General features: G+C 38.4%; 1 protein-coding gene and 1 non-coding gene across 4 annotated transcripts; both read right to left on the bottom strand.

The window, feature by feature from the left end:
• Positions 1-2,792: 2,792 nt before the first annotated feature.
• On the bottom strand, positions 2,793-98,456 carry BTBD8 (BTB domain containing 8). Of its 3 annotated transcripts, XM_012176065.4 has the most exons (18): positions 98,113-98,456; positions 90,666-90,860; positions 74,252-74,487; positions 67,843-67,960; positions 55,532-55,621; positions 42,633-42,713; positions 41,198-41,294; positions 34,232-34,320; positions 33,693-33,795; positions 21,644-21,826; positions 20,847-20,984; positions 19,814-19,943; positions 17,376-17,437; positions 13,442-14,147; positions 13,155-13,242; positions 12,601-12,740; positions 6,205-8,532; positions 2,793-4,924 (listed from the first exon to the last, which is right to left on the bottom strand). In XM_012176065.4, exons 1-18 carry the CDS (start codon positions 98,259-98,261, stop codon positions 4,455-4,457), a joined length of 5,403 nt encoding a protein of 1,800 aa, XP_012031455.3. In that variant the 5' UTR covers positions 98,262-98,456; the 3' UTR covers positions 2,793-4,454. The 3 variants fall into 3 exon arrangements, with proteins under 3 accessions (XP_012031455.3, XP_004002240.4, XP_060267599.1); XM_004002191.5 differs by lacking the exon at positions 20,847-20,984; XM_060411616.1 differs by lacking the exon at positions 90,666-90,860.
• On the bottom strand, positions 3,575-3,646 carry TRNAE-UUC (transfer RNA glutamic acid (anticodon UUC)). Its single transcript has one exon. It is a non-coding gene; the product is annotated as a tRNA-Glu (tRNA).
• Positions 98,457-105,930: the final 7,474 nt, after the last annotated feature.

Genomic DNA, 105,930 nt, shown 5'->3' with positions numbered 1-105,930 from the left:
TCTTGTTTCTTAATGGTAGATCTCATGAGGGGAAAGGACTAGGTTAAGGATATGAAGTTATGAACATTCTTAACATAGACTGCCTAATTACTTCCTGGAAAGGTAATTTACACTCCCATTGTAACATTCGGAGGACCCCAAACTTACTAATTCTCTTGCTAACATTGAATTTGTTTTCACAAATTACTTTTAAAATCCTTGCCACTTTGATAGGTTAGAGTAGAAACTCAGCCTTGATTTGCCCATCTCCGATGAGTGGTGACTATATGTTCACCACTTGTCTCCTCTTATCCTTGGCTCCCAAGTTCTCTTACTTCTGAATACTCCTTTTGGTCTTCATGTTTTTCTGACACTTCCACAGTATATTGTCAAGCCTCTTGAATGTCTCACAGGCATCTCAGACTCAGTATGTCCTAGATTAAACTCATCCTCACTCCTGAGCTTGCTTTTTTTTTTTTTTTTTTGGCTAATGACATCTTGGCTAATGGCTAATCTCTTAGGTATGTCCACTCCTTTCTCTCTCCAGAGCTACTGCCCTAGTTGAAGCCTTGGTTATTTTAACATTCATCACTAGTCTCCTTGCCTTGAATCCTGCTCCACTCAGTCCTACTTTTACTGGTTCCAGAGTGATCATTCTAAAATGCAAACCTGATCCTCCTACTACTCTACTCTCTGGACACTTCCTCCCTTGTATGTTAGCCTATTTTTAGTTTTTAAAGGACACACCATACTGTTTCCCATGGTCTATTTTTAGTTTTTTTAGGAAAGCACCATACTATTTCCTATAGTGGCTGCACCAATTTACATTCCCACCAACAGTGTATGAGGGTTCCCTTTTCTCCACACCCTCTTCTGTATTTATTATTTGTACACTTTTTGATAATAGCTATTCTGACTGGTGTGAGGCAATACCTCATTACTGCTGCGAACCATTTAGTACAGGTACTTTTTATTTAGAGCATATGCACTAGTTTTTCTTGAATATGTTTAGTTATATCTGTCAGTTTTTGAATGAAAATGTACCAGTTTGCATTCCCACAGCCAGTATATGAGTTTGGGTTGCTTCTCTCTTGGTAATGTTTATCAGTCCTGCACCAAGAACTCAAATTTTTTAAAAGTTAGATTTTTTTTTTTTGGTATGAGTTTTTGAGTCTTAGGTAAACTATGCATAAAAGCATCTTTTAAAAATATTTCTATTCAATATTTTTATTAACACACAATCTAAGAAAATCAAAGTACTTTCTATAAAAGTGCATCTTCAAGTCATCTGACCTACATTTCCAACAAGATTGCAGCCATCAAGCCCTTTCTTTAAATAAATTCTATAAAGTCATTCACTGAATATTACTTGCCCTAAGAAGCTTTCTCTAATATTTTCTTCCTGACAATCTGTTCATAGCTTTTCTCTCTGAGCTCTTACAACTCTGACCATATACAATTGCTATCCACCAAACAACAGTCTAACGTGTTAATTCTCTTTTAGTTCCTTCCACTGGGATAGCTGATCTCAGGTAAGGATGCTACATCAGTTTCCTCAGGTGTAATAAAGATAAGAGGAGAACAGCTCTCCTGGGTTCCTTTACCCTGCTGCTCTCTGGCCAGGTGCCCCTTCCCAAGGTGTCTCTTGTTTTGGAAAAAAAAAAAAAGGTAAGAACACATATCTCATAGAACTGTTGTGAGAATTAAATGTTAATGGGTATTTAAAGCATTTAGTACAGTGTCAGGCTGGTTGAAGCTCAAGTTGGAATCAAAATTGCTGGGAGAAATATCAATAACCTCAGATATGCAGATGACACCACCTTAATGGCAGAAAGTGAAGAGGAACTAAAGAGCCTCTTGATGAAGGTGAAAGACGAGAGTGAAAAAGCTGGTTTAAAGGTCAACATTCAAAAAACTAAGATAACGGCATCTGGTCCCATCACTTCACGGCAAACAGATGGAAAAAAATGGAAACAGTGACAGACTTTATTTTCCTGGGCTCCAAAATCACTGCAGACAGTGATAGCAGCAATGGAATTAAAAGATGCTTCTTGGAAGAAAAGCTATGACAAACATAGATAGTGTATTAAAAAGCAGAGACATCACTTTGCTGACAAAGGTCTGTATAGTCAAAGCTATGGTTTTTCCAGTAGTCATGTATGGATGTGAGAGTTGGACTATAAAGGCTGAGTGCTGAAGAACTGATGCTTTTGAACTGTGGCGCTAGAGAAGACTCTTGAAGAGTCCCTTGGACATCAAGATCAAACCAGTCAATCCTAAAGGAAAACAGTCCTGAACATTCACTGGAAGGACTGATGCTGAAGCTGAAACTCCAATACTTTGGCCACCTGATACGAACAGCTGACTCACTGGAAAAAGACCCTGATGCTGGGAAAGATTGAAGGCAGGAGTAGAAGGGGACAACAGAGGATAAGATGGTTGGATGCCATCACCAATTCAATGGACATGAGTCTGAGCAAACTCTGGGAGACAGTGAAGGACAGGGAAACCTGGCATGCTGCAGTCCATGGGATCACAAAGAGTTGGACAGGACTGAGTGACTGAACAACGACAAGCACAGTGTCTAACATCTAATAAGTGCTAAATAAATTTCAGCAATTATTTTTCAATATGTTTGCTGAATGATAAAGAACTGGTCCAGAGTCCCACAAGAAATAGACTGGTAGATATGTTGATGATGCGCATGATAAGAAAGCATACTCCTGAAATTACCTAAGGTGTCATACTTAAGCAAATTTCGTTCCCTACTATCTATTTGCACGTATGACATGAAAGAAATGAAGTTTCAGTAATAAATTTGTAAACTCCTGAGGTAGTTTATTAAAATAACAATTTCACATTTGGAGAAAAAGAAAATAACACACTGTCTTGAGAATCTGTGCTGTTTCTGACTCTATCATATACCAAATGAAGTATGTCATACATCAAACTGAAATTAAGGAATATTGGATTCTGGCTCACAAATCAGTGTGGGACCTTGGGCACTTTAAAAATTCCTCTGGGCTTCAGAATCTTCCTTGGGAATTTGAAGGGATTAAACTAACCTCTAAATTCCCATCCAGCTTTTAAGATATAAAGTTCTTATAATACTGTTTTTGACCTTATAAGGTTTCTTCTCTTCATTAGAAACTGAACTCAGTTTTGAGGAGCAGGAATCAAACTTTATCTTCACACTTCAGAGCCTAGAACAAATGTGTGTCTTGACTGAATGAATGAGTGCTCCTTGTAGAGCTTCTAGTTAAAAAAAAGCATCGTGAATTTATGGTATAACAGGTTAGTAGCATTGGAGAAGGAAATGGCAACCCAGTCGTGTTCTTGCCTGGAGAATCCCAGGGATGGGGAAGCCTGGTGGGTTGCCGTCTATGGGGTCGTGCAGAGTCAGATACGACTGAAGCGACTTAGCAGCAGCAGCTAATATTAACTAATGTGTAAGAATACCAAATGATTGTATATTTATACAGTTGTTGATATTCAAAATAGTTATAGATTATCTCTATAGTTGTCATTTGTTGAAAACTTTGTGAATTAATTTCTTTTCATTTTTGGCTGCACTGCTTGGCTTATGGGATCTTAGTTCCCTGACCAGGGATTGAATCTGGGTCACAGCAGTGAAAGCACTGAGTCCTAACCACTGGACCACCAGGGAATTCCCCCAAAACTTTGTTAAATTACAAAAGGAATTCTAAACCAAAAGATTTTTTTTTACTTCTGATATATTTTAGAGAAATTATGAGTCAGTTACAAAGCTTTCAGAGATGCCAATTCTATTATATCCCACCATCCAAAGGAATTACTGTACAGATAAAACTGATGGACAATTTTCCTACTTCTTTTGGATAATAGCAGATGCCTTTCTCTGGATATATCCCCCAAAAGAGATACAGGAAATTCTGCTTCTCTTGTTTTAGTAAAAATGTCAATGAAATTTGAGATGCATTTACTTAATAATTTCCTGGATCTAAATGGCTGGAAAAGTGAAGGTTCTTCCTAATACTAGCTATCAGTCTAACCATACCAACCTGAGTTTGAATGTCACAGATTAACTCTACATAAATTGACACAAGCATGATAAGTTTTTTTTATTGTTAAATTCCTGTTACCATATGCAGAGAAAAAGGGACTGTTCTACTTGTGCATTCACAGTTTAAATTATTGAATGATAAGTAACTGACCAGTTAGGAAAGGAAAACTAAAGCAAGGGTTTCCTTATAGGTCTTCTAAATTCTCCAATAATTATAGAAAACATGCTCAAGATTTTTAGAAAAAACAAAACAAAACAAAACAAAACACTTTTTTCTACATATGATCTCATATTAATAAACTAAATTGGAAAGACTTCCTCAGTAGTAACAATAGACTAAATCTGGCTAATGCAGTTATCATTTGGATACAATATAAACATCAAAAAAATAAAGAGGTGGCATATTTTAACATTTTCTGAAGTGTTGACACTCTTAATGCTGAGTTTCCAGTTCCAGAATTGTCCATTCCCCTTGGGGTGAACATTCTTCAGAGGAAAAACTAGCCATGGTAATGCTTGCTGAGGAATCATCAAATGGAGATGTTAGTTCACTCCATCTGTTCAAAGTGTCTACATGTGCTTTACCCTGAGGTTTTGAGCTGTCTCGTGCTAAAAGTAGTGTCTGATTAATTAGATACTGTGCTAAATTTAAGTCTTCAGGAACAGAATTTGTGATATTTAAGTTAGAGTCCTGTTCAGAGAGCAGTTGCTTTAATAGTGTCCAGTCTTGTTTTGCAAAGTGTTGCTCATCTTCAAAATCCATGTCTGTAACTTGTGTTTCTGATTCCATTTTCTGCTCAAATGCTTCTGTTACATCCATCTCATATATTGGAGACAGGGTTTTTGAAGGCCGATGGTCATACATGTAGATTTGTGCCACTGTGTCACAACCATCTATGTCTCCTGAAATAATTCATAATACTACACAATGTAAAAATTGCACATGTTGGTACCCCCTCAGAGTTCTGTAGAACTATTAACACAATATAACAGTTATAGTCCAAAAACCCCACAAAATGGGAAAAATAACATTTATACAAAATGGAGAAGATTTTTGAGGCATTTCTTTTTCTCTGTTTAAAAAAAAAAACTTGAAGGTAATGTTTAACAGGAAAATCAACATAGGAAACTAACAATAATTCTCCATAATTTAATGTAAAAGCTTGTGATACAGAAAACAAAAATTATTTAAACATAAACAGAATGCACACATATATCTAATTCACTACAATAGAAACTTAAAGAGAAAAAAGGACATGGTTATTTGATGGTGATGTTTAAGGTAAGTCAGTTTCAAAAGGAGAATCGATACATTTTACCTAAAGACTTACTAGTATATTGCACATGCAAAGAGGATGCAAGCAAGGACAAACAAAAAAGTACAACTTTATGAGCTCCCTACTCTTGTGATTTTGCTCTACAGGGACTATTGGTAAGTATTTTTCTTCATTCTGGTATACAATAGCTACTTAATCAGCCACTATTGCATATTTTAAATGTGGGTCATAGTTCAAATTACAATAATAAGGAAGACAAACAACACAAAACAATTAGACAGGAACCATCTATACATATGAAATAAGCCTGGGCTTTTTTTCATATGTTATCATTTCTCTAAATATAATCTCTTTAAGGAAATTTATCTTTTTACTTGAAAATTTTAGAACAGAATTATAGTGATCTTGAAAGTCTTAATCTCTGTAAAATGTATATAAATTTTAATAATTAGTCTAGTTAAAATAGTTCAGTGTTTTTAGTTACATATTACTATACTTATTGCACAGCCCTCTTATATATTAGCATAGTTCATAAATCATATCCAATGTATAATAAAATGTCTAATAGTCAAGAATTCCTATGTTAAATTAGACATAAATAACTAAATAATAGCAAACTATGTTTTTCTCTTTATTCTTTCATGTAAAATCTCTTAGTAGATTAGCTCTAATAAACAACCAAAATTTTTATTACATGTTAATTTTTCACTAAGATTTTAAGTGAACAATTAAGAGCAACTAGCTGATTTTCATTCTATTAAGAAATTCCAGTTTTCATTTAAAATTTGAATCTGTTGCTTAAGCAGTTATTCTAACTAAAATATAACATTCAGGGGCTACCGACAACTTTAAGATTCTATAAACTCTTTTTCTTATGAATTTAGCATGTCTATTTCTGTACATTACCTGCAGATAAAGCAATATTAGCTTTTTCGGTAGCTGTAGAATGGCTTTCTTTCACTTGACCTTCCTGAGGCAGAACTTGACTCCAAGAGGAGTCCAGAGACTTTGTGAAGCTGTTCTTTGGTATGTCAGAATTGGATTCTCTTTGATGAAGTTCCAAATGACATGGTCTTTCTTGAGATTTTATATCACTATCTGAAAATTTGCTGTGTGTCTCAAAGTCATTATCCACATTGCTTCCACTATATACTTTTTTATCTCCTGGAGGAAGCTGTCTGCCTCCTTTGGACAAGACATCTGTTGTGCCCTTTTTTGCTGTGGCTGATGCACTCTGTTTATCTTTTCTTGACGAGTCAATGCTACTAAGACCCAAGGGAGAGCTTTTGTTTTTATATATACTATTGCTTTTCTTTTGTCTGCATTCTAAAACACTACCTTCACTTCCTTGTGAATATCTGGAGTAGCAGGTCCTTCCATGATGTTCATGAGAAATACCATCAAAAACATCAGAAGGTGAAAGAGAATCTACAGAAGGTTGAAAGAAAGCATGGACCTCCCCTTCATCAGATCCTATCTCTTCACATTCATCTACAGAAAGTAAAACAGACCTTTTAAAACTTTTAGTTACACGAAACTCATGACTTTCATTTTCAGTTGCATCTTCAAAAGCTAGATTAATTATCCCCTGAAACTGCTGAAGAGCTGGGTTAGATGTAGAGAAATTTTCTGCAACATTTTCAGCTTCAGACCTTTCATCTTCTGTTTCATCTGCTGAGGAAGAAACTTGATCTACTTCCTGTACAAACTGGACACTGCCTCGTGGAATATTTTCTTTTTCCCTAGGATGAACTATTGTAGATCGAGACCAATTTTCTGGCCTTTTCCTAGGAATCTCATCATCACTTGTTGAATTAACTTGGAAAAGGTCACTACTACTTTGCTTTTTCATTTTCACTTCAATTCTTAAGTTGCTATCATATATTTTTAATTCTTCAGGAGTACTGGTATCACTGCTACTTCTTCCAAGAAAATCATGGCACAGCATAGTGCCACATTTAGAAACACCTCTGTCATTTGACCCATCATCATCCTGAGACCCTCCAGCATCATAGTCTTCAGATCTGGGCTTTATGTCATCAGAGGATGTTGTGGCACTGCCACTGTCTGATTCAGGACTCTCTCTCTGATGCAGAACATTGGTACTCAAATTCCAGTGACTCATGAATGGCGCTTCTGGAGTTTCATGGCTCTCTGAAGTTTCTGTTGTTTCCGTATCTTTAGGAGAATTTTTCCCTGATACTTGTTCCAAAAAACACTTGGAGGAAATATGTGAACCTACTGTAGCATGACTGTCTTCATTCATGGCAGAGTCATTAGACAACTGACTAGGAATTGTCTCTTCTTCTACACGAATTTTAGATTTTCTGTCATCTTGACCAGAATTTAAGGTACCATTTGTCTTTTCAGGAACCCAAGGTAAAACATCTTTCACACATTTAATGCTTAATTTTTGGTTTGTATCTTTTCTCCCTACTTGCTTCTCCCTATCTGATTCTGAATGGAGTTGTCCGACATGTGCTGAGTCTAAGTCACAAACAGGATTCGAGTTCAAAGAGTTTTCTTTTGGATTTGAAATCATGGATTTTAGAACAGTGGTACTATAAAATTTTGGATCGACATTATCACTCTCATCAGAATGACAAGGTATTTTAGCTATGGTGCAGTGATCTATTTTTTTGTGACCAGAAACATCTGTTTCACTTTTAACTGAACATATCTGTTTTGATTCCAGTTCATGTTTTATTAATTTATCCAGATTTGAAGTATTTTGGCATTCTAACACCAACTTCTCTTTTTCTTGATTGTTCAGTGTCTTCTGTGAGTCGAGTATGCATGGTGACTGAAATGCTTCTGCATCACTGGTTTTGGCTGTGAGATTAGTTAGAGGTTCATGAGGCTTCTGTTCAGAAACACTGCTTTTGTTCTTATTATCACATACGTCAAGAAACACACTTTTCAGGACAACAGATGGTTCACTTTTTAAAGGTCTCTGAGAAGAAGGCAGAGTCTTCAGTATAACCTGTTCAGGAAGTGTTTTTGGTTTTGAGTCTTTATTATTCAAATTTTCACCTTTTTTAGGTTGATTTGGGTTTTTAGGCACTGTGACCTTTTTTGCACCAATCTTAGGCAAAGTTGTTTGTCCTTGCTTGACAATTTTTCTCTTAGGTGTTTGTTTATCTGTAGTTGCACTGTGGTCCAATTTTGTCACATTTTCATCAGACTGCCTTGAAGACACTGAAGATTTTACTGAATTTGGTGATCCTTGGGATCCTAAGAAAAGAAAATTTAAAAATATATCTTCCAGTTTGTGAGTGAAATTCAATATGGTTTTTAAAATCCTTTAAAAGAAACAAAAACATAACATGATGAAATGGTAACATAAGATCAAATGGACAATTACAAATTAGGAGTTAATGACTTGATAAAATAAAAAATATTTTTTACTACAAATATAGAGAACCTATTGCAGCATCTCAAGTAAAATTATTAAAATAGGCTCTCTCTTCTTCAAGCAAAGAGCATTGAGCCTTATGCCAGAATTGGATTTGCATAAATATACACAGGTAGAAAAATCTGGTTTTCTTATGCCAAGAGAGTACTAAGGGTCTTCTCTTTGAAGTTCTAGGGGCGGAAAATAGACTGTTCCACACAGTTGAAAAAGAGAATCAAACTAAATACAAAATAGAAATGTTGAAGTTGTTGTAATTTTTTCTTCCAACAGTAACAAAACTAATTTATTTCTCATAACCAGATCATTATTATTATAGCTCATTAGGGTTAACAACTTAGATCTGCAGTTGAAACTAAAGCTGGTTACTGGAAGGAAAGAGGACTGATTTTGAGAATTCACTTGTTTATAATGGTTGATGTTCTAGAGATGATATTTTGAGCATTTAAAACTGTCAAACAGAATTACCAAATCTTTTTAAATGTTTATTTTTTATCTACTAGAACATGAACAATTTTTCTCTGGCTTATTTTAAAATTTACTTTCAGTATTAATTCATTACCTACCCCAGAACTGTGTTTAGCATTTTACAAACTGCTCTTACATATGTGAATGCTTAATGCATGAAGCAAATTAATTTTTAAAATCTGTTATTATATTAGCAAATATGCAATCTGATCAGTATTCTTCTCTTTCTTACAACATGGAAAACAACAGGCACAGCACAGGGTCTAGAGAGAAAATTCTTCCTTCCTAGTATTACAGCTCTCTAGACAGTACCATTAGTTTAGTTTTTTTTTTTTTAGGTACCATTAGTTTTTAAAGAGCTTTTTAGTGCTGGCTTTGCAGATGGAATTCTTAGAGTTATCAATGAAGCTTTGAAGAAACACAGGCATAATATATAGAAGGACCAGAAATGCAGATAACCTGGTGACTCCCTTAATATGATTTTCACAAAAGAAAATAAAGAGTAAACTTATACCCCCAAATACCAAAATACTTGTCTGAAAAGTGGAAGAACAAAATCTTGTCTCTGAAGTATGAAATGAATGTAAAATAAGTGAAGTCATGTTATATTTTGCTTATCTGTTGCTGAAGTTCCAGAGTCAGAGTTCTGCTTATTCCATTTAAACAAAGAAGTAGAGGAGCAAACCAGGCCCCTGCCCGGTCTGGGACTTCCCTTCCCTCGGCCCCTCCCTGCTAGAGGACCACGCCCTAAAGGCCAAGGTGCCTCAGTAACCAGCGGGCGGCTTTGCGCCTGCGCGTCGAGCCCTACCGCGCGAGTCTGGCTGGCGGCGGACCGGGGCTAGCGCAGCTCCGGTCCCGGCCCTCCTACCCCTCCGCACCCTGCCGCCTCCTGACGCTAGGCGTGACGTCACCAGGCCGGCGGCCGCCATTACAGAGAGCAGAGCTTTGGGGCTACAGCGAGTGGAGGAGGGCAGGGGCCGGTGGCCGAGCACAGAGGGGCGAGCCAGAGGGCCAGCGCTAGCGTCGAGCAACCGCCGGTACCCTCACAAATACCCTGGGAACCGGCGGCGGCGTGTGCGTGTGGCCCGTGTGCGGGCGGCGGTGCGGGAGGAGCGTGGAGCGGCAGCCGGTTCGGGCGGGTGGCATCATGGACGAGAAGGTGTTCACCAAGGAGCTGGACCACTGGATCGAGCAGCTGAACGAGTGCAAGCAGCTGTCCCAGTCCCAGGTTAAGAGCCTCTGCGAGAAGGCTAAAGAAATCCTGACAAAAGAACCCAATGTGCAAGAAGTTCGATGTCCAGTCACTGTCTGTGGAGATGTGCATGGGCAATTATCCTCTACATAGAAAACCCTAAAGACTCCACCAGAAAATTACTAGAGCTAATCAATGAATATAGTAAAGTTACAGGATATATAATCAACACACAGAAATCCCTTGCATTCCTATACACTAATAATGAGAAAGTAGAAAAAGAAATTAAGGAAACAATTCCATTCACCATTGCAATGAAAAGAATAAAATACTTAGGAATATATCTACCTAAAGAAACTAAAGACCTATATATAGAAAACTATAAAACACTGATGAAAGAAATCAAAGAGGATACTAATAGATGGAGAAATATACCACGTTCATGGATTGGAAGAATCAATATAGTGAGAATGAGTATACTACCCAAAGCAATTTACAAATTCAGTGCAATCCCTATCAAGCTACCAGCGATGTTTTTCACAGAACTAGAACAAATAATTTCAAGATTTGTATGGAAATACAAAAAACCTCTAATAGCCAAAGCAATCTTGAGAAAGAAGAATGGAACTGGAGGAATCAACTTGCCTGACTTCAGGCTCTACTACAAAGCCACAGTCATCAAGACAGTATGGTACTGGCACAAAGACAGACATACAGATCAATGGAACAAAATAGAAAGCCCAGAGATAAATCCACACACATATGGACACCTTATCTTTGACAAAGGAGGCAAGAATATACAGTAGAGTAAAGACAATCTCTTTAACAAGTGGTGCTGGGAAAACTGGTCAACCACTTGTAAAAGAATGAAACTAGATCACTTTCTAACACCGCACACAAAAGTAAACTCAAAATGGATTAAAGATCTAAATGTAAGACCAGAAACTATAAAACTCCTAGAGGAGAACATAGGCAAAACACTCTCAGACATAAATCACAGCAGAATCCTCTATGATCCACCTCCCAGAATTCTGGAAATAAAAGCAAAAATAAACAAATGGGATCTAATTAAAATTAAAAGCTTCTGCACAACAAAGCAAAATATAAGCAAGGTGAAAAGACAGCCTTCTGAATGGGAGAAAATAATAGCAAATGAAACAACGGACAAACAACTAATCTCAAAAATATACAAGCAACTTATGCAACTCAATTCCAGAAAAATAAACGACCCAATCAAAAATGGGCCAAAGAACTAAACAGACATTTCTCCAAAGAAGACATACGGATGGCTAACAAACACATGAAAAGATGCTCAACATCGCTCATTATTAGAGAAATGCAAATCAAAACCACAATGAGGTACCACTTCACACCAGTCAGAATGGCTGCGATCCTAATATCTGCAAGCAATAAATGCTGGAGAGGGTGTGGAGAAAAGGGAACCCTCCTACACTGTTGGTGGGAATGCAAACTAGTACAACCACTATGGAAAACAGTGTGGAGATTCCTTAAAAAACTGCAAATAGAACTGCCATATGACCCAGCAATGCCACTGCTGGGCATACACACTGAGGAAACCAGAATTGAAAGCGACACATGTACCCCAATGTTCATCACAGCACTGTTTATAACAGCCAGGACATGGAAACAACCTAGAGGTCCATCAGCAGATGAATGGATAAGAAAGCTTTGGTACATATACACAATGGAGTATTACTCAGCCATTAAAAAGAATACATTTGAATCAGTTCTGTTGAGATGGATGAAACTGGAGCCGATTATACAGAGTGAAGTAAGCCAGAAAGAGAAACACCAATACAGTATACTAACATATATATGGAATTTAGAAAGATGGCAATGATGACCGTGTATGCAAGACAGCAAAAAAGACACAGATGTGTATAGTGGACTTTTGGACTCAGAGGGAGAGGGAGAGGATGGGATGATTTGGGAGAATGGCATTGAAACGTATACTATCATGTAAGAATCGAATCACCAGTCTATGTCTGATGCAGGATACAGCATGCTTGGGGCTGGTGCACGGGGATGACCCAGAGGGATGTTGTGGGGAGGGAGGTGGGAGGGGGGTTCATGTTTGGGATCGCGTGTACACCCATGGTGGATTCATGTCAATGTATGGCAAAACCAATACAGTATTGTAAAATAAAGTAAAAATAAAAATTAAAAAAAAAAAAAAAAGAAGTAAAACCTAGTAGTATTTCAACTTTACCTTGAGTTTTAGCAAGATTAGCTGTGGCATTCTTTGTCCTCTGTGGAACTGTAGCACATCCATTTCCATTTCCTCTTTTTTTTAAAATTGCCTGTGATACTGGATCACTGTATCCTTTGCTGGTGATCTTCTTTAGCACACTAAGAAAAATTATTTGTGTTCAGTATTACACTGAGACTCTGAAACATAATTTTTTAAAAGACCCATGCATGAAATATAGTTTTTCACAACACTGTAAATCAATTAAACATCAATTAAAGCAAAAAGAAAAATACTTTTTCTCAAGTAAAAAATATCTCTTTTCTGAAAATAGAAAAAGTTTGTAAGTGTTTAAGTTTATAAAACTGTAGCTCTACTATGGGAAAGCAATGCATACTTAGGTGCCACAAGGATACATTATTATTCTATCATTTTGTATAATAAGTTTTAAAGTATCATTATACAAATATATTAAATTTTCTAAGGAAAAATATCTTAAAAATATTTAGCTAGAAGTTAGTACATGACTGACTTCCAGAGAAAGCTACTGTCTAGGTAAGATAATGAAGACTTACCTGTTATGTGTATTAGATTCCTGTTCATGAGTGCTTTTTTTATTGGAAATTCCATTGGTATCTTTTGAAACAGGTCGAGATTTCATTGCTGTAAATGGAGATGAGTGGGTCATGAGACTGAACAATAAATACGTAATAATTATGTATAAATTCACTGGTCATACAATATATATGCAAAATTAAATGTTAGAATGCGAAAAACTTTTCCTCAGTTTGCATAAGTATATGTAACTAAATTCTTTTTGGCATTTGAAACTAAATAAAATTATCAGAGTGCTAAAACTCACCTACAGTGGAAGTTTTGATACCTTCTACACTGTTTTTCACAGTCTGTCCCCGAGAGTCACAAGAGGAAGGTTTATGACCAGAAAGCTTCTCTTTCACTGACCCATTTTCTTTTGGTTCATCCAGAGAGTCAGTGGAAGTCAGTAATTCCATACTTGAATTCGTAGATCTGCTGGAGGGCCCTGCAATTTGGAGGTGTGGAGAATCTTTGCCTGTCACTTTCTTCAAAGGCTTTGCTTTGGCTTGCACATTTAAATTTCCAGTGAGTACCTTGGGTCTGGCACCTGTAATTTGCTCTTCCTGATTTCTCACTCCTTTTCCATTTCCTGAATTTTTCTGTTCATCTGCTGCTGCTGTTGCTGATCTTTCCACAGCTTGTCTAGGTGACAGGTTTGTTGACTTTGCATTATCACTGTTTTCCGTTTTGGGCTTTATGATAGCTTTGGGCTTTCCAGAAACATTTTTTCCCACAGTCTTTAATTCTTTTGTACCCTTGGATGCTGCTTTTGGATCCTTTTCCTTTAAAGGATCATGCTTCAAAGTTTTATTTATAGAATTTCTATTAGTACTTGATGAATGTCCAGAGGCTCCTAATCCATCAGATTTCATCTTCTGATGAGCAGAGAGATAACTCAGACACTCTTTCTTGTTACTTCCTCCAGCGGATTTGTTTTTTATAGCACCACAGTCAGTAACCTGTTTTCTTTGCTACAAAAAAGAAAAAAAAAAAACTTTGTATTTTGAAAAGTCTTTGACACGTAATGCTTTATGTTTCAATAGCCAGTTTTTCAAAGAGGAAAAAGCAGCAAAATTCACATTATGATTTAGGGCCACTTAAAACTTGAATTATCTTGGATCACTTAAATGTGTCTTTGATCACCTTACCTTAATCAAATCTGAAATACAACAAACAACAATTAATAGGAAATTCTACTTTTAAAAAGGCATACTATTTAACTTTGTGAAATTATGGTAGAGATTAACATTTAATGATATTAGGATGCCTTGGGTAAATGATAGAATCCCACATTTTTTGAGGGCCCACTCCCAGGTTTTGTGCTAAAATGCTTTTCATATATCATCTCACTTATTCCTCACAACAATTCTGTAAGATATCTCCTGCTGCTATCTCCATTTCTTAGACAAGAAACTGGGGCTTAAAGCAGGTATGTAATTTACCCAAGGCCACGGGCTTCCCAGGTGACGCTAGTGGTAAAGAACCCACCTGCCAGTGCAGGAGATGTAAGAGACAAGGGTTCAGTATCTGGGTCAGGAAGATCTCCTGGAGGAGGACACGGCAGCCCACTCCAGTATTCTTGCCTGGAAAATCCCATGGACAGAGAAGCCTGGCAGGCTATAATCCATAGGGTCGCAAATAATCAGACATGACTGAAGCGACTTAGCACTCACATGCATGCACATGATGAAAAGGGATTGAACTAGGACTTGAGCTCAAGATTTACTGCTTTAAAGCACGTAGTCATTATATGGTAAATTCTGAGGGACATTATAATGATTTTTCACCAAAAATTCTCTCTTCAATCCTATATACCAAATGCCAGAAATTTTATCACGAAATATTTAGTCCTCTGGAGGCAAGGGCCAGAGGGAAGCTCCTGGGAAATAACACATTGACATTTGAAAAATTTGGTTTTTGGGGCAGGGGAAAAGCAAAAAAAAACCCCAAACCCATAAACATCGCCCACAGCCTCTTAATACAGTATTGGTTGTCTGGAGAAAAGAAAAGGGGTCCTAAAAACAAATGAAATAGGTAAAAAGAGGAAAACAGAAGGGCACTAAAGACAATTCACCTTCTTTATCATTTTGGTTAGAACCAACTTTGTATGGAAGCGAATAACTGGTATGAATTATAGAATAAAATTTTAAGAATATATTGCCATTTTTTATGTAAATACTGCCCCCCACCTCCTTTGGAAGGCTGTTATGAGATTGTAGAGGTATGGGGCAGAACCTGTGTTGTCTTCTTTGATCCCTTAGCACCATGCCCATCACACGCTGGGTACTCAAAGAACATGTGATGATGGTTATCAACCTTGAGCAGATATTGGGATACAGTTCAAGGTCTAGTTATTTCTAATAGAGAAAGCTTCTATTTACAATGAAAATTTGTTTAAGATAAAAATAATGTATTGGTAAGTGTGTATTTATATTCACACATACATACCTATATACATAAATAATAAATAAGCTAGTTAAGCAAATAATAAATAAGCTAGTTAGCAAAAAGCAAGGTATAAAGAATAATTAGATTCCTATTCTAACTTTACTACTAACTGAAGAAAAAAACCTCAGATGTTTAAAAACTCATTATTAATGTCTCTGGGCCTCGGATTATGCATATTTAGGGGTAGAGACTGGTCCCATTCAGTGGAGTGTACTAGGATTCTGTAATACTTGTAAACTTCAAATAGGCTTGGTCCTTGATTTTGTTTTCTTCATCAAATCTTAGCTCAAAAAATAAATTTCTCTATTTTTAATACTTAAGACCAGGAAGACTCTGATGTTAGATCTCTTCCCACCTTTAAAACTAATCTTACTTAATTTACTCTATCCTGGAGTCTATCTATTTTAAAGTGTTTATATAGTATATGGAGTAACTGTACTCCTTTAGAAATTTCAGCATTAACATTACATGGTGAGAATTCAATGTATATGCATTTTTAGACTATCTGTGATTTATATCTACAAAGTTTACACATGTTTCTTATATACAATGTTTCTTATACCAATTAGGAATGTTTACCACATGATAAAGAAAAAGAGTAGCCCTCTAAAGCCTTCCTCTTAGACACTTTCAGGTCTAGTACTATTCCTTTACATTGTTTTTACTATATTTCAACTTTTTAAATGATGGAACTAGTATGTTATGAAATAGACTTAGGGAAATAGTCCTAGGAGGTGTACTAGCAAAAAGTTCTGGTGTCCCACAGTTTTTCACCCAAGACATTTAGAGCTTGACCTCTGCCACAGTCATGAGAGCTACTGGTTGTGGCTTGGAGTTGTATGAGTTCCCAGCTACTAGCTGATAAGGAAGAAAAGATTCCCTATTCCATTCTTGCAAGGGCAATATATTCTTTGCATTTCAAACTGGAACTCTCAGTGTATGTCTCCATATCATTGGAATACATGTCTAGGTTAGTATAATTTTGTACTTCACATATATTAAGTTAGCTAGACTGAAACTCTAACCATCATTAATAATGTGTGTATGTGTAAATGTGCTAAAAAACAAATAACATAAAACTTACCATCTTAATTATTTTTAAGTGGGCAGTACAGTCAGGTTGACTATATATGCCTTACTGTGCAACAAACCTCTAGAACTTTTTCACCTTGCAAAACTGAGACTTTATCTTCATTGAATTATTCCCCTTTGCCTTCTCTCCCCAGACCCTGGCAGCCACCATTCTACTTTGTTTTTAAGAGTTTGACTATTTTGGTTACCTCATGTAAGTACACCAAGTAATTTTAAAGTGAAAACAACTGTACTCTTGATGTTAATTGCCTTTTTCACACCAAAAATACCTTATGTGGATTAAAATCTTAGTTTAGAGAAAACTGGGACAACTGAAATCTTCTTTTTAAGAAGTAGGTTAATTAGAAAAATAGACATGGAAATGAATTTAGAATTCTGGAAAATTTCTGATCTGGAATAGTTCCAATATGCTAGTTGCCAAAAAGGTTTTCAAGGAAATAGAAAAGGTAGACAATATTTCACTTCCCATGTCAACTGGATATAAAAAATGCATATCACTTAAAAATTTAAAATGGTTTACTTGATTTAAAAGAGTCAAAATTATTTCCATCCAGGAACAGCTTTAGTTAATGAATAAATTTTTAAAAATTATTCTGAAATATAACAAAATAAAATTTAAATTATTTTTCATCTGGGCTTATAAAACTGTAAAAGTTTACCTGAGAGCTACTGAAAATAGGCTTTTTGCCAAGTCTTCGGTCATCACCTTTGTCAAATGCAGCTGTAGGGGAAAAAAGCAATTTATTTTTATAGGAAGCACTCATACCACAGAAGTAAAGGGATAATACTATATCAGCAGAAAATAGTTACATCTTGATGGAAATAACTTTTAAAAAGCTGAAACCCATCTAATACACTAAATAACTATCTGCTTTAGAAGTTATCTTAAAGACATTTACTTTGAATCTTATTTTCTTGTTCCTATGGATTTTATGTTATTAAAATTAATACATGAGAAACATATAGCCTTGTGGAAAAGATTTGTACATTTACAAAAACCTAGAATTTTCTCAAGTTGTGAAATTTTAGAGATAACTTCCTTTTAGCTGGTTTTCCAAATTTAAAAAAATTACAGATTGTGGCAAATGTAATACTTTATAAACTATTAAACATGAGAAAATTTTTATCTTAAAAAATATAAAAACACTTAAAATTTTCTAATTTTGCAGGTGTGTCAGGAGGAAAGAGTAAAGAGAAAAAAATATGGTTTTGTTGAAAATAAAACATAAGACAATCCTTAAACTTTATATCATTCTTTTTAGAATTACATAGAAATTCACTTTATAGACTTAGGTTTATATGGGAATTATTGGAGAACTCAGTTGATATTCTTCAAATAAGAATTTAAATGACGTCAGGGAAAAATATAGGAATAATGATACAAGAGCTATAAATATAGTTTAGCTAATGGATTTCTGCCTTTTGAAGGTTATGTAGTTTTAAAATATATTTTGAAGAGACATATATAATTTCCAAATTTATTTTTATTAAAACAGCTGATGAAAAATACATTAAATTATCTGTAATTCTACCATACACCTTCTACTATCTCTGTTCTATAGGAATTATGTTATAAGACAAAGCAGGTTCCTAAAAATAGCATTACAAGGACTGGTTTGTGGTCAGCAAATGACTGCACAAAAATATACAGGTAGAAATTAATACAAGATTTCTCCCAAAGACCAGTAACTCAAACTAGAACATAAGAAATGTTATAAAAAAAAGAACCCAGAATTACTCCTTTATCTGGGATTTCCCAATGCAGTAATTACGCATAGGTCAGGACTCATTATAATTCAACATATTTAAGATTTTAAAAATTATTTTTACACTGATGTAGTAGATTGAAAAGTTCTTTTTGACAATTAGTTGGAATGCCAATAACATTTTATTGTAGATATGTGTATGTAAGTGTTTGTATTTACATGTATTTTATATTAGCACTCTGCAGAACTAAGATAAAGAAGCTTGTTCGGGACCCAACTTAACTATGAAATCCTTTAAAAAATGGAGAAAAACAAAGTTTACTCTCAAACAGAAGAGAGTTGACTGACACCTACGCATGGAATGCTGATCTTATTTTTTCACACTGAATCATACAGATGAACTGTCATCTAAAAATCAGAACAGAAATAGTCACAGGAAAAAAATTTCAATTTCTAAAGACCTTCTCAGGACTTTTGTTGTTTCATAGGTTTTGTTGGATTTCTTTGCAAAGTATTCCTGAGATCACCTCTATCTAGACTAGCATGTTATACTCCTAACACAAGACAGAGCAAATCATATTCTGACTAAACCATTAAAGAATTTAATATATCCACGTATTATCAAGAATATATTATATCATATATGTCTTCCATGTTTTACAGTACAGAAATGTTTGCTTCATAAAATACAGTCTCTTAAAATGTTTTAAAAAATAAACTTACTGAATCTGTCAATATTTTTCCTAAGGTACCTGCTTTAATCCAAGAATAGTCATGAAGCCATTTTTAGTTCCACACCCTCAATTTTCTATTGTAACATTTTGAACACATTCTGAGCAGTATACCTCCTTTGTTTAATGCTAATATTTCAAATGGTACCTATTAAATGTCAAAGACCACTGTGCAGCTCCTGAGGGACACTCCGCAATAGCACACATCATATCACTGAACCAATCGATCGTGAAATAAAGCCATCTAATCTAAGCAAAACCACAAGAAAGGGTATCTTATGCAAAAGAACATGGAAAAGCTTTATGGAAAAATAATATTGAAAGGGAGAGAAAGTATGTTTGGTAATCTGTTCTGTAAGGGTTACATTTCTATACTTCTAATCTCTCTACAAGAATGCTTTTAAGCAAATTTGCTAGAACACTTGCTAATACAAAGTAGAATTATATATGTATGTATAAAGGAAATGAGTTTCATTTTCAAAGAATAACAACAAAAAAAGCATGATTTATTAAAACTGCCTAAACATACTATCACTAGTTTCAATTAGCAGGCTATTATCGAACAGAAGCAAATAAACGTTAACCCTACCACTTACTGGAATTCCTTTAAAATATCCCTTGTCACAATTACAGGAATAAAAAATCTCAAGGCTAACATACCTGCTCGGATTTTCTGTTGATCATCTGTGCTCATCAGCTTCCAGCTTTCTGTGTGACGAACAGCATAGAAAGACTGAACCAGGAAGATCCACAGCTTATCACGCAGAGCCTGGATCTTGCACGTAAAACCCTGTGTTCAGGCAACAAATCAGCAGCTGGTGAGAGCCACATTGTCATAGCAACCAGTCATTATTCCTTTCCGAATCTACTTACTCCTAAGCTAGATCAATGATGTCATCACTTAGATTTTTAAGATCGTAGGGTACAAGTTATTTATGAAGGCTTACTCTTCAACAACAGAATTTTATAGTGAACACAAACCTTATTCTTTCACTCTTGTCCTTTTAACCACTGTTTTAAACTACCAATAACCTTTATATAAATACCTTCTACATCCTTTTCAAATCAACTATGACATTACAAGGTCAAATGCCCTATGCAGTAATAATAAATATGATGACAATTTTTTGTCATTCTTGTTGAACAAATTGTCAATATTTGCAATTAGCTTATTTATTACCATTCATGAATTGTTTAAAAATAAAATATATTTTAATTTTGTTTTTTCCCAGTCAATCCAACTTTAAATGATTTTTTTAAGACAAAAAGGAATTTAAAAATATATTATAAAATTAAAAGACACTGATGATTAAAACTCTAAAACATCCTTTAAAATTCTTTAAGTTTTATATTTAGGAAATTTAATGGAGTGACGGGGGGGGGGTGGAAATACTAAAGTTATGCTGTACCAATTAATACTGCTACCAAACTATGCTTAGAATTAGCCAGCCAAACTTCTAAATTTCTAAACTTCTGTAATTATAGTAAGTCCATTTAGAGGTAAATGAAATTTTTAAAATTATGCATTACAAGAAATCCCAAATATACATAAAACTACAGACCATAGCCAACCCCCAGGTATCAAACACTTCGTTTTAATGACTCATGCAACATTTAAAATATGTATATATTTAAAAATCTTCTAATACTTTAAATATTCCATCATTTATTTAATTTTTATGATATTTAATACCATTTCTTTTGTACTCTCAGAGTTCAGTAATGTGTCCAGAGCCATAAGGAGCGAGCAACTATTCTCAGTGGTAATGTTTTCTTCAACAGCTTTAAAAATTTTGTCCAACAGATCAGATGTGCTACTCATTGCTTGTGACTATAAAACACAGAAATTGACATATAATAGGAATATGTGTAAGAAATGTGGAAGTCTGGCATACATCTAGCCATTCATTATAACTGGCTGTATGAATTCAATCAGAAAACTTATTTCTTCTGTTAATAATAATATAGTAACTATTATCATTATAATAAATATTATACTAACCCCTTTCCTCTGTTAAAATATCTGCGTGTGCACACACACACACACACACACACACACTTCTTAAGAACCAAAACAGTGCTAAGACAGAGCCTAGAAGTAAGTAATAAAAGTTCTTTAGTAACTAAATTTAGAGAATGTGGGTCCCAGTAAGACAGAGAATTTTTCATGGACCATAATTGTATTACCGCTCAAAACATCTTTATGACTTCAGTACGGCTTAGCTGATTGAGGACTGGAGTTGGCTATAATTGCATTGGTCCTTGCCAGGGCACTCCAACCTGTCCCCTCCTCCCTTCATCATCTTATGTATGAGCCAAAAATCCTGTCCATCACTGCCCTAAATCCTAGGCAAACATGCCATCTGGTATGGAATTTACTTAAGTCATACTAATTTAATCAAAGGGAACCTGCATTTGAAAACTCTTACATAATTATAATCAAAACACAAAGATGGGACTAAATATAGGATATAATTTTAGACATAGTACCTGTAAGAGAAGAGCAAAATTTTCACTTTGAATGATCTTGGAGAAATTTTCTATAATAAATGCAATACATTCTTCTTGGAGCTGAGATGCCATGATCAATGCTGACTCTGTCCACTTCACTCGGGGTAAACTGACGATTAGCCTGTCACTTTCCATCAGAAGAAAAGCAGCATTCTTATCATTCTTATAATTTTGAAAATATTGGGGGGAAAAGTTAGATTACTGCTCATAACAAAAACTTTTCAAGCAAATTAAACACTTTCATTTTCTTGTGATGCTTCTTTCAAAAAACCCAAATTCCAGATAGCTAATATCTTTATCATTAGCTTTACATATTTATTTATTCACTCAAAATTATCCTAAAAGGGCAAACTTTGAGCTGGAAACGAATCACCTTTAAAGCATAGTTAAAAGAAACATGAGAGCACAGTTACAAAATAACTACAAAGAAAAGCCTGACCTCCCGGAGATTTTTCACTACTGAATTAACTTCTGTGCTTACAGATATTCATAGCTGCATGGAGATACACTGACACAGTATTATTTCTTTTCTGACTATAAAATACATGTTCTTTATTACAAATTTAGAAAGGGTAAAAATTACTTCTAAACCCGTGACTTGCTTCTTCCTCTCTAATTAGGGAAGACTCTTCTTCTTATATTTTATTTATTTAATAATGATTCATTTTTACACCATAGGAAAGAATATTATGAATATTTGTCTCTCAGAAAAAAATGGAATGACAATTCACAAATACCATGTGCTCCAAGGAAAAGGAAAAATGGCAACTTATAAATTATTATATTTTATTCATGTTTCATTTTTAATTCTTAAACAATCCTTAGGACATACCTATTTACTGAATAAATAGTTATCTGATCAATTGTAGTAGAGTGAAAAACATAGCCACAAATTCTTTGTAGCTCAGTTCTTCAAGAGGTAGACTTGACTCCTCATCCCTTGATTCTAAACTAGCTAGTTCACTTGCTGGCACAAAGATATTGCACAAGTTTCAGAGCCTAGACCTCAAATACCCTTGTAGTCTGTATCTTTACCCTCTTGGTTCTGGGACCACAAAGCCAAAAAGAAGCCTGGTAAGAAAGGCCAAGGGTGCAGGAGGCCCAGCCTCAACTTGACCATCAGCTGAAAGCAGCATCAGGACTGAGCTCAGGCAAGATACGCAAAACAATCATCCAGTTGACTCACAGAGAATTCAGTTTAGTTCAGTTCAGTCGCTCAGTCGTGTCCAACTCTTTGTGACCCCATGAACCACAGCACGCCAGGCCTCCCTGTCCATCACCAACCCCCGGAGTTCACCCAAACTCATGTCCATTGAGTCGGTGATGCCATCCAACCATCTCATCCTCTGTCGTCCCCTTCTCCTCCTTGCCCTCAATCTTTCCCAGCATTAGGGTCTTTTCAAATGAGTCAGCTCTTCGCATCAGGTGGCCAAAGTATTGGAGTCTCAGCTTCAACATCAGTCCTTCCAATGAACACCCAGGACTGATCTCCTTTAGGATGGACTGGTTAGATCTCCTTGCAGTCCAAGGGACTCTCAATAGTCTTCCCCAATACCACAGTTCAAAAGCATCAATTCTTTGGTGTTCAGCTTTCTTTATAGTCCAACTCTCCCATCCATACATGACCACTGGAAAAACGATACCCTTGACCAGACGGACCTTTGTTGACAAAGTAATGTCTCTGTTTTTTAATATGTTTTCTAGGTTGGTCATAACTTTCCTTCCAAGGAGTAAGCGTCTTTTAATTTCATGGCTGCAATTACCACGTGCAGAGATTTTGGAGCCCTAAAAAATAAAGTCAGACACTGTTTCCACTGTTTCCCCATCTATTTGCCATGAAGTAATGGGACCAGATGCCATGATCTTAATTTTCTGAATGTTGAGCTTTAAGCCAACTTTTTTACTCTCCTCTTTCACTTTCACCAAGAGGTTTTTAAATTCCTCTTCACTTTCTGTCATAAGGGTGATGTCTTCTTTGTATCTGAGGTTATTGATTATTTCCCCTGGCAATCTTGATTCCAGCTTGTGCTTCCTCCAGCCCAGCATTTCTCATGATGTACTCTGCATATAATTTAAATAAGCAGGGTGACAATACTCAGCCTTGACGTACTCCTTTTCCTATTTGGAACCAGTCTGTTGTTCCATGTCCAGGTCTAACTGTTGCTTCCTGACCTGAATAATAGGTTTCTCAAGAGGAGAATAAATTTTATCAATAGTTTAAAGCCACTTAGTTTTGGGGTGATTTGCTACACAGCAATAAATAACTAGAAAACCTGGAAATTTTCCCTGATCTCTACACCTACACCAGATTCCTTTTCTACATGTCATCAGAGAATCTGTCCCTTCTCTTTAAAGCATTTACATTATTTGTAATTTTTCAGTGATGAAATACCTATTTGATTAGTACTCATCTCTCTCACCAGATTGTATGTCTATTGAATGTGAAAACATGTTTGTTTTGGCTCATCATTATATCCACAGGGCCTAGTACAGAACAGGGTCATAGCAGACACTCAAATGTTTATTGATTTCTAAGCACATCAGAGACTTAGAGTCTGTAAGTGAATTCTTAAGCTAAATTAAGTTTAAGCTTTGAACATCAAAACTTTAAAAATTTCACCCATTTACTAAGAATTGTTTCAAAACATATACTTCCCGTTTTATTTATCTGAGTATAAAAAAATTATAATACGCTATAATTAAAGTCTTTAAAAAAATTACATATTTATTATAATTTACTGTTATCCTTTCCTCCTCTGATGACTTCCTGAGTAATTGTGCAGTTACTAAGAGTTTTACGCAATAAACCAAATTTGTTCTGCTATAGGGACTGTTCTAGTATTAGAGACAAATATAGCTAATCAAATAAACTTGGCAGGTATCTATGAAGTGCTTACTGTATTCATAACATTATGTGCTCTGACAGTAATCTTTTTAAAAAATATAGATGTATAGTTGTCATAATTTAGCTTGAAATTTATTGGAAAACTAAAATATGGGCATAAATGATAACAGATGGTATGTCATCTTATTCCATACTGATCTGAATATATAATAACATTAAATGTTAAGAGTAGCTTGAGGTTCAAAGAAGGAAGGAAATGTAATATACTTCTAGACCAAACATAAAATTTTAAATTCAATAGTTACCACATGGTTCAAATTTCAACAGTATATAAAAGGCATCAGTAAGAAGTCTCCCACTCCTTCCTGTCCCGAGCCACCTATTTTTCCTTGTTCCAATCAATATTATTTATTTTCTGTATTTTTCAGAGTTATCTTATGTATAACAAATAAAAAAGGTAATTTCCCCCTCATTTTGCTCAAATGGAGGCATTAATATGCACAGTACTCTGTACTTTGCTTTTATACTGAGCGTACACCTTGAATGTTTTTGTTATCATATAACAAAATATAAAGAGCCTGATTATTATTTCAACATCTACAGAACAGTCCCTAATATGGATATAAGATACAACCAGTCCTCTACTTGTAGATATTTATGTTGTTTCCAGTTTTTGCTATTGCAACGTTGTAATGAAGAACCATGTAGATAACATCATTTCACATGAATGTGAGTATATCTATGGGATAAAATTAATATGCTGGATCAATACAAGTCTTATCTAGGAACTGCCTAATAACTGAGCCTAAGGAATAGGCTTGGATGCCAGTGATTCCAAGAGAGTGAAATAGGGAAGGAGAGAAAGTCAATGGAAGGATATGCTTCCTAGCTCGTTGCTAACAAAAGTGTGATCCACAATACCCATCACCTGAAGTTTTTTAGAAATGTAGAATCTCAGGCTCCACCCCTGACTTACTGATTAAGAATCTACATTTGATCAATACTCTGAAGTGGGTTTTTTTTTGGCCGTGCCATGCTGCATGCAGGATCTCAGCTCCCCAACCAGAGATTGAACCCCGTGCCCCTTGCAATGGAAGCATGGAGTCCTAACCACTGGACCGTCAAGGAATTCCTGATCCTGAAGTGTCTGTAGATAAAGCTTGAGAAGCAATGATATATAGCAATTGTTGTTGCAGGCACCAGGGGATCAGCCTTGCTGGGTATCCCCTGAAGAGCTACAGAGCATACAATTTGAATTATTCACCTAAAGGGCTAGATCAGGGATATACTGAATTACTGGTTCCCGTCTCCTGTTGGTCAAGGTTTGTGCCCTGGGATACTCCCTTTCACTTCCAGGTTTGCGTAACTGTGGGTACCCGGGGTGGAGCAGCAGTGAAGCCTCAGAACAGAAAGTGAGAAGTATGTGTGATGTGGCTGCGGAAAGTGTTGTCAGGTTACACCCGCGTGCAGCTGCATGCTGCAGCGATGGCTGAAGTACACACATGGGTCAAGAGGACGTGAGGTGGGGCACCAGAAGGATATAAAACATTGCTAGCACAGATTCAACGGAGTGCTGTTTTCCAAACTGTAGTTTTCTCCCCTAGCAACCTAGAGAAATATATTTAGTGGCTTACAATCATCATTAGAAAACAAGAAAGAAAGGAGAAAAATATAAAATATCAGAACATATTTAATATGGTATGTATTCATTTTTGAAACTTGTTTCAGTTCTACATGTGTGAGTGTACTGGGTTATAATATAAAAAGAACTTGCTCTGGGTCTGTCAAAAAAGTTTGAAAAATACAGCGAAAAGTTGTGCCAATATATTCCCTTTCCAGGAATGGAGTACTTCTTTCCTACATCCTTGTTAAAATAGTACAAACTTCCTCTTTTTTGCTCCCTACTAAAATGTACTGACACTGTAGTTTTTTTTTTTAAATGTATTTATTTGGTTGCACTGGGTCTTAGTTGCAGCATGTGGGATCTAGTTCCCTGACCAGCGACTGAACCTGGGTCCCCTGCATTGGGAGCATGGAGTCACAGCCATTGGACTATCAGGGCAGTTGAGACACTGTAATTTTAATGTCCATTTCTCTTAAATGAAGTTGAGGACTGTTCATCAAATAAGAAGCATCTGTGTTTGCTTTGTGAACTACCTAATCTTATCCTATATTTAGCTATTTTTAAAAAACCAACTAGTAGGAACTCTCTGTAAAAGAAAAATTAGAGTAAGAGTATGATATAAACTGTCTTTTGCCCTTTGATTTTGTAGAGGATGAGACGGTTGGATGGCATCACTGACTCAATGGACATGAGTTTGGGTAAACTCAGGGAGTTGGTGATGGATAGGGAGGCCTGGGGAGCTGCAGTCCATGGGGTCACAAAGAGTCGGACATGACTGAGCGACTGAACTGATGATAATTTTTAATATATAGAAATTTTGTATTTTTATGGAACTAAATTACTTTATGACTTCTAAATTTTGTATCCTCACTGCCCTGATGAGGTTATAACTAATTCTTCCAGGGCTTACTGTAGTATTTTAATGGCCTCATTTTCTTTACTTTCACATCTTTGATCCATTTGGAATGTATACTGGCATACCAGGACGTGATATATAGATCCAGCTTTTTTGCACAAACTTCCTGGTTGTTATCCTAACATCATATACTGAATAAACACTATGACTCATACTATTTAATTATTTTGATACTGTGTCAATTAAATAGCCTTTATATATAAATATATATTTACACACACACATACACACACCTTCAGTTTTACCCCAGTAACTATTTTTATTTCAATTTTTCTATATTTAAGAATGATTCATGATTTGCTTTTTTTAAAAAAGGCTTAAATAAAACATCTGAAACAGAAAATTTAATTATGCTTTGAAATAGCTCAAGTAGTCAGAAGCCCTAACTAACACCTTTCTCCTTCTACTCACTTCTCTACCCTGCTGTCTCTTCCTTCCCAAAGCAACAGTTTGTACTTGGTAGGAGGGAGCAGGCATTTCTTACTGAACTGCAATATAGTGACCAAGAAGAAGTCCTTCATATTAAAATTTAAAAAAAATTCTCCATAAATAGTCCAATGCAGCACTTTCTTTCTTTTTTTTTTTCAATGCAGCACTTTCTTACTTCCATTGGTATAGGACAGTGTTTGGCATATTACCTGATACAGTAATGTCCCTGCCATTGAACTGCATTAGAGCCAAAGAAAAGAAAACCGCTCAGTCAACCTTTCATTTTTTTGGATAACATATTATAAATTTTAATTTGAAAAATTAAAAATATTCTATTTTATTAAAATAAGAAAATATATTTTATCTATATAATAACATATGAAGATTATGTTAAGGTTTGAATATCCACAAAGAAAGACAAAAGTTTACATTTTCATTGTAATCACCGTGATGTCAAAAGGCTTTTAATCATATGGAATGTCTGGTTGTTCTGATGCTCATTTTTATATGTCTTAAAAGGAAAAATCAAGGATTTACAAAGCTTACAAGAAACTGATCAGAGCTATAAAACCAAAATAAAATATTGTAGGAGAGGGAGAAACATAGTATGAAGAGCTTATTCTTCAAATATACTTACCACTTGCTTAAAAAAAAAAACAACTTCTTGAGACAGTCAGTTAAGATCCCTCCCAATCTGGCCTCAGCCTCTCCCCAGACTCATCTCTCATTATTTCAGTTACAACAGAATATTGGCACTGCTTGGTCTCCAGGGCCCTGGTCACATTTTAATATTCTGTCAGGAATGCCCTAACATACTTTTTAATTTTGAAATTGTCCTCTATCTTTAGGTTCATCTCATGTTACTTCTATCCTTCTAATCAGAATCAATTGTTTTTTACTTCTGTGATTCCATGTATATACCTGAATTATAAATTACACTTATTCATTTATTTACCTATCAATATATACCAAGTATATATTGGTATGTATACCATGAGGGCTTCCCTCGTGGCTCAGACAGTAAAGGGTCTGCCTGCAATGCGGGAGACCTGGGTTCGATTCCTGGGTCGGGAAGGTCCCCTGGAGAAGGAAATGGCAATCCACTCCAGCACTTTTGCCTGGAAAATCCCATGGACAGAGGAGCCTGATAGGCTACACCCCATGGGGTCACAAAGAGTCGGACACGACTGAGCGACTTCACTTCACTTCATGTACCAAGTACCTACAGTGTGCTAGGCACTGCCCTAAGGCTGGAGCTACAAAGGTAAATAAGACTCACATGGAACTTAATGTTCATATTCATCATAGTCTAACTTGTACTTTGCATTGTTATTTAAGTGCCTATTCTTCCAGAGATTTGTGAGTTCCTTGAAGTCAGGGTCCACACTTCCAAAAAGCGCTTCTTTGCCCATGTTGAACATCTATTATATTACCTTTAGAATGGCAGCAATTGGTTTTAATACCTGGCTTTGTCATTTACTGACACTGTGAATGTGAATAAAGCACTAACCTTTCTGATTCGTTTTTTCATATATAAAGTGGAGGTAATAGTATCTATGTTATATATAATTTCAAAAAATAAAAGTATACTTTGAACCATAGAGGTCCTTTAAAAATCCACTAAATAATAATAATAGTTGCAATAGTAATAAATGACATTTTCACTTCTATTGAACTGAATTACAACTGGGCCATTTATTTGCCTTCATGAATAGAGATTAACTATTCAATGACTAAAGAAACTAATGCAAAATCAGTCCGTTCAATTCAGTCGCTCAGTTGTGTCACACTCTGCAGCCCCATGGACTGCAGCATGACAGGCTTCCCTGTCCATGACCAACTCATGTCCATTGAGTTGGTGATGCCATCCAACCATCTCATCCTCTGTTGTCCCCTTCTCCTGTCTTCAATCTTTCGCAGCATCAGAGTCTCTTCCAGTGAGTCAGTTCTTTGCATCAGGTGGTCAAAGTATTGGAGCTTCAGCTTCAGCATCAGTCCTTCCAATGAATATTCAGGACTGATTTCCTTCAGGATGGACTGGTTGGAACTCCTTGCAGTCCAAGGGACGCTCAAGAGTCTTCTCCAACACCACAGTTCAAAAGCATCAATTCTTCGGTGCTCAGCTTTCTTTACAGTCCAACTCTCACATCCATACATGACTACTGGAAAAACCATAGCTTTGACTAGATGGACCTTTTTTGGCAAAGTAATATCTCTGCTTTTTAATATTCTGTCTAGCTAGGTCATAGCTTTTCTTCCAAGGAGCAAGCGTCTTTAAATTTCATGGCTACAGTCACCATCTGCAGTGATTTTGGAGCCCCCAAATAAAGTCTGTCACTGTTTCCATTGTTTCACCGTCTATTTGCCATGAAGTGATGGGACCAGATGCCATGACCTTAGGTTTCTGAATGTTGAGCTGTAAGCTAGATTTTTCACTCTCCTCTTTCAGTTTCATCAAGAGGCTCTTTAGTTCTTCTTCACTTTCTGCCATAAGGGTGGTATCATCTGCATATCTGAAGTTATTGATATTTCTCCAGGCAATCTTGATTCCAGCTTGTGTTTTATTTCCAGCACAGCATTTTGCATTTTAACTCTGCATAGAAGTTAAATAAGCAGGGTGACAATATACAGCCTTGATATACTCCTTTCCCGATTTGGAACCAGTCTGTGCTTTCGTGTCCAGTTGCTTCTTGACCTGCATACAGGTTTCTCAGGAGGCAGGTCAGGTGGTCTGGTATTCCCATCTCTTTCAGAATTTTCCACAGTTTGTTGTGACCCACACAGTCAAAGGCTTTGGCATAGTCAAATAAAGCAGAAGTAGATGTTTCTCTGGAACTCTCTTGCTTTTTCAATGATCCAAAGAATGTTGGCAATTTGATCTCTGGTTCCTCTGCCTTTTCTAAATCCAGCCTGAACATCAGGAAGTTCACAGATCATGGACTGTTGAAGCCTGGCTTGGAGAATTTTGAGCTTTACTTTGCTAGCATGTGAGATGAGTGCAACTGTGCAGTAGTCTGAACATTCTTTGGCATTGCCTTTCTTTGGGATTAGAATGAAAACTGACCTTTTCCAGTCCTGTGGCCACTGCTGAGTTTTCTAAATTTGCTGGCATATTGAGTGCAGCACTTTCACAGCATCATCTTTTAGGATTTGAAATAGCTCAAAAATAGTTCTTGTTCTTTAAAAAACAACATGGTGGAGTAGGAGGACATGCACCTATCTTCTGCGAGAACTCCAAAATTACACCTCGCTGCTGAACAATCATCGACAGGAGAATGTTGGATCCCACCAAAAGAAGATACTGCACATCCAAGGGCAAAGTAGAAGCCCCAACAAGATGGTAGGAGGGGTGAAATTGTGTTAGAATCAAACCCCGTACCCACCAGAGATGCTCGGAGGGCTCAAACAAAACCTTGTGCGTACCAGGACCCAGAGACCCCACAGAGACTGAGCCAGACCTGCCTTTGAGTGCCTGGATGTCTTCTGTGGTGGTACGGGTCAGCACTGGCCTGCCGCAGGGACAGGGGCTCTGGGTGCAGCAGACCTGGATCATACAGCATGTGGCAAAAGCCCTCTTGGAGGAGGGTGCCATTAACCCCACCACAGAGCTGCTGAGCAGAAGACCCACAAACTGCAGAACAATTATACAAAATGATGCAAAACATTAAGTAACAAAACTATAAAGTCCTTCATAAAACAGATTTAGATTTATTTTTTACAGTGGTATCTCACCAGCTGATGGCCTAAACCTATTTCTCTAGTTAGATTTAGATATCATCTTCTATGTAACCCAGTATGACATACTGTTCATGGTTCAACAGAGAAACAGAAACACTAGGAGGTATATATATAAATGAAGTATTATTAAAGGGATTTGACTATATGCTATTATGGGAGCTGGCTGAGCAATCTTTGTGTATGATGATGTAGTTTGAAGTCCACAGGGAAAGCAGTTGAGAAGGGATGATGGAGGGATAAGGACAAGCTGACACCCAAGAGCACAAGCTATAACCCACATGGATGGGCTCATTTCAGGTCTCACTGCCTCCAACCTGGATGCAATGAGTGTCCTTCAGGAGATGCTAGGACCCTTCATCACAGAACTAAACATGTCCCTGGCCCAGGGGTAAGAGAAAGCAAAGAGGATAGGGAGCAAAGTGAAGCAGTGCAAAGAAGGAAATTCTGGGCAGCACAGTTCATTCTAACCAAGCTGACATACTGCAGAGACACCACAGTCCATCCCTTGTTAACTAGGCACCCATACAATTTCTTTAAATCATAGTTAACTCCTAAACGGAGACAAAAAGTCGTGCTAAAGCCTGACAAATACAACTATACAACAAATATGCTAACCCTTTCCCTAAAATAGGATATAAAGTCTCCTGTTTTGTCTTTGGGTGATGTTCACGTTCTTCAAACTGATCCAAACTCCCCCTTGGTATCCTGAGATACCAAGATATATAAAATTAACTATTATTAACATGTCTTATATTAAATGGTAGGGGAATGAGACAGTGGGAGAAAACAAAAATACTTGGTTAATATATACAAAAACATTTATATAAAAAGGGGAAATGACAATTTCCCTGGTGGTTAGAAATCCTCCTGCCAATGCAGGGGACATGAATTTAATCCCTGGTCTGGGAAGATTCCACATACCTCGCAGCAATTAAGCCTGTGTGCCACAACTACTGCGCCTGTGCCCTAGAGCCCATGAGCAGCAACCACTGAGCCCAAGAACTTAGAGCCTGGGCTCTGTAACAAGAGAAGCCATTGCAATAAGAAGCCCATGCGCCCCCACTAAAGAGCAGCCCACTCACAACTAGAGGAAGCCCACATGTAGCAATGAAGACCCAGCACAGCCAAAAGAGAGCAGGGGGGGTGAATATGTTCATATCACAACTACTACAATGCTCATTTCTGAACCTGGTCACGTGGTCATACTGAATATTTGTAACTACCTTTTCCCACAACCATTCCATGCTTCCTTTGCCCTCAACAAGTACCTATGCTATTTATAGCTCTTTTATCTGGTAAGGTGGCCCAAACTTTTATTCCTGAAGTGCTATTTAAATTGGGGTTTTTAATTGATTTAATCACAGGACAGGGGAGTACTGCATTCCGGATGTACTCTTCCTTACCCACATTATATAGCATCAACCCAATTCTTCCCTAATAGGCCCCATCTAACAATAATTCCTCTTCTCTATCTGTTGATTTACAAAGTGGCCATAAGGAGGCAGTCCCAACTTCCACTTCAGTGGTATCATGTGCGTCCTCAGGTAGAAGCATTCATCTCTTTGGAACTAAGACCTCTAGACCAGCAGATCCTAAAGTTTCAGAGACAGGAAGCAAAAATTTTGGTAGTGGATCACTAGGAGTAATTATATGTGAAGCCACTTTCACTTCCACACCCTGACTTCTGGACTGTGAATCCTAGTTATGTCAAGAAATAGCACAATAAATCAAAAACTGATTTAGAGCATATATAACCTCCTGGAGGACACTGCCCCAATCCTACAAGGCTCTGCCACCTAGCTGCACTGTAACCAAGTCTTCAAAAGGCCATTCTTCCATGTTCTCAAGCCAGCTGCCTCAGGGTGACAGGGCAACGGTAGGGCAGGTGAAACTGGTAACCATGAGCCCACTGCTGCACTTCATTTGCTGTGAAGTGAGTTTTTTAGTCAGAAATGATGCTGTGTAGAATAGCATGGTGGTGAAAAAGGCAATAAGTCCATGGACGGCAGTTTTACTAGAAACAATGTGAGTAAGGAAGGCAAATCCATATCCAGAGAAAATGTCCATTACGCTAAGAACAAGGCACTCACTGCCTTTTCCATGATGAAGAAAAGTGATCCAATGTAATTAATCTGCCACCTCTTGGAGAATGGTGCCGCTGCTTCAGTGTTGTACCCTACACTACCCTAGTAAGTGGAGGTCCATATTGCCGAGCCAATGCCCCTTGCCCCTTTTGTTCATCAACAAACATATACTTTCTAGTAATTATGCTTCTCTGATCGAATCCTCCATTTGGTATGGAGGAACAGTCTTAAAGACAGGTTCTGAGAATTGGTTCTGGGTTATCTGGAATTGGCTCTTCCATCTTGCTTTTGTAACACAATTTTACTTTTGTATTTAAAACACTGAGAAAGTACTTACATAAAATTGAGTAAACTTTTTGATGACAAACACAAAGTATTCAGGTTATACTTACTAAAGAATGAATCAACATATTAAAACAACTTTTCTGAATCTCAGGAGGTACATTTGCAAAGCTTCTCTCAGACCAAAACCTTGCAAAGTGCTTTACAATCCACCTATTGAAAATCAAAGAATCTCAAGTTAAAGAAATGAAAATAATTTTCATTGTAATATATTCAATAACATTTTGGTTTTCAATGATATAAATTTTAAATATGTATGTTTTAACTAACCCTAACAGTTAATTTTGTGAGTGCTGTAATGGACTTAAGTATGTTTCCTTTTCTGTAAACACATATTTTAAACCCACTTTGGGTTATGTGCATGGATTTTAACGTAAGTAACCATGGTTCAGCTAAAAAAGTCGATCCCAAGCATCTTGAGTAATATCTAAGTCAATACTTCTTCTTAATTGTTGTAACTAGTAGAGCATTAAGCTATTTACATTGTGCTGAAGAAAATAGGCCAAGTCTAAAATTTCCCAGAAACTTAGGAGAATGGAAGAACAAAATCCCTAAATCAATAGTATCAGTACTACTTCAGATCACTTACTTCATGCAGTCAGCAAAAAGACTTTCCACTCCAACTGAATGAGCAATAATCAGGCATTCTAATATAGATGCCAACCTTCTGGAAACAGGCTAAAATTGATAGAAAACACTACATTTACTCTTTATCAACTTATAAGGCTAAAAGTATTTGGTTCATAAAAATGATCTGATTTATATACCTAAACTACAGAATAAATATATGTAATACAAAAGTATTTATTCTTTTAAAATTAAGTATCACTGATAACCTTTAGTTTTTATAGCATTTGAGTTCTTTTAGCTGCCAGAATGTACAGTTTTTATTCTAATTTCTTTTAGCATAAATATCTTCTAGACTAAATGTAGTATAATAATTCCTAGCACATCACACTGCAACACAACCATAGGGTCTAGTCTGCTTCCTAAAGTAGAAATATAAGTACATGTGCAATGGGAGATCCTACACTGACCTCAGGCAAAATGACAGAATTTAATTAGATCATGATTATATGAACATATTTTAAAAAGTACATATACTTTTTAAAGAAGTAATGAACTAAAACAATAAATAAATAAAATGTAGACACAAGTATTGAAAAACTCATTGCTCTTCATATTAAACCTCAGTCAGTTTAATTCAGTTCAGTTGCTCAGTTGGCGTCCAACTCTTTGTGACCCCATGGACTACAGCACGTAGGGCTTCCCTGTCCATCATCAATTCCTGGAGCTTGCTCAAACACAAGTCCACTGAGTTGGCGATGGCATCCAACCATCTCATTCTTTGTTGTACCCTTCTCCTCAGCCTTCAGTCCTTCCCAGCATAAGGGTCTTTTCCAATGAGTCAGTTCTTTTGCATCAGGTGGTCAAAGTATTAGAGCTTCAGCATCAGTCCTTCCAATGAATATTCAGGACTGATTTCCTTCAGGATGGACTGGTTTGATCTCCTTGCAGTCCAAGAGACTCTCAAGAGTCTTCTCCAAAACCACAGTTCAAAAGCATCAATTCTTTGGTGCTCAGCTTTCTTTATAGTCCAACTCTCACATCCATACATGACTACGGGAAAAACCATCGCTTTGACCAGACAGACCTCTGTTGGCAAAGTAATGTCTCTGCTTTTTAATATGCTGTCTAGGTTGGTCTTAGCTTTTCTTCCCAGGAGCAAGCGTCTTTTAATTTCATGGCTTCTGTCATATCTGCAGCCCCCCAAAATAAAGTCTGTCACTGATTCCATTATTTCCCCATCTATTTGCCATGAACTGATGGGACCAGATGCCATGATCTTAGTTTTTTGAATGCTGAATTTTAGGCCAGCTTTTTCACTCTCCTCTTTCACTTTCATCAAGAGGCTCTTTAGGTCTTCTTCACTTTCTGCCATAAGGGTGGTGTCATCTGCATATCTGAGGTTATTGATATTTCTCCCAGCAATCTTGATTCCAGCTTGTGTTTTATTTCCAGCACAGCATTTTGCATTTTAACTCTGCATAGAAGTTAAATAAGCAGGGTGACAATATACAGCCTTGATGTACTCCTTTCCTGATTTGGAACCAGTCTGTAGTTCCATGTCAAGTTCTAACTGTTGCTTCTTGACCTGCATACAGATTCAGGAGGCAGGTCAGGTAGTCTGATATTCCCATCTCTTGAAGAATTTTCCAGTTTTTTGTGATCCACATAGTCAAAGGCTTTGGCATAGTCAATAAAGCAGAAACAGATGTTTTTCTGAAACTCTCTTGCTTTTTCAGTGATCCAACAGATGTTCACAATTTGATCTCTGGTTCCTCTGCCTTTTCTAAATCCAGCTTGAACATCTGGAAGTTCACAGTTTATGGGCTGTTGAAGCCTGGCTTGGGGAATTTTGAGCATTCCTTTGCTAGCATGTGAGATGTGTGCAATTGTGTGGGGTCTGAACATTCTTTGGCATTGCCTTTCTTTGGGATTAGGATGAAAATCGACCTTTTCCGGTCCTGTGCTGAGTTTCCAAATTTGCTGGCATATTGAGTGCAGCACTTTCACAGCATCATCTTTTAGGATTTGAAATAGCTCAACTGGAATTCCATCATTTCTACTAGCTTTGTTCGTAGTGATGCTTCCTAAGGCCCACTTGACTTCGCATTCCAGGATGTCTGGCTCTAGGTGAGTGATCACACCACTGTGGTTGTCTGAGCCATGAAGGTCTTTTTTGCGTAGTTCTTCTGTGTATTCTTGCTACCTTTCCTTAATATCTTCTGCTTCGGTTGGGTTGTGCATCATTGTGCCCATCTTTGTATGAAATGCTCCCTTGGTATCTCTAATTTTCTTGAAGAGATCTCTAGTCTTTCTCATCCTATTGTTTTCCTCTATTTATTTACAATGATCACTGAGGAAGGCTTTCTTATCTCTCCTTGCTATTCTCTGGAACTCTGCATTCAAATGGGTATGGTGAAGGTGAAGGTGAAGTCGCTCAGTCGTGTCTGACCCTTTACGACCCCGTGGACTGTAGCCTACCAGGCTCCTCCGTCCATGGGATTCTCCAGGCAAGAATACTGGAGTGGGTTGCCATTTCCTTCTCCAGGGGATCTTCCCGACCCAGGGATCGAACCCAGGTCTCCCGCATTGGAGGCAGACACTTTAACTTCTGAGCCACCAAATGGGTATATTTTTCCCTTTCTCCTTGCCTTTGGCTTCTCTTCTTTTCATAGCTATTTGTAAGGCCTCCTCAGACAACCATTTTGCCTTTTTGCATTTCTTTTGTTTGGGGATGGTCTTGATCACTGCCTCCTGTACAATGTCACAAACCTCCGTCCATAGCTCTTCAGATACTCTATCAGATCTAATCCCTTGCATCTATTTGTCACTTCCACTGTATAATTGTAAGGGACTTGATTTAAGTCATAGTTGAATGGTAAGCCTCAATATGTGCTACATAATGCCTGTGCCATGTATTTTCAGGTTTTGGACTATGTTCCTAGGCACATCTATTGCCCTATTGGGGTGAATACAATTCAGTTTCTCTTTTTACGCATTCACTAGTTGTGATCTGAATTTATACACTTAATAAAGACCAGCAATCAGCCAATTTGTATATATAGTGTCTAAATATGTACTTCTGAAGATACTGTGCACTCAGAGAAGGGCAAAAGCTTCTTCAGAAATGCCTCCACCATCAGTTCTGTTCCAACTCTTTGCAACCCCATGGACTGCAGCACAATAGGCTTTCCTGTCCATCACCAGCTCCCGGAGCTTGCTCAAACTCATGTCCATCAAGTCGGTGATGCCATCCAACCATCTCATCCCCTGTTGCCCCCTTCTCCTCCTGCCCTCAATCTTTCCCAGCATCAGGGTCTTTTCAAATGAGTCAGTTCTTCACATCTGGTGGCCAAAGTACTGGAGCTTCAGCTTCAGCATCAGTCCTTCTAATGAATATTCAGGATGGATTTCCTTTAGGATGGATTGGTTGGATCTCCTTGCAGTCCAAGGGACTCTCAAGAGTCTTCTCCAACACCACAGTTCAAAAGCATCAATCGTTTGGCGCTCAGCTTTGTTTATGGTCCAGCTCTCACACCCATACATGACTACTGGAAAAACCACAGCTTTGACTAGATGGATCTTTGTTGTCAAAGTAATATCTCTGCTTTTTAATATGCTGTCTAGGTTGGTCATAGCTTTTCTTCCAAGGAGCAAGCATCTTTTAATTTCATGGCTGTAGTCACCATCTGCAGTGATTCTGGAGTCCCCAAAAATAAAGTCTGTCACAGTTTCCATTGTTTCCCCATCTATTTGCCATGAAGTGATGGGTGATGCCATGATCTTAGTTTTTTGAATGTTGAGTTTTAAGCCAGCTTTTTCACTCTCCTATTTCACTTTCATCAAGAGGTTCCTCAGTTCCTCTTTGCTTTCTGCCATAAGGGTGGTGTCATCTGCATATCTGAGGTTATTGATATTTCTCCTGGCAATCTTGATTCCAGCTTGTGCTTCATCCAGCCCAGCATTTTACATGATGTACTCTGCATATAAGTTAAATAAGCAGGGTGACAATATACAGCCTTGACGTACTCCTTTCTGATTTGGAACCAGTCTGTTGTTTCATGTCCAGTTCTAACTGTTGCTTCTTTATGTGTGTACAGATTTCTCAAGAGGCAGGTCTGGTGGTCTGATATTCCCATCTCTTGAAGAATTTTCCACAGTTTGTTATGATCCACATAGTCAAAAGCTTTGGCATAGTCAATAAAGCAGAAGTAGATGTTTTTCTGGAAGTCTCCTGTTTTTCCTATGATCCAACAGATGTTGGATTTCCATAAAATTCCACAATTTCCATAATATTCCATAAAAAATATTAAACTGCCAAATAATTTGCTGCTTAAATGCAATGGCTGGCAAACCAGCTTGTGCACCAAAATTAGCCCACCACTCTTTTTGTGAATAAAGTTTTACTGGAACATTGCTATGCTGTTCCATTTACAGATGGTCCATATCGGCTCTTGGTCTACAACAGAAAGCCAAGTAGCTGTGATGGAGGCTGTATGGTCCATAAACCCTAGAATACTAATTATCTAGCCTTTTACAGTAAAAGTTTACTGATCCCTGGCTTAAATGGATAACTTTAGCTTTCTGAGAATTTTACTTATATGGAAATGCTGATTTCCTAAGTGTTTTTGTAACAGGATGACAGATCTTATAGTCGTTTACAAAACCTGCTTATAAAATTTGGGAAGACATCTATTTAAATCATAACCTAAAATATATTTGTAAGTCAGTGGCAAATAGCATGTAATGTAAAACCCATTATAATAAAAAATGAAGTTCTAAGATTTAGTTGAATAAAGGCAAGATTGTGACATTAATGAAATGACTGAAGCTAGCTTGCCGAGAGTTCTGGGGCCAGGTTCACCACCACATTATACCCCAACATGTATTACTGTGGGATGAGCTATTATAGATTTACTGTATTTATGTCACTGCCAAGAAACTGTATAATTGAGATCCAGAAGTTAAAAATTGCATATTCAAAAATATACTTATTAAAATATATATAGTCAATGTAGTAAAGCAAACAATTTCAAGATCAGATCAATAAAAAGTTTGCTCTCAAATATCTGTTACCACAGTAATATAGACTATATTAAAATGGAATAAAAAAGTTTTCAACAAAGCACTATACTGATAATTCAAAAGAATTTCACCTTCTGTTCTTTTAATGGCAAAAAATATGTTGTATTTTTAAAAATTAAGTGGAATTTTAAAAGTAAAATATAGGAAGCTGCACATAACCTATATATACTCTTGAACATACTAAAAAGTAGAAGCAATGGTCCAAAGACAATCCATAATAGAGATCGGTCTTAAAATGTTTCATGTAACTGGTTTATTGAGGAATCTCAGTTTAAAGTAGATACTAACATAAAACTTTTTATCCCCAGTTAGTGCTATCAACCAAGCTGTGTCAAATTCACCTTTTTTCCATCCTTTAATGATTACAGGTGCATTCCAGTACCTTCTGGTTACTTTTGGTATTTAAAATCAGTATGGTACTATTTTAACACCTATCTCACACTTAATTTAACTCTTTTGTTCCCCATCATGGACTACACTTTTAGTTGGGGAGATCTGGAATGCAGAGTAGAGCGTGATCCCTTGCTCCTCCATTTTGTGGGTCTAACTCCTTTGGAATAGGGCTGTGGATGGATATGGTCACTGGTTAGTTACTTAAAGTAACTCCTTCTCCTTTTAGAAATCTCCATATTCAAGTATATTCTCACTGGTTCCTGAGACATACTCTAGGCTCTTCCAAGAAATCTCTTGGTATTTTCTTCTTTGATAGAAGTCCCAGAGTGGTCTGGTTATACAGATGTCCATGGCAGATGTCCATTGCAGGGCTGAGAGGACACTGTATCCTCATTGCAAATATCCCTATCTTTAATGTTTATTTGGGATAGTCTTGGATCTCCCTGCTAACTTTCACTTGGTAGGGAAGATAAGGAAAAAAGATGAAAGAGAAGGAAAAGTCTTTTTACTAGATTCTTTACTTTCTACAGTGCTGAGGATACCACAGACTATGCCATTCTTCTAGTTCCCTTCCTTATAAAAGCTGGAATCAACAGTAACTGATTAAAGGCTTGATAAAGGTTACCTGAGGAGTTTAACTGTTTCTCAGTAAAACAGGAAGGGTTGGTAGTGGTGGTAGACCCAGTTTATGCCTCTGTTTTAACCCATGGGGTGATATCTCAGATACAACTTATAAAGAGATAGGAAAAGTCCTACCCAACATAAAAATCTAAATTTAAATATGCTTAAAATTATTAAAATTACCTCATTACAATGCATATTGTTGGTTCAAGTATCCAATAAGAGAGGACTATTTATGTAAACAATCCTTTTAATACTTGTTTTTTGATGATGATAAACATAATACATGACCACTGTTTACAAAGACAAGCATAAATAAGAATATAAAAAATAAGAGAAAATTAAAACAATGTACAAATGGCTTTGAAATAAATAGTACAATACCTTTCTTTAGACAACAAATTTAAGTTTGCATAAACTAAAATTAAAAAGTCAGTATTCATATAGCACCTGGAGAAGTAGACGAGAACTATATCCCACTCCAAGTACATGCTATAAACAGAAGTGGTAGGAAGGAGGACTTTTCTTTCTGGGGAAAAAAACTGATGAAGCACTGTGGTGCTCTTTGATAAATGGAGAAAGTAACCCTAGTTGCCAGCTTCCTTTCTTTCAGTTTCAAACCCTAACTAACTGAGAGTCCCAACTGTGTACTCCACTTTTGAATTATATAGGATATTGCCATATCCTTTCAGTAAACCCCCACCTCAGTTTTATCTTATTTGAAATGATCTGAATTGATTTCTGTTTTCTACAAGCACATCCTAAGAGTTATTTCTCAGTAGAGTTACCATTAGTTAAAATGATAATACTAACAGAGTTAAGAATCTAGGAGGTAATAACAGATTACTTTAGGTACTAAGTAAAAGATTTCTGAAACTCAAATAATTACCTTCTGAAAGAAATTACAGTAATCTCTTCTTAAAATGTAGATTGCTACTTCTTTTAATCCTTCTAGTCCATACATATCAGCCATATTGAGTATCTGACTAAAATAAAAACAGATGCACTATTAATTCTTCAATTTAAATACCAAGGCACAATACGCAATAATTTCTTAATGATAAATAGTTTGTTCAGAGAAAATAATAATCTTAACTATTTTAATTCTAACTTTCTGCCCTAAATAGTACTCTTTACAGATTATAAAAAGCACAGAGGTCAAAAGTTGAAAGCACTGTAACTTGATTTGATTTGTGGAGAATAACACAAAGTAAATTTGGAGATGTTTTACAACTTCCCCTCATATTCTCAGTGATATATACAACAAGGCCCAAGAAACTGCTTCAAAGGCTATACAAGTTACAACTCTTCACAATAAATAAAAATAGAGGGGGAGGGCAACTAATTGATGTTTATCATACTGAAAATGCCTACAGAGTATCATGAGATTAGAGGTAGCATCCAATGACTCAGAGTTTCTGTTGCTTCTTTCAACTGGCAAGTATTTCTAAATACCCACACATACACTAGGTACTTAGGAAACCTACAAGTCTCAATTCGATGGTAAAATTTCATACGGGTTTCCAGGGGCAAAACGTTAGTACTTAACCCCTGTGACTCAGGATACTTTCACCCTCAAATCATATTCATTCAGTTTATAACTAAAGGAACTAATAAATATTTAAAATTAAAAGAGCAGTCTTCATTTGTGTGATGTTAGAATAGCAATAAAAGAAGAGAACATCCCGAAAATTAGAAGAGCAAAATAGATTTCACTCTCTAGTAGGAGTTCAGCAGCTTAGATGGTATGTCGCCAAAACGTGCTAAAGAACAATACCATTGTTGATAGTTAGTATGCCTATATTCTCAAATTACTTTTAGGGGTTTTTTCTTTTGACGTCCTAAAATTTAAAAATAAAGTAGCAAAAAAATTGATCAAATTCCAAATTTGACTAAAGTTAAATTAACTTTATAAAAATCTGTCATTTATTTTCCAAAACAAATATTAAGTTTTTCATTACATAGCAGCAATTAGTCACTTAGTCGTGTTCGACTCTTTGGGACCCCATGGGCTATAGCCTGCCAGGCTCCTCTGTCCATGGGATTCTCCAGGCAAAAATACTGGAGTGGGTGGCCATTTCCTTCTATTTAAGTCTAATAAAGACTTTTCTTAATCTTATTACTGTGAATTGCTAGATCATCTTTTCTTCTAAATAAGGTGACTTACTGTTTTTAGATATCACCAAAATATGTACAACATACAGCAAAATAAATAATAAAAGTGAAACTTCTACTTCACTGACACTTTTAAACATAGCTCAAAAAGCAGAAGCCACAAAATATCAATATTTTTATATTTAAAATCATTAAAAAATAATACCTACCCAACATTAGCTTTGACTGGAAAGTCCAAAGTTCCTCCGTATATAAAGTGCATCATAACATTCATTTCTACATGGCTTATACTGAAAAATAAAAGAAAACTAAACTCAAATCCAGAAATAATTAAGGTTTAACTGATATCAATGATACATTCTATTTTCCCATAACTTTTCAGTCAAGATAAAGTTCTAATCTCATTTTTATCTGAAGAATACAATTTTCAAATAACATCTATGAGGTATGCCATTAATTTAAAAATGAAGTTATAACTGCAGCTATGGGTTTTTATATATTGTAAAATGTTATTCAGTTCAGTTCAGCTCAGTCACTCAGTCCTGTCCAACTCTTTGTGACCCCATGAATTGCAGCACGCCAGGCCTCCCTGTCTATCACCAACTCCTGGAGTTCACCCAAACTCATGTGCATTGAGTCAGTGATGCCATCCAGCCATCTCATCCTCTGTTGTTCCCTTCTCCTCCTGCCGCCAATCCCTCCCAGCATCAGGGTCTTTTTCAGTGAGTTGACTCTTCGTATGAGGTGGCCAAAATATTGGAGTTTCAGCCTCAGCGTCAGTCCTTCCAATGAACACCCAGGACTGGTCTCCTTTAGGATGGACTGGTTGGATCTCCTTGCAGTCCAAGGGACGCTCAAGAGTCTTCTCAAACACCACAGTTTAAAAGCATCAATTCTTCGGTGCTCAGCTTTCTTCACAGTCCAACTCTCACATCCATACCTGACCACCGCAAAAACCATAGCCTTGACAAGAAGGACCTTTGTTGGCAAAGTAATGTCTCTGCTTTTTAATATGTTGTCTAGGTTGGTCATAACTTTCCTTCCAAGGAGTAAGCATCTTTTAATTTCATGGCTGCAGTCACCATCTGCAGTGATTTTGGAGCCCCCCAAAATAAAGTGTGACACTGTTTCCACTGTTTCCCCATCTATTTGCCATGAAGTGATGGGACCAGATGCCATGATCTTCAATTTCTGAATGTGGAGCTTTAAGCCAACTTTTTCACTCTACTCTTTCACTTTTATCAAAAGGCTTTTTAGTTCCTCTTCACTTTCTGCCATAAGGGTGATTAGTATATGATAAAATAATTAATTCTTTGTTGGGTACCTTCCATGATAGACAAAGTCAGAAAGGACTTTAGAGGTCATAGTTCAACCTCTGGCTCATTAAGAAATCCTCTTCAGTATCTTTGAAAAATGGCCTCTCATTTTGCTTAAAGCCTGGGATGTACAACTACTCCATTCACTAGAAAGATTCTTGCTGTGCCATAGATATTTCTTAATTTGTAATACCTATCCAGCAGCTCTAGCTCTGCCAACATCCTCATTTCACAGATTTAAAAAACATGACTTAAAGAAGTAGTCTGAAGTGATAATCTTTGTTTCATTGACTACTGGATCTCAGACTCTCAGTTCATGACTTCTTCTCCCAGCACCCCAGATTCAGTCTTCTATTACTCTTGTATTTTGTTCATAGCACTGTTACAGGACTTCTTGTATCTTGGCCCTCCCCTGCTCCCCTATTCCTCTGTATCAAGGAAGATTAATTATCTGGTTGGTGGACAACAACCACTGGTTGTTGATCATGAGGAACTTGTTGTTGTTGTTCAGTTGCTTAGTAGTGTCCAACTCTTTGCAACCCTTGGCTTGCAGCATGCCAGGCTTCCCTGTCTTTCACTGTTTTCCAGGGCTTGCTCAAACTCATGTCCACTGAGTTGGTGATGCCATCCAACCATCTCCTCCTCCAACATCCCCTTCTCCTCCTGCCTTCAGTCTTTCCCAGAATCAGGATCTTTTCTAATGAGTTGGCTCTTCTCATCAGGTGACCAAAGTATTGGAGCTTCAGCATCAGTCCTTCCAATGAATATTCAGGATTGATTTCTTTTAGGATTGATTGGTTTGATCTCCTTGCAGTCCAAGGGACTCTCAAGAGTCTTCTCCAACACCATGGTTCAAAAGCATCAATTTTGGGTGCTCAGCTTTCTAGATGAGAGGTAAACTGATTTCTTTTCTCCTTTTTTCACTGCTGAACCAGCGGTAAGAGGTGGTGGGGGAGAAGCGTACTGCTATCCAGATTCAGACTTTCTCTCAAGCGGGCTGTCTTAGAGTAGACATAGCAAGCAAATCAACTTTGGCTTTTGCATAAAAGCACATTTTACTGCCTTATCAAAAATTAAGGAAATGTTTTCTAATTTCACCTGTTGATTCTTTTGTCTTATTGTGAGCAGAAAGAAAGTATACGATTTATTGGGTCCCCCTCAGAACTCCAACAGATAGCTAAGATGGATAGCAGATACCCTTCTTCCCATCACCTCTTTCCACAGATTCAGCAGAGAAGAAAGGAGAAAAGAAATCAAATCACCTCTCATCATCAAATTAACTCTCAGGTCAGAGTTCGTCCTGACCAATGCCCAATGGTTACTAGATAATTTAGTCTTCTTGGTAGAGAGGAATAGAAGGTGGGACCAGATGCAAGGAGTCCCGTAACAGTGCTACGAACAAAACGGGAATAACAAAAAGAAGACTGAAGAATAATCTAGATGCCTCAGTCAGAGCTGGAGGTTCATCTTAATCCTCTCTCTCATTATATCCTATCACTTTATACCTTTAAGTGTTTTTGAATTCAGCCTCTGCTCTCTGTTGCTGTCGTTTAGTCACTAAGTTGTGTCTGACTCTCGTGATCCATGGTCTGTACTCTGTCCATTGGATTTCCCAGGCAAGAACACTGGTGTGTGCTAAGTCACTTCAGTTATGTCTGACTCTTTGAGACCCTATGGACTGTAGGCTGCCAGGCTCCTCTGTCTAAGGGATCTTCTGGCAAGAATACTGGAGTGGATTGCCATGCCCTCCTCCAGGGGATCTTCCTGACCCAGGGTTGGCACCCAGGACTCCTGCGGCTCCTGCATTGCAGGCAGATTCTTAATCAGTGAGCCACCTAAGAATACTGGAGTAGGTTGCTATTTCCTTCTACAGGGGATCTTCCAACCCAGGGATCAAACCCTTGTCTCCTGCATTGGCAGGCAGATTGTTTACCATTGAGCCACCAGGGAAGCCCTTTTGCTATATATTTCCCCCTTTTATTGCCCTGGTTTGGCCTCTCAGTTTCTTTCATCTGTACTATACTTCATCATAGTACTCTTGTGTGGGCTTCTTGACTGAAATTACCTCCTCACATCCCATTTCACACATTGCAATCAGAGTGACTTTGCTAAAATGTAAATCTGATACAGTCCCTGACTTCTAAAACCCTTTAGCTATTCTCCATAGGACCTAGGAAAAAAAGCTCAAATTCCTTGGCTTGGCATAGAATGTTCTTTATTATATGATCTCTGGTTCTCTCTCTAGCAGCTGTTCCAAGATAAGCAAACTACCATTTCCTATACCTGAACGACTTAGAGTTCCTTATACATCAGTTCCTTATCACATACTGTTCACTCTGCTTAAAATTCTCTCCCTCTCTATTTATTTCATCTTTTAGATACAAGACATGTGGCTCTTTACTTCTGATTGTTTCCTTAACACTCCCAAGGGGGAAAAAAGGGAAATCACTGAATGTTAAACATAAATAATAACTAACATTTATTGAGCGTTTATTATGATTTAGTCACTGAGCTAATAAGCATTTTCAATGCAATTAGCTCATTTAATCATAACAACTCAATGGGAGGTTATTATTATTAGTCTCATAAATGAAAAAACTGAAATTAAGTAACTTGCCCATAGAGGTGGGTGCTGGGAAAAAAATAAATTGCCCAAAGTCAAATGGCTAGTGATGCACTGGAATTTGCAATTTAAATCCATACTCCAATGCCTGGGCTCTTAAGCAGTATAGTACACCCACACCCACACCCACACACACACACACACACACACACAGACACACACACTTCCATTATCACATTTATCAAACTGACTTATAATATCTTTGTTTACATATTTGTTTCTCCTTCTAAACTGAATTCTGTGCGGGCAGGATTTGTGTCTTATTTACCCTTGCATCTCTAGTAGAAGCACAATGTCAGCATTGATTCAATATCCCCAGGATCAAAATTTCCTTTCCCTGCATAATACTGGAGCTCTGCATGGAACCAGGCTGGGGACAGTGCTGATAAGACATTCAGTTTGTTAGGCACAGTATCTAATGTCTGCTAAAGGGAGACAAGGAGAAAGGCAAGAAGAAAAGAAAGGGAGTTCCACAGGGTAGGACTCAGAAAGGTGTTTGCTTTGATTCTATGGCCTTAAATAATATATGCTGAATAAATGTTTAATGAATATTTAATGAATGGCTTATTAGGGTAGTTACAAGCATCTCCCAAACCTTCAGAAGGAATACTGAGTTGAAAACATAGAAATACTTTTAAATTTACTTAATATATATTTACTGGCTTCTACAATGGTTTCTACTGGTTTCTGCTGATTCAAAACTCCACATCTCTTCTTTAATACTTTGAAAAAAGTCAAATCTCTAAATATACTCATTTATATACATGGATATGACAAGAGTTGATCTCAGTATAATTATGCTATATTATCTATAGTTTGTTCATATAAAACAATAGCATAATAGTTACATTCCATGCACTTTTCCTTGAAATTTCAAGAGCCATTCTTATTAGTGTTAATGAGGATTGAATATTTATAAGAATAGTTTCTTCTAAGACTTGACATATTTAAGCAAAGGAAAAAAATGATTAGGTAGGAATAAAACTTAAAAACAGCAAAATTTGGACATTTGAGCTTATATATCAATATATATGATAGCTATAAAAATAGCAAGAAACTGTTTTCCTGCTGTCTTAACAGCTGTTTTATTAAACTGCAGCCTCATTATTGTAAGTCATCTGTATTTTTATGAAAAGTGTTTATAAAGACATGATCAACTGACTCACCAAAAAAACCATTACTGCAATAACCCACAGTTTAAATAAATGGAAAGATTTAAAGCACTATTCCCATTTAAATGTATTCAGAATAAAATCCTATAGGAGATGAAAATATTACATACACTCAACAGTTAGAAAAAATAAAAGACCATGAGAGGACAGCACCAGGCTCAGAGATAACATGCACCCAGTCTGAAACCTCTGCGCTATATATGTACTTCCTAAAGTTTCAAGTTTCTACATATGTGGGCTAAGGTCACATAGGGCCTCATTCACTCATTCATCATTCATTTACATTCAATATTTACTGAATGATAGGCGCTATTCTGGACCTTACACTCTACAGAGGGGACACGGACAATAAATATGTCAACAAACGTGTGTGCTTAGTCACTCAAGAGTCAAGTTGGACTCTTTGTGACCCTATGGACTGTAGCCCACCAAGCTCCTCTGTCCATGGAATTCTCCAGGTAAGAATATTGGAGTGGGCTGCCATGCTCTCCTCCAGGGGATCTTCCCAACCCAGGGGCCGAACCCAGGTCTCATGCATTGCAGGCAGATTCTTTATTGTTTGAGCCACCAGGGAAGCCCATGTCAACAAATATATGAAGATAATTTTAACAGTGAAAAGTGAAGACAATCTAACAGAATAACATAGAAAAGAGTGACTGGAGAGTTGGGCTGTAGCTCCTTTAGGTGGGGAAGTCTGGGAGAATCTTATGGGTCAGATCATACAGGTTCTTATAGCTTATGATTTGGGTTTAATTCTAATTGTGATGAGAAGGCATTGAAGAATTTTGACCAGAAGAGAAATATGACCTGACTTACATTTGAAAAGGTCATCCTGAAGGTTCAGAGCAAGCCAGGAGTCTCTGAAGGCAGATGAAAAAATCCAAATTTATATTCTAAAGTCCCAAGCCAACACCGGAAGACTTCTGTTTACATAAAATAGAAACACATGGTGTTTCTTTATGGAAATATTGGCTGTCCAATTTCCAGTACTGGATGTGGAAAACGTCCCCTTGCCACCAGGGGAACTTCCTTTCAGCTTTATCCTCCTACCTTCCAACTCTGGGACATGGGTAGAACTAGGATTAAACGTGTGTGCTCAGTTGGTCAGTCGTGTCCCACTCTTTGTGGCCTATCCCACCAGGTTCCATGGGATTCCAGGCAAGAATACTAGAGCCAGTTGCCATTTCCTTCTCCAGAGGATCTTCCTGATGCAGGGATCGAAGCTATGTCTCTGGCATCTCCTGCATTGACAGGCAGATTCTTTACCATTATGCCACCTGGGAAGCCCTAAAACTAGGATAATGGGATTCCACTATCCCTACCTTAATTTATTGAAGGCTGTCTCATTTTAAAATGTCACATGCATTACATCTTTGAGCTACCAACTCAAAAAAGAACCCCAAAACAATTGGTTCTTTTCCATAAGGGCAGACAAGATTTCAATTTTAATCTATTGCAGAAAACAACCTATAGATATGCAACAGTGGCACAGTTCCAAAAGAGGTTACTGACCAAGCAAAGCAGGTGCTGCTGTCCTAGTCCTAGAAATGGCCCTCACTTGAACCCTTTACTCTCTAGAAAAATGAGGACAACATCATTTAGGGAAAGAGAAAAGGTAAATAATAATCAGCACTACAGACTATAAACCAAACACTATGCCAAGTTTCTCCTTTCAACAACCTCAGGGAAGGTAAGCAATGTCCTAAAGTCATGTTACAGTTTGGGCCTGGATGTAGGACTTCCTTAAAGGACACCAGAGTCCATGATCTTTTTACTATACCACGCTACCCCTTGAAACATCTACTCAGGTTTACAAGTTAATGTGAAAAGGCAATTTGTTTTAGACAGCTTTATACGCCATGATATACTAGTAACATTTTAGGTGGTGATTTCACACAGTTAATTTGATATGTAATACAAGAGGGGATTAGAGCTGATAGAGCGCCTGAAGGGGATGGAGGTTCGTAACACTGTACAGGAGGTGGTGATCAAAACCACCCTCAAGAAAAGGAAATGCAAATAGGCAAAATGGTTGTCTGTGGAGAAGGAAATGGCAACGCACTCCAGTATTATTGCCTAGAGAATCCTGTGGACAGAGGAGCCTGGTGGGCTGTTGTCTATGGGGTCACACAGAGTCGGACACGACTGAAGTGACTTAGCAGCAGCAGCAGCAGCACCAGAGGAGGCCTTACAAATAGGTGAGAAAAGAAGAGAAGTGAAAGGCAAAGGAAAAAAGGAAAGATATAACATCTGAATGCAGAGTTCCAGAAAATAGCAAGGCAATAAGAAAGTCTTTTTAAGTGAATAATGCACAGAAATAGAGGAAAACAGTAGAATGGGAAAGAGTAGAGATCTCTTGAAGAAAATCAGTAATACCAAGGAAACATTTCATGCAAAGATGGGCACAATAAAGGATAGAAATGGTATGGACCTAACAGAAGCAGAAGATATTAAGGAGAGGTGGCAAGAATTCACAGAAGAACTGTACAAAAAAGATCTTCATGACCCAGATACGCACAATTGTGTGATTACTCTCCTAGAGCCACACATCCTGGAAAGGGAAGTCAAGTGGGCCTTAGGAAGCATCATTATGAACAAAGCTAGTGGAGGTGATGGAATTCCAGCTGAGCTATTTCAAATTCTAAAAGACGATGCTGTGAAAGGGCTGCACTCAATACGCCAGCAAATTTGGAAAACTCAGCAGTGGCTACAGGACTGGAAAAGGTCAGTTTTCATTCCAATCCCAAAGAAGGGCAATGCCAAAGAATGTTCAGACCACCACACAATTGGCATTCATCTCACATGCTAGCAAAGTAATGCTCAAAATCTTTTGAGCTAGGCTTCAACAGTATGTGAACTGTGAACTTTCAGATGTACAAGCTGGATTTAGAAAAGGCAGAGGAATCAGAGATCAAATTGCCAAAATTCAATGGATCATAGGAAAAGCTAAAGAATTCCAGAAAAACATCTACTTCTTCACTGACTACACTAAAGCTTTTGACTGTATAGATCACAACAAACTGTGGAAAATTCTTCAAGAGATAGGAATACCAGACCACCTGACCTGCCCCCTGCGAAACCTGTATGTAGGTCAAGAAGTAACAGTTAGAACCGGACATGGAACAACAGACTGGTTCCAAATTGAGAAAGGAGTACGTCAAGGCTGCATATTGTCACCCTGCTTATTTAACTTATATGCAGAGTACATCATGTAAAATGTTGGGCTGGGTGAAGCACAGCTGGAATCAAGATTTCCGGGAGAAATATCAATAACCTCAGATATGCAGATGGAACTACCTTTTCGGCAGAGAGTTGAAGAGGAACTAAAGAGCCTTTTGATGAAGGTGAAAGAGGAGAGTGAAAAAGCTGGTGTAAAACTCAACATTCAAAAAACTAAGATCATGGCATGTGGTCCCATCACTCCATGGCAAATATATGGGAAAAAAATGGAAATAGGGACAGACTTTATTTTCTTGGGCTCCAAAATCACTGCAGATGGTGACTGCAGCCATGAAATTAAAAGATGCTTGCTTCTTGAAAGAAAGTTATGACCAACCTCGATAGCATATTAAAAGCAGAGACATTACTTTGCTAACAAAGGTTCGTAGAGTCAAAGTTCTCAGATGTTGAGAGCTGGACAATAAAAAAGGCTGATAGCCAAAGAATTGATGCTTTTGAACTGTGGTGCTGGAGAAGATTCTTGACAGTCCCTTGGACAGCCAGGAGATCAAACCAGTCAGTCCTAAAGAAAATCAAGCCTGAATGTTCACTGGAAGGACTGATGCTGAAGCTGAAGCTCCAATACTTTGGCTGCCTGAAATAAAAAATGCTGCTTTATTTTTATTTATTTAAGAGCTGACTCACTGGAGAAAAGGCTTATGCTGGGACAGACTGAAGGTAGAAGGGGATGACAGAGGATGAGATGGTTGGATGGCATCACCGACTCAACGGACATGAGTTTGAGCAAACTCCGGGAGAGGGCAAAGGACAGGGAAGTCTGTCATGCTGCAGTCCATGGGGTCACAAACAGTCAGACATGACTGAGTGACTGAACAACAAGGACAAGAGGGGAAAGCAAAACATATTGTGTGATGATAATAATAATAAAAGATGTAGATAAAACCCAGAATCTGTTAGGAAATCCTCCTTTTGTTTAGGCATTAGAAAGCCTTGTTATATCAAGCAAGATGAAAGAGTCAAAAAGAAATGTATCTTCATTTCTGATGTGCTGGTATTAGAAGTGGGCCTCCCTGTTGGCTCAGTGGTAAATAATCTGCCTGCAATGCAGGAAACATGGGTTCAATTCATGGGTTGGGAAGATCCACTGGAGAAGGAAATAGCAACCCACTCCAGGATTCTTGCCTGGGAAATCCCACTGACAGAGAAGCCTGGTAGGCTACAGTCCATGGGGCTGCAAAAAGTTGGACACAGGTTAGAAACTAAACAACAACAATGGCATTAGAAATAAATGAGCTAATTAGGAATAAGCCTCCAATGACAAAACAGCAGCTCTGTGTAAGATGAGCCAGTAAGGAGTAGACCCTAGCTTACAACAGAAGTAAAGGGAACATACTGTAACAGGAGAGAGCCTGATGATCACTGGCACTGCTACAACGTACAGTCTACTTATTTGTAATGACAGTTTGAAACAAATTTGGCTACTTCTATTTGGTTTTCCCTTGAACAAACCACTAAAGTTGGTCAGCGGCAGTTGAGCCATATTATAAGAGGAGATATTTATCCATTACCTCCATCATAATAGAAAGTGGAAAATTACAGGTAGTGAAACAGACCAACAGTTAGGCTACTACTTCTTTATCTATTAACCTGTAATAAACAGACTCCACCTTTAAAAGCCTGTGTTTTGAAAGTTTAATCTGATCACTGAGGAGTATTGATTAAAGATTGCCTTTATTCCCATAGCTAAATACAGAGGTTGCTTTGAGTGATAAAGAACAGATAATAGTAGAGCAGCTCTGGTAGAAGATGTGCCCATACCCCAACCCCATGCCTTGTATTTCCTAAGGAACTACCAGGAACTTTCCGTTCCTATGGAAAAATCACTGATTTAAACAGTGGAAAAGAGCAGTCTGAATTAGTTCAAGAACACATACCAATGGAAACTTATAATTTCTCCAGTGACTACAGGACATGTAACTTACATTTAGCATAGCACTTATTTGCCAGGGAACCCCTGGAAGAGATTTACTTTATCTGATCTTGTTCTTCTCATCTGTAGTCTGTGAATACACCAGCTCTCTCAACGACTGAATCTAAAAATTATAGAACATAGTAACTGTGGAAGTAACAGGGAAAATATATGATGCTATTGTAAGGTATTATCACTGCTAAGGACAGAATCTATTTGGAAAGAGGAACAAAGGTGTATGCAATTGGTATCAGATGGTAAAAACACTGTCACTAAACCTATAAGCAACTAAGACTTCTTCTAGGAAATTAGACAAGTGTTTTCTGTAAATTACTTTCCCCTGCTGTCAAATAAGGTCCAATAATCATACACTTCTTTTGACGTTTATCTCACTACACAGAATCACATGGTTACCTCTCCATTTAAATTTTTAGTGACTTCACCTCTAATAAGAGTAGATAGTTTTTATAAAAGATATCTAAAACATCTGAAACACAATCCCTGGACACTTTTCCAAAATTACACTAGAATGATGATTATCCCTAGAATTGACACACTTACAGAAATTCTGGCCTCTGCAAGCATTATGTCTCTTCCAATATTTAGCAGATATTTTTTTAAATTTTTTTTTATTTTTTATTTTTTTATTTTTTAAATTTTAAAATCTTTAATTCTTACATGCGTTCCCAAACATGAACCCCCCTCCCACCTCCCTCCCCACAACATCTCTCTGGGTCATCCCCATGCACCAGCCCCAAGCATGCTGCATCCTGCGTCAGACATAGACTGGCAATTCAATTCTTACATGATAGTATACATGTTAGAATGCCATTCTCCCAAATCATCCCACCCTCTCCCTCTCCCTCTGAGTCCAAAAGTCCATTATACACATCTGTGTCTTTTTTCCTGTCTTGCATACAGGGTCGTCATTGCCATTTTCCTAAATTCCATATATATGTGTTAGTATACTGTATTGGTGTTTTTCTTTCTGGCTTACTTCACTCTGTATAATTGGCTCCAGTTTCATCCATCTCATCAGAACTGATTCAAATGAATTCTTTTTAACGGCTGAGTAATACTCCATTGTGTATATGTACCACAGCTTTCTTATCCATTCATCTGCTGATGGACATCTAGGTTGTTTCCATGTCCTGGCTTCAGCAGATATTTTAAATTTACCATAAAGGAAGAGATCTTATTGGCAGGAAACATATTTTTCAGGCTGTTTTTCAACAGTGATGATAAAAATTTCACTGACTGACTCAACTACACATTCTTTTTACTCATAGGCTAATAAACTATTTGCTTGGCATATAAAGTCTTCCATAATCAAGAACTACCTGGTGGTTGCCAGATCAAAACAGTAGGTGATATAACTAAAACGTAACTCTAGAAATCCTGGTATGAAAGTAAAGAGGTTTAGGTTCTTCTGCATATGTCTCATTTCTATTAAATAAATGAAACATGAAAAGAGATAAAAACATATAAATATTATTAAAAATAATGTTTTAATTTTCCATTTTTCAATAGAGTGAGAAATTACAAATGAGAGGCATTTGGGGATTGATTTTAGTTGGTAAGGAAACCAGACAGCTGTAACCAACAAGGCTCAAGATTATAGACTATTGTGAAAAACAGTGAGAGTTTATCAATATTTTTCACACATCCACTATTATGGAATCATCACTACCACCATTCTACATCCAAGCTTCTAGCCAAGACTGACCCAGTTGAGGAAGCATCCACAGTGAGAATGATGAAAGCTGGGAATTCTCCCTCAGAACTCCCAGGCAGTTTTCCTACTGAGAAAGCCCGCCCCACTACTGTACATTCTAGATTCTCACAGAGATCATCTGTGAGCAAAAAATACTCCATTTCACCATGTAAGGAAGTAGTTCATCTCTTAATAACTGTCTCAGCAGTTGATATAAATTGCCCCAATTGTGTAGATTCACCAATGCACTATCATAGGTCACTGAAATCCACACCTATCCAAATTATTCTTTCACAAAGAAACTACCTATTACAGACTGAAAATCTGTGTTCCCCCATACACCTAAATTCACATATTGGAGCCCTAACCCCCATTTACCTATATGGAAATAAGGCTTCTAAGGAAATGTGCGTGTGTGTGTTAGTCGCTCAGTTGTGTCCAATTCTTCACAATACCAAGGACCATAGCCCACCAGGCTCCTCTGTCCATGGGATTTCATAGGCAAGAATACTGGGGTGGGTAGCCATTCCCTTCTCCAGGGGATCTTCCAGACCTAGGGATCGAACCCAGTCTCCTGCATTGCAGGCAGACTCTTTACCATCTGAGCCACCAGGGAAGCTCTCTAAGGAAATAATTAAGGTTAAATGCGGTAATAAGGGTAAGGCCCTAGCTGATCTGATAGGATTCGTGTCCTTATAAGAAACACCAGTGAGTTCTGTCCCTCCACCTTCCTTTCCCCTTTCTGGCCCCCCAGCCCCATGCACTAAAAAAGGGTCACTGGAGCATACAGCAGAAAGTGCCTATCCACATTCAAAGGACCTAAGGTAAGAGGTCTCAACAGGCACCAACCTTGCTGGTTGGTCCCTTATAGAACTGTGAGAAAACAAATTTCTGTTGCTTAAAGCAACCAGTTCGTGGTATTCTGTTATGGATGTCTGAGAAGAGTAACACATTATCTCTATCACTAAATGCTCCCAACTTCCTCTCATTTTCAGAAAGTGCACTTGCTGAATTCCATCACATGAGAAACATTTCACTGAACAGATAGGGAAATCAGATTCATAAAAAGCGCTCTGTATGAAGTATTATTTGCAATCATTGGCAGTCAAGCTTCCTTGTAAAAATTATGCTTACCTTTGAAGAGTAATGTACTCCTGGGAGCTTTCAGCCCAACAGCCACTCAGCATTGCAGCAAAATAACTAGATCTGGCACTTAAAATGGCTCTAAAGGAAGAGGGGGAGAAAACACAGACAAACATTTGTGCACAACTGCAAAATAGAATTTTTTATGAAATTTTTCATCTTTACCTCTTAAAACTGATAACAATTTACCTGTCATTTGTATTCACCGGTAGATTTTAATAATAGAAATTATAAGCCTAAATTTATAACAAAGTATTTTAATTGCTTCATTTGAACATTAATTCCAGTGGTTTTTTTTTTTTTTTTTCATCTTTTTAATTTTTTCTCTCTCTTTCTTTTTGGCTGCACCATGTGGCTGGCAGAAGCTCAGTTCCCTGACCAGGGACTGAAACTGGGCCATAGCAGTGAAAGCCCAGAATCCTAACAACTAGGCCACCAGGGAAATCCCATTTAATTTTTTCTCTTGAAAACTCTTAAATTTTAATAACAATTTTCATGAGTGAGAGAATAACAGGTCATTTACAAATGGAGAAATAAAGACCAAATGATGTTAAGACCTTGCGGAAATATCAATAAGAGACTAGAACTCTAAAAGTCCTGAGTACCAGTTCAAAACTCAGCATAAATATGCTCCTGGATACCTTTCTCTTAAATTTGAAAAATTATAGGAAAAATATTTTGTTTTGAATGTCCATTCTATCTCCTCAGATAGACTGTTAATTCATCCATTATTTAACTCAACAAATACCTACTGACTTCTAGTCTGTGCTAGGCACTAGTCTAGGGACTATAACAGTAAATTAGATACAGCAAAAATGTGAATATTCTAGCAGGGGCTGGGATGGAAGAGGGGAAGGGGAGAAGAAGAATAAAAAGACATTTCTGGCAATGGCTTACTAGGTTGTCTCAGACTAATCCTCCTGCTGAATAGCTTGGAAGATAAGGGGGAAAAAAAATACATACACACACAAAATACACACACACACACACACAATACACACACACACACACACACACACACACACACACACACCTGAAAGCAAAAGTAAGGTTGAGAAGCTAAGAAGCTGAATCTAGATTGCTTCTGGCAATCTTTACAGGCTTGGAGGCACACAAATTGGAATTTGGGATTCAGCAAAGAGGAGAGACATCACTTTGATGACAAAGGTTCATACAGTCAAAGCTATGATTTTCCCAGTAGTCATGTACAGATGTGAGAGCTGGACCATAAAGAAGGCCGAGTGCTGAAGAATCGATGCTTTCAAACTGTGGTACTGGAGAAGACACTTGAGAGTCCCTTGGACTGCAAGAAGATCAAACCAGTCACTCCTAAAGGAAATCAATCCTGACTATTCATTGGAAGGACTGATGCTAAAGCTGAAGCTCTAATACTCCGGTCGCCTGAGGTGAAGAGCTGACTCACGGGCAGACTCTGAAGCTGGGAAAGACCGAGAGCAGGAGAAGAAGGGGGCAACAGAGGATAAGATGATTTGATGGCATCACCAGCACAATGGACATGAGTCTGAGCAAACTCTGGGAGATAGTAGAGGACAGAGGAGACTGGCATGCTGCAGTCCATGGGTTCACAAAGAGTCAGACAGGACCTAGTGACTGAAAAACAGCAACAAAAAAGAGGAGAGACTTTGGTGGATGTCCCAGAACTTAAGTTGGACTCTGAAGGACTACACCTTTGAAAGAAGAACGAATAGGAAATAGACAAGCCTTTTTTAGAACTGAAGTCCAGCTTTGAATGAGCTCAATCCTTGGCTGGATTAAAGTGATCTACACCTAGCCTAAATACAGTGTGTATGTCAGCTGCTCAGTCGTGTCTGACTCTTTGTGACCCTAGGGACTGTAGCCCACCAGGTTCCTCTGTCCATGGAATTTTCCAGGTGAGAATAGAGCAGATTGCCATTTCCTACTCCAGGGGATCTTCTGATCCAGCGATTGAATCTGTGTCTCATGTCTCCTGCATTTGCAGGTGGATTCTGTACTACTGGCCACCAGGGAAGCTCACAATGTAGTATTACTCAGCAATAAAAACTGAATGAAATATGATATACATAATATCCAAGGATGAGGTTCCAAAAGATTTTCCTGAGCAAAAGAAGTTCAATAATATGTCTGAGATCATTTATATGAAATTCTAGGACAGGTAAAATAAACTGGTAATTTAGAAAACACAACAATCAGAAAATAAAAGGCCAATTAAAAATGGGCAGACGATATGAAGAGAAAACTCACCAAAGAAATACAGATTCTGGAAAATAAGCATATGAAACTCAGTTTTTGCCTGAGGACAGAGAGAGGGAGGGCTTCCCTGCTGGCTGATTGGTAAAGAATCCGCCTGCCAATGCAGGAGACATGGGTTCAATCCCTGGGTCGGGAAGATCCCCTGGAGAAGGAAATGGAAGCCCACTCTAGTATTCTTGCCTGGAGAATCCCATGGACAGAGGAGTCTGGTGGGCAATGAGGTCCCAAAAGAGTCAGACACAACTTAGCAACTAAATAACAATAACAGAGAGAATGATGGTACTAATGGCAAATGGACATGGCAGAGTTTTTGAGGTAATAAAAATTCTCTATATCTTGACTGTGGTGGGAGTTACACCGGTTTATCTATTTGTCAAAACTCATCAGATTAGACTCAGTTGTGTGCATTTGATTGTATATGAATTCTTTTTTGAGTTCATTTTTTTAATAGAGGATAATTACCTTACAATATTGTGATGTTATTTAGTCACTCAGTTGTGTCTGGTTCTTTGGGATCCCATGGACTGCAGCATGCCAGTCCTCTCTGTCCCTCACCATCTCCCAAAGTTTGCCCAAGTTTGTGTCCACTGCATGGGTGATGCCATTCAGCCATCTCATCCTTAGATGTTCTCTTCTCCTTCTGCCCTCAATCCTTCCCAGCAACAGGACTTTTCCAGTGAGTCAGCTATTCGCATCAGACAACCAAAAAACTGGAGCTTCAGCTTCAGCATCAGTCCTTCCAAGGAGTATTCAGGGTTGATCTCTGTTAAGATTGACTGGTTTGATTTCCTTGCTGTCTAAGGGACTTTCAGGAGTCTTCTCTAGCACCACAGTTTTTGAAGGCATCAATTCTTCAGTGCTCCAGCTTCTTTACAGTCCAGCTCTCACAACCGTACATGACCACTGGGAAGACCATAGACTTGACTATACGGACTTTTGTTGGCAGAGTAATGTCTCTGCTTTACAACACACTGTCTACGTTTGTCATAGCTTTCCTGCCAAGGAGCAAATGTCTTTTGATTTCATGGCTGCAGTCACCATCTGCAGTAATTTTAGAGCCCAAGAAGAGGAAATCTGTTACTATTTCTACCTTCTCCCCCTCTATTTGCCATGAAGTAATGAGGCCAGATGCCATGATCTTAGTTTTTTTAAATATTTAGTTTTAAGATGGCTCTTTCACTCTTCTCCTTCACCCTCATCAAGAGGCTCTTTAGTTCGTCTTTGCTTTCTGCCATTAGAGTGGTATCATCCACATATCTGAGGTTGTTAATGTTTCTCCCACCCATCTTGATTCCAGCTTGTAATTCATCCAGCCCGGTATTTCTCATGATGTGCTCAGCATATAGATTAAACAGGGTGACAGCAGACAGCCCTGTCTATTACTTTCTCAATCTTGAACCAATTAGTTGTTCCATACAGAGTTCAATATCAAGATGGTTTTTGCCATGTATCAACATGAATTGATACTAGGTATACATATGCCCTCTCCCTCTTCAGCCTCCCTCCCACCTCCCTCCCCTTCCCACTCCCCTAGGTTGTCACAGAGTATAAAGATTAAAGGCAGGAGGAGAAGGGGGCAACAGAGGATGAGAGGGAGACATCAACATTCTTCTCAGTAATTAATAGGACAAGTACACAAAAAAATCAGTTAAATGGAAGACTTGAACTAAATGCTGCATGCTAGCCATTTCCATTTAAGTAAGACGAAGAACGACTGAGGCTTAAACAATTACACTGTTCTTAAGATAGAAACTTATGAAAACATTCCTATTTAATTGGATTCAAGCCTCAGTTTTTAAAAAAAATATGTTGTAGATACATGTGTTAAAAATTTTAGCAGATTTTTTATTTTCCAACACACCAAAAACTATTCTCTCCTTTTGACTAAATGTAATCTCAACTGACAAGGCTGCTTCTGGCTCTCTCTGTAGAGGTGCCCTAATTTCCCCCTTCCTCTTGCTTTATAGTACATTGCTATTCAATACTTCTTGATGTTAGCTCAACCAGATTCACTACTCCAGGCACAATAATGGCCTGGATTACTCAGAGAAACTCTAAATACAGAATTTTTCACTAGGACTATTTTTTAAGTACTCCTTTAAGTATATATATATATATATATATATATATATATATATTTTTTTTTTTTTTTTCTATCAGTTCCACATAACTGAATAAGGGTTAAACCCACATCAGTGAATCCAAACTTTCTGGAGCTGTCACCATTACCCATGCTGCTAAGTCGCTTCAGTCATGTCCGACTCTGTGCGACCCCATAGACGGCAGCCCACCAGGCTCCCCTGTCCCTGGGATTCTCCAGGCAAGAACACTGGAGTGGGGTGCCATTTCCTTCTCCAATGCATGAAAGTGGAACGTGAAGTCGCTCAGTCGTGTCTGACTCTTCGTGTTCCCATGGACTGCAGCCTACCAGGCTCCTCCGTCCATGGGATTTTCCAGGCAAGAGTACTGGAGTGGGGTGCCATCACCTTCTCCAGTCACTATCACCCATAACACTCTGCAAATATTTTAGAGAATGTAAACTTTAAAAATGGTAAGTCAGCTTTCTCTTGAGACATTCATCTTAACATACACTGACTACAGCTTTCATAGGATTACCTAAGTTTTAAAAGTGAGTTGTAAAAATAGAGTGGATGCCTTCGTATCTAGTACAATGAAGACTGATAATTGTCTGATTAATCAAAAAATTAGGAGAGAATTTTAAAAATGATTTGTCTATATCATAATCATTTTATTCTAACTTAGAAAATAAGTATGCATTTATTCACAAATCTTTGACCATAAAGCCAATCTTTTTTTTTTTTAATGTGAATTCGCTGATTGGAGCCTCTTATGTCTTGCAAAAACTACACCTATACACCTTGTCTATAATTTCTAATTCAAACTTCTCTGAAATGAAGAAAGAAATTTAAAACTTTTATGAAGCAATCTGAAGTATAGAGTCATTTAAGATTTTCATAATTTCCCCTCAAGTTTTTGTATTGTTTCATCTAAACTGAATTCGATAACAATTTTTTAAATGCCTCTCCCTTATTAAGCTTTCTAAAACATTTACTTTAGTTTTCACTGGAACAACAATTCTTTTATATTTCATGTATCATTGGTTTATATGATACATCGTTAAGTCATGCTATCAAAATAAGAAATTCAAATGACATCAAACAGGTATGGGAATAAACCCAAGTGACTCAAGAGACACAAACTCAATGATAGGAATGGAAATGTTACAGATATACTGGAGAATGGCATCCTAGTCTTGAGAGTTCTGCCTACCATGTCAGCATGTTCTGCAGAGACCATGTGAAGAGCAGGTTTAGTCATGTTCAGTTAAGAAGCTTCTACTCTAGGTGACTTCTTTTCTTTTAGGCATCCATTCTCTTTGGCTTTGGTTCCCCACTGCAGCCTCTCTCAAAGGCCCATGGTACTAAAGAATCTCACCTCTTTTCTATCTATTGTTCCCACATCTAATTTATTATTTTAAACCTTTTAAGAGGATAGGGTTGACCATTTATCATTAATAAAGTAATTAATACTGAGAGATTTATAACCCACTTTACTGCATGATAATTTGGAATTTTATTATAATTATTTCATTAACGCTCCCTGGCAATCCCAGTAAGCGAGGAAACAGCAAACTTTTTCTGCAAAGGGCCAGATAGTAAATAAGAATATAAGTATATTAGGTTTTTCAGGTCCCTGTTGCATATTATTCTTTAGGTTGGGCCACAGTTTGCCAAGCTCCACTGTAAGATAAGGTAGAACAGACAACAAAATGCCTGCCTCCCAGACAGCTAATACATACTTTTAGCAACTAATGTTTACTGAATGCTTCCATGTGCCGTAGTACCATGCTAAGTACTTTATGCACATTACCTGATTCAATCCTCACAGCCATCCTATGCTATAATTACTATCATTATTTCTTTTATAGATGAAGAATTTGAGACTTGGAGAGATTAAGTAACTTCTCAACAATTACTAAATGGTGCAACCAGAATCAAAACTCAGAAAGATTAACTTCTTTAAAGTTTTCAGCTCAAGAATATGGCCTTCCTTGTGGCTTAGTGGTAAAGAATCCACCTGCCAGTGCAGGGGACTCATGTTTGATCCCTGGGTCAGGAAGATCCCTTGGGGAAGGAAAAGGCAAACCACTCCAGCATTTTTGCCTGCGAAATTCCAAGGACAGAGGACCCTGGTGGGCTATAATCCATGGGGTTGCAAAAGAGTCAGACACAACTTAGTGACTAAACAACAACTCAGGATTATATAGCTAATTAGTCAGACTAGGCTTCCAAGTGGTGCTAGTAATAAAGAACCCACCTGCCAATGCAGAAAACATAAAGAGATGAGGGTTCAATCCCTGCGATAGGAAGATCCCCTGGAAGAGGCAATGGGAACCCACTCCAATATTCTTGCCTGGAGAATCTGTTGGACAGAGGAGTCAGTGGGTAACAGCCCACAGGGTCGCAAAGAGTCAGACAGGATTGAAGCAACTTAGCATGCACACACAGGTCTATAATAGTTAATATTGCATAGACTAAGGATCCTAAAAGATGATGCTGTTAAATTGTTGCACTCAATATGTCAGCAAATCAGGAAAACTCAGCAGTAGCCACAGGACTGGAAAAGGTCAGTTTTCATTCCAATCCCAAAGAAGGGCAATGACAAAGAATGTTCAAACTACCACATGATTGCACTCATCTCATACACCAGCAAAGTAATGCTCAAAATTCTCCAAGCCAGGTTTCAACAGTATGTGAATTGTGAACTTCCAGATGTTCAAGATGGATTTAGAAAAGGCAGAGGACCCGGAGATCAAATTGCCAACATCTGCTGGATCATCGAAAAAACAAGAGTTCCAGAAAAACATCTACTTCTGCTTTATTGATTACACCAAAGCCTTTGACTGTGTGGATCACGACAAACTGTGGAAAATTCTTCAAGAGATGGAAATACCAGACCACCTGACCTGCCTCCTGAGAAATCTGTATGCAGGTCAAGAAGCAACAGTTAGAACTGGACATGAAACAACAGACTGGTTCCAAATCAGGAAAGGAGTACGTCAAGGCTGTATATTGTCACCCAGCTTATTTAACTTACGTGCAGAGTACATCACGCGAAATGCCAGGCTGGATGAAGCACAAGCTAGAATCAAGATTGCTGGGAGAAATATCAATAACTTCAGATATGCAGATGACACCACCCTTATGGCAGAAAGTGAAGAGGAACTAAAGAGCCTTTTGATGAAAGTGAAAGAGGAGAGAGAAAAAGTTGGCTTAAAACTCAACATTCAAAAACCTAAGATCATGGCATCCGGTCCCATCATTTCATGGCAAATAGATGGAGAAACAATGGAAACAGTGACAGACTTTATTTTCTTGGGCTCCAAAATCACTGCAGATAGTGACTGCAGCCATGAAATAAAAAGACGCTTGCTCCTTGGAAGAAAAGCTATGACCAATCTTACTAAAAAGCAGAGACACTGCTTTGCCAACAAAGGTCCGTCTAGTCAAAGCTACGTATGACTGTGAGAGTTGGACTGTGAAGAAAACTGAGTGCTGAAGAATTGATGCTTTTGAACTGTGGTGTTGGAGAAGACTCTTGAGAGTCCCTTGGACTGCAAGGAGATCAGACCAATCAATCCTAAAGGAAATCAGTCTCGAATATTCATTGGAAGGACTGATGTTGAAGCTGAAACTCCAATACTTTAGCCACCTGATATGAAGAACTGACTCACTGGAAAAGACCCTGATGCTGGGAAAGATTGAAGGCAGGAGGAGGAGATGACAGTGATTGAGATGGTTGGATGGTACCACTGACTCAATGGACATGAACTTGAGCAAACTCTGGGAGTTATGATGGACAGAGAAGCCTGGCATGCTACAGTCCATGGGGTTGCAAAAAGTCGAACACAACTGAGCAACTCTAGTGTCCTGAACTGACTGAAGGACGCTGATCTCCTAACTCAGTGCTGACTTACTAAATTGTAGTTTCAGACAATCTGCATTAAAAATAAAAATAATAATTTTATTTATTTTTGGCTGTCCTTAGGTCTTAGTTGCTGCGCAGGCTTTTTTCTAGTTGTGGTGAGCAGGCTACTCTCCAGTTGCAGTGTGCTGGCTTCTCACTGCGGTGGCTTCTCCTGTGGAGCACGGGCTCTCGGACACAGGGACTTCAGCAGTTGTGGCACACGGGCTCAGTAGTTGCAGCTCCAGGCTCCAGAGCACAAGCTCAACAACTGCGGTGTATGGGCTCAGCTGCTCCATGGCCTGTGGGATCTTCCTGGACCAAGGATCGAACCTGTGTCCCCTGCATTGGCAGGTGGACCCTTCAACACTGACCCAGCAGAGAAGCCTTAGAGAATCTACATTTTAAAGGGAGATTCGACAGCATCTTAACCCCATCAATGAAAGTCTGATGGTACAATATCAGGCACTGAAGAAAAAAATAAAAAAGGTATGTGGAAGGGATATAGGATCTTAAGTGTTAGAAAGCTAAAATTAGGAATCACTGCCCTGCTTTTTCAATAAAGTAATATGAGAGAATCTTAATTATGGAATACTGAAGTATAACAAATAAATTAGTTTAAAAGCATAGATTAAATTTCATTAAGAAAATAATAGGATAACAATTAACACTATAAAATGAGAGATCAGGTGGATACTTTGAGGTAGGCTAAACCCTAAAGATCAGTCCTGGGTATTCATTGGAAGGACTGATGCTGAAGCTGAAACTCCAATACTTTGGCCACCTCATGCGAAGAGTTGACTCATGGGAAAAGACCCTGATGCTGGGAGGGATTGGGGGTAGGAGGAGAAGGGGACGACAAAGGATGAGATGGCTGAATGGCCTCACTGACTCAATGGACATGACTTTGGGTAAACTCCAGGAGTTGGTGATGGACAGGGAGGCCTGGCGTGCTGCAATTCATGGGGTGGCAAAGAGTCGGACACCACTGAGTGAATGAACTGAACTGAGCTGAAAGATGACAGGAGGAGATACATGTAGAGAGAAATGCGGAGTATACAGATGGTATTCATCTGGTGACTGACAGCAATTCAGGCAGAAAAGTGATGTTACAGAAATCCACAACAGGAGTAATGTGTTGTAGTACTCCAGGAAGCAACACTGAGAAAAGCAGTAACTAACAAATGGGATCCATGAACTCTAATGAGTCCTTTTACTATAACCTCTCTGCCAGCAAATAAACTGAGCTCTCTTTTTCTCCTTTGAGCAGGAGAAAAAAGCTCTCTTATCTCCTTTGGAGATAAGCAAGAACTAAGACGTGGGAAGGGTGGAGAAGTAACACTGTGATGAGGGTAAGGCCTGCGCAGAGACAGAACAGCGTAGGAAGTCTACTGCTATCCCTTTGCTCCTTGGATTGGGGAGAAATGCAAGTGATTCAAATCACCTTTCCCTGCATGTCCCACATAAACAAAGGACACTCAAGCTGTTGCTACTATCTACACAAAAGCTCATATCAGAGGCCTATTACCTGGACGATGACAGCAAACACTTACATGGTACTTACTACGTGCCAGGCATTGTTCAAAGTACTTTAAATGCTTTTAGTAATTTAATCACCATAATAACCCTATATGTTGTTGTTGTTTAGTTGCTAAGTCATGTCCGACTCTTTTGTCACCCCATGGACTGTAGCCCACCAGGGTCCTCTGTCCATGGGATGTCCCAAGCAAGAATACTGGAGTGGGTTGCCATTTCCTTCTCTAGGGGATCTTTCTGATCCAGGGATTGAACCTGAGTCTCCTGCATTGGCAGGCAGATTCTTTACCGCAGGCAGATTCTTTACCACTGAGCCACCAGGGAAACCCAGTAATAACTCTCTAAGATGGATACTATTACAATCTCCATCTTTGCTGAGGATGCTAAAACACAGAATGCTTAACTAACTTCCCCGAATTCATACAGCTAAAGATGGTAAAGCTGGAATTCAAACCCAGGCAGACAGGTTCCAACACAGTACACACACTCTTAATTACCCAGTTATAAATGACTTCTTTAGCTTAGTTGTGCCACCACAAGCAAGTGACTGGCATCATATCATCTTGCAGCAAATAAAGGACTCCAGGTACTGGGCTGTGGATCAAGCGAAAGTCTGAAATGCTGTGAGAATTACTAAAATGGTGACTCAGTCATGAAGTGAGCCAATGCCGTTGGAAACATAGTGCTGACAGCCTTGCTCGATGCAGAGCTGCCACCCACATATCTTCAGGTCGTAAAAAATGCAATTATCTGCAAAGTGCAATAAAGGAAAACGAAGTATGCCTGTGTTTTCTGAACTACTGATATAATAATCTTTGAACTGAATAATAAAATTATAGGTTCAAACAGAAAAACATTCAAGTTTGGAATAGGAATGTAATCTTGGGATTTAGAATCTGTTACTTTAACTCATATAAGGGTGCCAACCAAGTAAGAGAACTTAAGCCAGATCTTCTTGAAACATATCCTCAGGAAATTGCCTTTCTAGTTAACATAAATATCTTTTTTATCGCTAGGTGAACAAAATAAGCCAGAAATGTAGCAAGAGCTGTCCTAAAATACAAACCTAATCTTCTAGATCCAGCTATTAAAACAGTCCACTGTCAGGCAGTACACAGGGAGAAGCCAAATATAGACACTGTTGGAAAACATACTGCAAATGGTCAGAGTCCTGCTTTCCCAGTATGACAACAGTAGTCCTAGGGTTCCATAAGTTTCAAGAAAAATCTGGCATAAAATAATCCCAAAGCAAATTAATTTTGAAAGTAAAATTGTGTTGTCCCTCTACACTAACCAAGAAGAAAGAAAGGCACGCACACATACCATTTGGGAATATGTATATTTATATTCCCAAATATGGAAAATACAGATCCATAATATGGAAAATATATAAATAAATTTCTATCACACTCTGTATTTTACTAAAACATAGTAAAATGCGTATATATATTTCATAAAAAATAGTAAAATGTGTATATATATTTACAAAATATGTGTTTTCAGAAAGGAAAGTTCAAAGTCTGAATGGCAGTCTGATGGAAACTGGCAGTCTCAAGAGTTTAGCAATGTACTTCAGTCAATTAAGTGGCAAAACCAGTATGACAGTACAAACATCGCTACTGTTTGGCTTGGATTTCTGTAATCTAAACCCACTGCTAACTTCATTAAGGGCTGTGCACCCTTGAACCTACAAGACTGCTTCTAGCCTCTGCAAAAATAGTCTGTTTCTTCCTCTTCCGCAGTACCAGAATAACTTAACATTCTATTTGAAACACAAAGAGGCAGGGAGGGTAACTCTGGGTTCCTCAGCTTTCCAATTCTAGTCTGTTTTGAGGCCCAGCTGTACCTCTTTCCCTTGAGTTCCAAGAAAAAAAATCTCTATTTCTTATTAACATCTTTTCTTTCTTTAAGCAGATTTTAGTTACTTACAAAAAAGGAGCCTGACCTAAACAGGCAGCAGGCTTTAATTTAAACTCTAAAAGCCTGGAATGCCTAAGCAACCCAGTTCTACAGAATAATGGTTTTTAAAAAGTACACTGAAAAATTAAACCTCCTAATCAGTGCTATTCATGAGAATCATCTATTTAGAATTAAAGACTTTGAGCCAAAATGCATTCAGAGAAAATACATGTCATTCATGTAGCAATAATCATTTTCAATACCATAATGACTATGAAATTAAAAACTGCATTTAATGACATTTTCAGTGGCTTTCAAATCTATTTTAGGCAACAGTATATCTTCTTCTAATGAAATCTTAGGTTCATGCCCAATGCACAGCACAGATCTGCTCTAGCTGAGCATGCGCACATGTCTCAGTGGGTCATCTGTGCATGTGTGAAACTGCACATAGAAAATCCTGTCTATGGTCCAAACTCTTCCTGTCAGAGACCTCCTGAGGCATCTCCATGGAGCCTCTGCAGCCTATGTGAATCAGATCTTGAAAACCACTGTGCTATAAAAAGACAGCCACCCTTTGACACTTACTGTCACAACCAGAATACCAAATTAATCACAAGCCTATTTACCTGTGAGCTTTAAAACTTTTTCCATCAACATAAATATCAATATCTGGGCAACAGTGTTTCACGTAAAGCTTCAATAAATCTTCTCCCAATTCAGACGCAGGTTCCAAGTCATAAATATCTTTAAAAGAGAAAAACAAGACAAAAAATAGTTTCTTTAATAGTATATATGTTTCAAAATTTTGTATTCTTGCTGTTGCTCAGTCACTCAGTTGTGTCTAACTCTTTGCAACCCCATGGACTGCAGCATGCCAGGCTGTCCTTCACTATCTCCCCGAGATAGCTCAAACTCATGTCCATTGTATTCTAATACTAGCAAAATGTTTTTCCACATGGTTATCCTGATTAGCTACTGAAAGTAACAGTGAGTGAAACCTTTAAGCGGTAAATTCAAAATAAAATGAAACTTTAAAATCTGCTCTGAAATATATATTTCTACTTAAATATAGATACACATTTAAATGTAGTAATACTATTACAAATTATACACCAAAATTGAAGCCACTTCACAAACATCTGACTTAAAAAGTTAAAAGATTTCCTAAGTTTGATATTCTTTTTCATCACTTAGTTTCTTCCTGTTTCTGTTCATGGATTTATGACTAGGATGATCTGTGAACCAACAGAAATTCAACTAAAACCAATAGGACTTATAGAGCACTTATTATGAGTCTAGTGCTGTATACAGTATAGAGAGTTATAGAAAATATTTTAAGAACTACCCCTACTTCAAAAGGTTCACAATTTAGGCATTGGGAAGTGAAATATAAAACATGTATATATATTTAAAAAGAAAAATACTACATTGTATATTATAGCTCTATCAGTCTGGAAATTTTTGTTAGTATAACTGGTGAGGATGGGTCCCCGGGAACAGATTCCCAGTAACCAATTTACAAATTTATATATTTAGAAACCAGAATGCTAATGAGGTGACTCTGGGTTAAGTCTCCTAAAGAGCTTCAGGATGGGGGCTGGTCACCAGAAAGGACAAATATGTCATTAGAGAGGGGAAAATTTCAGGCCCTTCCCCATACCTCTAGGGAGGGAAAGGGGGCTATAAACTGAATTATAAAAATTCTTGAACAATAAGATTCAGGGAACTACTGGGTTGGTGAACACACTGACTTTTGAAAAGATAGCACACCTGAGAGGGCATGGATATTTGTTCTGTATACCTTCCCTTCTCCACCCAACCCACATTCCTAGCCCTATATCTTTTTCATTTGGCTGTTCCTAAATTATATCTTTTATAACAAATAGGTAAATATAAGCGAAATGTGTTCCTGAGTTCTGTGAGTCATTCTAGCAAATTATTGAACTTTGGAGGAGGGTGGTCATGGGAACTCTGGAATTTGTAGTCGCTGGGCATAAGCGTGGGGAGTAATGGGGATATGTCACCCCAAAACATGCCACTCTGGCATGAGGATTATTTTGAGCTAAAGGTACTTGAGAAGGAGCAGATGCAGGGAAAGCTATTTACATCCCCCAACTGCCTAAAAATAAAAGTAAAAAATTTCCCTTTTGTAAAGGAAATTTCCATGTGCAAAGCTATCTCCTTCCTAGGAAGAAACTATTCTCTTCACTTGACTATTATCTGTGTAAGAAGACAACCCTTATTCACCATACATTTTTTCCTCTCACCTTCCCATACCTTGCCTCCACCATCTAGTAGCCCAGAATGCCTTTCTTTCAGTTAGCTTAAGATAACAATTTTGTTGTTTAGTCAATAAATTGCATCCAATTCTTTTTGCAACCCCGTGGACTGTAGCCCACCAGGCTCCTTTGTCCAAGGGATTTCCAGGATAAGAATACTGGAGTGGGTTGCCATTTCTTTCTCCAGGGGATCTTCCTGACTCAGGGATTGAACCCACGTCCCCTGCATTGCAAGTAGGATTCTTTACTGCTGAGCCACCAGGGAAGGTCAAGATGATATATAATCCTCGATTATCTAGCCATCTTCTTGAATCTCCTTTTTGGTGAAACTCCTGGTGCAAAAATAAGTGATGAAAACCATTCCCCCCCCCCTCCTGTTAATCTGTCTTATTTCAGTTTAATCCTTAGGCCAGTCACAGAACCTAAGAGGGTAGAAAGAACTCTTTCCTCCCCAACAGTAGCCTAGGCACCTGACTTGCATTTAACATCTGAAGTGGGGAGAATATTGCAGCACTAAGCCCTTAAACCTGTGGGATTTATCTGTAGCTAACTCTGGATAGTTACCATTAGAATTGAACTGTTGGATGCCCTGCTGGTGTTAGGAGAATTGGTTATGTGTGGGGAAAAAACACACACACACACACACACACACTTCTGACATGTGGAGTCAAAAGTGGTACCCAGAAAAGAAAACAAAAACAACTCACAATTACAGAAACCCAACACTGTTCCTCAACCTGAGGCCATCATTCCATTCTACCTTAAACTTCCTCTGTTCATAGTCTTTAAGGCTGCAAAATAGTACCACTTAAATACCTTAAAAGAGCTTATGAATAAGGCTACCTCATCTCTTGGTTTGCCTGGGGGCAGTCCAGTTAATGCCTGTTGCCCCAGAATAACATTCAACAGCAATGATAATTTTTCATTTTTTACTTTTTCAAAAGAATCCTTGTTACTCTTTCAAAAGAATCCTTGTTTGGACCAGAAAATATAAAGTCATCCTTTATATAATAAGGCTCTTCATTGTCTGTCTTCCACTTATACGTCGAGGTTCATCCCTTACTGTGACCATTCTTATCCCCTCCTTTACCCTAGACCCACAAACCATGCGTGGTGTTCCAAATTTGCTATGTGCCTGGTTCTCTGCCTCCAGGAGTATCATTTCCTTCGCCTGGAATACTTCTTCCCTAAACTCTCTATGTCTGGTCAACATCTGCTTCTTCTTCAGGATTCAGTTCAGGTATTATTCCTTCTAGGCAGCTTTCTCTGAAGGCCTATTATTCCTTCCATGTAGTTTTTTCTGAAGGCCTAAGTCTAGGTTAATGCGCCCTATTTGAGTCCTTAACACACTTGGTACATAACCAACCTGATTATACCTCCTGCTAAACTGCAGGACAGTAACATTATCTGTTTTGTTCAATATCAAATCTTCAAAAGTTGGTATTTGCATAATGTGATGATTAGAATGGCATTCCAGGAACAAATAGCAAGTATAAAAGCACAGAAGTAACAAAATACAGTTCTTTCAGATGAAATGCTAAGTCAATAAGAGCAGAGCTCAGGGGGTGTGAGGGGTTGTGAAGATAGAAGGCAGTAGAGTACTAGGCGGCAGTCAGTTCCCCAAATCCCCTTATACCATGGGAAAGAAGCAGGGATTTATATTAAGGCTGTGGGAGACTACTAAAGAATTTTAATAAGGCAAGTGCCATGGTCAGGCTTGCAATGAACAAATTTTGTTCTATACAATAGAAATGGAGGGTGGCACAAGAAGTCAGGTGACCAGCTGAGGTTCAAATTCTCAAGGCAAATAACAACTTACTGAAATAAAGAAATGGCAGGAGGATAAAGGAGAGAAATATTTAAGAATATTTAGGAGACAAATCAACAGACATGCTCATGAATTGAATGAAGGGTAAAAGAGTAACTGAGAAGAAAGATAGTTAATATAGGGAATTCCCTGGCAGTCCAGTGGCTAGGACTCCATGATTCCACTGCAGGGGGCACGATAAACCTTATGCCAAAGGTGCATATTCGTGGTGGCAGAATCTACCCCCCTTTAATACTTGCAGTGCAATAACAGGAAGGAATTATAAAACTCCCAATGCCATTAAAATGTTTTCTGGAGATATCAGTCTTGTTTACTAACTTTTAGTCCTATAAGCCAAAGCATCAATAAATGAATATAACTGGAAGGTATATGACATCCTGGAGAAGGGAATGGCAAACCACTTCAGCATTCTTGCCTTGAGAACACCATGAACAGCATGACAAGGCAAAAAGATATGACCATAAAGCCTGCAACATTAACATCCAATTAATGTTACAATTTAATGTTACATCCTGCAACATTAAATATTTTATATACATTTTTCTAACACAAAATTTGGGTTGGTAGAAGTGTGGGAAACAATATAACACATGAATTTGATCCCTGGGCTGGGAACAAAGATCCCGAATGTCACATGGTGAGGTCTAAAATAAATAAATAAAAGAGTGAATAAAAAAAATAAGGAAGGAAGAAAGATAGTAATATAATTAATATAATTCACACTACGCAGTATTTAAGAGAAGAGCAGGCTGGGAAAGGCAGGTGATTAGATCAGTCTGACACAAGTTAAATTTTGAGATATTTATATTTAGAGGTATATTTATACAGATATGTCTGGTCAGTGGTTGGATATGAAGCTCAAAAAATAATTAAAGAGGAAGTGCCGGTGAAGGAGACTGAGCAGTGACTGAGAGGGAAAATCCCAACAGCACAGTGTCAGCACAGAGAAGACAGAGGAAGTTTCAAGGAGGGTGGCACTGACAGTACGGAGGACAGTGAAGGACTTTATAAGATGTGGCAAACAAGTGTCTATTCAACTGGTCAGCATGGGGCTGGGGGCGGGGTGGGAGTTCCATGGAGTGATGGAGGAGAAAATAGATAGAGGCAAGGGGTTGAGGGGTAAATGAACTCTTTCCATTTACACTAAAAATCTGTTTGGCCACTTTAATCGGCTATTGCGGGCCCATGGCAGAATTCTAGACTAGAGGCAAGAAAAATGGGTATTGAATGTCAGCTCGGTCAACTGCTCCATCTCTGTGGCCTTGGAAAGTCCCTTATGCTCTCTGAGCCTTACTGTCCTCATCTATAAAATCAATCTGTAACCACTTTCTTTGTAGGGCTGAGACTAAATGAGATAGTTTAAAAAATGAACAGATCTATCTCAAGCCTAGAAGAGGCATGCATGCATGCATGCATTCATCTACCATAATACAATATGGTGAACATATATAAAAGAAACCTAACTGAGCTTAAATCAGTTTGTTTTTAGTGCTGCTGCACGAAACATCAGTAATAAAAATCTTTTAGTTAACAGATACTATCATGTACAGTCAATTCAACTGTAACACATGTTTTGAAAACATGAGTTTGATCCAACACAACTGACATATTAAGGAACAATTTTTGCATAATGGGAATTTTTCCTTTCCTTAGGTGCTAGGTAATCCATGACAAATACTAAGTCAATGCAAGGAACTGTACTCAGTTGGACTGAGCCATGAAAGAATATACATAAAACATAAATACCTAAGACACCTACCAGAAACCTCTGTTCACCCATGACTACTCATTTCTAGTGTTACAAATTTCCATCTGATTTCAGATAACAACTGCTGGGAGACCATTTTCTATGAATATTTTTGTGTTTTTGTATGGTCTGTCCTTTCTGAGCAGAGCACTGGCAAATTTGGATAAAGGGTGATTAAACAATAAACACATCTTGGAAGTTAGAGATAATGAGATGTCCAGAAAGATTCAGAGATTATCCTCTCCTCAAAATCATTTCTTTACACTCCTACCTTCCCCTCACCAGACAAGACTTATCTACCTTCCAAAGTAAAGGTCTCTCCCTCTGTGGAGGAGGATGAGCAGGTCTGCCAGCAGCCTATAAGAGTCTCATAAAGTTGGTGTTCCCCTCCTAAGATGCAACCCCATTGCATGTGAACAGCAGGTAACATTAAGCCCTCATGGGGACTGAGGGTTGGGAAGTGGTTCTGAGATGCTCTATAAGTAATGAACAGTTTGTTCTCTTATCCAAGGCTCTTGAGTCTCCTGTTGGAATATCTACTGTATCTCTATCTGCATCCTTAACATCCTCCTTCCACCAATTCACAGCAATTCACAAGCTGCAAACCTTTTGACACCCACTTCTACAAACAAACCAGAGCTCTTTTTCAAGGTCAAATGCCATATTTATTGTAGTATTTATGCACTGCTGAATCATTTAACATGGATAAAACTATGCTCCTAGTTTTTTTAGGTTCCTATCTTTTAAAAATGTGTCCTGACAAAAGTTTCAGTGACTATGTCATGACAAAATGTATTGGTGATTTTTGTGTTGCGTGGAGTTTTTTAAGGAACGCATATATTGTGTTAGAACTAATTCTACAGTCTGCTAAAGCTTTTGCTGGTGTAGATTAGAATAAGTATGAAAATATATAGAAGCTTAAAAGGAAAATTGTGAATTATGTCTGTATTTATTAATTAATAATAACTCTATCTCTAATTACTTGGGAAAACTGGGAGTAGGCCATATTATTATTTCCATTTACTCATAAATTATTTACTTTGATTTATACTGACTTTCATCTACTTATAAAAAAATGTTCAATAGAGCTGATTTTTGAAGTATGTTTTTCTCTAAGTGTTTAGAATATAATTACTTTCATGGCTATAAAATTTTATAAAAATCCACAAAAAATACCTCACCAGTGGAAATTACATTTTCCTCTTTGCTGTTGATCTCTTTTGGAATTTCATGTTTCAGAAGAGAATGATCAGATGATCTTTTACTTAAGAACTCTACAGATAACCTTCTATCATTGTCAGTACAGTTTCCAACACTGAAGTCACATTTCTTTTGTGGTACTCCACTTTCCACTATCTTTTTCCTAAGAATTTCTTCTTCATAGTTTTTTATATTTCTGTTTGATGAGTATACAATCCTAAAAGACAAAATGCAAAATATTAATAAAAATAATGTTGGTTATTCTTAAAACCTAGTTTCACAATGTGTGGCTTTCATAGATAACAGCCACATGGTTGGAAAATCTTCTTAATCTACACTAAAGAAAGGTCCATCTAAAATAGGAGGAAGTTTGTAAAGCTATAAAAAAGCAATGTTAAAAAGGAGTGTGTAACTGCCAACAAATTATATAACCTAAATGAAATGGACAATTCCTAGGAAGGACACACACTACGAAACTTAATTTAAGAAGAGAGTATCTGAATAGACAAATAATAAGTAAAGAGATTGAATTAGTATTTTAAAACTTCTCACAAAGAAGGACACAGGACCAGGTGGCCTCCCTGGTGAATATTACCCAATGAAAGAAAATTAATTAATGGCAAACTTTACATTTACTTTACAAACTCTTCCAAAAAATATAAGACAGAACACCTAACTCATTATGTGAAGCCAGTACTATCTTGAATCAAAAGGAGACAAAGACATCACAAGAAAACTACAGACCAATATTTCTTATTAATGTAGAGAAAAAATCTTCAACAAAATAATAGCAAAATGAATCCAACAACATATAAAAAGAACTATACATCATGACCAACTGGGCTTTATTTTAGGAATTCAAGGGTAATTAAACATATGAAAATCAATGTCATACACCATATGCTCTAGTGTGAACGTTTATATCCCCTACAATCATATACTGACAAAATCCAACATCCTGTCATAAAACATTCAGCAAACTAGAAATGGAGGTAAACATTCTCAACCTGATAAAGCATACCTATGAAAAACCCACAGCTAACATCAGACTTAATGGTAAACAATTGAAAACTTTCTTCCTAAGATCAGCAAGGATGTCTATCTGCTCTTACCACTTCTGTTCAACATTTAAATGGAGATTCTAGCCAGAGCAATTAAGCAAGAAAAAGAAATAGCTGGATTGGAAAGGAATAAGTAAAGCTATCTTGAACTACAAATTATAAACATATACATAGAAAATCATTGGAAATTCATCCCTAAACTGTCTGCTAAACAAGTTCAGCAAAGTTGCAAAACAGAAGATCAATATGCAAAAATCACTAATAACAAACAATCCAAAATTAAGTTAGAAAATAACTCCATTTACAACAGCATCAAAAAAATAAAATACTTAGGAATATATTGATATTTCATAAAAAGCACAAGTCTTATATGCTGAAAGCTACAAAACAATGCTGAAAGCAATTAAATAAATGGAGACACATTCCATTGATAATCTAATATTTTTAAAATGGCAATACTCTTTGAATTAATCTATGGATTCAGTGCAATACCAATCAAAATTCAGCTAGTTTTCTGCAGAAATTGACAAACTAATCCTCAAATTCAAACAGAAATGCTAGGATAGCCAAAACAATCTTTAAATAGAACAAATTTGGAAGATTCACATTTTCTGAATTCTTACCTTCCTACAAAGCTACAACCATCAATACTGTGTGGTACTGGCATAAGGACAGATGTATGGATCAATGGAACCAAACTGAGTGTCTAGAACATACATTTATAGGCAACTGATTTTTGACAGAGGTGTTGTGACATTCTGATTTATAATATGAACTTTGTACACCATTCCCAGCACGTAGATTCCAAAACCCTTCTAACTTCCTATGTAAAAGCCATAGGCTATCTTTTATTACAGTTTAATTCAGTTCAGTTGCTCAGTCATTTCCAACTCCTTGCAACTCCATGGACTGTAGCAGGGCAGGCTTCCCTGTCTATCATCAACTCCCAGAGCTTGCTCAAGCTCAAGTCCACTGAGTCAGTGATGCCAACCAACCAACTCATCCTCTGTCATCCCCATCTCCTCCCACCTTCAATCTTTCCCAGCATCAGGGTCTTTTCCAATGAGCCAGTTCTTCGCATCAGGTAGCCAAAGTATTGGAGCTTCAGCTGCAGCATCAGTCTTTCCAATGAATATTCAGGACTGATTTCCTTTAGGATTGACTGGTCTGATCTCCTTGCAGTCCAAGGGACTCTCAGGAGTCTTCTCCAACACCACAGTTCAAAAGCATCAATTTTGGGGGGCTCAGCTTTCTTTAGTCCAACTCTTACATCCATACATGACTACTGGGAAAACCATAGCTTTGACTAGTCGGACATTTGTTGGCAAAGTAATGTCTCTGCTTTTTAATATGCTGTCTAGGTTTGTCATAGCTTTTCTTCCAAGGAGCAAGCATCTTTTAATTTCATGGCTGCAATCACCATCTGCAGTGATTTTGGAGCCCAAGAAAATAAAGTCTGTCACTGTTTCTTTTGTTTCTCCATCTATTTGCCATGAAGTGATGGGACCAGATGCCATGATCTTAGTTTTTTGAGTGCTTAGTTTTAAACCAACTTTTTCACTTTCCTCTTTCATTTTCATCAAGAGGCTCTTCAGTCCTTCTTCACTTTCTGCTATAAAGGTGGTGTCACCTGCATATCTGAGATTATTGATATTTCTCCTGGCAATCTTGATTCCAGCTTGTGCTTCATCCAGCCCGGCATTTCACATGATGTACTCTGCATATAAGTTAAAATAAGTTGGGTGACAATAATACAGCCTTGAAGTACTCCTTTCCTGATTTGGAACCAGTCTGTTGTTCCATGTCCAGTTCTAACTGCTGCTTCTTGACCTGTATACAGATTTCTCAGGAGGCAGGTCAGGTGGTCTTGAATTTTCCAGTTTGTTGTGATCCACACAGTCAAAGGCTTTGGCATAGTCAATAAAGCAGAAGTAGGTATCTTTCTGGAACTCTTTTGCTTTTTCAATGATCCAATGGATGCTGGCAATTTGATCTCTGGGTTTTCTGGCCTTTCTAAATCCATCTTGAACATCTGAAAGTTCACGGTTCATGTACAATTGAAGCCTGGCTTGGAGAATTTTGAGCATTATTTTGCTGGCGTGTGGGATGAGTGCAACTGTGCAGTAGTTTGAGCATTCTTTGGCATTGCCTTTTTTTGGGACTGGAATGAAAACTGACCTTTTCCAGTCCTGTGGCCACTGCTGAATTTTCCAAATTTGCTGGCATATTGAGTGTAGTACTTTCACAGCATTATCTTTTAGGATTTGAAATAGCTCAACTGGAATTCCATCACCTCCACTCGCTTTGTTCGTAGTGATGTCCTAAGGCCCATTTGACTTTCCTTTCCAGGATGTCTGGCTCTAGGTGAGTGATCACACCATTGTGGTAATCTGGGTCATGAAGATCTTTTTTGTATCATTCTTCTGTGTACTCTTGCCACCTCTTCTTAATATCTTCTGCTTCTGTTAGGTCCATACTATTTCTGTCCTTTATTATGCCCATCTTTGGATGAAATGTTCCCTTGGTATCTCTAATTTTCTTTCCCATTCTATTGTTTTCCTCTATTTCTTTTCATTGATCATTGAGGAAGGCTTTCTTGTCTCTCCTTGCTATTCTTGGAACTCTGCATTCAAATAGGTATATCTTTCCTCTTCTCCTTTGCCTTTGCCTTTTGCTTCTCTTCTTTTCTCAGCTATTTGTAAGGCCTCCTCAGACAACCATTTTGCTTTTTTGCATTTCTTTTTCTTGGGGATCGTCTTGATCACTGCCTCCTGTACAATGTCATAAACTTCTATCCATAGTTCTTCAGGTACTCTATCAGATCTAATCCCTAGAATCTATTTATCACTTCCACTATATAATTGTAAGGGATTTGACTTAGGTCATACTGGAAAAGTCTAGTGGTTTTCCCTACAGTCTTCAATTTAGGTCTGAATTTTGCAATAAGGAGTTCATGATCTGAGCCACAGTCAGCTCCTGCTCTTGTTTTTGCTGACAGTATAGAGCCTCTCCATCTTTGGCTGTAAAGAATATAATCAATCTGATTTCAGTGTTGACCATCTGGTAATGTCCATGTGTAGAGCCTTCTCTTGTGTTGTTGGAAGAGGCTGTTTACTATGACCAGTGCGTTCTCTTGGCAAAACTCTTGTTAGCCTTTGCCCTGCTTCATTTTGTACTTTAAGGCCAAAGTTGCCTGTTACTGCAGGTATTTCTTGACTTCCTACTTTTGCATTTCAGTCCCCTGTAATGAAAAGGACATTTTTGGGGGTGTTAGTTCTAGAAGGTCTTATAGGCCTTCATAGAACCACTCAACTTTAGCTACTTTAGCATTACTGGTTGGAGTAACTTTATTATAGCACTTAGTTTTATTTTCAGTTCCTGAAATAGCTCCAGAAGGATAAAAATGAAATGTGTGTCTTTCGTTATTCATAGCAAGCCCCTTTAAACCGCACCAGAGTTTACATTAGTGAGGTAGGTAACTTTTAGAAAGCCCATAATGATGGGAACTGGAATCCAGGAAAACCAACCAAGTGCTTTGAAGATTGGAACTAAGCTCTTCCCTCCACCTCTGGAGAGGGGAGAGGCTAAATTAACCACCAACGATCAATGATTGGGCTTCCCTGGTGGTTCAGATGGTAAAGAATCTGCCGGCAATGTGGGGGACCCAGATTCAATCCCTGGGTCAGGAAGATCCCCTGGAGAAGGAAATGGCAACCCACTTCGGTATTCTTCTCTGGAGAATTCCATGGGAACCGGTGGGCTACTGTCCATGGGGTCACAAAGATTTGGACATAACTGAGCTACTAACACACACTAATCAATCATGCCTATGTAATGAAGCCTGCATCTTTAGATGGGTTTCAGTGAGCCTCTGGGTTGGTGGACACATAGAGGTACTGGGAGAGTAGTGAACCCTGAGAGGGCATGGAAGCTGCTTCCCATAACCCGTGCCCTATGCATCACCTCCATCTTGCTGTTTCTGAGTTTTTACCAATAATACATCAAGTAAAATATTTTCCTGAGTCCTAGGAGCTGCTCCAGCAAATGAGCTGAACCTGAGGGAGGGGTCATAGGAATCTACATTCAGATGGTCAGAAGCACAGGTAACAATCTCCAGGTAGACAGTGTCAGGACTGAATTAAATCTGTAGGACACCCAACTGATATCTGGAGAACCTGAGAATTGCTTGGTGAGGGGAAAAAACTACAAATCTCGTGACCGGAAGTGTCAGAAGCAAAGTACTCAACAGGTAGAATTGTGCAACAGGATCGATTTGGAGGAAAAAGGAGGGAGCAAAAGTGGTTTGGGAGGAAGGAATGAGTGAGGCAAAGTAAGCAGCTGAGCAAGTTTAGGACTAAAGAGTTTGAATAATTTGGGTAAGAGGGGGCTCTGAGCTATAAAGGTGGTCTCCGGTTGTCTGGTATCTGGCTCTGGGATGATTAGGGCAGACGAGTGTTCTCTTCCGGAGTGTAAGAACCAGAGGGAAAGGTGGGTGTAGGAATGGATTCACGATTATTTGGTTTGCATATCAAAGGTGTGCTCTGGGAATTAGCTAACTCTGAGAGGGGCAGTCTTTCCCCAGTCAGTGAGGGTCCAAGATATATATATGTGCTCTGTTGTGCTCAGTCGCTTCAGTCGTATCCAGTTCTTTGCTACCCCGTGGACTGCAGCCCACTAGACTCCTCTGTCCATGGGATTCTCCAGGCAAGAATACTGGAGTGGGCTGCCATGCTGTCTATACACATAGTTAATATCACAAGGTACCTGTTCCACCCACTTCAACCCTACTAGTATAAGGGATTTGGGAAAGAAAACAGCCGCCACTTGAGAAAGCTGTAGGGGAAATGGAATCGTTCATACTGTGCTGCTGTTCTATGTATTTACTTGGTTGACATTTTATCCTAGCATTTATGTTTAAATGAAAATTTAAAGGTCTTCCCTTTTTACCCACAAATAAACATGCACACACATTCTCAGACAACTATAGTGCGGTCAGTCTTAGGAAATAAAAGATTTTTATCATGAGGTCATAAAGAAAAAACTATCAGTACTTTCCACTGCTAATCATGTGAGCCATATCTGAAGTCGCTATATATAAAATTTTTTTTCAAAGACTGTTTGATCAGAATTTTTACTAAAAATATCATAATCTCAATACTTTATATTCCTCTCCTTACGCTTTATATTAACACAGACAAATTTCAATACAATCTTCTTTTTAAAAGGAGAGAAGGTATTACTAGAGCTAATCAGTGAATTTAGCAAAGTTGCAGGATACAAAATCAATACACAGAAGTCACTGGCATTTCTATATACTAACAATGAAAAATCAGAAAGAGAAATTAAGGAATCAATCCCATTTATCATTGCAACAAAAAGAAATTAAATATCCAGGAATAAACTTACCTCAGGAGACAAAAGAACTGTACACAGAAAATTATAAGACACTGATGAAAGAAATCAAAGATGACATAAACAGATGGAGAAATATTCCATGTTCCTGGGTAGAAAGAATATTATGAAAATGACTATACTACCAAACGTAATACAGATTCAATGTGATTCCTATCAAATTACTAACAGCATTTTTCACAGAACTAGAACAAAAAATTTCACAGTTCACATGGAAACACAAAAGACCCTGTACAGCCAAAGCAGTCTCGAGAAAGAAGAATGGAGCTGGAGGAATCAACCTTCCCGACTTCAGATTCTACTAGAAAGCTACAGTCATCAAGACAGTATGGTCCTGGCACAAAAACAGAAATATAGACCAATGGAACAAGATAGAAAGCCCAGATATACACCCATGCAGCTATGGGTACCTTATTTTTGACAAAAAGGAGGCAAGAATATACAATGGGACAAAGACAGCATCTTCACTAAACGGTGCTGGGAAAACTGTAAAAGAATGAAATTAGAACACTTCCTACCACCATACACAAAAATAAACTCAAAATGGACTAAAGATCTAAATGTAAGACAAGAAGCTATAAAACTCTTAGAGGAAAACATAGAACACTCAATGACATAATTCAAAGCAGATCCTCTATGACCCACCTCCTAGAGTAACAGAAATAAAAACAAAAGTAAACAAGTGGGACCTGATTAAACTTAAAAGCTTTTGCACAGGAAAGGAAACTATAAGCAAGGTGAAAAGACAACCTTCATAATGGGAGAAAATAATAGCAAATGAAACAACTGACAAAGGATTAATTTCCAAAATATACAAGCAGTTCACACAACTCAATACCAGAAAAACAAACAACCCAATCAAAAGTGGGAAAAAGACCTAAACAGACATTTGTCCAAAGACATACAGATGGCTAACAAACACATGAAAAGATGCACAAAACAGCTCATTATTAGAGAAATACAAATCAAAACTACAATGAGATATCACCTCACACCAGTCAGAATGGCCATCATCCAAAGGTCTACAAACAATAAATGCTGGAGAGGGTGTGGAGAAAAGGGAACGCTCCTGCACTGTTGGTGGGAATATAAATTGATACAGCCACTATGGAAGATGGTATGGAGATTCCTTAAAAAACTAGGAATAAAACCACCATATGACCCAGCAATCCCACTCCTAGGCATATACCCTGAGGAAACCAAAACTGAAAGAGACACATGTATTCCATTGTTCATTGCAGCACTAATTACAATAGCTAGAACATGAAAGCAACCTAGATGTCCACTGACAGATGAATGGATAAAGAAGTTGTGGTACATATACATAATGGAATACTACTCAGCTATAAAACGGTACATATTTGAGTCAGTCCTAATGAGGTGGGATGAATCTAAAACCTATTATACAGAGTAAAGTAAGTCAGAAAAAGAAAGATAAACATATTCTAATGCATATATATGGAATCTAGAAAAATGGTACTGACAAATTTATTTACAGGGCAGCAACGGAGAAATAAACATAGAGAATAGACTTATGGACATAGGCAGAGAGGAGTAGAGGGTGAGATTTATGGAAAGAGTAACATAGAACCTTATATTACTGTATGTAAAAGAGATAGCCAATGGGAATTTGCTGTGTGGTTCAGGAAACTCAAAGAGGGGCTCTGGATCAACCTAGAGGGGTGGGATGGGGAGGAAAATGGGAGGGAGGTTCAAAAGGGAGGGAACATATGTATGCCTATGGCTGATTCACATTGAGGTTTGACAGAAAACAACAAAATTCTTCAAAGCAATTATCCTTCAATAAAAAAATAAATTTAAAAAAAGGAGGGGAGGAGGTATGTTACAAGAATTTTCTATATGCAAGACACTGATGAGGTATCATTAGGAATGTTCACATTGATGAGCAGATTCAATCTCAAGGAGCTTACCTAACATACTTCAGACATTCATCACTAATCTAACATGAAACAGAACGTGATTAAGGGCTTAAAATAGAGGGTTGTGAAGTGCTAGGAAGCACAAAGTCATTTACCACAACTTTATTATTCTAAATATGAGAAAACTGAGACTCAAAGAAATCATGAAACAAGGTAATGCACAGGCAAAAGGCAGCTCTGTCTTGTTGCCAGATTCAGTGCTTCCTCCACTCTACCATATTGTGTCTCGTTTGATCTTTTTTCCCTAACACTTCAATGATACAAATAAAGGGTGGCATTAATATAATTTCTCTTTCTCTAATATACAAAATTTGACCTTTCCCAAGCATCTTCTTCTAAACGTACACTCAGTAGCTGGAGAAATGTATAATTTCATAGGGTGACTACCAGGAATAACAGTTACTAAAAACTATTCAGTGCTTACTATATGCCAGGTCACTGTGCTAAGTGCTTTAAAAGCATCTAATTTAACCTTCGCAACAACATTATGAGGTAGGTATTCTTATTATATCCATTTTATTAAGCTGATAAAACTAACGGGAAGCGATTAGAGTGATTCATATTCACACAGTTAGAAATGGTAGACTCGCTTGACCACAGAGCCTCAGTCCAGTCGCTCAGTCGTGTCCAACTCTGTGACCCCATGAACTGCAGCATGCCAGGCCTCCCTGTCCATCATCAACTCCCAGAGTTCAGTCAAACTCACGTCCATCGAGTCAGTGATGCCATCCAGCCATCTCATCCTCTGTCGTCCCATTTTCCTCCTGCCCCCAGTCCCTCCCAGCATCAGAGTCTTTTCCAATGAGTCAACTCTTCACATGAGGTAGCCAAAATATTGGAGTTTCAACTTTAACATCATTCCTTCCAAAGAACACCCAGGACTGATCTCCTTTACAGTGGACTGGGTTGGATCTCCTTGCAGTCCAAGGGACTCTCAAGAGTCTTCTCCAACAACACAGTTCAAAAGCATCAATTCTTCGGTGCTCAGCAATCTTCACAGTCCAACTCTCACATCCATACATGACCACAGGAAAAACCATAGCCTTGACTAGACAGACCTTAGTCGGCAAAGCAATGTCTCTGCTTTTGAATATGCTATCTAGGTTGGTCATAACTTTCCTTCCAAGGAGTAAGCATCTTTTAATTTCATGGCTGCAATCACCATCTGCAGTGATTTTGGAGTCCAAGAAAATAAAGTCTGACACTGTTTCCACTGTTTCCCCATCTATTTGCCATGAAGTGATGGGACCAGATGCCATGATCTTCGTTTTCTGAATATTGAGCTTTAAGCCAACATTTTCACTCTCCTCTTTTACTTTCATCAAGAGGCTTTTTAGTTCCTCTCCACTTTCTGCCATAAGGGTGGTGTCATCTGCATATCTGAGGTTATTGGTATTTCTCCCGGCAATCTTGATTCCAGCTTGTGCTTCCTCCAGTCCAGTGTTTCTCATCATGTACTCTGCATAGAAGTTAAATAAGCTGGGTGACAATATACAGCCTTGACCTACTCCTTTTCCTATTTGGAACCAGTCTGTTGTTCCATGTCCAGTTCTAACTGTTCCTTCCTGACCTGCATATAGGTTTCTTAAGAGGCAGGTCAGGTGGTCTGGTATTCCCATCTCTTTCAGAATTTTCCACAGTTTATTGTGATCCACATAGTCAAAGGCTTTGGCATAGTTAATAAAGCAGAAATAGATGTTTTTCTGGAACTCTCTTGCTTTTTCTATGATCCAGCAGATGTTGGCAATTTAATCTCTGGTTCCTCTGCCTTTTCTGAAACCAGCTTAAACATTAGGAAGTTCATGGTTCACGTACTGCTGAAGCCTGGCTTGGAGAATTTTGAGCATTACTTTACTGGCATGTGAGATGAGTGCAATTGTGTGGTAATTTGAGCATTCTTTGGCATTGCCTTTCTTTGGAATTGTAATGAAAACTGACCTTTTCCAGTCCTGTGGCCACTGCTGAGTTTTCCAAATTTGCTGGCATATTGAGTTCAGCACTTTCACAGCATCATCTTTCAGGATTTGAAACAGCTCAACTGGAATGCCATCATCTCCACCAGCTTTGTTCGTAGTGATGCTTTCTAAGGCCCACTTGACTTCGAATTCCAGGATGTCTGGCTCTAGGTGAGTGATCACATCATCGTGATTATCTGGGTTGTGAAGATCTTTTTTGGACAGTTCTTCTGTGTATTCTTGCCACTTCTTCTTAATATCTTCTGCTTCTGTTAGGTCCATACCATTTCTCTCCTTCATCAAGCCCATCTTTGCATGAAATGTTCCCTTGGTATCTCTAATTTTCTTGAAGAGATCTCTAGTCTTTCCCATTCTATTGTTTTCCTCTATTTCTTTGCATTGATCACTGAGGAGGGCTTTCTTATCTCTCCTTGCTATTCTTTTGGAACTCTGCATTCAGATGCTTATATCTTTCCTTTTCTCCTTTGCTTTTCACTTCTCTTCTTTTCACAGCTATATGCAAGGCCTCCCCAGACAGCCATTTTGCTTTTTTGCATTTCTTTTCCATGGGGATGGTCTTGATCCCTGTCTCCTGTACAATGTCACGAACCTCTATCCATATTTCATCAGGCACTCTATCAGATCTAGTCCCTTAAAATCTATTTCTCACTTTCACTGTATAATCATAAGGGATTTGATTTAGGTCATACCTGAATGGTCTAGTGGTTTTCTCTACTTTCTTCAATTTAAGTCTGAATTTGGCAATAAGGAGTTCATGATCTGAGCCACAGTCAGCTCCCAGTCTTGTTTTCACTGACTGTATAGGGCTTCTCCATCTTTGGCTGCAAAGAATATAATCAATCTGATTTTGGTGTTGACTGTCTGGTGATGTCCTTGTGTAGAGTCTTCTCTTTCGTTGTTGGAGATACCCCACACCCAAGGTCAGGGGCGGTGGCCAGGAGGAACCACCCCCCACCTGAGGCTAGAGGCGGCGCCCGAGAGGGGCAACTCCATGTCCAAAGTCAGGAGGGGCAGCAGTGAGGAGATACCCCTGGTCCAAGGTAAGGAGCAGCAGCTGCGCTTTGCTGGAGCAGCCGTGAAGAGATACCCCACGTCCAAGATAAGAGAAACCCAAGTAAGACGGTAGGTGTTGCCAGGGGGCATCAGAGGGCAGACACACTGAAACCATAAGCAAAGAAAACTAGTCAATCTAATCACACGGACCACAACCTTGTTTAATTCAATGAAACTAAGCCATGCCGTGAGGGGCCACCCAAGACGGGCGGGTCATGGTGGAGAGGTCTGACAGAATGTGGTCCACTGGAGAAGGGAATGGCAAACCACTTCAGTATTCTTGCCTTGAGAACCCCATGAACAGTAGGAAAAGGCAAAATGATAGGATACTGAAAGGGGTACTCCTTGGGTCAGTAGGTGCCCAATATGCTACTGGAGATCAGTAGAGAAATAACTCCAGAAAGAATGAAGGGATGGAGCCAAAGCAAAAACAATACCCAGCTGTGGATGTGACTGGTGATAGAAGCAAGGTCCGATGCTATAAAGAGCAATATTGCATAGGAACCTGGAATGTTAGGTCCATGAATCAAGGCAAATTGGAAGTGGTCAAATAGGAGATGACAAGAGTGAACATCGACATTCTAGGAATCAGCGAACTAAAATGGACTGGAATGGGTAAATTTAACTCAGATGACCGTTATATCTACTACTGTGGGCAGGAATCCCTTAGAAGAAATGGAGTAACCATCATGGTCAACAAAAGAGTCTGAAATGCAGTACTTGGATGCAATCTCAAAAATGACAGAATGATCTCTGTTCATTTCCAAGGCAAACCACTCAATATCACAGTCATCTAAATCTATGCCCCAACCAATACGCTGAAGAAGCTGAAGTTGAACAGTTCTGTGAAGACCTACAAGACCTTTTAGAATTAACATCCAAAAAAGATGTCCTTTTCATTAAACGGAACTGGAATGCTAAAGTAGGAAGTCAAGAAACACCTGGAGTAACAGGCAAATTTGGCCTTGGAATACGGAATGAAGCAGGGCAAAGGCTAATAGAGTTTTGCCAGGAGAACGCACCACAGAGCCTACTCTACAACAAAGCCACAGAGCCTACTCTACAACAAAGCCACTATACCACCACCTACTAGAAAAACAAAAGTGTATACAGTATTTTACAACTGAAGGTTGGAACTCAACAATGAACCAATGATCTACACTGGAAACTGATAATGATTTTCTAAATTACACTTAAAATATCTGTTTAAATTACAGCATATCATACTGTTCTTACAAACAGAAAGCCAAAGTTAGACAATTTTCTGTTTATGCTTATTGTAGCTTCATATGAAAAAACTCTGAAATAATAAAAACAGATCATTTAAGCAACTGTCATAGCATAAAATGAAGAAAAATAAGCCAAATCACACATATATATTTAAAGTTTAATTATCCAAGAGAATTTTCTACACTAAAGTCAACATTTTTATTATAGGCAAAAAGTATGTTAGCAAATAACTAAAAGACTAGAATCTAAAAAATACCTAGGACTCAGGACATAATAACACAAAAATCCAACTCTGATTTCTCATAAAAGTTAAACTGATAATTGGTACTAGTATTAAGGATAGACATACAGACCAAAGGAAATGAATTGAGAGACCACTAATAAACCCTAATGTCTATGTGTTAGTCACCTTGGGCTGCCATAACAAAAATCATAGACTGGTGACTTAAACAGAACTTTATTTCTCACAGTTCTGGAGGCTAGACATCAAGATCAGGTGCCACCATGCTGGGGTTCTGGTGAGAACTCGCTATGGCTTGCAGTTAGTCACCTTTTCACTGTATCCTTACATGGCATAAACAGAGAGAGAACAACTCTCTCTCTGGTGTCTCTTGTTATAATGGTACTGTTTTTATCATGCTGCTGCTGCTACTGCTAAGTCGCTTCAGTTGTGTCCAACTCTGTGCAACCCCATAGACGGCAGCCCACCAGGCTCCCCCATCCCTGGGATTCTCCAGGCAAGAACACTGGAGTGGTTCGCCATTTCCTCCTCCAATGCATGAAAGTGAAAAGTGAAAGTGAAGTCGCTCAGTCGTGTCTGACCCTTTGTGACCCCATGGACTGCAGCCCACCACGTTCCTCTGTCCATGGGATTTTCCAGGCAAGAGTACTGGAGTGGGGTGCCATTGCCTTCTCCAGTTCTTATCATGAGGTCCCATCTAATCTTAATTTACCTCCCAGAGGTAAAAATCTCCAAATACCATCACATTAGGCAGTAGAGGCAACTGATTTTCAACAGGATATATTGACAATCCAATGGAGAAAGAACAGTCTCTTCAAAAATAGCACTGGGACAACTAGATATCCAACATACAAAAGAATAAAGTCAGTCCCCTTCCTTATAGTATATACAAAAATTAACTCAAAATGGATCATAGGCCTGAATGTAAGAGCTAAAAGCATAAACCCAAAAAATTTGTAGAAAAAAGTGTAAGAATAAATCTTTGTGACCCTAGAATAGGCAATGGTTTCTTATCTATAATACCAGCAGCAAAAGTGACAAAAGAAAATTAAAAACTAGGCTACATTAAAAATCTACAACTTTTGTGTTGTAAATGACATCATCAAGACAACCCACTGAATGGAGGAAAATATTTGCAAATCGTATGTCTGATATGAGCCTAGTATCTAGAATACATGAACTGTTTTATAACTTGATGATATAAAGACAAATAATCCAATTGAAAAATGGACAAAGGATGTGAATAAACAGCTCTCCAAGGCAGATATACAAATAACAAGCACAAGAAAATATGCCCAAATCATTAGCTACTGGGGAAGCACAAATGAACCTCAATGAGATATCACTTCACATACACTAGGATGGATATAATAAAAATGACAGAAAATAACAGCATGTGTTATAAGGATGTAGAGAAAATGAACCTTCATACACTGTTTGAAGGCATGTAAAATGGTATAGCCTCTTTGGAAAAAGAATTTGGCATTTCTTCAAAGAGTTAAACATAGAATTACCATATGATCCAGCAATTCCACTCCTAGGTATATTGACCCAAGAGAAATGAAAACACAGGTGTACACACACACACACACACACACACACACACACACACACATTGCATAGCAATGTTCATAGCACAATGTGCTGTGCTATGCTTAGTTGCTCAGTTGTGTCCTACTCTTTGTGACCCCATGTACTGTAGCCCATCAGGCTTCTTTGTCCATGAGCATACTCCAGGCAAGAATACTAGAGTGGGTTGCCATGCCCTCCTCCAGGGGATCTTCCTAACTCAGGGACAGAACCCAGGTCTCCCACTTTGCAGGCAGATTCTTTACTGTCTGATCCATCAGGGAAGCCCAAGAATATTGGAGTGAGTAGCCTATCCGTTCTCCAGGAGATCTTCCCAACCTAGGAATCAAACTGGGGTCTTCTGCATTACAGGCAGATTCTTTACCAGCTGAGCTACCAGGGAAGCCCTCACAGCACCATTTGATCCAGCAATTCTACCCCTAGGTATATACTCAAGAGAAATGAAAATGGGTTCACACACACACACACACACACAAACTGTACAGGCATATTCATAGAAACATTAACCAAAAGTGGAAACAACATAAATGTCCATCAACAGAAGAATGGACATATAAAATGTGGGACTGCCATACAATGAAATATTATTTGGCAATAAGAAGAAATGAAGTAGATATATGCAGCAATATGGATAAACCCAGAAAACATTATGCTTAATGAAATAAGCCAGGCTCAAACCCCACAAACTGCATGATTTTCTTTATGTGAAAAGTCCAGAACAGTCATGGAAAATAGATTAGTGTTACCTAGGGCAAGAGGTGAGGGAGTATAGAGTGATAGCTAATGGGTAAGGGGTTTCTTTTGGGGGTATTGAAAATGCTCCAAAATTAAATTGTGATCGTAACTCTGTAAATACTAAAATCACTGAATTATACAAGTGAAACATCTGAGCTATATGAATTATACCTCAATAAAAATGCTTTTAAAAACCAGTAATTGACAAACCTATAGTACTATACAATGACACAACTGCCTAGTATCGGCTTCAAAACTTAGTTCCACATTTACATAACATCATTATTAAACTCTAAAATCAAGAATCACTAGTAAGTGCATACTTAGACCTCACTGCTGCTGCTGCTGCTAAGTCGCTTCAGTCGTGTCCGACTCTGTGCGACCCCACAGACGGTCTCCTACCAGGCTTCTCTGTCCCTGGGATTCTCCAGGCAAGAACACTGGAGTGGGTTGCCATTTCCTTCTCCAGTGCATGAAAGTGAAAAGTGAAAGTGAAGTCGCTCAGTCGTGTCCGACTCTTAGCGGCCTCATGGACTGCAACCTACCAGGCTCCTCTGTCCATGGCAGTCTCCAGGCAAGAGTACTGGAGTGGGGTGCCATTGCCTTCTCTGAATTTAATGCTTAATAATATAGAAGTCAGTATGTTGCAATGGTTCTCAACAGGGGGCAATTCTACCTCACAGAGGGCATTTGGCAATCTCTGAAAACATTTTGGTATTTACAACTTGGGGTCAGGGCTCAGGAAGGCCAATGACAGCCAGTGGCCGAAGGCCAGAGATGCTGCTAAACATCCTAGGATGCACAGTATAGTCCCTACCCAACAAAGAATTACCCAACTTAATAGCGCCAGGGTTAAGAAACCTCAGCATAGAGTAATTCATTCAAATTACTGGACAGCGGTACCATTTCCTTTCTCTCAGGATCAATCTCAAATGAAAAATTAGCCTTTCTGAATACTAATCCTCTAAAAACTCTTAATCCTAATACTTAGACTCTACTAACACTATTACGATAATATGGAATTTAAATGAATGGATTTCTTAGAAGGCTATAAAACAGCTATGAAAATATATGAAATAAACACATCTATATGTTTAAAAATAAACAAATACATACTAGATTTAAATAAGAAGAAAAAAGATAAAGAAAGCACTTACTGTAAAAATGTTCTAAATTCTGAAGCTTCAAAGTTCTCCACAGCGACATGTTCATGATTTTTTACGTTATCTCTATGTCCAACAGTATGAAAATAGAAATCAGGAACCCTTGCTAAAAGGACTGCTTTGTGTGCTTTGAACAAAGTACAACCTATAGAGAAAGTAACATCTGTATGTACTTCTTCTCTTAGAAGCCTATAGGAATAAAAAGGAACCACAGTTTAATTAGTGATGCTTAGAAATATATAACACACTCATTTTCATAAAATAAGTTTTAAAAATAACACATAAACTAAAAATACAGATAATATAATATGAAAATGAGTTTATTCTCAATTCATTCAAAGAATATTGTTTAATGTTGGTTTAGAATGCAATTTTCTAAAATTTATAGTGAAAAAAAGGTAATTACACTGAAAGAGTAAGACTACTTTTCCAAAAAATATCTTTCCTTTTTAATTCCTTCCAACAATAAAGTTATCTTCTACGTAGGTTGATTTTCCTCTAAAATGTACATACTTTAGATTTATTTTGGAAAGATAACACAAAGTAATGTGTTCATTGACTATTCAATCAACTTTTAAAAATCTTACTAAAACTGAAGCCAAAAAAGTAAACAGCAAACCAGATGTGGTAATAGATAATTCAGACCAGAAACTGGTACACTATTGTGTTCCACTGTTAAATACAAGTCTGAAATGCAGGCTTAGCTGTCAAGAATGTGACACTGAAGTCCTTTTCCATTGACCACCCCCCCCCAAAAAAAACTAGAACTAATCATGCTCTAATCTCTATTATCAAAATGAGGGACTCATGTGGAAAGCCCATTCAATGTGGACATAATTAACATGCAGACATAGTTATGGTAAAGCTGTCATGTAAAGTGACAGAAGAACAGAGACCAGCATCAAAAGAGAAAGCTGTCAGACAATCTCTTTTCCTGTGTGCTGACTCTGTATTCTTACTCTGCAACATTAAATAATACTTCATATTACATAACAGTATCATCAGCAAGGCATGCATTCTCAGAGGACTTCTGTACTGCAGGATATAACTGGTGACCACACTAAAACATGATAGGAGGCACACGTATGGATAAAGACATCATTACAGTGAAAGCTCAGCATGTTGCCATTGACACACTCCCCCAAGACTCGGTTAATGGCTCCTTCCTCTGGTCCCTCAGTACATACCTCTATAGCACTTTTGTCACCGCATCATTATTATTTTTGTATATCTTTCTCCCTACCAGATAATGAACTCCCTAAAGGCAAAAACTGTGTAATCTTCATTAGATAGCTCAATATCTGCTTTTTGGATTTTGTTATATTTTACACTAAACAAAACAAATGTTTCAGAGTACAAAGCTTTTAGAACCCTGGAAACAGTGACCAAACAAGATGCATTTTAGTTAATATTTTAATAAATTATTTTCATAAGTGATTATTAAATTTACACAAAAATGTATTGATTTTCCAAACATTAACAAAAACTCAAATTGTACAAATACTCCATTTATTCTCCTTCCCACCCATCTTCTACCCTTCCCCTACTCCTCTCCAAAAGAAGAACAAGCATTTACTTGGGGGAGCCGACAGCCACACAGTTCATTAGGCAATCTGTCTTGTTTATAATACATGCTCAGGAGTATTTGTCAAATTTAAAAAGTCAATGTGTTTTTAAAAATGTTAATGTGAAAATGCGGTGCTTTTTATTTTATAAAACCACTTGGATCAATTACAAGTAAATCCTGTTATCTGTTGCTGCTGTTTAGTTGCTAAGTTGGGTCTGACTCTTTTGCGACCCCATGGACTGTACCCCATCAGGTTCCTCTGTCCATAGGATCTCCCAGGCAAGAATACTAGAGTGTGTTGTCATTTCCTTCTCCAAGGGATCTTCCTGACCCAGGGATCAAACTGAGTCTCCTGCATTACCAATAGGATTCTTTACCACTGAGCCACCAGGGAAGCCCCTGTTATCTGTCACAAGCAACAATATTTGACTAAGGGGAGGTTTATGATTCATCTAATAATAAACCCTAGTGGAAGGACAGGTTGGAGGAAAGGCTCAGTGGTGTCCAGACCCAGCTTTCTTGCATCTTATTTCTCTGTTAAGTACTGTATTCACCTATCAAAAGCATTTCAGTCCACTGATTAAACCAAACTTCTCACTAAAAATTTATTGAGCGTGTAATATGAACTAAGCACTGGGGACACAAAGATGACTAAAATGTAGTATCTGCCCTCAAGGGGTTTATAGAAGAGATGGAGGCCAGGTCTGAAAAATAAAAAGTATGAAATATTCAATAGGACAAACTAGTAAAATTTTTTCAGGGACAGTTATAAGAGAAGACCTTATAGAGGACAGGAAAACCATACGGAATTTTAAAGACTGAGTAGGAATTGATCAAGAAAGCAATGCAGAGTAGAAGGGATTCCTGCCTCCATGTTCCTTACAAAGGTTTGTGTGAGTGTGGAGCTACAAATTGGTCAATAGAGTACTGAGAGGCAAGAAGTGACAGGTGAAGCTGCAGGGATAAAGATGGGTAAGAGGCAAAGAGCTTAACTCTATCTCACAGCTGAAGGGGAATGACCAAATAGTTCAAAACATGGGCAATTTTATTTTTCAAAATATTATCTGTTATTGTGTAGAAAAGGAATCAGGGGAAAATGAGACTAGAGGGAGAAAAACTACTGCCCAACACAAATGAATGATGTACATGGCTTATGCCAGGAGAGAAACATCAGTGATAGAAAATGACGGATTAACTTAAAATATATTTAGGTAATAAAATGGCAGGAGTTGGTAACTGGATGCAGAAGGTGAAGGTAAGGAAATAACCTAGGATCTCTCACATAGTTAGCTTAGACAGCTGGGTGCTGGTGATGTCACCAGCCATTTTATCTTCTATGCCAACTTCCCTCCTAAACTCCAGACATATTTTCAGTTGTCCCCTGGATAAGGCTTCCTGAACATTCACCATCCTCCTTCCTTTTGAATGTCCTAAGATTCAGCACCATCATGTGTTTCTTTCTCTATGTTTCCACATGTAATTGGTCACCACGCCCATGAACTGCACACAGAAATCCATTTTATCTTTTCCTTTTTCACTGCCATTATGTATCCCCTGACTATCACAAAATCTAGTTGGTTTCATTTTTTTCCAATTTCTTTCCTCAATTCAAGATCTAATTATGCAAATCCTATATTTTAAAAATATGATTCTCCACTGCTTCTAGAATACATTCCAAATTCTTCACTGAAGAAAGGTCTCTATGATCTAGTCTTAGTTTTACCCATTCACCCTCATCTACTGTTACTTTGCTTGCCATACCCACAATCCCCTCCCAAATAAAGCTACCAAATTGTGCCACATGCCCCGAAGCTCTTAGTCACCTCTGAATGGACAATCGACTGAGCCAAGGTTAACCACTAGCCTATGTGGTAGTTAAACAAGTGAACTCTAGCAGAGATATTCTGTAATAATCAAGAGCCAACTGACGGAACTCTTAAGGGAGCTTTAAAGAAAATCCAAGGTATAGTAAGAAAAGGGAATGGGTAAGGAGAGAATCAGAAATAAAGGAATAAAGATACTGGAAGATCATTTCACATAACTACCATACTTTAGAGAAAGAAGACTGACTGAATCTATATTCTGGCCATGAGACCTTGGGCAAATCACTTTAATTTCCCTGGAACCAGACTGCCAAGGTTCTTATTCAGACTTAACCACTTCTCTTGATGCTTTGCTTCCTCTGCCTTTTCTAAAACCAGCTTGAACATCTGGAAGTTCACGGTTCACATATTGTTGAAGCCTGGCTTGGAGAATTTTGAGCATTACTTTGCTAGCGTGTGAGATGAGTGCAATTGTGTGGTAGTTTGAGCATTCTTTGGCATTGCCTTTCTTAGGGATTGGAATGAAAACTGACCTTTTCCAGTCCTGTAGCCACTGCTGAGTTTTCCAAATGTGCTGGCATATTCCAGATGAACTTGCAGATGTTCAAGCTGGTTTTAGAAAAGGCAGAGGAACCAGAGATCAAATTGCCAACATCCTCTGGATATTCAAAAAAGCAAGAGGGTTCCAGAAAAACATCTACTTTTGCTTTATTGACTATGCCAAAGTCTTTACTGTGTGGATCACAACAAACTGTGGAAAATTCTGAAAGAGATGGGAGTACCAGATCACCTGACCTGCCTCTTGAGAAATCTGTATGCAGGTCAGGAAGCAACAGTTAGAACTGGACATGGAACAACAGACTGGTTCCAAATAGGAAAAGGAGCACATCAAGGCTGTATATTGTCACCCTGCTTATTTAACTTACATGCACAGTACATCATGAGAAATGCTGGGCTGGATGAAGCACAAGCTGGAATCAAGATTGCCGGGAGAAATATCAATAACCTCAGATATGCAGATGACACCACCCTTATGGCAGAAAGTGAAGAACTAAAGAGCCTCTCAAGTGAAAGAGAGTGAAAAAGTTGGCTTAAAGCTCAAAATTCAGAAAACTAAGATCATGGCATCCGATCCCATCACTTCATGGGAAATAGATGGAGAAACAGTGGAAACAGTGTCAGACTTTATTTTTTGGGCTCCGAAATCACTGCAGATGGTGACTGCAGCCACGAAATTAAAAGACGCTTACTCCTTGGAAGAAAAGTTATGACCAACCTAAATAGCGTATTAAAAAACAGACATTACTTTGCCAACAAAGGTCCATCTAGTCAAGACTACGGTTTTTCCAGCAGTCATGTATGGATATGAGAGTTGGACTATAAAGAAAGCTGAGTGCCAAAGAATTGATGCTTTTGAACTGTGGGGTTGGAGAAGACTCTTGAGAGTCCCTTGGACTGCAAGGAGATCCAACCAGTCCATCCTAAAGTAAATCAGTCCTGAATATTCATTGGAAGGACTGATGTTGAAGCTGAAACTCCAATACTTTGGTCATCTGATGCAAAGAGCTGACTCATTTGAAAAGACCCTGACACTGGGAAAGATTAAAGGCAGGAGAAGGGGACAACAGAGGGTAAGTTGGTTAGATGGCATCACTAACTCAATGGACATGAATTTGAGTAAGTTCCGTGAGTTAGTGATGGACAGGGAAGCCTGGCGTGCTACAATCCATAGGGTCTCAAATAGTCGGACACGACTGAGCGACTGAACTGAACTGAACCTGATGCTTAGTTTCCTTATCTGTTAAATGGGGCCAGCAACAAGATTTACCTCACAGTGGAATAAATAAAACATTGCATGTCAGCCCAGTGTCCAGTAGGATGGTGATAAGTATTAGGTATTTTTATTACAACTGTCTTGAACAATCATCCATATCTCAATGAAGTCTTATAAGAGAATTGTTGTCATATCCCAAGCAACTTTCCAATTCTACATTAAATCTAGCTTTTTGACAACTGAAACTGTTTCCCATTTTTTCTCACTTCTCCATATATCCCATTGCCTCAGATAACCCAGAGGTGTCTCTGTTCCTTGCTTTTTGGTACAACCCAATATAACTTGCTTTCCCCAAAATAAATCAAGCTCTTCCAAATCTCTATGCCCTTATAAAAGCCATTCTCCTCTCTTAGATACTCTCCAACTTCTTTCCTAATTTCTACCTAATAAAATTTTAATCAATCCCTAAAATATCACTCAACCATCACCTATAAAGCCTCACCCAAGTCACCCCCTTCCCCATTCCTTTTATTTGGCTATTATCTCTCTCACTAGAGTGCAAGCATAATATCAAAGTCATATTTTACTAACCTTTGATTCTTTAAAATGTAATACAGTGTTAAGTACATGGGTGCTTGCTACTTCATTAATATTTGTAGAATAAATCAATGATATTGCTGTGCTTGAAGATGAATTTAACATAGCATTCAAGGTGGCTGGGTGAGCATATGAAAATTTTTTGTTATTTTTAAAACAAAACCTTTGCTTGTAACAAGAACTTGGGAGTTCAGGATCCTATCCTTATTTGCTGCGAGGATGAGGATAAATTGTTCATCTGCTATACTTTCTTTATTATCAAATTTGTTGTTGGAGTTGGTTCCTATCTACTGGGAAGTACAACTAAGTCTCCGTAAATGCTATAGTAACTCTAGGGCAATATCCATCACCTGCTATATTTTTAACTTCATTTTTATATAAATTAGGCATATTACCTTCCTTAAATTCATGACAACTTCAAGGCTAACAACACAGCTAGAATAATAAAGCCACTTAAGAAAAGGCATGCCTCATCCTTAGAGATTCATCCTAGGAGCAGATGAATCACTCTTTTTTTTTTTCCTGTCTTTTACATCAATTCCCCCAGTGGTGGAGACAAGGCAGAATCTCTCATGGAAATGCCCACATTAAAAGGACTTTTTTTTTTTAAGCTTTATAAAGTTCAGTTTATATTAATAGCTTCTGGAGCTTTAACTGTGAGCCACAGTAAGTACTTTTAAATGTTGCACAACTGTTAGTTATTAGTATTGACGGTAATTAGGTGTACATTGTCTGAGTGGTTCTCAACCAGAGACCCACGCCAGCAGCATCAGCATTAGCTGGGGTGCGTGCCTGCTAAGTTGCTTCAGTCATGTCCGACTTTTGCGACCCTATGGGACCCTGTTAAAAATGCAAAAGTCACCTAGGACCTTGTTAGACATTTAAAAATCTCAGGCCTCATCCCAGTCCAACTGTCTGGGCCCCAGTATAGCTAAGCCCTCCAGGTGATTCTGATGCACACCAAAGTTCAAGAATCAATGTTTTGGTAGAAATGGAAACTACGGAATATTTTTGAGCTTCGTTTTCTTTAAAGACAGGGATGCCTCTCCCGAGATTCATCACAGCCTGAGTTAAGCTTCACAACAACTCTGCATTTGCTTAAGTCCTCATGGGAGCTGGGAGTTGCCGGGAGCCATAGAGTACTCTAGGAGGAGAGGGGAAGTCAGGTTGGAATCAGGAAGTATTTATATGTAAGCATTTCTGCTAAACCGTTTAAAGAAATATAAGAAGAAAGATACCTCCAACGCTCAGGTGAGTTGTTCCATTTTCACTCATTGTAAATACTCACCCTTCTACCTAATTTTATCATTTTTTCTTAGAACCGTTTAAGCTTATATTGTGTTTCAGGACCCCGAAACCTGGGTCCACCCCGACATTAGCGAAAGCCTTTCAAGACCTAAGTCTGCCCGTGCTGGGAGTATTTTGGCATCAACTGATGCTGCACAGAACTATGATAGTAACTTTGGTTTTCCTCTGGAACCTGGCACGTGGCCTCAGGATTGGTTATATAGGGGGAGCGAACCCGCCAGTTAGTGAAGAGACAATAGAGCCTCCCTCGGTGGCTCGAGGAGAGGAGAACAAAGAAGGAAGGGATGGAGAAAGAGAGAAGGAGCCACAGCTTCTGGTCCAGAGAGGGGAGCGTTTAGAACTGAAGGAGGCTGAGTTCCCGCCTCCTCCTACCTGAGCAGATCCTGGCTGAGCTGCTCCGACACCGTCGCCTTCAGCCGGCGCCGCTCACAGGGTCCCTTCCTTTGCAACCCCTTACTGCAAACTCCGGGGGATCCCAGAGGTACCCCGGGGGGCGGGCTATCCTCCCCGCAGCGGGCCATGTCCCAAAGAAGCACGGCGGCACCCCGCAGGCCCAGGACAAGGTCTCACTTCCCCGCCTCAAGAAGAAGGGGGCGTTTTCAACCGAACGCTCGGCTCCTACCCGGAATCCGCCCCCTAAAGGAAAAGGTTGACGGCCTCTCGTCTGTTTGTTGACGGTCCCTTAGGGCCGCCAGCTCTCAATCCAAGGGTGTGTTAGAGGCCAGGCCGGAGCCGGCACGTGACCTGGGAGGGTGTGCGCAGGCGTGGTAGCTCTGTTTACCTCCGCCAGCAGGCACTCCGACCCCTATTGCCCAAGGAGCGAACTGTCCTCCGGGACTCACGGGTTCTGCCGTTTATCCCTGTCTCTGCTTTCTGGTTGGTGCTAACCAGTCGTGTAAGTAAGTGCTTGCGAGCAGCGTTCAAATCAGCCAGTGCAGTCTCTCAGCACTTTATCTTCCTGGATGTCAGCGCTTTTTCCCCCTAGGAAAGACAAGTTCACTGGCCGTTTCCTGCGGCGAGTCACACTCCCTTATTTACCTGCTTTGGGCAAGAAAAATTGGGTGTGTGAGTGTTGAGGAAGCCGTCCCTGGCTCAGTCTGTAAAGAGTCTGCCTGCAATGTGGGAGACCTGGGTTCGATCCCTGGGTTGGGAAGATCCCTTGGAAAAGGAAATGGCAACCCATTCCAATATTCTTGCCTGGAGCATTCCATGGACAGAGGAGCCTGGCGGGCTGCAGTCCACGGGGTCACAAGTGTGTTGAGGAAAGAAATTCACAAAATCAACAGGAGTTGCAACACTCCTGAGCTCCCTGCAAAGGGTGTGTACAGCCTCTAGAAGACTCCTTTCCCTTCTAATCCAGGGAGTGACTCATATAACTGCCCTTGAACTTTAGCTGAGCAATGTCAGTAATATTGCAGAGGTATGCGAATAAACCTGTAAAATTGTATGAGGTGGGAAAAGGAAGTAAGATTGTAGGAGCAGAGCCTTGAATTTCGCGGGGAAGTGGGTTGATTGATGAGCTACAGAGTTTTGAATATGTTGGAGTGAAGAAAAGAGCTAGATCGAAATCACTTTAAGTCTTTTGGTATTTTTTTAATTGATTACTTCTTCCAAAGGAAGACGTTTCGATCTTTTTGCTTCATTCAGAAACTCTGCACAAGGTAACAAGTAATAACAAGTAGGTACTAATTGCTTGGAAAATACATGCATCTTGTACCATAATATTAGCCAAGAAGTAGCCATTTCTCAGAATAATGACCGTCTCAATTATTCAGACACCTTATTTCTGAAAAACATAGTGGCTAATTGATTCTTAATTGTTTCTGTAGAAAGGAGTGTCAGAGATAATAGATTAATATTTATTGAGTGCTTTTTAGGTGAGAAAACTTCTCTACCTGCTTTCTATGTATTAACTAATTTTTACAACCATTGTTTAGGTTGGTACTGCTATGAGCCCCATTACAGATGAGGAAGTTGAGGCATGAGATGCTAGGTAACTTAGGCCAGGTCACACAGCCAGTAAGTGGTGGTACAGGTATTAAAACCAGGCAGTTCAGCATCAGATCCTTTCTGTTCAAAGTCCCCTAACATCTCTACCATGCCCCTTTATAAGCTGATGAAGTTAAAATTAGTCTACTCTCTGGTTGGGAATGGATAAACACATAGTTTCTGGTCCATGTAAATTTAATTATCTTAAACTGCCTTAGGCAGCTTAGTCAAGTTTGTGAAGTAATTCAAGAAAAAGTACCCTCTTTCAAAACAAAACAAAAATAGTGTTAATGGTGCTATGTATTCCACAATCTGAAATTTTTTATTTAAAATATTATTCTTATTTTAGTATATTTACAAATGTAGTCATTTATACCTTAATAGGAGTGAAATTATCAAAAATTTTCCCTCAGAGGCTTTATGATCAGGAACACTAGAAAGTCCTACTGTAACAGGAGCTCTGAGTGTAAACAAACTAAACTCATAATTTTATTTAGGGTTGGCCTTAACTGTGATCCTCATGTGGTAAAACTGCCTTGGAAGGCAAAAAAGCACTCCAAGCACTATGATTTCATGAAAAAGCAATTATCTTGGAAGTGTTTTTTCTTTCTTTAAAAATGTTTTCATATGAAGCATTTCAAACAAACAAATCAGTTCAGTCCAGTTCAGTTGCTCAGTCACGTCTGACTACTTGCGGCCCCATGGACTGCAGCACGATAGGCTTCCCGGTCCATCACCAGCTCCCAGAACAAATTCATGTCCATTGAGTCCGTGATGCCATCCAACCATCTCATCCTCTGTAGTCCTGTCTCCTCCTGATTTAAATCTTTCCCAGCATCAGGGTCTTTTCCAAGGAGTCAGTTCTTCCCATCAGGAGGCCAAAGTATTCACCTTCAAAGTCAGTCCTTCCAATGAATATTCAGGACTGATTTCCTTTAGGATGGACTGGTTGGATCTCCTTGCAGTCCAAGGGACTCTCAAGAGTCTTCTCCAACACCACAGTTCAAAAGCATCGATTCTTCAGTGCTCAGCTTTCTTTAGTCCAACTCTCACATCCATACATGACTACTGGAAAAACCATAACCTTGACTAGACCGACCTTTGTTGGCAAAGTAATGTCTCTGGTTTTTAATACACTGTCTAGCTTGGTCATAGCTTTCCTTCCAAGGATCAAGCGTCTTTTAATTTCATGGCTGCAGTCACCATCTGCAGTGATTTTGGAGATCCCCTCCAAAAAAGTTTCTCACTGTTTCCATTATTTCCCCATCTATTTACCAAGAAGTGATGGGACAGTCACTTCAGATTGTCCATCCAGATCACTTTGGATCTACGGCCGTCATGGATGCCATGATCTTAGTTTTCTGAATGTTGAGTTTTAAGCCAACTTTTCACTCTCCTGTTTCACTTTCATCAAGAGGCTCTTTAGAGAGGCTTGTTAGTTCTTCACTTTTTGCCATAAGGGTGGTATCATCTGCATATCTGGGGTTATTGATATTTCTCCCAGAAATCTTGATTCCAGCTTGTGCTTCATCTAGCCCAGCATTTCGCATGATGTACTCTGTATATAATTTAAAGAAGCAGGGTGACAGTATACAGCCTTGACGTATTCCTTTTCTGATTTGCAACCAGTCTGTTGTTCTATGTTCAGTTCTAACTGTTGCTTTCTGACCTGCATACAGATTTCTTAGGAGGCAGGTCAGGTGGTCTGGTATTCCCATTTCTTGAAGAATTTTCAACAGTTTGTTGTGATCCACAGTCAAAGGCTTTGGCATAGTCAATAAAACAGAAGTAAGTGTTTTTCTGGAACTCTCTTGCTTTTTTGATGATCCAACGGATGTTGGCAGTTTGATCTCTCGTTCCTCTGCCTTTTCTAAATCCAGCTTGAGTATCTGGAAGTTCAGGTACTGTTGAAGCTTCGTTTGGAGAATTTTGAGCATTACTTTGCTAGCATGTGAGATGAGTGCAACTGTGCAGTAGTTTGAACATTCTTTGGCATTGCCCTTCTTTGGGATTGGAATGAAAATTGACCTTTTCCAGTCCTGTGGCCACAGCTGAGTTTTCCAAATTTGCCAGCATAACCAGTGCAGCACTTTCACAGCATCATCTTTTAGGATTTGAAATAGCTCAACTGGAATTCCATCACTTCCACTAGCTTTGTTTGTAGTGATGCTTCCTAGGGCCCACTTGACTTTGAATTCCAGGATGTCTGGCTCTAGGTGAGTGATCACACCATTGTGATTATCTGAGTCATAAAGGTTTTTTTTGTATAGTTCTTCTATGTATTCTTGCCACCTCTCCTTAATATCTTCTGCTTCTCTTAGGTCCATACCATTTCTGTCCTTTATTGTGCCCATCTTTGCATGAAATGTTCCCTTGGTATCTCTAATTTTCTTGAAGAGATCTCTAGTCTTTCCCATTCTGTTGTTTTCCTCTATTTCTTTGCATTGATCACTGAGGAAGGCTTTCTTATCTCTCCTTGCTATTCTTTTGGAACTCTGCATTCAAATTGGCATATATTTTCTTTTCTCCTTTGTCTTTGCCTTCTCTTCTTTTCACAGCTATTTGTAAGGCCTCCTCAGACAACCATTTGCCTTTTTCCATTTCTTTTTCTTGGGGATGGTCTTGACCACTGCCTCTTGTACAATGTCACGAATCTCCATCCATAGTTCTTCAGGCACTCTGTCTATCAGATCTAATCCCTGGAATCTATTTGTCACTTCCACTGTATAATCCTAAGGGATTTGATTTTGGTCATACCTGAATGGTCTAGTGGTTTTCCCTACTGTTTCAATTTGAGTCTGAATTTTGCAATAAGGAGTTCATGATCTGAGCCACAGTCAGCTCCCAGTCTTGTTTTTGCTGACTGTGTAGAGCTTCTCCATCTTTGGCTACAAAGAATATAATCAATCTGATTTCGGCATTGATCATCTGGTGATGTCCATGTGTAGAGCCTTTTCTTGTGTTGTTGGAAGAGAGTGTTTGTTATGACCAGTGCGTTCTCCTGGCAAAACTCTGTTAGCCTTTGACCTGCTTCATTTTGTACCTCAAGGCCAAATTTACCTGTTACACCAGGTATCTCTTGACTTCCTACTTTTGCATTCCAGTCACATATAATGAAAAAGACATTTTTGATGTTAGTTCTAGAAGATCTTGTAGGTCTTCTTAGAACTGTTCAACTTCAGCTTCTTCAGCATTACTGGTTGGGGCAGAGACTTGTATTGCACGGCATGGCTCATAGTTTCATTGAGTTAGACAAGGCTGTGGCTATTATTAACAAATAAATAGAAATCAGCAATTATGAAGATTTGAGTATATATGCTGTACCAATTTTTCTTTCCTTTTTCATCTTTCATTGCTTCCTTCCTTTTTTCTTTCCTCCCTCCTTCTCCCTTCTCCTTCAGTCCCTTTCTTCTTTCCATTCTTTCTCTTTCTTTCTTCCCTTTCTTTTAAAAATTTTACAGGTAAAAACCCAACATCATTTCATTTTACTCCTATATACTTCAGTTTGCATCTCTTAAAAAAGCTGTACATTTTCTTGTATAGCATTGCTGCTGCTGCTGCTGCTGCTGCTAAGTCGCTTCAGTCATGTCCGACCCTGTGCGACCCCATAGACGGCAGCCCACCAGGCTTCCCCGTCCCTAGGATTCTCCAGGCAAGAACACTGGAGTGGGTTGCCATTTCCTTCTCCAGTGCATGAAAGTGAAAAGTGAAAGTGAAGTCACTCAGTCATGTCTGACTCTTAGTGACCCCATGGACTGCAGCCTACCAGGCTCCTCTGTCCATGGGATTTTCCAAGCAAGAGTACTGGAGTGGGTTGCCATTGCCTTACATTACCAAACCACTAATGGTATTCCTTATTAATTGACAATAATTCCATTTACGATATAGCCCATTGTAAAATTTTCCCAACTATTATACAAACTATATTTTACAGTTGATTTGTTTGGATCAGTTTTCAAACAAGATACAGGGTTATATTTGGTTCTTTTGCCTCCTAGTTTCTTCTAATTTAAAAGAGTTCCCTCTCCTGTATTTTCCCTCATGACATTGACATTGTGGCAGAAGCCTAAGCAATTTGAACTATAGAGTATGCCACATTTTACATTTGACTGCTTTTTGCAAGCATCATTTGGTATGCTCATTTATCCCATATATTTCCTGTAATGGAAATTGTAAAAAAAGAAATGAGGCTTATTTTTTATTGTTGTTGTTCTGTCCCTAAGTTGTGTCTCTTCTTTGCAATCCCACGGACTGTAGCATGCCAGGCTCCTCTGTTCTCTACTGTCTCCCAATTTCCTCAGATTCGTGCCCATTGAGTCCATGATACTATCTAACTATCTCATCCTCTGCTGCCCCTTTTCCTTTTGCCTTCAGTATTTCCCAGAATTAGCGACTTTACCAATAAGTCAGTTTTTCCCATTAGGTGGTCAAAGTATTGGAGCTTCAGCTTTAGCATCAGTTCTTCCAACGAATATTCAGGACTGATTTCCTTTAGGATGGACTGGTTTGATCTCCTTGAAGTCCAAGGGACTCTCAAGAATCTTCTCCAGCACTACGATTCGAAAGCATCAATTCTTTGGCGCTCAGCTGTCTTTATGGTTCAACTCTCGCATTCATACATGACTACAGAAAAAACCATAGCTTTGACTATTTGAACCTTTGTCAGACAAGTAATGCCTTTGCTTTTTAGTATGCTGTCTAGGTTTTTATATCTTTCCTTTCTAGGAGCAAGCATCTTTCATGGTTGCGGTCCTCATCCACAATGATTTTGGAGCCAAGAAAATAAAACCTGTCACTACTTCCACTTTTCCCTCTTCTGTTGGACATAATGTGATGGGACCGGATGCTATGATCTTAGTTTTTTAATGTTGAGTTTCAAGCCAGCCTTTTCACTCTCCTCTTTCACTCTAATCAAAAGTTTCTTTAGTTCCTCTTCACTTTCTGCAATTAGAGTGGTATATCATCTGCATATGAGGTTGTTGATACTTCTCCCAGCAATTTTGATTTCAGCTTATGGTTGATTCATCCAGCCCGGCATTTCACATGATGTACTCTGCATATACAGGCTTCCCAGGTGGTGCTAGCAGTAAAGAGCCCACCTGCCAATGCAGGAGACAAAGGAGAATCAGGTTTGATCTCTGAGTTGGGAAGATCTCCTCGAAGAGGTCATGGCAACCCACTCCAGTATTCTTGCGTGGAGAATCCCATAGACAGAGGAGCCTGGCAGGCTACAGTCCACAGCATCGCAGAGTCAGATATGACTGATCGACTGAGCACACAGGAGAATGCACTCTGCATATAAGTTAAATAAGCATGGTGACACTATACTGCCTTGACGTACTCCTTTCCCAATTTTTCACCAATCAGTTGTTCCATGTCTACTTCTGACTGTTGCTTATGACCTGCATATAGGTTTCTCAGGAGGCAGGTAAGGTGGCCTGGTATTCCCATGTCTTTAAGAATTTTCCACAGTTTGTTGTGATCCACACAGTCAAAGGCTTTAGGTAGTCAATGAAGCAGAAGTAGATGCTTTTCTGGAACTCTCACTTTCTCCATGATCCAGTGAATGTTGATAATTTGATCTCTGGTTCATTTTATTCAAGTTCAACTTTTTAGTAAAAACAATTTTATAAGTGGTATATTAGTTTTCTATTGCTGCTTTAACAAATCACTGCAGACTTTGTGGCTTAAAAACAACACATATTTTTTACTTTCAGTTCTATAAGTTGGAAGTCCCATGTGGATCTCACTGGGCTAAAATCCAGCTTGGGCCAGGCTGCATCCCTTACTGAGGGCTCTAGGGCAGAGTTTCCTTGCCTTTTCCAGCTTCTCAAGTCTGCCTATGTTCCTCAGTTCTTGGCTTTGCTTCTCCATCATCAAAGCTAACAGGCTGAGTCCTTCTTACATTGCATCATCCTGAAGTCTCCTTCCTTCTCCCTCTTTTGAGGACTGTTGTGATTACTGGGGACAAAGTGGATAATCCAGGAGAATCTCCTTGTTTTGGGATTCCCTGGTGGCTCAAATGGTAAAAGCATCTGCCTGCAATGTGGGAGACCCAGGTTCAATCCCCGGGTTGGGAAGATCCCCTGGAGAAGGAAATGGCAACCTACTCCAGTACTCTTGCCTAGAAAATTCCATGGATGGAGGAGCCTGGTGGGCTACAGTCCATGGGGTTGCAAAGAGTAGGACACGACTGAGCGA

The sequence above is a fragment of the Ovis aries genome, chromosome 1 (assembly GCF_016772045.2).
Source record: "Ovis aries strain OAR_USU_Benz2616 breed Rambouillet chromosome 1, ARS-UI_Ramb_v3.0, whole genome shotgun sequence".
Classification (NCBI taxonomy): domain Eukaryota; kingdom Metazoa; phylum Chordata; class Mammalia; order Artiodactyla; family Bovidae; genus Ovis; species Ovis aries.
This window is presented reverse-complemented; position numbering and strand designations above follow the sequence as displayed.

Excerpts from the sequence above, each read along its gene's own strand:
- BTBD8 (XM_012176065.4), bottom strand. The coding sequence starts at position 98,261 with ATGGCCCGCTGCGGGGAGGATAGCCCGCCCCCCGGGGTACCTCTGGGA. Across the intron at positions 34,321-41,197 it reads ACTGTAATTTCTTTCAGAAG|CCTGTTTCCAGAAGGTTGGC; the intron begins GTAATTATTTGA and ends TATCAATTTTAG. Across the intron at positions 33,796-34,231 it reads CTTTTTGCTGACTGCATGAA|GTGGATTGTAAAGCACTTTG; the intron begins GTAAGTGATCTG and ends GATTTTCAATAG.